The 115000-nt window shown below is 51.7% G+C and overlaps 11 protein-coding genes and 1 long non-coding RNA gene across 49 annotated transcripts in view; 7 read left to right on the plus strand and 5 right to left on the minus strand.

The window, feature by feature from the left end:
- cacna1ab (calcium voltage-gated channel subunit alpha1 Ab) overlaps positions 1–41378 on the plus strand; it is a 44899-nt gene extending 3521 nt beyond the window's left edge. The window contains exons 1-48 of one of the 11 annotated variants that reach the window (XM_088374642.1): positions 1483–1990; positions 2664–2968; positions 7261–7367; positions 7442–7581; positions 10282–10373; positions 10441–10593; positions 10668–10855; positions 11354–11457; positions 11529–11644; positions 11717–11761; positions 11877–11942; positions 12246–12443; positions 12515–12627; positions 12754–12866; positions 13059–13190; positions 13267–13339; positions 13504–13624; positions 13724–13791; positions 13868–13974; positions 14290–14446; positions 14666–15219; positions 15322–15644; positions 15720–15852; positions 15920–16049; positions 16124–16183; positions 16296–16402; positions 18673–18772; positions 18951–19111; positions 19199–19336; positions 19408–19609; positions 19682–19846; positions 20375–20485; positions 20699–20782; positions 22771–22887; positions 22976–23041; positions 23117–23214; positions 23284–23434; positions 23585–23712; positions 24585–24681; positions 30400–30505; positions 30715–30822; positions 32199–32302; positions 34078–34199; positions 34567–34717; positions 35173–35286; positions 38804–39008; positions 39083–39318; positions 39636–41378. In XM_088374642.1, coding sequence (XP_088230768.1) covers positions 2665–2968; positions 7261–7367; positions 7442–7581; positions 10282–10373; positions 10441–10593; positions 10668–10855; positions 11354–11457; positions 11529–11644; positions 11717–11761; positions 11877–11942; positions 12246–12443; positions 12515–12627; positions 12754–12866; positions 13059–13190; positions 13267–13339; positions 13504–13624; positions 13724–13791; positions 13868–13974; positions 14290–14446; positions 14666–15219; positions 15322–15644; positions 15720–15852; positions 15920–16049; positions 16124–16183; positions 16296–16402; positions 18673–18772; positions 18951–19111; positions 19199–19336; positions 19408–19609; positions 19682–19846; positions 20375–20485; positions 20699–20782; positions 22771–22887; positions 22976–23041; positions 23117–23214; positions 23284–23434; positions 23585–23712; positions 24585–24681; positions 30400–30505; positions 30715–30822; positions 32199–32302; positions 34078–34199; positions 34567–34717; positions 35173–35286; positions 38804–39008; positions 39083–39318; positions 39636–40340 — 7173 coding nt within the window. In that variant the 5' untranslated portion in view covers positions 1483–1990; position 2664 and the 3' untranslated portion in view covers positions 40341–41378. The other 10 variants (XM_088374635.1, XM_088374638.1, XM_088374637.1 and 7 more) reach the window with 10 other exon arrangements.
- A 7239-nt stretch (positions 41379–48617) lies between these two features.
- Positions 48618–50067, minus strand: ier2b (immediate early response 2b). Its single transcript, XM_088374673.1, has one exon. The coding sequence runs from the start codon at positions 49688–49690 to the stop codon at positions 49133–49135; it is 558 nt and encodes a 185-aa protein (XP_088230799.1). The 5' UTR covers positions 49691–50067; the 3' UTR covers positions 48618–49132.
- Positions 50068–52640: 2573 nt separating this feature from the next.
- stx10 (syntaxin 10) lies at positions 52641–56481 on the plus strand. The gene is made up of 9 exons (XM_088374672.1): positions 52641–52772; positions 53194–53269; positions 53342–53435; positions 53798–53892; positions 54059–54121; positions 54190–54285; positions 54496–54602; positions 54718–54812; positions 54898–56481. Exons 1-9 carry the CDS (start codon positions 52738–52740, stop codon positions 54972–54974), a joined length of 738 nt encoding a protein of 245 aa, XP_088230798.1. The 5' UTR covers positions 52641–52737; the 3' UTR covers positions 54975–56481.
- A 267-nt stretch (positions 56482–56748) lies between these two features.
- wdr83os (WD repeat domain 83 opposite strand) lies at positions 56749–57896 on the minus strand. 2 transcript variants are annotated; one of them, XM_088374675.1, is made up of 4 exons: positions 57708–57896; positions 57405–57617; positions 57183–57280; positions 56749–57016 (listed from the first exon to the last, which is right to left on the minus strand). In XM_088374675.1, the coding sequence occupies exons 2-4, from the start codon at positions 57525–57527 to the stop codon at positions 56950–56952; spliced, it is 288 nt and encodes a 95-aa protein (XP_088230801.1). In that variant the 5' UTR covers positions 57528–57617; positions 57708–57896; the 3' UTR covers positions 56749–56949. The 2 variants fall into 2 exon arrangements, with proteins under 2 accessions (XP_088230801.1, XP_088230800.1); XM_088374674.1 differs by having other exon boundaries at positions 57405–57510; positions 57652–57866.
- A 36-nt stretch (positions 57897–57932) lies between these two features.
- wdr83 (WD repeat domain containing 83) lies at positions 57933–60708 on the plus strand. Of its 2 annotated transcripts, none has more exons than XM_088374667.1 (10): positions 57933–58153; positions 58738–58848; positions 58930–59050; positions 59191–59296; positions 59371–59419; positions 59495–59621; positions 59757–59824; positions 59901–60009; positions 60079–60275; positions 60360–60708. In XM_088374667.1, the coding sequence occupies exons 2-10, from the start codon at positions 58746–58748 to the stop codon at positions 60632–60634; spliced, it is 1155 nt and encodes a 384-aa protein (XP_088230793.1). In that variant the 5' UTR covers positions 57933–58153; positions 58738–58745; the 3' UTR covers positions 60635–60708. The 2 variants fall into 2 exon arrangements, with proteins under 2 accessions (XP_088230793.1, XP_088230794.1); XM_088374668.1 differs by having other exon boundaries at positions 57934–58153; positions 60079–60193.
- A 147-nt stretch (positions 60709–60855) lies between these two features.
- LOC148399946 (transcription factor IIIA-like) lies at positions 60856–62804 on the minus strand. The gene is made up of 2 exons (XM_088374669.1): positions 62059–62804; positions 60856–61785 (listed from the first exon to the last, which is right to left on the minus strand). The coding sequence occupies exons 1-2, from the start codon at positions 62533–62535 to the stop codon at positions 61195–61197; spliced, it is 1068 nt and encodes a 355-aa protein (XP_088230795.1). The 5' UTR covers positions 62536–62804; the 3' UTR covers positions 60856–61194.
- A 10-nt stretch (positions 62805–62814) lies between these two features.
- On the plus strand, positions 62815–74851 carry yju2b (YJU2 splicing factor homolog B). Of its 4 annotated transcripts, none has more exons than XR_015858199.1 (12): positions 62964–63023; positions 64022–64065; positions 64144–64197; positions 64278–64360; positions 64528–64583; positions 64669–64729; positions 64809–64951; positions 65236–65408; positions 65672–65813; positions 66177–68610; positions 68699–69044; positions 69168–74851. XR_015858199.1 is itself a non-coding variant. In XM_088374671.1 (10 exons), the coding sequence occupies exons 1-10, from the start codon at positions 62998–63000 to the stop codon at positions 66470–66472; spliced, it is 1134 nt and encodes a 377-aa protein (XP_088230797.1). In that variant the 5' UTR covers positions 62815–62997; the 3' UTR covers positions 66473–66663. The 4 variants fall into 4 exon arrangements, 1 of the variants encoding a protein (XP_088230797.1); XR_015858200.1 differs by lacking the exon at positions 62964–63023 and adding an exon at positions 63068–63086; XR_015858198.1 differs by lacking the exon at positions 62964–63023 and adding an exon at positions 63087–63406.
- On the minus strand, positions 65076–74020 carry LOC148399948 (sialoadhesin-like). Of its 9 annotated transcripts, none has more exons than XM_088374659.1 (12): positions 71997–73508; positions 71722–71906; positions 70473–70832; positions 70022–70219; positions 69617–69943; positions 69164–69403; positions 68624–68893; positions 68296–68556; positions 67880–68137; positions 67707–67791; positions 66947–67173; positions 65085–66767 (listed from the first exon to the last, which is right to left on the minus strand). In XM_088374659.1, exons 2-12 carry the CDS (start codon positions 71780–71782, stop codon positions 66700–66702), a joined length of 2355 nt encoding a protein of 784 aa, XP_088230785.1. In that variant the 5' UTR covers positions 71783–71906; positions 71997–73508; the 3' UTR covers positions 65085–66699. The 9 variants fall into 9 exon arrangements, 8 of the variants coding, with proteins under 8 accessions (XP_088230788.1, XP_088230785.1, XP_088230783.1 ...); XM_088374660.1 differs by lacking the exons at positions 71722–71906; positions 71997–73508 and adding exons at positions 67454–67478; positions 73584–74002 and having other exon boundaries at positions 66655–66767; XM_088374657.1 differs by lacking the exons at positions 71722–71906; positions 71997–73508 and adding an exon at positions 73584–74016.
- Positions 74709–85672, plus strand: LOC148399949 (venom factor-like). 2 transcript variants are annotated; one of them, XM_088374649.1, is made up of 45 exons: positions 74709–74851; positions 75126–75140; positions 75209–75244; positions 75369–75443; positions 75680–75715; positions 76342–76531; positions 76659–76824; positions 77081–77151; positions 77223–77314; positions 77399–77481; positions 77546–77633; positions 77725–77827; positions 77904–78018; positions 78177–78292; positions 78357–78497; positions 78642–78857; positions 78939–79130; positions 79215–79370; positions 79515–79644; positions 79711–79779; positions 79865–80134; positions 80203–80479; positions 80579–80664; positions 80980–81119; positions 81198–81407; positions 81612–81672; positions 81762–81845; positions 81958–82161; positions 82242–82317; positions 82394–82556; positions 82637–82747; positions 82808–82961; positions 83102–83262; positions 83352–83507; positions 83683–83742; positions 83810–83900; positions 84016–84067; positions 84175–84262; positions 84351–84440; positions 84518–84623; positions 84731–84820; positions 84913–84996; positions 85079–85159; positions 85218–85365; positions 85434–85672. In XM_088374649.1, the coding sequence occupies exons 1-45, from the start codon at positions 74775–74777 to the stop codon at positions 85573–85575; spliced, it is 5352 nt and encodes a 1783-aa protein (XP_088230775.1). In that variant the 5' UTR covers positions 74709–74774; the 3' UTR covers positions 85576–85672. The 2 variants fall into 2 exon arrangements, with proteins under 2 accessions (XP_088230775.1, XP_088230774.1); XM_088374648.1 differs by having other exon boundaries at positions 74767–74851; positions 75126–75244.
- A 122-nt stretch (positions 85673–85794) lies between these two features.
- On the minus strand, positions 85795–91380 carry LOC148399950 (B-cell receptor CD22-like). 2 transcript variants are annotated; one of them, XM_088374665.1, is made up of 12 exons: positions 91025–91377; positions 89818–90177; positions 89367–89564; positions 88962–89288; positions 88501–88740; positions 87961–88230; positions 87633–87893; positions 87217–87474; positions 87044–87128; positions 86793–86817; positions 86323–86498; positions 85795–86141 (listed from the first exon to the last, which is right to left on the minus strand). In XM_088374665.1, the coding sequence occupies exons 1-12, from the start codon at positions 91083–91085 to the stop codon at positions 86063–86065; spliced, it is 2340 nt and encodes a 779-aa protein (XP_088230791.1). In that variant the 5' UTR covers positions 91086–91377; the 3' UTR covers positions 85795–86062. The 2 variants fall into 2 exon arrangements, with proteins under 2 accessions (XP_088230791.1, XP_088230792.1); XM_088374666.1 differs by lacking the exon at positions 87217–87474 and having other exon boundaries at positions 91025–91380.
- On the plus strand, positions 85826–104716 carry slit1b (slit homolog 1b (Drosophila)). 7 transcript variants are annotated; one of them, XM_088374650.1, is made up of 41 exons: positions 85826–86518; positions 87686–87764; positions 87849–87947; positions 88036–88753; positions 91525–92333; positions 92749–92820; positions 93202–93273; positions 93357–93428; positions 93952–94023; positions 94138–94209; positions 94313–94384; positions 94455–94618; positions 94724–94871; positions 95064–95135; positions 95332–95403; positions 95733–95804; positions 95919–96062; positions 96480–96643; positions 96861–96884; positions 97245–97389; positions 97635–97709; positions 97971–98114; positions 98212–98358; positions 98455–98621; positions 98687–98828; positions 98923–98991; positions 99246–99317; positions 99403–99474; positions 99561–99632; positions 99846–100009; positions 100173–100303; positions 100436–100530; positions 100699–100966; positions 101100–101182; positions 101295–101432; positions 101613–101835; positions 101931–102061; positions 102812–102960; positions 103092–103321; positions 103397–103502; positions 103745–104716. In XM_088374650.1, exons 5-41 carry the CDS (start codon positions 92131–92133, stop codon positions 103993–103995), a joined length of 4569 nt encoding a protein of 1522 aa, XP_088230776.1. In that variant the 5' UTR covers positions 85826–86518; positions 87686–87764; positions 87849–87947; positions 88036–88753; positions 91525–92130; the 3' UTR covers positions 103996–104716. The 7 variants fall into 7 exon arrangements, 6 of the variants coding, with proteins under 6 accessions (XP_088230776.1, XP_088230777.1, XP_088230778.1 ...); XM_088374651.1 differs by having other exon boundaries at positions 103092–103312; XM_088374652.1 differs by having other exon boundaries at positions 100827–100966; positions 101086–101182.
- Positions 104717–108270: 3554 nt separating this feature from the next.
- Positions 108271–114856, plus strand: LOC148399952 (uncharacterized). Of its 7 annotated transcripts, none has more exons than XR_015858069.1 (7): positions 108271–108744; positions 108856–108913; positions 108994–109849; positions 109950–111372; positions 111438–112964; positions 113676–113745; positions 114000–114856. It is a non-coding gene; the product is annotated as an uncharacterized LOC148399952 (long non-coding RNA). The 7 variants fall into 7 exon arrangements; XR_015858065.1 differs by having other exon boundaries at positions 108273–108744; positions 111438–112790; positions 112861–113745; XR_015858067.1 differs by having other exon boundaries at positions 108273–108744; positions 111438–112630; positions 112708–113745.
- Positions 114857–115000: the final 144 nt, after the last annotated feature.

Raw genomic sequence — 115000 nt, forward strand, 5'->3', positions numbered from 1 at the left:
GGAGCTGGGAACGAAAGTTTGACTTGACTTTGTGTCACCTGCCCGGCTGACGCTTGTTTGCCAGATGGCGCCCGCTCGCTCGCGTGAAAGTTTTCAGCACCTCGGGCAGCTCCGGGGGGCCTTGGAACGCTGTCAGCACACTCTAAAATTGTGCTCAAATCACCGTTGGCCGCCTTTTTTATTTAGTTTTGTTTTCTGATGGAGGGATAAAGCAAAAGGTCTGAGCGAGAGCTGCGTTTTGGTGTGGAGCGGCGGCAGCTTGCTGGCTGGCTGGCTGGCTGGCCGGCCGGCTGGCTGGCTGGCTGGCTGGCTGGCCGGCCGGCCGGCAGCGCCTCTTTGAGATGCTTCAAACAGCAGTCAGATGTGCAGCCAGACTAGCAGAAGGCTTGGCTGAGTGAATGAAAAAGAAAAGCAAAAAAACGATTCCTGAAAATAACTGCACGGCCTCTGAAAGACCAAGTAAACTCGCCCAAACTTGCTTTTCAGCGGCAAACTCGCTCGCCAAGGAACTGCAGTGGGGTGGGGTGCGGGGGTTGGAAAAAAAAAAAACCGGAACGGTTTTGTATTTGCTTTTAAACATTTATTTTAGATTTAAACTTTTGAGTCCAAATATCTTCCGTACTGTAATATGATACTGCGTTGACTTTTTAGCAGTTCAAATGGCAACTAGAGTGATGTCTTTAACGTTAAAAAAGTTAAAAACGCATTTCTATACTGATAAATAAAATGTCTGAGGAAAAAAAACAGCGTGGGAGCTTGCAACATTCAAATGAGACTTTTCCAAAATATGGCCCTCTTATTAAAAACAACCTTCTGTCTGATGTCAACTGGACACGGCCCCTCTTCTCGTCACCTATTTGTGACATCATGGCCTAACCGCCTTTTAAGGTCATACGTGTGACGTTTCGAGATTTACGTGAATGTGGCTTTCGTTGAGCTCCACTTTGTCACTCTCCTTCCCATCCCGGCAGGCGGCGTCGCTTCCTGTCTGCGCCGCTTGATGGAGCAAATCAAGTTCAAAAAAGTCACTCGCCACTGATGACTGTTGATTTCCCACAGTTAGGAAAAAAAACCCAACAACAACAAGAACTTGAAATCAAATGTTTGATGTTAACCACAGTAGATATAAAAAGTCTGCACACCCCTGTTCAAAAACCAAATGTCATTTATTCTGCAATTAGCATCGGCCACCCAAAAACTGAATGGAAAGCATTTTCGGCACCTACGCACGCACGCACGCACTCAAAGCAAGATGATCCTTTGAATCATTTCTTAAAGCCAACGTTTATTGGGCCACACCCCTGGCTTCTAAGAATGCCATTTTTTTCACCAGCAAAAGACAAATGCCTTTATTTTGGGGTGCTTGCAGGAAAGGCCAGCGGGCGAGGGGCGGAGGCGATGGGGGTGCCCCCCTCCCTCCCTCCCTCCCTCCCTCCCTCCCTCCCTCCCTCCCTCCCTCCCTCCCCCCCTCCCCCGCCGCTCGCGTTGCCAGGTCTGTCCGCCGTTCTGCACGGCGCTCGCCCTGCTTTCGTCAGCTCAGATGCTGAGCGAGCGCGCGCGCGCACCGCCAACACGACAGCCCCCGCGAGTGCAGAAGAAGGAGAAACTGATTGAAAGGGGGCTTGAGGGGAGAAAAAAGGGAAGGATCCAGCCAGCCAGCCAGCCAGCCAGCCAGCCAGCCAGCCAGCCAGCCAGCCAGCCAGCCAGCCAGCCAGCCAGCCAGCCAGCCAGCCAGCCAGCCAGCCAGCTTGTGGTCCGAGGAGCGATGGCGCTGGGCTGGGCTGGGGGCTGCCTCCTCCGTGCACCTTTTGGCGGCAGAGGAGGATGAAGACGAGCGCCTCGACGCTCCTTTTCCCCCTCGTTGAGGACCATGTCCTCCTCCGTTCGGTCTCTGGCCAGGATTCCGCTTCCTCCCTGCGTTATGGATTATAAATGATCCTGGCCAAGGAGTTTCTACTTGCACGAGGAGGAGGAGCAGAAAGACCAAGAGGTGAGGAGATTTGAGCGCCCGAGCAATCACGCCCAAAAAGCGACGCCTCGGTGCTGGGGAGGAGGAGGAGGAGGAGGAAAAAGAAGTGGGGGGGGGGGGGGTGCCGCACCGTCCATCATCAAACATCAACAAATGTCAGCAGGCTTTTGGGGAAGCCCCCCAGCCGGCGTAAGCCGACTGGCGCGGCAACATTGCGGATATTTGCCAGGCACGCCGTCGATCAGTTATTAAAACGCTCCTCAGCTTTTGCCGATTTTTTTTTTTTTTTCCAAATTTCTTTCCCCCCTCTTCTTGCACAGAGAAGTGAGAGAATGAAATAAACAAGGGGGTGGTGGCAGATAGGGGTACGCCGACCGACGGGGGGGGAACCAACTGCGGATGCTGTCGGGATGCGGTAGGCTGCTGAGAGAAGGGGGAGGAGGTGGGGGAAGGACAGCGACGCAGTCTCCCGCACGAGTGGAGATGATCATCTATGCAGCCAGCAAATGGAGTTGATTTGCGTTGTATTTTTGATTTTTTTTGAAGTAGCTCCGGTCATTAAGCGCCGTTGATAAAGCGCCTCCCCGCCCACCCGCATGGAGGTGTCCCCCCGCCACCGCGTCTGGAGCGAGAGGACGAGGCCGCTAGTTTTCCTCCGAGCTTCCTTCTAACCTCCGGCCTTGGCTGTCTGCAGAATGGCGCGCTACGGGGACGAGCTCCCCAACAGGTACGGAGGAGGCCAAGGTGGACAGGCAGGAGGCAGCGGCGGCGGCGGGCCGGGAGGAGCCGGCGGCGGCGGCGGGCGAGGGGGCAGCCGCCAAGGGGGGGCCCCCGGGGCGCAACGCATGTACAAGCAGTCCATGGCCCAGAGGGCCCGGACCATGGCACTGTACAACCCCATCCCCGTGCGGCAGAGCTGCCTGACCGTCAACCGCTCGCTCTTCCTCTTCAGCGAGGACAACCTGGTGAGGAAGTACGCCAAGAAGATCACCGAGTGGCCATATCCTTTCAAAATGGGCCGCCCTCTCGCGTCCGGAATTTGCTCCCGGTCAAAGTTGCCGCTTGCCGAGTCAGGTTTGGGCCGCTTCTTTCCAAAAGTTTTTTTTTTTTTTTTTCTTTTCTTCTTCTCTCTCCGCGGCGGCACGGGCATGCCTTGGTTTGGGCCCAATATGCGTGCTTCATTGGTTTGGGCCCAAAAACGTCTCCTTGCCCCGTGTGCTCGTCTGGCTTCCAAAAACCGCTCCACCTGCACTTGCAGGTTTGCAAAACGCCTAGACCGGTGTTGCCGTTTATCACGGGTGTCAAAGTCAAGCCCCGGCCGGGGGCCAGATACGGCCCGTCGCATCATTTTATGTGGCCTGCCAAGACTCATTTTCCAGTAGTAAATTTTCAAATTGTCTTCACCTAAAAAATACCGACATTACGAGCAATTTTCATGAATCTTTTGAAGCTATTTGAACCGTTTTTCTTACTAGTCTCTGATTCCAAAACGAGTAACCTATACTGTATATCAAAGACGTTTGCCAGTCATAATGGCCCTCTGAGGGAAACGATGACGACAGACAATGCGGCCCGCGACATAAAAATGACTTTGACACCACTGCCGTATAACCTCGAGGGGCGTCCAAAGTCTCTCGAAGCGGCCTCCCTCAATCGTTGTTAGCCGAAACGGCGGGCGGGCGGGCGGGCGGGCGGCGCCTAGCAACGGCGCGCTTCAGTGTGGCGCCCGCCGCATGTTGTAGTAAATGGCATGATGTCAGCGTGCGCAACGATGCAACTTTTTCAACACTGAGTATTTAGCTTGGACCTGGCAGTGAATTGCGTGTGCGCGCGGGCGCGTGCCGGCCGGCGCTGTTCATAGCCAGCGGCGGAGCTTGAGTGCTGATGTCAGCACTGTGCTGAGAGGGAGGAAATGAGTCCGCTCTCTAATTACTCGTGACCATATAAGGAAGCGGCCCGCCGGCCCGCCAGCCGGCTGCCTGGCCCCGGTGGGAAAAAAAAAAAAAAAAAAAAAAGAAGAAGAAGAAAAGAGAGAAAGATTGAATTGTCAGGACAGGAGCGGTCGGAACATTCTGTCGTCTGGGAAAAGTACAAAATGTAATTAGTTGTATGTGAAAGTTGATTTGTGACTTGAGGGAGTTCCAGATGACGTTGCGGCCCGTAACCTAGCGCGGCGCGGCAGGGCGCCGCCGTTGAGAAATAGCGCCATCTTCTTGATGTCCGCTGCTGCGTAGACGAATGCAACATGGCTGCCTGGCTTGAGCTCGCACGACCCTCTGGTGTATTGCGACCACCACCTCGATTCTGGAACCAAACAGAGATCACGCGCCGTAGCAAACAAGTTCTTACACGCTAAGCTAGATGCTAACGACACGGCTATGCTAAACCACACGAGTGCGTGTGCGTGCAGGTGCACGTGTGCGTGCGTGTGCGTGCGTGCGCATGTTGGCAGATATCAAAGGAGACATTTGGTGTGTTTGCGCTCCAGTGGGCAATGCACACACACACACACACACTCAAAGTGTCATCATCGGGTGCACCCCGCTCGCTCGCGTATGATCCAGTCACGATGTTTCCCGTTACTAATCGGCTCAGTTGCTATGGAAACTACACTCTAGTGCACACGCTAGTGTGTGTGTGTGTGTGTGTGTGTGGGACGTGCGTTTGTTCAAATGTTGCCTGCTATTTTACGACACCGAGCATCCCTTTCCAGTCACATCATGCAAGTTTTTTCTCATTCAGTTTGTGATGGGCAACAGCAAAATCCTATCCTTCCTGTACGCGATGCCGGTGACGACCTGAGTGTGCGACGTGACTCACGAGGCCACGGCCCTCAAAGAAGCACGTCCTCGTATTGGTGGTGTTTTACTATTTTGACCAAAAGTCACATTGGAACAAGTCAGCGGTTGATGGCGTTTTACGCAAAGAATCCCACGAGAGGCTGCGATTGCCCGCCCGTTTGCATCGTCAGCGCTCCGCCACTCAGGCTAACGTGTCACTTGGCCCAGACGGCGGCGAATTGGACCTGTCACTCGCTGGGGATGGGGGGGGGGGGAGAAGTTTGAGGTCAGCAAGGCTGTCAATCATGACCGCGTCCCGGCGGGCAAAGACGCTGAGGAGGATGAAATGAAGACGAGGGGAGGAAGGAGAAGACGGATAAGTGACACTTTAATTAGTTAACGCTCGGCCGGCGGGCTTTCAGCAACGACTTTTACGGCGCGATGGGCTCCGAGCGTCGATACGTCCGCCGCTCGGCCTTACGGGCGTTCTTGACGATTGGCTCCGTTCCTTCGCCTGCCTGCATCGTCACGCGTGCTCTTTTGGGACCCGGCCAGGTCAGACAGAGGTCATCTGTTGGCGCTGGCGAATTCTCAGGCCTGGCTTTGCTCGTTATTGTGTGCAACTGTTTTCCCCCACCCACCAATGAGCACGTTGGCATTTTGCGTGCAAGAGACCAAGAAAACCTTGAGCTTGAAACTACTGGTGAAGTATGTGCTGCACAAAGAGAAACGCCCCCCCAACAATAATTAGACTCTTAAATCCTTCTGGACTGAGGAGCCGCACGCTTGGCCTAATTATTTTGAGCTCACCTGGGAAGCGTCGAGATGACCAAGCGGAGATTCCCGCTCGCCCCTGGCTCGTCCCGCGTAACGCGGATTTAACGTTAGCGTGCGGAATGACGGCGCTGATGTCGGCGACCCAGCTCGGCGGAAAATGGATTAAAAATGAAAAGAGGGAGGATGGCAGAGCTTAGAGCGATAAAGGCGTTTGCAACACTCTAAGCGCTTTAATCATTTAAGCTTGTTGGAATTCTGCGTTTGCGCCGAAAACAGATGAGCTCTTTGCGGAAGCTGGAGGCTAACTTTCTTTCTTTCTTTCTTTCTTTCTTTCTTTCTTTCTTTCTTTCTTTCTTTCTTTCTTTCTTTCTTTCTTTCTTTCTTTCTTTCTTTCTTTCTTTCTTTCTTTCTTAAATGGAGAAGCCAATTTCACTTGGCAACGTTGGTCAACATGTCTGTCATGAGTAGCGCCACGAGTTTGGCCCCCAAAGACTCAGGTCAAGTCAGCCATTTTGGCCATGATCCAAATGTTTCAAAAACAATGTTGGATTTGCGTGCTAAACGTTTGGACGTATTTGCATGAGTGACATGAAAATCGCACAAAACAAAAACGGCCGCCCGTGACGTCCAAACGCTTTTCATGAGTAGCCGATAGTCTCGAGACAAATGGTTCGAAAATAGTTTTTGTTTCCCCATCTCAAAGAGTTTTCTTTTCGCTTGTAGTTCATATGAAGGTGTTGGATGGACTGTTTTCCTGGCATGTGAACCGGGCGGGCTGTGCAGACAATTTAAAAAGCCTTGACGGATTCACTGGCTTGATGAGTCACCGCCGCGCCATTGTATGCATGCACATGGAGCGCCTGCGTGCATACGTGCGTGCGTGCGTGCGTGCGTGCGTGCGTGCATGCCTTATGTCCAAGGTGCTGATGTCCCTGCTGGCCATCTCTCGCGGACGCTACGGCGGTGGAGGGAGGGCATGAGTGAAGAAAGTCGTGCCGCGGCTGTGTTACCTCCTGCTTTCAGCAGCTTGTTAGGCCAGCAGAGTGGCTCGTGAATAATAGATGCTAAAGCAAGCTAGCAAGCATGTCGCGCAGGCACACGCGATTGAAGGAGGGAATGAAAATCAAGACCACCGCAAGCTTCTCATCTGGCCCTGGCCCCGGCCCCGCTTGTTAGCATCTAAGCTGTCTCATCCTGTCACGTCCAACATCCTCGGGCCGGGCCGTCGGGTCAGCGTCACCTTGACGTCTGGTACGCGCGCGTGCTAAGCTAACAGGCTAATGACTGAGCAATTAGGCGCAGACTTGATCTGTCTGGATGTATCCAGTCACGCCAGCGCCTCCGGCGCCCATGACTCAGGCACGGACACGGACTCGCACATTTTCCACACGTCACAACAAAACTTTTGGATGCTGGTTCTGTGCGCTCGTGTGGAAAAGAATTCTTGATCGGGAGTCCGCCGTTTTGCTTTTGATTGTGGTTTGGAGATTGGTTTGGCACCTTTGTCTTGTCCAGTAGCGCCTCCACCATTTTGGAGCCCCAGAATTTGCTGGACAATGTGAAATGTGCTCGCTCGCTCGCTCGCTCGCTCGCTGGGCATGGCAGCAAAAAGCTAGCTAAAGATGTTTCCGTTGATGACTGACTGCAAGGCGAGTGTCCTTCCTTCACACCCAACCCCACCCGACCCGACCCGACCCGCCCGCGTCAGCGTTTTTGGCCTTAACCCGAGCGGCACTCCTTTCGAGTGGATGATCCTCACCACCATCATCGCCAACTGCATCGTGCTGGCACTGGAGCAGCACCTGCCCGACGACGACAAGACGCCGCTGTCCGAGCGACTGGTAAGGCCCGCAAACGGTCGGCCGTTTTGCTAGGCGGCTGGCTGCCCTTGACTCGCTTGCCCCCCGCCCCGCAGGAGGACACGGAACCTTACTTCATCGCCATCTTCTGCTTCGAGTCGGGCATCAAGATACTGGCGCTGGGCTTTGCGCTGCACAAGGGCTCGTACCTGCGCAACGGCTGGAACGTCATGGACTTTGTGGTGGTGCTCACCGGGTGAGTTGGCTCCGTGCCGGGCGGTCGTCGTCATTTGCGTCAGTCGGCCCGTCGTATCGCCACTCCATGCGTTTGTTCTCTTTGTTAGGTTTGACCTTCCAAAAAAAATCCTGTTGTCGAGCGCACGTGTCCCTATTCGGAAAGCGTCGCCGTGATTTTGCGACCTCTCGCTTGGTCAAAGTTCCAAAAAGATTGGAAATTGCAAATCTACCGTAGACTTGAAATGTTTTCTTCAATTTCGGACACTTTCATCAAAAATGTTTGCATCGTCTTTGGATGCTGCGTAACATCAAGGCAATATGAGGCCAGACGCTCCTCATCCAAAGTGAGCAAAAGACTCCCAAAAAAAAAAAAAAAAAAGGGAAGAAGAAGAAATCTTATCCAGTTCCTCATTTTTCATTCTTTCTCTTTCTTGTGCTTTGAATTGCTCCTTTCGTTGCCTGCCAGCTTGATTCTGTTGCGCGAGTGTGTGTCTTTGTTGCGTGATCTAAATATGGTGGCCCAGGAGAGAAGCGGGCAGGATGGTGGAAGGGAACGAGATTTGTCAGGGGAGCCGCCCGCATAGCTTTGACACAGCGTGACGGCCGGGCCGGGCCGGGCCGGGCCGGGCCGCGCACCTCTAATGAGGACCCAACGTGTAGGCACGCGCACACGCCCCCTCAGCGGCGTGATCTGAGCGACGCCGCGGGAAGCGTCCACCGGGCCAAAGTGAAATGTCAACTCAGCCAGGGGGACACGGGAGCGGGAGAGGGGCGGCGCGGCGCTTACGATTGTCGCTTTGGCAACGGCTCCGAAAAGCACTCTTTGGACCGTGTAGAACGAGCAAGATGCTAAGCTAGGCTAAGCTAAAAGCGGGGGGGGGGGGGGCACTGCGACCTTTTTCGTTGCGTCGGGAGCCATTTCAAGATACAATCGGGCCTTGGAGCGAGCGCGTAAATAACACTGCGAGGAAGAGGAGGCTGGCTGAGGAAGAGTGCACGGAACAGGATGGAAGGGGGGAGGAGCCAGTGATGGATGGAGAGCATCTGAGGAAGGAGGCCAGGCAAAGATGGGGGAGGGCGCCAGTGCTGCAGTAACCTGCTTTTGCCTGCTTCTCGTGAGCTCCAGCCTGACACGCACGCACGCACGCCGCGCACGCACACACACACACACGCGCACGCACACACACACACACACACACACACGCACACTCTCCAAAGGGAGTCAGTCGCACACTTCCTATGCGTGGCCAATTTATGGACCTTCATGTTTATTCAGAAGAGAACGTTGCAGCCGGCAGGCAAGGTTTTTTTAGGATTTGGTGTTTGGGTGACGTTTTGCTGGCTTTGTGTGGCCCAATTGTACAACTTTTTGCTGATTGGCAGCGTCTCGCATGTCCTAAAGTTGAGGCCGGCCCGTTGGCTCGTGGTTTCTGGGTTTCTCACGTGGGCAGCCAAACAAAAATGGACATCCTTAAGTAACCCTTCACTGGGCCAAAGTGTGAATAACTTCGGTCCGAGGGGTTGCCGTGGTGGCTACGGTAGCCCGGGACGCGACGTCCGGCAAAATGAGGTCAGGGAGGAGAAGAAAGGACGAGAACCGGGCTGCAAATTGTCCCTTTGCCATCACTTCAATTAGCTTTATTGCTCGCCGGTCGGCTCCTCCTCCCCTCTCGGCTAAAAGCTTGCAGTTTGCGCAAAACGGCCAGCTTGCCGCTTTTGGGCCAACGCTTCCTGTTGTGGAGGCTGCGTGCCGTTGCCACCCACAGAATCTCCTAAAAGAATCCCCCCCAAATGGTCAGCCAGCTTTAATGCCCCAATTAGACAAAAGAGATTCGTTTCAACTTGGATTGGATGGAACCTTTTCCAGCTTGATGCCCCAACTCTATGAAAACCGGATGCCCTGAGGTTCTGTTTAATTTCAGCCACGGCGTTCTGGAGACTTTTTGGCGTGGCATCACTTTGCCTGTCTCCCCCTACGTTCACTCTGAAAGCGACAGTAGGTGGCGCTTCGGCCACGTCTCCGTTAGGGAACAGGCTGACGACAGGAGGTGTGCGTGCGTGCGTGCGTGCGTGCGTGCGTGCGTGCGTGCGCGCGCGCGCGCTGGGCTGAGCTCAGCAGTAATGGCCGAGTGAGAAAATGAAGAGGACGGAGAATGCGGTCGGGAGCGGCAGAGTGCTTCCGCCCCGTGAAAGCTTTGCGAAGACACGCCCGAGTCTTCCTTCCTTTCAGTCCCGCTCGGCCAGCGGAGCACGAAGGGCGCCATCAAACGGTTGGCAAGCCCATCGTTTGATTGACGCGTGTTCATTTTTGAAAAACGAAATGCATGAGACTCATTTATGGACCTTGTCAGCCGTCGTGGCTATGTGCGTTGTGGATGCGCTGCTCACGCGAGTCCGAGAAAAAAAAGTAAAGTAAATAAAATCCACGGCTCGGGGACCCCGCTTCCTTCCTGTCGTCGTTGCCACGCACGGCGATGGCCAAATTCCATCAATGAGCCGGGCCGCGTTGCCGTGGTAACTCAAGAGCAGGCCGGTAACCGTGGAAACGCGGACTCGATGGTTGCCGTGGCAACGGAGACACGAAGCGGGGAGAGACCTGGCCCACGGAAGGTAGCGAGGGAGTGACGATCGTTAATTGTATTCTAGCTTTATTTCTTGTTTAGGTTTGAAAACGGCATGAGTCAATGGCAAATCATTCCGGCGTCATCTTTTCCAACAGCATTTTATCGTCTCTGCGCTCTTACATCGACCTGCGGACGCTGCGAGCCGTGCGGGTGCTGCGGCCGCTCAAACTGGTGTCGGGAATTCCCAGTAAGTCTCGTGGGCGTCGGAGGGGAGGCTCCCTCCTGCTGGACGCGTTGTGCCGTGTGTCCTCCAGGCCTGCAGGTGGTGCTCAAGTCCATCATGAAGGCCATGATCCCGCTGCTGCAGATCGGCCTGCTGCTCTTCGTGGCCATCCTGATGTTCGCCATCATCGGCCTGGAGTTCTACATGGGCAAGTTCCACACCACCTGCTACGACGACTTCACGGGTGAGCCTCGGTTCGCTTCGCCTGGAGAGCAGTCGCGGGCGGGGTTGATTGCATTTTCTGCATTTTGCGGCCAGGTGAGATCGTGGACAAGGTTCCGTGCGGCACCAAGTTGCCGTCCAGGCTGTGCCCCAACGGCACCACCTGTCGCGACGGCTGGATCGGGCCCAACTACGGCATCACGCAGTTTGACAACATCCTGTTTGCCGTCCTCACCGTCTTCCAGTGCATCACCATGGAGGGCTGGACCGAGATGCTCTACTACGTGAGTGATACCAAACTGCTGATTCTCCAAATTGCTTCTTTTTTTTTTTTTTTTTTTTTTTTGTCGCCGCCGCCGCCACCACCACCACCACCACCACCACCACCACCTCATTCATGAAACGGCCACACGAACGACGTCGCTCACCCGGGAAGTCGTTCTTCCCGAGCGCGTGCTCCTCTTTTCATCTCTTTTGGCCCTTCCCCCGTCCGCTTCTATTTTGAACATCTCACGCTCTGAGGGATGGAGACCGACCTCGGTCCGATTAAAGTTTAATAGCGCTCGGCGCTGCACAACCCGAACGAGGGAAAAGGACCACCCTGACGACGGGGCCCAAAAAGACCGAATCGGGGCCAACGATCCTCGGGTGGATTTGACGGGACCGAAATCGGGTGGTTTTGATTGGCTTTTTTTGGGGGGACAAGTCGGGTCGAGCGGTTCCCAACTTTTGGCTTCCGTTTGGCCCACGTGTCGTCTCTCAACGAAGCATGTTTTGCTTAGAGCAACGACGTGGAGGGCAGCGCCTGGAACTGGATGTACTACATCCCGCTCATCATCATCGGCTCTTTCTTCATGCTCAACCTGGTGCTGGGCGTCCTCTCCGGGTAGGCCTCGCCTCTTCGTCGCCGGCCCGACTGGCGGCGCTTAACGTGCGCTCGCTTCCCCCCGAGCCCAGCGAGTTTGCCAAAGAGCGAGAACGCGTGGAGAACCGCAGCGAGTTCCTCAAGCTGCGGCGGCAGCAGCAGATCGAGCGCGAGCTCAACGGCTATCTGGAGTGGATCTGCAAAGCGGGTCAGTGGCGCGCCGTGCCAGCCAAACGCCACGCCGCCGACCCTCTCTGACCTCTCGCTCCTTCCTTCGCAGAGGAGGTGATCCTGGCCGAGGAGGACGGCGCCGGCAGCTTCGACGGTGACTGGCGCTCGTGGCGTTGCGCCGCGTGCGGGAACAGACCGTGTGAACCAGCGCTCTGCTCTGCTCTGCTCTGCTCTGCTCTGCTCTGCTCTGCTCTGCTCTGCTCTGCTAGGTTCCCGCCGCCGCCCGCCCATGAAGTCCAAGAACAACAAGACGGAGCTGCTCAACGCCGAGGAAGGTGAGAAAGACAGAGAGGCGGAGAGACAGGCAGACAGACAGAGACAGACAGAGACAGACAGGCAGACAGGCAGACAGACAGAGACAGACAGACTGAGAGGCAGACAGACAGACAGAGAGAGACAGACAGAGACAGACAGAGACAGACAGAGACAGACAGAGAGACAGGCAGACAGGCAGACAGACAGAGACAGACAGACTGAGAGGCAGGCAGACAGACAGACAGACAGACAGACAGACAGACAGACAGCGGGAAGGCCGGCTGCTCCGTCCGGACTAACGGGCGACGGGCCGTGTGGCTCAGGCTTCGCCCGCTCCAGCATCAAGAGCGGCAAAGACGGCTCGGGCTACGGCAAGAAGGAGAAACGTCTGCGCTTCTTCATCCGCAAGATGGTCAAGACGCAAGCCTTCTACTGGACCGTCCTGTGCCTGGTGGGCCTCAACACTATGTGCGTGGCGGCCGTGCACTACGACCAGCCCGAGCTGCTCTCCGACTTCCTGTGTGAGTTGTCGACCCAGCGGCGGCCCAGCGGCGGCCTTCTGGCGACAAAATGTTCTTTTCTCCCCGTGCAGTCTATGCAGAGTTTATTTTCCTGGGTTTGTTCATGTCTGAGATGCTGATCAAGATGTACGGGCTTGGCATTCAGCCCTACTTCCACTCCTCCTTCAACTGCTTTGATTGTGTGGTGAGAGCGCGCACACACACATGCGCACACACACACACACACACACACACACACACACACACACACACGCACGCCCCCCCCCCCCCTACACACACACACATTGTAAGCACTGCTATTTGCACACAGGTGATCATGGGCAGCATCTTTGAGGTGATATGGGCCACCATCAAGCCAGGCACGTCTTTCGGGATCAGCGTCTTGCGAGCGCTGAGACTTTTGAGAATCTTCAAGGTCACCAAGTGAGTGGACACCTCACAGCTTGTGCTTTGATTAGGATCTCAAAGTTCAGGATCAAGCAGATATTTGGGTTCCGGTGAGGCTTTGTAAGTTCCGAACTGCTTGTGGTTCCTCGCAGTGGTTTTTGGGTCCTGTCCCGCCTTTGTCTCTGCTCGTGAACTCGCTCTGGGTCTCCTTTGTTGCTTTTTGTTCAGGTACTGGGCTCCGCTGCGCAACCTGGTGGTGTCCCTGCTCAATTCCATGAAGTCCATCGTCAGCTTGCTCTTCCTCCTCTTTCTCTTCATCGTGGTCTTCGCCCTGCTGGGCATGCAGCTCTTCGGCGGACAGTCGGTGCTCTCGCGTAAACGCGCCGGCGGGCTCGCTTTGACGCGGCCTCTTCCGACCGCCTTGTGCCCTCCTCAGGTTCAACTTTGAAGACGGAACGCCACCCACCAACTTTGACACTTTTGCGGCGGCCATCATGACGGTGTTTCAGGTAAGGAACTCGTTGATTTTCAGCTCTTTGGCCGACGTACAAAATCGTCAGGGAAGCTTGTCGGTGAAATTTGAGCATCTAAGCAACTGGGAGGGGGCGGAGCCTCCACCGGCCCAGAAGGCGGAGCCCGCTTTGAGTGACACCTTCTGCGGTGTGTCGCGCAGATCCTGACGGGAGAGGACTGGAACATGGTCATGTACGACGGCATCGAGTCTCAAGGGGGCGTCAACGACAAGGGGATGATCTTCTCCATTTTCTTCATCGTCCTCACCCTCTTCGGCAACTGTATCCGCTCTGTTTTTCGTTTGGGCAAAATGGCGCACGACAAAAAGCGTACCGGCCCCTCCCTCGGCTTGAAGCGATCCCTAACTCGGCGCACCTCAGACACGCTGCTCAACGTCTTCTTGGCCATCGCCGTGGACAACCTTGCCAACGCTCAGGAGCTCACCAAGGTCAGCAGCAGCAGCAGCAGCGCTCAGCGAGCGCTCCAAAACGGCGGCCTCACCCTCAAAACGCTTCTCGCGGCAGGACGAGGAGGAGCAAGAGGAGGCGGCCAATCAGAAGACGGCGCTGCAGAAGGCCAAAGAGGTGGCCGAGGTCAGCCCGCTTTCGGCCGCCAATCTCTCCATCGCCGCGTGAGTAGACGGGTAGCCTCATCACGGGCTGGGCTGGGCTGGGCTGGGCTGGGCTGGGCTCGCCCGCCCGCCGCCCGCCACTGCCGCCCGGCAACTCTCGGATGTTGGGCTCCGGGCTGACGCTTGCGGACGAACCCGAAACGAGCGCCCCACCTGGCCTTCGTCTTTTCAAGCAAAACAACCTTTCCTTTCCACTTGTTTTGACGCTCGCGGCGTACGTACTACGTCCATCTTGAAAGTTCAGCCCGCAGCCAAACGTCCCCGAGCCGTTTTGCGTGTGTCCAGTCCGTAAATGTGGATGCGTGTGCGCCGCAGTAAAGAGCAGCAGAAGAATCACGCCAAGCCGGGCGGCAAGTCGGTGTGGGAGCAGCGCACCAGCGAGATCCGCCGGCAGAACCTGATGACCAGCCGAGAGGCGCTTTACAACGAGCTGGAGCAGGACGATTGGAAGGTGGGAGGCGAGGGAGACGAGGTGAGGACTCCATCCCTGAAGCTAGCTAGCTAGCTAGCGAGTTAGCTGGCTAGCTAGCTAGTTGGTGCCCAAATGCTACATGGGAAGCCGGTGCTGCATTCGGTGCCATTGACGGTTCGAGACGTCAACGATTGCGTTGGCAGTCAATGAGATCACGTGGGACACAGCCCAAGGTGGGCGGGACGAGCTTTCTCATCCCATCTGGCGCTTCTCTCCCAGGTGTCATTTGCGCGGAAAGGCCACGGAGACATGAAAACCCACTTGGACCGCCCCCTGGTGGTCAACCCGCAGGACAACCGCAACAACAACACCAACAAGACTCCTCCAGGCCAGCTGCCCCTGGACCAGGAATACCGACAGCAGGACCTTGACCGCACCCACCGCGCCGCCCCCCCCCACCAACACCACCATCATCATCACCACCACCACCACCGTCACCACCACCATCACCACCAGAGGGTGCCGGAACCGCCCGACCGGGAGCAACCGGCGGCGGGGGACGACGTGGGCCCAGAAGCCGGCGACCGGGAGGGGCAGCGGCCGGAGGAGAGGCACGGACACAGGGGCCGCCGGGGCCACCGGCGCAGGAACCGCGAGGGTTGCGGCGAGGGCAACGACGAGCACCGCAGAGCCCGGCGTCACTGCAAGGGCGAGCCCGCCAGGAGGCGCGGGTCCAAGGGAGCCCAGGCGGACGGAGAAGACAGCGAGGGCCGCAAGGCCAGGCGCCATCGTCACGGCAATCAGGAAAGAAGCGGAGGACATCGCTCCAGAAGGTCAGTGGATGGACCTTTGCTGTTGTCTGAGTTGGATGACTTTTGATGAGCTGGATTGGCGACGCTTGAACGCCATTGGCTCGTGTGATTGCTTGCATTCAGGCTGACGCTCACGCCGCCGCCGCCGTCGCCTCCTCCTTCTCTGGGTTCCGCCAGGGAGCAGCAGGGCGCCGGTCCCAGCCTGTCCACCACGCGGCCCATCCGGCAAGACGAGGAGGACCTGGACAACTTGCGCAACAGCAGCAAGCTGGCCAGTCGGCCGCAGCACGTCAGCAACCCGCTCAAGCGCTGCGCCGCCGCCGACACCCACGCCCTCCTGCGCAGCATGGACAGCCTGATCCTCAGCAGCATGGCTAAGCCGGACTACACCGGCGTGGACCTGCCGCCCGTCTACCCTTACCCGTCGACCAACGCCGTCCTGCAAGGTCAGTATGTGTTTTTGCCGTGCGCGCAAACCACAGAACGCTCCCGAACGCCCCCCCCCCCCCCCCCCCCCTCAGTCAACAAGAACGCCAACACGGAGCCGAAGAAGAACGAGGAGAAGAAGGACAACAGCGACGAGGACGGCGACGAGGACGGCCCCAAGCCCATGCCGCCTTTCAGCTCTTGCTTCATCTTGTCCACCACCAACCCGTGAGTGACGGCCAAAACGTCTTGTGGGCGGGGCCTGGCGCCTGTTGACCTTTGGTGGCCTCTCCAGCTTCAGGAGGTGCTGCCACTACATCCTCACCCTCAAATACTTTGAGTTCAGCATCCTGTCCGTCATCGCCATGAGTAGCATCGCGCTGGCGGCCGAGGACCCGGTGTCGCCGGACTCGCCGCAAAACAACGTAAGCGTCGGCGCCGCGAGTCCGCTCGCCGATTTCGCCGTCTAACTGGTGCCTGTCCTTCACGCTGTCCTCAGGTGCTGCGCTACTTTGACTACGTCTTCACCGGCGTGTTCACGTTTGAAATGCTCATCAAGGTACAACGATGCGGCTTTTCCTGCCTTTTATCCTGCAAGCATAAGCGATTGCGTTGTCATGACGACCGACCGACCGACCGACTGACCGCCGGACGTGCTGTGTGCGCTCCAGATGGTGGTTCTGGGCCTGTTCCTCCATCAAGGCTCCTACTTCCGCGACTTGTGGAACATTCTGGACTTTATAGTGGTTAGTGGTGCTCTGGTGGCCTTCGCCTTCACGTAAGTAACTTCCTCCCCCCTCCCCTCCCCTTTCCTCCGCCATCACGTTCACCGCACGCCACACACACCCTGCCCTCAAATGTCCGCTTTGGTGAAGCGCATCACAACACTGATGATGCGCGCGCTCTCTCTCTCTCTCGCTCTCTCTCTCTCTCTCTCTCTCTCTCGCTGTCTCTCTCGCTGTCTCTCTCTCTGTCTCGCTCTCTTTCCGCTGCCACCTTCAGTTATCATTTTGTGTAGACCACACAGACTTCTGCCAAGGCTTGAGTTGCCCAAATCAAATGTTAATTTAGGTTTAATTGACAAGCTATGTTTTTTTTAGTGTGGAAAAACTCGAAACAAAGAAAATCATATTTTTGCAATTTCCACTCCAGTCCTGCAGGTGGTGGTAACGGGCATTACTCTGCATTTCAAAACTAGCAAAGACCTCAAGGGAGAGGTCACAAGCTTGTGTATTTTTCTTGTCATAAAAACAAATGATGGGTAGTCAAAACAAAGGACGTTTAGTGAAAAAAATGCATTGAATTATATTTCATAATTTTGTTGTACTTGGTTAAACCTCTTGTTCGCAAATGAAACACAAACACGCCTTGGCAGAGGTGCTTTGCGTTGGGCCATCAAGACCTTCAGGGGGGAGCCTTAAGCCTCTTCAGTCACAATTTGTGTCTAATCCGTGGAAGCACGACTCACTCTCCAAACTGTCTCCCCCACCAACGCCGCTACGATTTTCCCGCCTAGCAAGCCGTGAGTCATCCCGTTCTATCTTTTTGCATTTATTGACATCACATGACATGACTTCACTTCTCCATTTGGCCCCTCGCTCTCTCTCTCTCTCTCTCTCTCTCTCTCTCTCTCTCTCTCCCTCTCTCTCTCTCCCTCTCTCTCTGTCACTCTCCTGGAAGCCCCAAATCAGATTCTTTAATGATGCATTTCAATTCAAAACAAAACAGTCCACTCCTTTTTTGACTGTACTAATTAGCAGCTCATGCTGCTAGCCGGACGGACTCTTATTAGCGTAGTAATAAGCTATCCTTTCAGAAATACCACTGTTGATAGGAGAAGCTCAAAAAATGGGAGATTTTGGAGCACACTAGTTCCTGGAAGCTCAAAATGGTATTCTTTAACGGTGATGACTCTTTCAATTTCAGTGAGCTGAGAAGGACTCACTGAAATCGTGTTGTGGGAGAAAAAAAAACAAAAACGGGTCGTGTAAGAAAGAAGTGCTCTTCTATGTATTCTTTGAATTGCAGCCAGCTGGCCACCTTTAACTTTGTCAAGGAGCAAAGATATACCTTGCCTGTGGTAAAATAAGAAAAGCAAGCGAGTGTCACGGCAAATATAAAACATACAGGAAGCAGCAAATAGAAAAGCGGCCATCTGGCATCGCCAAGTGCTTTCCATTGGGCGCCAAGCGCGCGCTCGCTCGCTCGCTCGCTCGCATGAAAAACAATTGAAGAGAGCTTTTGTGTGTGGCTCCGGTGCTCTTTCAACCTTTTCTCGTCTTGTGTGCCGTTTTGTGTCCTCCTCCAATCCCTAACCGCCATCGCAGGAGCAGCACCCGGTAAAGTTTTCCTCCTCCTCCTCCTCCTCGTCTCCCTGCAGAACGGGAACACTGTGGCTTCTCGCTCTTTCTTTCTGTGTTCTTCTGCTTGCCGAAAAGCAGCATTTGGGGGGCCCTTGACGTGCTGGAGAGAAAACATTTTTGTTTTTTCTTTTTACTCGATGATTGAAATTGGCCAAAACGTTGACCAAGACGCCATTCCAGGAATGATTTGGTGATCCGGACTGCGAGCCGAGCTTCCCGTCGTGTGGAGTAGAAACCAAAGCTCCGTGTCGGGGCAGACAGCGACTCCGACGTGTTGTCATCAGTTTGTTGGCATCCGGAGCCCCGGAACGGAGCGCCACCTCGACCGCCTGCCGTTGGCGACGTCATGTCATGCCATGCGCGTGTGGCATGGCATGACCGCAGAGGTCCCGCCCGCCCGGCCGGCCGGCCGGCCTCCGTTTGCCGCCGTCCTCGCGGCTAGCGGACGCCCGCCGCGCGTTGGCTCACAGAAGAACTTTTTGGATTCTTGCAAAAGAAAGAAAGAGGTTTGGCCTGGCACTCTGCCGGGAGATGCCTGTGGACATGGGCTGGCTGATGATGATGATGATGATGATTTCCATGAAACGTGTGCCGTTTCATGTTTGACTTTGACTTGCTCTGCGCTACGAGAGCTGTATTTGTTTGAAAGTGGTAACATTGCTGTTGTTCCCCGGCTGGCCCGTAGAGGGAGCAGTAAGGGCAAAGACATCAGCACCATCAAGTCGCTGAGAGTGCTACGGGTTCTGCGTCCTCTCAAGACCATCAAAAGACTCCCCAAGCTCAAGGTAATGCTCTCAATACACAAATTCACCATTCATCTGTCGAGGTTGCAGATGAATCCGTTTGAAACACCAATTAAATACAAAAAATATTGACGCAACAAAAAATAACCTTTGCCGCCGTTGTCTCTCTCTCTCTCTCGCTCGCTCGCTCGCTCGCTCGCTCGTTCGTTGGACTCCGCAGGCCGTGTTTGACTGCGTGGTGAACTCTCTGAAGAACGTCCTGAACATCCTGATCGTCTACATGCTCTTCATGTTCATCTTCGCCGTGGTGGCCGTGCAGCTGTTCAAGGGCCGCTTCTTCTATTGCACCGACGTGTCCAAAGAGTTTGAGCGCGACTGCAGGTGGCAGCCAGCCGAGCCGCGCGACTCTCCGCCGCCGCCGCCGCCGCCGCGGCTCGCCGTCTCACGCGCTGCGCTGTCCCCGCGCAGGGGCGAGTTCCTCATGTACGACAGGGACGAGGTCCGAGCTCAGAAGCGGGAGTGGAAGAAGTACAATTTTCACTACGACAACGTGGCCTGGGCCCTGCTCACGCTCTTCACCGTCTCCACCGGAGAAGGCTGGCCGCAGTGAGTGCAACGCTATGGTTTATTTTGCCGCGAGCTTTCTTTGGGACTCGCCGTCTGGCTCTTTTGCGCAGGGTGTTGAAGGCCTCTGTGGACTCCACCTTTGAGAACCAGGGCCCCAGCCCAGGTTACCGCATGGAGATGTCCATCTTTTACGTGGTCTACTTTGTGGTCTTCCCCTTCTTCTTTGTCAACATCTTCGTGGCGCTCATCATCATCACCTTCCAAGAGCAGGGCGATAAGATGATGGAGGACTACAGCTTAGAGAAGAACGAGGTGAGGACAAGGACGCGGAATCGGCGCGGCGCGGTGCGGCGCGGCGAGCTTCACACTTGTTCTTCCCTCCAGAGGGCCTGCATCGATTTCGCCATCAACGCCAAGCCCCTGACTCGCCACATGCCCAAGAACAAGCTCAGCTTCCAGTACCGCATGTGGCAGTTTGTGGTGTCCACCCCTTTCGAGTACAGCATCATGGCGCTCATCGCGCTCAACACCATCGTCCTCATGATGAAGGTCGGTCCCCGCCGCCGCCGCCGCCGCCGCAGTGAAAAAAATCCAGAGTTAAAATCAAAATCAAAAGAATTTTAAACAAACACCTCGCCTAGCCTAGCCTAGCCTAGCCTAGCCTAGCCTAGCCCAGCCCAGCCTAGCCTAGCCAGCAGTCCACTAGCTTCATGCTTACGTTACGCTCAAACATGGCGAATGAAAAACTCTTGAATCTTGAAAAAGTACCCATGTTGCAACGCTACGACCCTCGAGGGAGGCAACAAAGAGCTCTGTCGATGGACAATATAAACGCTACTCGCAGTCGTGTATGATTTATCCTCTGTGAAGAACAACTGTCATGATTTGCTGGGAGGAGTTGACAAAAACACTTTTCGTCAATTCAATGATTGTCTCTTTTTATCAATTACATTGGACTGGACGGGGCTGGGGCAGCATTTCAGTTCTTTTCTTCAAACTGCTGCATCCAATTAAGACCACTTTGTGGCGCTAGGCTATGCTAATCTGCTAAACTAATCTGCTGCCCCGCGTGTGCAGTTTGACGGCGCCTCAGAAACGTACGACGACGTCCTGCAGAACCTCAACATCGTCTTCACCACTTTCTTCTTCCTGGAGTCCATCCTGAAGCTCGTCGCTTTCGGCCCTCTGGTAGACACACACAGACACACTCGCGTCTCGGCTCTCATCACTGATTCATGAGGCAGGTTTATTTTGGTAGACAGATCTGGAGCGTGTCCACCATGTCCCCGAAAACCCCCGACATGCGCACGCCAACTGACATCCCCTGTTCCTTGCCTTGTTTCCATGGCGACAGCAGTCTTTGGACCACGACTAACGTCCGTCCCCCTTTGTCCAAAACAGAATTTCTTCAGAGACGCCTGGAACATTTTTGACTTTGTCTCCGTGCTCGGAAGCATCACGGACATTCTGGTGACCAAATTAGGGGTAAGTGGGCGAAAATAGCTGGAAAGCGTGCCTTTCTTTGTTCGGTCGTCGTTTGCGTAAGAGAATGGTTGTCCGGCAAGTTTAGACAGAGGCGTCATCATTCTGGTCGATGCCGTTTGGTGTCCACTCTCAAATAAAACGTATACGTTTCATCAAACATGGTGAAAATAACAACAGTCGCTTTCTCTTTCCCATCTATGAAAAGTCTCCTAACGTCAATGTAAATAAGTCTATACAAAGCTATGCTAGCGAACGAGTAAATATAGCCCTACAAAATCTTGTTTTCACACTATTAGGAGTAATGTCTCGTAATACGACTTGAAATGAAGTCGCCAAAGTGCTACTTTGACACGATATTGCAGCAGCAGCAGCAGCAGCAGCAGCAGCAGCAGCAGCAGCAGCGCTAGCAAGACGAGCGCAGATGACCGTTAGCGCTCACGGTAGCACTGCGGACAGACAACTTGATTCGGCTAGAGCTAAGCTAAAAAGTGAATTGGCGTCGGCGATTCCCTGCCGAGGACCCTGCTAACGTGTTGTCTTGTTGCTAAGGTGTTGTCTTGTTGCCATGGTGACGTTTTCCGGCCTTCCGAATGACTCGCTGTTCTTCTTCTCCGCCTTCATGTCTTTCTTGAACTTCTCCGATAAAACCATTTTACCCCCTCCCCCGAAAAATGCACTATGAAACCCTTCATCGTGTTGTCTGTCCTTCATCTGTGTTGCTGGCGATGAGGATGAGGATGATGATGATGTCACGTGTTGTAATGTGCCCATGCCCCAATCGCCTCACACAACAACTAAATATATATCTATCTATCAATCAATCTGTATAAATATATATTTCCCCCCGACTTCCTTCCCATTCATCCCTCGACATCATCGCACATGTAGACTCTGGTTGGTTTGTAATTTATCTCTCAAAGCTTCCTCTGCATCCTCATTGGTCGTGCCCTCTCCCCGACCCGACCCGACCCGGTAACCCTCTGCATGCGCTGCCTGGAGGAAACTGCACGAGATGTTGAATGAAGAGAATCGGAATTCAAGTCTAAAAGAAAAAGGAAATATGACGAGAAACTCTCCAAAAAAGTTTGTTTCATCCAACACAAAAGTCGACCACATAAATGAGAATTTCTTAATATTAAGCGCAGGATAAATAACGCCAAATAGATGAGAAACATGTTACAAAGTAGGCAAAATGTCACTTTCCGAGAATAATTGTTGAATATTACGCCCAAAATTGTTGGAACACTATGACAGTCTTGCAAAAACAAACATTCGACAAAAGAGTCGGAAATCCTACGAGAATGAAATTGCCCACTACAAAAACCTCATGTTACGAAAAAAAGTTGTCTCATAAGTAAGAAGTCAGGAGACATAGCGTAAAAACGTTGAAAAGTACAAAAGCAACACGTGACAACAAAAAGTCGTACGTTGCGCAAATACAAAAGTTTACATGCCGGGGAAAAAGACGTGCAAATTCCACGACAACCAAAAAAAAGAAAACGTCACCTTAACTAGACAAAGTGAATTCTTCCCCAAAAATCTTTGACGTTGACTTTTTTGTCGCTGAAACATGAAAAGTGAAAAATGGCCTTTGCTTAGCATGGCTAGCATGTTTTATGGAACGCTTTAATCCAAATTTCTGCATGGGGCTCCCTTCCTTCCTCCCTCCCTCCCTCCCTCCCTCCCTTGCGGCCGTGGCATTTGCCGGCATCTCGAGATGTTCCTTCCTCCATCTTGTGTGGCCTGCTTGTCCCTCCGAGATCAGTGCATTTGACCCCCCCCCCAAAAAAGTTAAAATCTCCTGTACCAGATTGGATGATAACTTTTATTTAGTTTGACGCCTTTTGTTCCTCTCTCTCTTCTCAAACCCTCCCTCGCGTCCTCTGTGGCTGTCCCCAAATCCCCCCCCAGCGTTCTCTTTTTTTTTTTTTTTTTTTTTAAGCTCATCAGGTGAGTTTGCACGCTGACTGTCGTCCTTCTTCTCGTAGAACAATTTCATCAACTTGAGCGTTCTGCGCCTGTTCCGGGCGGCTCGCCTCATCAAGCTGCTGCGCCAAGGCGAGACCATCCGCATCCTGCTGTGGACCTTTGTGCAGTCCTTCAAGGTAAGCGAGCCGGCCGGCCGGCCACGGCCGTGGCGACAGCGAGCCTTTGGCCGCCGGTGACGGACGCGTGCGGACCTCGACTTTGCAGGCTTTGCCGTACGTGTGCCTCCTCATCGCCATGCTCTTCTTCATCTACGCCATCATCGGCATGCAGGTGAGCCCGTAAAGACGTAAGCGCGAAGCCAATGCTAACCGACGGCCGGCCGCTGATGCAAACTTGTACGTGTAGTTGTTTGGCAACCTGGCCCTGGAGGAGGAGGGCGAAAGCGCCATCGACCATCACAACAACTTCAGGACCTTCGTCATGGCCCTCATGCTGCTCTTCAGGTGGCCATTGCGGCGCCAACTGCGCGCGCAGCGCTCGGCTTTGCGACTGCTGATTGGTTGGCCGTGCAGGAGCGCCACGGGCGAGGCCTGGCACGAAATCATGCTGTCGTGTCTCGGAGGCAAAGAGTGCGACCCGGCCTCGGGCAACACGGAGCCCGAATGCGGCAGCACCTTCGCTTACACCTACTTTGTCTCCTTCATCTTCCTCTGCTCCTTCCTGGTGAGCGCCACACGCAACATCCAAAATTGGTTGTAAACGACGTAAATCCAAGAAAGGCTTGGAAAAAACCACGTTTTTCCCAAAATTAGCCGCTTGGGGGGGGAATAATAGCGTGCGGAAGGTGGCGCTCATGAGCCGCGATGTGTGCAGATGCTCAATCTCTTTGTGGCTGTCATCATGGACAACTTTGAGTACCTGACCAGAGACTCGTCCATCCTGGGGCCGCACCACCTGGACGAGTACGTAAGGATTTGGGCCGAGTACGACCCCGCCGCCTGGTGAGTCGAGCCGTTGACACAAAACAAAACAAACGAAGATGCTAAAATAGGCTAGCGTAAAGGTCTGCGTCAACAGCAAGTAGCTTATGTCGCAGTATAAACAAATGTTGCAGCCATGAGCCTAAACGTTAGCATAACATGATATGATAATAAATATTTGAAAGATTTTTCTGCATATTTTTAAAAATAAGTGTTTGAACGTCGTTATTGTAACATGTGCATGTATGGAAAGTAGCTGCGTAATAGTTAGCCGATTTTTGCCGATTTGAAACGGGCCTTCGCTGGTCCTAAATGACGATGCAGACGGGCCCCGTGACCGGCCGAAACGACTCTTTTGGAGTTGATTTCTTTCCAAATCTCCTGCTCGTTATTGCTGATTTTTGTCAAGGTCTTAAATGTCCTTGTGACCGCGCCGCACGGCCCCATCCAGAACCTTCAGCGATTGTTTGGCTTGGTGGCGGCATTATCGGCCTCTCTGAATACTGTCATGCAAACAAGTCAAGAAGTGCTCGTGCCTTAAATCCTGAGCCCGCAACTGCGTTAGTATCATTTTGAAAACATCAAGAATGAGAGGATTGCACCCTCCCCAGGTAAGTCAGAAGTTAGCCTTTAGCATTAGCCGCGTTCAGGCAAGAATGAGCTTTTCCTTCCTCCCCGGCCGGCGCTGTGGGATCTCTTCTTGTTCCATGTTAACGTTGAGACATGAAATGAATGTTTCCCCACCCCCCGCCCCCTCCCTCCCCCTTCTTTGGGTGGTTTGTGAGGAAGGCATTGATCTTCCACGCTCCCTGGTTGGAGCTGTGAATGAATGCTCTTTCTTTCCTCTTCTTGTGATGTGCACCTAACCTCCCTCCCTTGTATCTTTCTTGCAGCGGGCGCATACATTATAAGGATATGTACAGTTTATTGCGAGTTATCTCCCCTCCCCTGGGCCTTGGCAAGAAATGCCCACATAGGGTGGCCTGCAAGGTTTGGACTGCACCCCCCCCCCCCCCTCCCCCCATGAAAGCAACTTCTTAAGAAACGCAACCTGCTCGCTCGCCTTTTTCCTTTTCAACAGACTGGAATGAATGATGGGTTTTCTTTTTTTTCACTCACTTGTTTTCATCTCGCCATCTATTTGTGGTTTTTCAGGGGTGGGGGACTGCGTGGGGGGGTCACTTGTTGACACACACAAGCATGCGATGGTGCACTGCACTCGCTGTTGTCGGCGGGCGGGGGTGATGTTTTGACATATAACGGCGAGAAAATGTCATTTAGTTTCTTTCATTTCTGCCTGCTGTCTGATTTTTGCCTGGGCAGCGTCGGGGGGGGCGGATGGGGTGACATGCATCATTCATCCATTTTGGTTGGATAGCTCAGAGATGCAGGCAAAGAGGGCAAAGTGCTAGCCGTGTTAGCGGTTAGCAGCGTTCTGACGCCTAATTCGTTCTGTTAGGTGCTCCATATTGGTAGTGCTAAGTTAGCGCCGTAAAACTAAACATGGAAACGGAAAAACAAAGAACACGCACCAAATGCGCCGCTAATCAGACTGTGTGATGATATGCGCTATTTCTATATTCAATTACAAATTCAGTTGGGCCAAATTTACGAATCAAGGAATGTAGCCGGGCCCTACGCATCAGTGGATTTTTTCAAACGTCTCATGTTTTAGCTGCATTAGCATTGTGGCTAGGCTATGCGAGTGTTGCATTCACACGAACTAAGACTGTAGGAAGTTTGCAACCCAATACAAGCTGGACCAAAGGCCGGGCTACTCGGGTGTTGGTTCCGGCCCACAGAGAAGAGAAACCCATTTAGCGTTAGCATTAGCACGCTAACAAATAGCAAGTAGCAGACGTAAACATCAAAACGTAAATAGCCAACACACCTGCTTTGTTTGTGCCATTCACTTGTAGCCAAGTGTGGAAAAGGAGCCCCAAGGACACGCCAAACTCTTCCTCCTCTTTTTCCCTCCTCTCATCCTTTTCCTCCTCTCCTCCCCTCCCCTCCCTTCGCCATAGCAACCAACCGCACGCTCATCACCACGGCGACAAACAACAACAATAACCTTTGTGTATGTTTGTTTCCCTCTTTCCTTCCCTTGTGTCCTTTTGCTTTGCCTTCTTCCTCACCTCTTTGTCACCCCCTTCATCCTTTTGACCCCCCCGGCATTGTTTGTCCTTGTCTGTCGGGGTGATTGTGTGTGTGCGCGTGTGTGCGCGTGTGTGTGTGTGTGTGTGTGTGTGTGTGCGTGCGTGCGTGTGCGTGCATGTGCGTGTGTGTGTGCGTGCGTGTATGTGTGTGTAGCGGCCGGATCACTTACACAGATATGTATCAGATGCTAAGACACATGTGTCCGCCGCTAGGCCTCGGGAAGAGGTGTCCCGCCCGGGTCGCCTATAAGGTAGACTGGCCCTCCCCTCCTTTACGTCCTTCCACTTTCTGTCCTCCCTCTGTGGTCGGTGGTTGTGGTGCTGGTGGTGGTGCTGGTGCTGGTGGTGGTGCGCGCTGTCCTCTGTTGCCGTGGGATCGGAGGGCGCCGGCCGGCCGGCCGCGGCTTCTGTGGTTGCAGTGATGTGTGACGGTGGACTTTGTGGATATTTTATTATTTGCGGACTTGATTTGACTCGGATGCCGAGCCCCAGACGTGACGAGGAAGGCGAAAAGTTGAATTGTGGCCGCTCTATAGCTCACGTGTGCGTAACGTGCGACTTTGTGCCCGCACAATGAGAAACTGGAAGAGCAACAAGTACTCATTTGTGGCCACAAATTGACGCCAATCAATAAGGTGCACATGAAATCCATCCATCCATCCATCCATCCATCCATCCATCCATCCATCCATCCATCCATCCATCCATCCATCCATCCATCCGTCCGTCCTCCAAAGCGCTTCTCCTCACGAGGTTGGCCTGAAACCAGCGTTTACACTTGCGGGCAATTTGGGGCGCAACTCGCGTCTTTGGAGCGGGGGAGGAGCCCTGCAGGCTCGGGGGGAACATGCAAACAGGAAGGGCGGACCTACTAACCTCTACGGAAACACCTCCAGAAAAGTTGAGAGTTCCAACGCAGATTTGCAGCCTGTTCAATCCCATTTCAAAACAAATCATTTGATTTCGAGCGAGAAAAAAAATGCAGGTGAATTTCCACTAACGACCCAGGCTAAACTTAGCTCCTTCAAAGCGTCTCTCTCAGCAAGAGTGATAACAAAACGATCAAATCTTATTCAACTCAAAACGTCTTGGCTCCGAGAGAGTGCAGTCAGTCGCCAACGTCCTCGCCGTTTTGCATTTTCTGCGCACGCACGCACGCACGCACGCACGCACGCACGAGTCCTCATTCGCAGCCACAATTGAATCGTTCCCTTGCCGGCGTCACGTCCGGGGCTCTGGATCATTCTTGTTTTTTTTTTTTAGTTTGTTATTTTGGTGTCACCTGCCAGCCCCGCCGTCAGGCCGCAGGAGCGAGGGAACAGAGATGGGGAGCTTGGCCGGTCCATCTGCAACCTGCACGGACGCAAATGTAACCACGCGCACACGCACCTTCCGTTGATTGACAAGCAACAATTCCAAGTTTCCACGGCAACGCTCCATGCTGACGATGCGGGTGCAGAAGGAGCGGCAAAGTGCGCCTGGCTTCGGCCCTCTGGCTCTCTTGTTCCTGTGGATGGTGCTAATCGCTAAGCGCACACGCACGCACGCACGCACGCGCACACACACACACACACACAAACACACTTGACACATTCTGGTCTCGGTTGTTTTGTTGTTTTGAGCGAGCCTGGGGGAAGTTGAGACTTTGTGCTTTGGAGCAGCAAGGCGTCCTTTTGGCCTGGTTTCAGAAGATGGAGTCAAGCGGTCGGCACGCAAGCTTAGTGTGGCCAGTCGGCGCATCGGGCCAAGGATTTGACCCGGCAAGTCGCGTCGAGATTTAGATCCAGCGCATGCTCCAAACGACCAAATGTGTTGGAGCTAGCCAGAAATTTATCGCAATAGCCGCCCGCGCGTGCAAAACTTTTGCTGTCGATCCGCACCGGGGGCGCCTTCGCCACCGGACTCCATGCCACCTCGCATATCGGAGCAGACGTCAGTGAACACTTGTCCGTCGTCCATTCTGGGCCACTTGACGTTTTTGCGCTTCCGCCACTCGCTGGCCTTTGGTCCCGTCATCTTAGTTTTGGCCCCCCTCACTCCATCTTTGCGGACCGAGTCCATCCGGTCCACGTTTCCACGTCGGCCGTGGATGGCATTCGAGTTTTTCGGTTGCGGCTGTGGTTCTGAGCGACTTGTCAGAAAGCCTCGGCCGGTTTCACGGTTTGACTTGAGTGTCGTTCGGTCTCGTCTTGCTCTGTCCTTTTTTTTTTTTTTTTTTTTCCTTTCTTTCTTTCTTTCTTTCCCCTTCCCCCCGTCCTGGGCTCTTGACACGTGCACTTTCTTGCTCTCCCTTTGGTGTTGTCGCAACGCTCGAGGCCATCTTCACCCTCCGTCCCCTTTTTTTGCCCACAAGTCCATCTCATGACCCCTCCTTCCTTTGCCCTTGACAATGTCATTCCTTATCGTTTCCTTTGTCAAATTCCTTTCGTAACTTTTTTACCCCCTCCCCCGACCCACAAAACAATGTACTGAATAGATACTCTTCTCGCGGGATTTTCCATTTTATTTTTTATTTTTTTTGGTGCGTGTGGCCCGAACTTGGGCAAAGTACCGATTGCCGTGACGATTCAACCAAAGGGTCCTTGATGGCGAAGACCAAAAACACAAAGAACATCAAATCATTGCTATGATTTTCTCTTGTTTTTGTCCGTCTTCTTGATAAGATGTAACACAACACACCAATGTTTTTGTTTTGTTTCCTTTTTAACTCTGACACCCCCTTTTTTGAGACACTTTGACACCCGTCTTGCATCAAGAGAGATCTTGACTCGGATGTAGGAAATCAAAATTGGACAACCCAAAAAATTCAATCGAGTGGAGCGGCATCAATCATCATTTTGGTGTCGCGGATCCTCTTTGCGCGGATGCACGGCCGCTTGCGCTGTATGCGGAAGGGACATTGGCATGCTGTGTGTCGGGTGGTCCACCAGGGGGTGTTGCATGCACGCTTGATGTTGCCCGCTGCCCGCCCGAAGCATGCCCACGAAACCAATCGCCATCGTGCTTGCCGCCGTGCGTGCCCAACGCTCATGTTCGGAGGTAAAGCCGATGGACGCCCGCCGTTGCCGATGGCTCCTCCATCGGATTTACCTGAGATATGCAGGGAACCTCCTGACTGGTAGGGGGAGCTCTATAGAACATACCAGAGTGACTTGACAACAAAAAAAGCTGTCTCCTGAGGAAAAGCACCAGTGATACCGTTATTTTTTGATTGTTGGACCGCAATTAAGCTTCAACTTAATTGAAGTGTGTGCAGATTTTTGTGTGTAAGTGTACTTTTGTTCCATCTCTTGCATCGATGTGTGAATGTGCCAGCGCATTCACACATTTCGGGAACATGGGCACAGGTTGGGTCGGAGGCTGTTTGGCTCTCCCGATCGCTCCTCCTGGTGGTTCCGGGCTCGCTTAGCAGAACAAAGCCCCTCCCCTCTCCCCTCCTTGGAAAAATAGGACTTTAGCCTTGAAAACAGAACTCTATTTTCATCATGTTGTCAATTCTTCTCGACCAATATATGACTGAAAAATGACTTCAGTCTTCATAATGCTAGAAAAACGACAGCGCTCAATTCATGTCATCTTCATTTTCTTATTTGGAAAAATAGGACTTTAGCCTTGAAAATAGAACTCTATTTTCATCAGGTTGTCAATCCTTCTCGACCAATATATGACTGAGAAATGACTTCATTCTTCATAATGCCAAAAAAAACCCGACAGCGCTCAATTCATGTCATCTCCAATTTCTTATTTGGAAAAATAGGACTTTAGCCTTGAAAATAGAACTCTATTTTCATCAGGTTGTCAATCCTTCTCGACCAATATATGACTGAGAAATGACTTCATTCTTCATAATGCCAAAAAAAACCCGACAGCGCTCAATTCATGTCATCTCCAATTTCTTATTTGGAAAAGTCAAGCTTTAGTCTTGCTATATACTGGTTTCAAGAAGACAAAAAACGCAAGTCCAATTCATTCTACAAACAAATGAATACACGCTCCTTCCTGATCCACTACGTTTTCGTCTCCAACTTTGTAATATTACGAGAAGTTTTCCCAAAGGTAGCACAACTTTGTTCCGATGCTTTTTACTTCTCGGAAAAGAAAAGCCACAACTCGATTGTCGTAGTTCTAAAATTGGAACATTCTATTCTGGCGATGGACTCCATTTTCATTGACGACGACACGCTCGTAATTCAGTGACCTCTTCTCCAGCAAAAGGAAAAAAAATATTCTGGAAAAAAAAAATGGACTTTTTTTTTTGTTTTTTTCCAGCAACATTTTTTTTCTTGTCGAGTATCACTGGCGCATCAGGAGACGCAAGTGGCTCGCTGAGTTAGCGTTCCGCTCGCTAAATGCCGTTGCATTTGCCACCGAAGCAGATTCCGAAGCGGATTGGCAGTAACCCTAACCCTCGCAAGGCCCCACTCTCATTGGCTACTATCTATGGAGCTCTCTTACCCCAAGTCCCGCCCCTCCGCGGAGGTTGGTTCGCAACTGCGATGTGGCGAGGACGCGTTTGCATTCTTACGCTGTCCTGCCGCCCGGCTCTCCGCAGAGGCTGCTGCGTATGGACCTGCCCGTGGCCGACGACAACACGGTCCACTTCAACTCCACCCTCATGGCGCTCATCAGGACGGCGCTGGATATCAAGATCGCCAAGGGTACAAGTCCAGAGTCTAGGGCTCGCCGGCTCAGACGGGCAGGAGTTACACCCATGTCGCTTTTCTAGTTGACGTATTGATTGGCAAACCTCTGCGCTCTTCTACGCTTGCGTTATCGCACTTTGTTGTGCCTCCCTACGCTTTCCACATTCTCGGGGGGGGGTGAACCAAAACCTGCCTGCACTAATACTTGACCGGAACTCCCGCAGGTGGTGCAGACAAGCAGCAAATGGACGCCGAGCTGCGTAAAGAGATGATGGCCATTTGGCCCAACCTGTCGCAGAAAACCTTGGACCTGCTCGTCACGCCCCACAAGGGTAAGTGACGTGACGTGACGTGACGTGACGTGACGTGACGTGACGTGACGTGACGTGACGTGAGAGCCGGCGCATTGGCATTTGTATGTCCGATCACCCCATTCACCAAGAGGGCAGCTTCAGCCAGCCACTCACTGCTTTGCATCCCCTGATCAGAAGGAGACGATTGGCAAACGTGAAAAAGCCAAATTCACACTCCTTTTTCCCAATCGCAACATGACAATACAGCGCTCGTACGTTGTATTCTCCCACGCACGCACGCACGCACGCACGCACGCACACTTGCACAACGTTTGTATTGTGTCCTGCCATCAGGGGGTGCCAACTATAGAAGATCCTCTATAGGAGTCTTTTCACGACAGTTGGAGCAGCACAATAGTCAAACTTGGAGCAAAAAAGATGAGCACGAATGACCAAGCAGCGTGCATGCCGTTTTTCATCAAGCAGCTAGGCGAGATGGACGCAAAGGTGCTCACGGCAGGCGTTGCTATGGGGCCGCAGAGCCACGCCCCCAAGCAAGCAAGCAAGCTCCATGTTTTTCCGCACGTGTCGTCGTACCAACGCTGCCTTGGGTCCAGGGTGCGGAGGTTTTCGAGCCCAAGATGGCTACGGCCGTCCTTGGATGCACTCCAAGCACGATTGGATGATTGCCGCCGCATCTGCTTGTGAAAAGACCAAAGGCTGTCTTGACAACTGTACCGTAAATGTATCTGGATGGCGCACAGCACATGCTGAGGTCACTTTTGTTTTTCTAGACGAACCACTGAGACTCATCGGGTTCTCTGAGGACAACGTGACCTGGATGAATGGGAACATGACCAGGCATGCCCCTAACCTTTAGCCTCTCGTACCAAATAGCCCAACTCCTAGCCTAATGCGATCCTAAACCTTAGACAGAAACCTCTCCCCCAACCTACTAGACCGAACCACCACCGGTTCCCAATTCAAGCCGGCACAAAGCCTTAACCCGACAAGTGCTATCCTAAGCCTTCATCCTAAACGTAACCCAAAAGGCCCAGGCCTAAGCCAGACCTCAAGCCAACCCCTAAAGCCCCAACCCACAGACATAAACTTGGCCCTGAAGGCAGGCAGGCAGGCAGGCAGGCAGGCAGGCAGCCAGGCAGGCAGGCAGGCAGGCAGGCAGGCAGGCAGGCAGGCAGGCCACCTCCCATTTGGCGGACCCTGCATAAAACCCCGCGACATATCCTTGATTGTTTGGTTTTAGCACCGTGCAAATATATCTGAAACAGAATTGTCCTCAGTGTGTGGCGCAGCATTCTTGTGAACTTGTGTTGTCCCCCTACTCCCATCCCCCAAGGCGCAGGGTCCCATTTCGCCCGGGTCTAATCTTCCAGGGTAACTTGTCATTTTCTCAGCAGCCACAGACTTGACGGTGGGCAAAATCTACGCTGCCATGATGATCATGGAGTACTACCGGCAGAGCAAGACCAAAAAGCTGCAGGCCATGCGGGAGGAACAGGTAGAGCGGATCCCGATGACGCTTCCTGGTCCGGTGGTGGTGGGTGGGGGGTTCCCGGGCAAACAGCGTTCTTTGTTCTTTTGACTTGCTCCTCTTGCTAAATGGTCCAGCATGGTGTTGCTAAACCTTCAGCGACAAGCTAATTGCGCCAGTCTTGGCCCCGTTAGCTGTTCGCTAGCTGTTAACAATGTTGGAAGTCGCAAACAAAGGCATTGTGGGGATATTTTGCAAATCGTACCACAGTGCAGCTTCGGTTTTTCTCTCGAGCACCCAAGAGAGATAGCCTGAGCCCAAACCCCAACCAGCCTTCTGTTTGTGTAAGAACCCTTACCCTTCGGTGACGCTCCCATCTGAAAGCCACACCAACTGAAAGGACAAAGTCCCTCACCCTAAACCCAAGATCCTAACGCCTAAAACCACTCACCCGTTGCAATCATCTGATCTAAAGCTGATGCGAGCGCCGATGAGCAGTGTGATGACCGCAAAACACTTATTGGCCAAATGTTGTGTCCCGGTCTTTGTTAGCAAGCTAGCACGGCGCGGCGTCCAACGCTGGCTGACCTTTTAGTGTTGGTGATGTTGTGAGCCTCGACGATCCTAAACGGCCGCGATGGCTTTGCCCCCGCACCTTCCGTGAATGTCGTCCAGATTGCACTCGCTTTCAAATCTCGCTCTGTCGTACCGAATAGCCGCAGCGGTCTTTGGATTTGCATGTCTTTGGATTTTGAGTTGCACCCAGAACAAAGTGTATATCGTCGCCATATTGGCCGAGTCGCTGGGAGAAGCGGTGATCTGAGCGCGAGTGTCCTTCAGCTTATTCTCACAAAAGCGAGGTCAATGTGGCGTTTGTTGAAAATGCATCTCCGCATGCTCAAGACAAACGGGTTCAGGATTAGGATTGTTTGGTTGTTGTCGTCGCAGCTCTGGCGTTCCTCCGACGTAAAGCGAAGCCTTGTTCACGCTCCCTCCCTCCGCATGTTTGCGCCTGAATGCAGCAACCATTCCGTTGGACTGGAAACGCAACGCGCCGATACCCGTCGACCTGTTTTGCCTCGCCGCCGTCTTTGTGCTCGTCCAGCCTCGCTTCTTGTCTTTGATGGTTGTGCTCCGCTGCTCTGCTCTGCTCTGCTCTGCTCTGCTCTGCTCTGCTCTGCTCTTGCTTTTCTTCTGTTGACCGACCATCTCCCTTTACCCCCTCCGCCCAGGATGAGGTGGGATCTCCTTATTTGGTCAGTCCAGCTCAACGGTCGTGCGGGTGTCCGTGTTGGAACGCTCGCTGGCGTCTGACTGTCAGTCTGTCAGTCTGTCTTTCTGTCCCGTAGGATGTCGAGTGGTCTCGCATGTCATCATTTTGCGTGACGTGTACCAACAGCCGTTTCATTCGGCCATTTCTTTTCCTGGCTAACAGCCGGTGGCAATCGTTTGGATGTCCAGCATTCAATTTCCATGTCCATGTGATATGTGAGGTGAGAAGGACCAGAGACCTCTGAATCCAAATGTTCCTCCGATAACAAGATTTGATTCATCTGGTTTATTCCAAAAATCCTTTGCTACTGGTAGACTTAGGCAGGAGGCAAAAGATCTTCAGGATTCAAACAAGGCGGATGGCTTCTGATCTCAGATCAGCCACGTACTGGGGAAAGGTCACCCGGCCACAGGTCCTCGGTGCGGATGACGCTCCTGTGTGGGTTCATCTCGCGAGGGCACGTGTTTTCCATGTGTCTCAAGCCCACCCCTCTTTTCCCTATTGAGCCCGCTTGCGGTGTATCTCACAGAACCAACCGCCGTTAATGTTTGAGCGAATGGAACCGCCGCCAGAGAACGACGCCGCGGATGGGCTCGGAGGGCCCGGACTCGACAGCCTCCCTGCTGCTCAGCCCGACAACGTCGACAGCGTGTGAGTAGTCGGGCAACGCATCGTCTGCTCGCGTCACTCGAGTCTTGCTTCATTCCACTCGTCGAGACTTGACGATCGGCCGATTCGACCCATCGAGCGCTCACGAGTCGCGAATCGGCCGGCTCGGCTCGAGTGCTCGCCCAAGTCCCTAAGTTGCCGATTCGACTCTCAGCCCGTAATTCCGTCGCTGACCCGAGTCGTTTGTTGTACGACTCGATTATCGTCCGATTGGATGAGCGGCCGTACCGATGGATATTTGGCTGATTCGGTGCTCATCTCTTGCTTCTTAGCTGATTGACTTCACTGAGCGGTCGCGTGAATTGACCATCGTCCACTTCAACTCACGTAGTCGCCTTGTGCCCTATAGACCTTCGGAAGGCGGCGGCGGCGGCGCCATGACCGAGAGCCAGTCGTGGATGACCACCAAAGCCCAGGAGATGTTCCAAAAGACGGGCAACTGGAGCCCCGACCGGCCGTACCCCGACGACCTCCACCACCATACCCGCCACAACCCGCAGGTATGACGACGAGTGCGGCAGCGTTGCATCGCTGCCCGGGCAACGCACGGCGCTACGGCCGAAGCGGAAATGTGCTTTTCCCTTGTGCGGCATTCGAATGAGACCCGAGCGAGCTTTGTGAGATAAGCGCCATTTGTGTTGAATGGCATCTCCGGTCCACTGAGCAAAGTATCGCATTTGTCTGCAAACTGTTAGCAACATTAGCATAGTACAAAGCACTGACTCGTTGCCGTGCTGATGGATCACACGCGCAAACGGGATTTTCCACGCTCCCTCCCTCCCTCCCTCCCTCTGTTGTGTTGCATTTGGAGGATTCAGAAGTAACTCGTGTGCTAGTTTTTCTTTTATTTCATTGATGTCAATGAAATGAGCCGCCCTCCCCCGCCGGCTAGAGCGACCCCCCCCCAACCAACCCCTCCCCCCTGGTCACGCCAACTCTCATTGTGTCCTTGCAGACGGTAGAGATGCGGGAGATGGGGCGGGACGGGTACTCGGACACCGAGCCCTGTCACCCAGTGGATGGGCACGGGCGCACCCTCTCCATGCCCCGCCTCTCAGCAGACAACCAAGTGAGCACCTCCATCCATCCATCCACCCACCCACCCATCCATCCATCCACCCAACCACCCCCCACCCACCCATCCATCCATCCACCCATCCATCCATCCATCCACCCATCCATCCATCCATCCATCCCTCCATCCCTCCCTCCCTCCCTCCCTCCATAACCCCCACCCTCGCAAGTCTCTGCAGGTTGTTGATGTTTTACCAAGGGGTATCACACAAAATATGTACGCTGGTGCCTCAAGATGCAACTTTAACTTTTACTTCTTTTTTTCCAATTTTATAATTATACATAATAGAGGAAAAAAGATTTTGCGGTAACCTATCATTTAAAAAAAGTATTTCTAAATTGTAACTGCTCGCTAACTAATGCAGCCTTGCATCAATAGGAATAAGATTTTTTTCTCTTTTTTCAATTTAAAGTTCTGTTATTTGTATTTACTGTATTTATTTCTACGCAAAAAGTCGTTTATTGTACATTTAACAAGGTTACAGGCAAGACCAAGCAAGGCATTTGGAAACAAAAATATAAATAAATATAAAAAATAACTTCACAGTTATTTGGAGAGACAAGGAGTTGAATATGAGGATCATTTAAATGCTGTCAGTGTTGCGCCGATGCTTCTTGGTAGAGGTCAACTCTTTGAGAAACTTGAAATTCACTCGGCTCCCTCCATTGTCCCGCTCCCGGTCTTTTCCATTTGGCACGTTTCCTAGAAGGAACACTCCTCTTCATTTTCATAGCTGCAATCCTGCATAAATTAGATTTTTATATGATTTTTTTTTTTTTAATGTCATGGTCTCTTTCTTATGTTGTATTTATTTTTTTTTAATGCGGGGAAAATGCCGATGTTAGAAGAACGAATGTCAATCAATGAAATCATCGGTCGGGCCCTGCTTTTGCAAGGTGGCTTTGCAACTTCCAAATGATCCATTTGTCATCAATTTGTTTGCAATCACAAGGTGGCGGTGGCGGCGGCGGCAAACAACTGCATGTTTTGGCAATGAAAAACAGGTTGAAATGGTATTTGACTCAACACCCATCTATCTGTCCATATCCATGGAACACTTCTCTGTCCCCGCTTCATTTCCATCCAGTCCTTGGTGTGTCTGTCTGCTGGCCCCCCGAGTGGTCGCCGCTAGAAAGTGCCAAGCGCAAATTCCGCTTCCTTCAACGACGTGTTCTTTGTGTGTTGCTTCCCTTCCGCCATTCTTCCTTCCTTCCTTCCTTCCTTCCTTCCTTCCTTCCTTCCTTCCTTCCTTCCTTCCTTCCTTCCTTCCTTCCTTCCTTCCTTCCTTCCCTTCCCTTCCCTTCCCTTCCCTTCCCTTCCCTTCCCTTCCCTTCCCTTCCCTTCCCTTCCCTTCCCTTCCCTTCCCTTCCCTTCCCTTCCCTTCCCTTCCCTTCCCTTCCCTTCCTCCTGACCACCAAACCGCTTTGCTTTGCGTGTGCGGCCGGCCCCTTTGTTCAATCTGCAGCGGAGAAGACAGCGACCTCGCGGCAATAACCTGAGCGTATGTGCTCTCTTTGGCTGGCCGTCGGTCCGTCCGTCCGTCCGTCCGTCGGTCGCCATGTTGTTGGGGTTGCAACTGCAGCAGGGCGGGCGGGACCTGTTCTCAATTATTTGTGTTACTCCTTTAAATTGTATTCTGTAGGGGTGTCTTTTCTTCCTATTCCTCATCACTTCTTTTCCGTTGAGTTTTTCTTTTCATTTACAGTCATCACGGAGTATTGTGATGATTTCTTCGTTTGAGTACATTTGGTTTGTTTTCATCGTTATGATGTAGACATGATTTTCCTCAATTGATTGTTCTATTTTGTTATGTACGCTTACGATATTCTGCTTGATTGAATGACGACAGCTTGACTGGTTTATCTGCAGTGACATACAATACAACCGTCTTGCGTTGAAAACATTCGAAGCGGGCGGAATGGCCCTCCTGCCATGAGCCCCGCCCGCCCGCCCATCTGGTGCAGCCCACTCTTTGAATCAAGCGTCCCCTGCTTCTCCCATCTCCATCTTTTGCTATCTTTCGTTGTCTTTTGGTGTATGTTCTGTCGTCAAATGTGTGTCGCAATGAACAACGCCGTTGGCATGAATGGAGCGGGCGGGGAACGGCCAGAGCGGATGACGGCAATGGCCCGAGTGATGCGTGATGTGGGCCCTCGGTGAAAGTGTGGCGTCCAACGTGGGGCTCTTTCAAACTCTGGCTTTCGTGTGCCTCATTTGGAGACAAACAAACTGACAGCTCAAACAAAAACGCAGCAAGTAGACCTCCTCCAAGTGCCCGCTTCGGTTGAGTTGGGTTTTTCTTTTTCTTCATTTGATTAAAAAAACATTCTACTCGATTTCCTAGTTCATGCCACATGTCCATGGGAAGTTCCAATCCTTTTCCTTCTTTTCTTTCTTTTATTACCTTCGACCGCCCCAAGCGCTAGCTGGACGTTACTGAGTGTCTTGATGCTTTTAGCGCATTGTTGCTTGATGATGTCATTTGGTGACCAAATCCAAGACACGTCTCGTGGCTTGTCCATGCGGAAGCATGGTCAACACCGTCACCACGTTAGCTCTCCCTTGGCTTCTGCCCGTCCCACTCACCGGGGAAGCATGGTCGTGATTCCGTTCGGCCGCTCTGCCGGTAACGGTCGACCGGTCGCCGGCTGATGTTTCAGGATTGTAAAGAATTGAAGTTGTTGTTGTGTGAGCCAGATGGTCGACGCTAGAATGTTCCGCTCGGGCTGGTGGACACCCATCTGGCTCACCGGGAAGATTGCGCAACCCTTTCATACTGATCTGGTGCCAGTTCCGCTTCACGGCTAGAGAGGGGGGGGGGGGGGGGCTCCACGCAAGGTTCGGGTTTTTAAATTCAGGTTTGGGTTAGGATTCTGAATTTGGCTTTCAAGTCTGGGTTGTTTAAGCTATTAAGATGGGGCTAGGCTTTCAAAGAAGGATTGAAGCATGGGTTCAGCGAGCTTGGATTTTAAAGCTTGGGTTAGGTTGTAGAATGTCAGGGTTGGGATCTCCACAGGAAAGGCTTTCAAGTTAAGGTCTGAAGCCTGATATATGATCTCAGATTTGGGTTTAGGTTTCTAAAAATCGAGTTTCTTGAAAGTGTTTCGAGCCAGGCTTTGGTCTCAATATCCAGGTTTCAAACCTGGCTTCGTGATTGGGGTTTCAAGACTGGGATTGGGTTTTGAACCCCTTCCCTGCTGAGCTGGAGCCAAAATCATCGGCGTTGTTATCACTTGCGCTCGGCCGGCCAAACTGGGCCACAGGAGCACCGACTCTTTGCGGAAGTACATCAGTGGCCTGAAGAATTTGACCATTTTGCACTTAGAAACCAGACTGGTGTCTGCACCATATGCAGGTGACCATAACATACTGTAGCACCGGGTTTACCAAACAGAGATCTGGTCCCCAAGCGGTACTGGCACCAGCTCAGGCTAAAAGAAGATCAATGATCCAGACATCTCACGTCTGTGTGTCTTCCTCCACATCCGCGACGTCGTCCCGGGTCCTTCAGACCATCACAGACACCCATCCCATGCAACGCTCCACCTCCAGCCTGGTTCACGGACGCTCGGGCCGAGGGGTCCGGCTGGATGACTACTCCCTGGAGAGGGTGGTGTCTGAGGAGGGCCGTCACGGCGGCGGGGGGCGCCGACACAGGGACCGAAGTCATCGGACCTCGCAGCGATCCCTCACCAGATACACAGACGCGGACACTGGTGAGTTGCTTTGGTCCACTTTGTAGACTTGAATGCCTACGTCGATCAACTATTTGTTTTCGCTGCCCCACCAGGCCTTGGCACAGACCTGAGCACCACCACGCAATCAGGCGACCTGCCTCCCAAGGAGCGGGACCGGGGCAGGACCAAGGACCGGCGCCATCATCACCACCACCACCACCACCACCATCACCACGGTTCCGTGGACAAAGAGCGCTGCGATCGACACGACCTAGCCCACCGACACTCCCGCGAAAGACACTGGTCACGCTCACCCAGCGAGGGTCCGGACGGACGGTGCCACAGACAGGTGGGCCACAGTAACACGCAGGAATGGATCCACTCCAGGGTTTTAATAGCACAAGCCTGCAACCTCCACTGACGGACGGACGGACGGACGGACGGACGGACGGATGGCAATTTCTACTTTTTTCTGCTTCTCCATCTCTCTTCATCATGACGTCGCTTCTTGTTGTGACTCCTTTGCCTCATCATTGTTTTTTTACCAATCTTGCTATCGATCCGCCTCATCTACCTACCGCCGCGCCCCGTCCAACCTCCCCACTCTGGTCTCTGTTCTTGTTGTGGTGCGGCGTTTTGATTTTCCTTGTTTGCATTTTGCCGTAGGGCAGTAGTTCGGTGAGCGGCAGCCCCGTCCCCTCGACTTCGGGGACCAGCACGCCGCGGAAAGGCCGTCGCCAGCTGCCCCAGACGCCGGCCGTCCCTCGTCCTCACGTCACCTACTCCCCCGCTGTCCGCAAGCCGGGCTACGGCCCCCCGGGGCCGGGCCGCCTGCGCTCGCCTTCTCCGCGACCTTTCTCCCCGCCAGACCACGACAGGGGCTACCACCACCGGCCACCGTCCCGGCAAGCCTCTCCCCACCACGGGGGCTCCTCGTCCAGGCACGGGTCGCCCCGCTCACCCAGGCACGGGTCGCCCCGCTCACCCGTTCACGGTTCGCCGTGCTCCCCGCACCGAGGCCGCTGGAGCGGACCTCCGCTGGGGGAGACTCTGGAAGGGGGCGGGCCCTTCTACGAGCGCGACTACGAGTACGAGCGTCACCACGAGCCCCCCGCCTACGAACAGAGCCTTTGCCACACAAACCCGCACACGAGCAATCCGCACCCCCGCTCGCCCAGGACTGCCCGCCACGGGCCCCCTCACCCGCATCCCCGCCGGGTGCCTAATGGCTACCGCTCGTCTTCACCTTCTCCGCATCGAAGAGGGCCGCACGGGGCACCTCACCCTCACCACCGACCCCCTCATGCCCGCGGACCCCGCAAAAGCCTGCATGAACCTTACAGCGAGACAGATGAGGACGACTGGTGCTAGCAACCGGATTCGGACGGAAACGCTCGGAGGACAACAGCCTCCTCCAGGGTTCTGGCCTTGCATAAGTAGACTTGATGGGGTGGGGTGGAGGGTCTGGACATCCTCCTGAGGAGTTTGCCCTCAGTCCCTGCTCTTTGAGTCAGAGTGCGGGGCAGAGACCACGGTGCTTCAAGTAGACTGACAAACGGCCAAAAGGGCCTAGGCCACCAGGACTACTTTCCCCAGAATCCTTTGCTGGGAAGCCAAACTGCCGGCGGAAATCTTGGAGCATGTGCTTCGAATGAAGGGTCCCTGACTAACGGTCAGGATTTATGAGGCCGAAACTGCTCGTCGCGATTGGCTGATCCTTCTTCTTCTTCTTCTTCTTCTTCTTCTTCTTCTTCAGGTGACTCGTTGGCCGGTCTGCTTCTGGCAACTTTCCGAGCGGGCTCTGCTGCTTCCGCTCACGTTTTTGAAAGGACATGAGTTCCCATAAAGCCAGGCCCTTTCCCCTCTCTCCGCAACCAGATCCTTACATGAGAAGCTTTGCCTCCAGGAAAACAAACAAACAAACAAACAAACAAAAAAAAAACACACAGTGAAGAACAAAACTTTTACATGAGGAGAAAAAAAAGGGACTTGGTCTTGAACTTTTTTTTTTTCCAAGGACGGAACCAGGTGGCCCTGCCTATTCTGCAAAAAACAGCCAATCACAGCACTGGCTGATAATTGATGAGTTTTATCATCTCTGTTTACGGTTACAGACTTTCTCTGTGCTAGTATGACATCACTTTCTGTCTGGTGGTGGGATGCAAAGCTCAAGTATAGCCTGACAGGAAGTGGCATCATGCGGGCGGGCAGAGGAGTTCCAAAAAAAAGGACAGACTCTTTTCTTCAGTATTTCTTCTCTTGATTACTTCTCGTTCTTCTTGGACATTGGAAGCTCGGTTCTTCTGTTTATGTTCGCTCCTTTCTGGGATGGAAACCTGCATGATTGATTCAACACATACTAGAGAGGAAAGCGAACCCTATGTTTTGGGACCTAAGGGGGGTGGGGTGGGGTGGGGTGGGGCGGGGCAGGGCGGGGCGGGGCAGGGTGGGGCAGGGCAGGGCAAGGCAGGGCAAGGCAGGGCAGGGCAGGGCAGGGCAGGGCAGGGCAGGGCAGGGCAGGGCAGGGCAGGGCAGGGCAGGGCAGGGCAGGGCAGGGCGCTTTACGAGGGAGGAACTTTGCATTTTGTTTCCAAAAAGAAGCCCTCATCTCTCTAAGCCTGTCTCTCTTTGACGGTTGGGCGCCTGGGATTTGTAAGGCTTCACCACGAGGGAGACAGAGCAGCGGGAAGCGAGCTTCTACCGCCCGCTATTTAGTATTGTTCATGATGATAGTCTTGATAAAAATGTCCATGCAGAATGCCAATGATGTTGATGATTGTTAGCGCTGTCGCTGTAGACTTGTTGCCATGTTTGTTATCCCTTTGAGTATGCCAAGTCCATCTTGTTTCCATCCTTGAAGCCAGGGGTGTCCAAACTTTTTCCTCCAAGGCCGAAAAATGCACACACACCGAACCCATGCATTATTGTAAGTAGGTACGTATGTGTCGTCCGTCATAAAACTGCCTGCTGACAGCTCAAACCTTCAAGGCTTTTGTCTGGATTTTTGGCTGCTTAGCAGCCCTATATCACACGAGACTCAAGCCGCCCCTGTACTCAGCATTTTCAGCATTCAGAGCCAGCAACCTGAGTCAAAACGTGAGTCATTTATTGCTACATCAGAATTGTCTTGAGTCCTCGGGGCACAGCCAATTGACACTTTCTTGCCATTTTAGTGATGCCTGATTGAAAGAAAGCGACGGCGGGAAAGAATTTCTTCTTGCGCTTCTCCTGCCTTGCCGCTCGGTGTAGGAAAGACACTTTCAGCAACAATTGTGGATTTTGTATGAGATGAGGGCCACCAACAAACAGACAGACAGACAGATGGACAGACATAGTTTGGACACCCCTGCCTTACGCTGACGAGCCCGAGTCCCCGCCCGGGCGGTAAGGTTTCAGGCCGGCTCGGTGGAGGTCAGGGACTTCTTTTGGTTCTCATCCCACCGACACCCAAAGACACAGACAAAGGATGGCTCGAAGGATGGCTTGTGAGGCTCGCGCAGGCACCCTTTTTGTAGCGTCGTCGGCCAACTGAGCAGCACAACTGCCCGCTTTGGTCCCTCGCCCTTTGAGGAGGCGTCGATCACCTCTGGTCCCTTCTGTGCCAACGGTGAGCTCCTCAGCTCAAGCCCTCCTCTCAGGTCCGGACTAGGTACCAGGTACCTTGCGAGGTTGTAGCGCAGCCGAGTCCCCCTCTGCCAAAAGCGGGCGTCAGGATTCAGCACCCTGCTTCGGTTGCCGCTCGGCTTTTATTCCGACTAACCTTGGACAAGGTGTCAGCCGGATGGCCTTCTTTTGGTCCCGATTTGTAAGGGATATTCGACAGGTGATCTCCCGACTCGTAACTGTAGCCGTAGTTCTCCAGAGCTCTCGGTTGCCGCTCTTAAACTTGCACTCTTGCAGATCTTCGATCTCTCCCCAGACCCGCAGTCCATGTCTTTTGACTCTATGCAGACCTCATGAGCATCATCCGCACAGTTTCCGCAGGAACCGTAAGACCCGCATCCCTGACAGAACGGGTGACGTCACTTGCGAGAGCACCCGCATCTGTCGTCGCCGCCTCCCGCTTCGTCTTGATGTCTCCACAGGCTTCTGCTAGAATTCTGCTGCGGTTTGGCAGCAAGTGAAAAGGGCACAAGTCTGTCTGTTTGCAGTAACTTCCCCCAGAATCCTGGACCCCGACAGAGCCTTCCGCAGTGCCTTCTGTATCTGAGTCTCATGAGTCATCTGCCACCCATCCCAGCCCCTCCATGGTGCATTCACAGAGGTCCAGAACACCCCAAAGTCCCACTCGCTCCCAGCCATCACTCAAAATGGAAGCCGCAAGTGGAGGTGTCCAGGGCGGTGGTATCACCCTGTGAATTTGAGCCCCCTCCGATCAAAATTGCAAGGCTTACCTTATCCCCCGCAAACCTCCACAAGCATGTGATTGATGCCCCCACACACAGCTTTGTAATGATGGCCTTTCTGATACGTAGAAGCGCCTCTCTTCATTTCTACACACTCATCTCGGGGGTCACGGGAGAAGTTTGAGAAGCCCTTCTGCAAGCGTCGCCTTTGTTGTTTGCGCTGCGGTAATCAGGTTTAGCATGCGTGGCGTGGCGGCGGGTCAGCGGTGTGTGCGCGCAAACGCGCAACTCAAGGGCTCTCTGCAAAACATCACTTGGAATTTCTTGTACAGTTGAAGTGCTGCCAAAAGTCATGCTTATGTAGCTCAACCCTCCTCCCCCGCAGTGTACGCCGCTGGATGTGGGCATGCACGTGTGAGGGGGCGGGGTCATCGGGGCTAGGGAAGCGTCCCGTGTTGGGGGTAGCGGCTGCATTCCAGGCCGTTAGGGGAGGGAGGGCTCAACCGTCATTTCACAAAAAAGGCACCACGTACGATGATGTCATCGCCACCATGATGTCATCACTAGGAAAAATCTGACAATTTGTTCAAAATGGTTTGCCCCTTGTTTTCCCTCAACACATTACAACATACGGTAAGATAAAGATAATGACTTTCAATTTAAAAAAATCAAGCCGCATATCATCAGCCAGCTTTTTGCCAACTTTGAACAAATTTGCTATAGCAAAGTTTAACACATACTCAACAAGTATTGTAAAACAGTCACGTATTCAGCCTATAATTTGTATCTTTGTCAAGGGACCAAAAAGACATTGTTTTAGTCATTTAGTGTTTTGTAAATTAATCGGCAATCGGAATTGTATTCCGCCAAATACGAATCGGCATCGTTGTCAACAAATCCGTATCGGTCATGCCCGAGTCGTCACCACCTCCACCATCACCGCACGATGTCATCGCACATGTCGTTATCACCACTGCCGTGTCATCAGCGCGTCACAGTGACATCACGGCCACATGGGGATTCACTGTGTGTGTGTGTGTGTGTGTGCGTGTGTGTGTGTGTGTGTGTGTGTGTGTGTGTGCGTGTGTGTGCGTGTGTGTGCGTGTGTGTGCGTGTGTGTGCGCGTGCGTGCGTGCGTTTCAGTCATATTTAAGCAGCTGTTTGTGATGTGTTATTCAAAAGAAAAAAATGATCAAAATCATATAGAAGGGACAGTATTAAAAAGCAGAACATTATTGCGTCTATTATCCAAAGGCCATATATAACTTATTTTGGATTAGTTGTTATTGGGAAATGTATTTTACAATATTTTCAATTTATTTTTAAATATATTCATAGATTTATTTGATTATACTATAGCAAATAAAAGTGTAATATTATGATTAAAGATTATTCGGGATTTTTTTATTTGATCACTTTTTCCAGTTTGATTTTATTTATTCAGTTCCGATTTGTTTTTCTTTAAAAAAAAACCAACAACCCCAGACAAAAGCAGTAACTCTTTCCAGCCTTTAATAAGGCACTAAAATACGCCGCACTTTGAGGTTCAAAAGTTGTATGCGTGCGTGTGTCCTCAATTTACAAGCCCCCATCCCCATTGTCGACGCCGACTCTGCAAATTGTCCTGTACAATTTGAAGCATAAAAGTTTGTTAATGACGTCTCTGGCCTCGTCTTGCTTCTCATCCAATTAAAAAGAAAAAAAAAAAAAAAAAAAGAGACAGACTTGCAATATTCTTCTTAGCCACACGAGGGTGGTCTTTAGCTGTAGTGTGTGAGACCTCCCACGCAATATTTGACACTTGCGCCAGTATGGCTCCTTGTGTCACCATGGCAACTGCACAGCTCTAATAGTTGGTTGCTTCTTTTTTCTTTCATTTTAGATTGGAACAAATTACAGATCACATCCTCTTAAGACAAAAATGGCAATGCTTGACCGTACAAAGAAACAAAAGCAATTTGGGGCATTTTTTTAGGTTTGTAGTGAAGTACTACATCCGCGTTCACAACTTTAAAATAAAGAAATAAAAGACGTCGATTATAGATTTTTAAATGCAATTAGGCAATTTGACCCACAACACAATCGAGGGTGGCATTTTTTTAACATTTATCATAAAAATGTGGGTGGGTTAAACTTGAGAATAGGTCAATTTGACCCAGAGCAACATAAAAGGAGGGCTTAAATTAACATTTAGTTGAGCCTAATGTTTGAACTTAAAAGGACAAAGGCAAGAAGCAACTTGCGTCCATCTCCCCACAATTCCATCCATCCATCCATCCATCCATCCATCCATCCATCCATCCATCCATCACTCCTTTCATCCTTCCATTCCATCACCACAGCAACTACTGGACGCAGTAGAACCCGAGCCAGTGCCAAAATAGAAACTTACTCAGCAAGTAGGGGATTCGAAAAATAGAGAGAAAAAAAAAAACATTCATGGCAATTTGAAGTGAAAAAGAGATCGTATTTAATTGATTACAGATTTTGCATGTCGACGTGCATGCCACTTTGTGGGGTAAACTTCAGGAATTACTAATAATATATATATATATATATATATATATATATATATATATATATATATATATATATATATATATATATATACACTGTATATGACGAAAAAACGATATATATGTAAAAATAAATATATACATAGATGTTTTTAAGAGCAAGGTCTTTCTTTATTTCCTTCTATTTTTAAAAACAAAAAAGTCAAGAAAAATATTTTTTAAAATGGACCCAAAAAATCTAGATAAATAAAAAAGAACCACCAAAAAAAAAAGCTATTGTTAATGAGCTCAAAGAATGATTGTTACTTCATGCCATGGAACAACCGGAACACGTGAACAATAAAATGGGGAAAAACAAAAAATATGGAGTGTGAGCAGCTGCCTGAACTTGAATCTGGTGATGTTTTGTTCCTGGCTAATGAAATCCCTTCTTCTTTTCTCCTGTGCTCTGTCTCTCCTTAATTTGTTTTTTCTCCCCGCCCGTCCGTCCGTCGGTCCGTCGGCTCGCCATCTTTTCTCTTTGGGTTGTGGATCTTTCTGTGCTGTTTCTACCCGCAGTGCATTGTGTAATTTCCAAACATGACGCTGAATAAAAGCAGAGCGAATGCATCGTACCAGGCCCGCCTCTGCTCCTTCCTGTCATCACATGACTCGACTCCATCCCGGCAAACTCCTTTCTGTTCAGAAATATAGTACACATATGCATCTATAGAGCCCCGCCAAGATGAACTCTAAGCCGAAATTTGCAAATGTTATCAGTTCATTTTTAGTTATTTACTGGCAAATTTTCAAGTTGTCACGTATGTACGTAGATATATATTAAAAAAAAACATTTATTGTGAGGCTTTCTAAAATATATGAATGTATGCTTAAATATGGAGAAGGGCGAGATTCTGCATACGCTCTTTGACTCAGCTTCACCAAAACGCCATCTCGTAGCTTTGGTATCATTCTGCAAACTAACGATAAGAAAAAAGAAGTTCCTCGGCAGAGGTCATATTTGGACAGCAAAGACGTTCTCAAAACAATGCCATGTTCTTTCATGCTGCACCAAATCTCTGGACATAAATATAACCAGCAAGTTTGAACAGTATGTTTTCATTTGGACCGAATGGCCACAAGCTAAGCTCTCGTTGTTGTTGTTTGCATCCTCATGACGTCATTGCCGCGAGTCGACGTGAATTGTAAACGCTCAAGCGTGGCAATCCATCTTGGGAGCGAAGGTGCACTGCGCTTCGGTGTCTTCGTCCTCGCTCTCGCCAGCAGCTGCACCTTCATCTTCTTCCTCCTCCTCTCCTCATCTGCGTCCTCTGCGACGTCACCAACGTTCCCAGCGAAACGCACGGTCTCGCCCCCTGCCTCTTACGTCACATTTTATTGGCCGTTTCTTCCTCCCTCTCCATCCATCCATCCATCCATCCATCCATCCATCCATCCATCCATCCATCCATCCATCCATCCATCCATCCATCCATCCATCCATCCATCCATCCATCCTTCCATCCTTCCATCCATCCTTCCATCCATCCATCCATCCATCCATCCATCCATCCATCCATCCATCCATCCATCCATCCATCCATCCATCCATCCATCCTTCCTGTTCACATGCGTCTGTCCGTCGCCCACCTCCTCCTCACGCATCCACACTCAGGGCCCAAAATAGACCCCTGCCTGCCTCCCTCCCTCCCTCCCTCCCTCCCTCCCTCCCTCCCCCCGTCCCTCCCACACGTTCTGCTGCAACAACGCATCACTTCCTGTCTCACACAAAAACACACTTGCTCGTTCACATTCATTGTATCGGCTCCTTCCTGCCCTGTCCAGGAAAACACACTCACTTCCTGTACATCACATGTCCTTCTGCTCTCAACAGCTACTTCGTGATGTCTCAAATGTGATCCAGTAGTTAAATAATAATAATAATATCGGGAGCAAATGACCTCTATTTATGACTGATTGTTGTTTCGATGCACTGTTTTGGCATGGACATTGCAATCGAGAGGCATCCCTCAAGAATGCGTCTTGGAAACAACATGCATGCAGGATTGATTTTGTTATCACGACCAAGACGATGCTAGATATCCCCTCACCAACTCAGAATGTTTTTCTCCTTTGCTGATGGAAAATTCAGCGAGATGCTGTTGTTCATCTTCGAGCCGACTCAGCTTCAGCTTCCTTCCTTCCTACTATTCTATTTTTAGCATCCGCCGGACGTCATCGCGGCGCCTGGTGAGCGCGCGCGCAGGCTCACGCATCTTTGATACACGTCACGTGGTGAGCTGGTTTTTTATATATATATATATATATATATATATATACATACAACAGGCGTGGTTAAGTGTACAGTCAAAGGTCATAGTTGTCACTTTTGACAGTGTGAGCGGGCGCAATTTTCATGGAGTCCTGCATGGCCAAATGAGGGGGAATCTTTTTTCTTCAGTGTCCAAGCATGAAGCATGACTATATTGATTTGAAGTAATATACAGTCAAATATGTTGATTTAGTCTGCCATGTTATTGACCATCCTCCACAAGAGAATAGAAACATGCCTCATTTTGCATTGGCTTTGATGAGAAGGTGTACCAAATGAAGTGGCTTGCTGGTGTGTGGGTTGTGGGATCACGCCGGCAGGATGTGATTCATAATTCTGTTGTAATCTACAGGAAGTGAGTGGTGTGACTGCATGCGTGTGCGATTAGAGGAGGCCGTCTGGCGGCAGACATGCTTGAGGATTGACCCACATAGCCAACATCCTGTCTGGACAACAATAACTAGCAGAGAGGCGCTTATTTCAACTCATTTATTATTAACATCACCAAAGAAAGCAGCCTTACATAAGTGAGGTATATGACGTCATTTTCACATTCATGGAATACGCAAAAAGTCGTTGCAAAACAGCCTCTTCTTTTTGTTTTGGTAGCACCGTGTCGTCCGTGGTCAGTCCACACAGCGGGGCGGCGCGGCGCGGCGCGGCGCGGCGCGGCGTGGCGTGCTTGTGCTTGCGCTTGCGCGAGTGTGTCGGGTAAACACCTCACTGACTCCGTCCGTCCGCTAGGAGTCACTGCGCGTATTTGTCCTGGCTCGTGAACGGTCCACGGCGTGTGACTCAGCTGGAGAGTCGGTCTATTGGGTCGCTCGTTCGATCCGGACCCAAGATCCTCCTCGCAGGGCCCCATTCGTGTCCGCTCGGGAACATTCCCGTCCCGGGACAGTCGATGTGGCCTCCAGGCCCCTTCTTCCAAGTATGCAGGCGGAAACAGCGCTCCAAGTCCTGTGGAGCCTTCGTGTCGCGCGTGCCCTCTCAGCAAGCCGGTACAACCCGGTTCAGGGAGAACGACGTGAGGGACTCGGCGGGGCCCATTCGGCAGCTGGTCGGTAGCGGTGGCGGTGGCGGCGGCGCGGCGTGCCGCTCCTCCCCGGGCTCCAGCCTCGCCCTCTTACTGGGGAGGAAGTGGGGCGCCACTGAAGTCTTCCCCCGCCGCTTCCTGGAGCGCCTGTTCGGGCTCCGGTTCTCTTTGTCCTCGGTGGGCTCTTCCTCCTCCCCCTCGACCTCCTGGTGCGCACCTCCCCCTGCCGTCGAGCTCAACTCGGCGGGGGGCTCGTCCGCCTGGAGTCCCGACTCCAGGTCGAACTCAGCCGGCTCTCCGGGGCTCGTCTCCATGGGCTCGGCCGGAGGCGCCGATGAGTGGTAAATGTCCCGGGCGGAGCGCATGACCAGAGAGAGCAGGAGGCTCCGGTGAAGTCTCAGTCCGCCTCGCTGGCTCCGGGACGCGTACAACTTGCTTATGGACACGGCCAGAATCCGCCGGGCCTCCGCGTTCACTTCCATTGTTGTGTCCGTTGTTGTGGTGTCACTCATTGTTTCGAGATCTTACGTCCGTCTTGTCACGAAGCGGCCTGACGATTTAGAAAGCAAATTCTAAAATACAACAAAATGGGGGAGTTTAAAAAGTTTCGGTCTCGGTTCGGGACGGGACGCTTTCCTTTGCGACGCTGAGTGTCTGTCTCTACGTTCGCTGCCGCGCGTAGAATTGTGCGTGAGAGGCAGGGAGGCCATTTATCTACTCTCTGACGTCACGCCGAATTCCTCAGCCAGTGACAAACCAGGCACCGCCCACACCTGCCACACACGCGCACGCAATAGGCTCGCGCGCGCGCGCACGCACGCACGCGCCATCTGTTCCGTCTAGCCCGTTTTCTTCTCACCCTTCTCGACTTTTAGTTTCTCTTCCGCATTGCGCGCTTCACAAACGTCTCTGAAGCTTATTGAAATGTAAAAGCAAAAGAGTTGTCTTAGATTGAGTCGTGATAATTAGATGACGTGTCAAAGAATTACGTATTTAATCATTTATTCAAAGCCGTTTTCACACAATAACTAGATAATGGAGACTGACGGGGAATATTTTTCACATGACTTTATATGAGTTTCGCCGAATGATGTCACATGTTTATCTTCTGGTAACTCGGGACAGCTCATAGAATTCGCGTGTGGGTGAGGAAGTGAGAGGAAAAAAAAAAAAGAAGCGTCTCAAATTTCACCGGAGTTTCTCTCTCGCGCGCGCGCGCACACATATACATACATACGTATGACTCACGACGTCACTCCCCCGCCATATAAGGCCTATCCGGTTGTAAAATCCCGTGGTGGCTGTGGAGGGAGGGGGAAATACGCGCAGTGGAAAAGCAAACGTCATTACTCCGCCCCCCCTTCTCCCGCACCAGCTGTAGTGACGTCACCAGAACACCATATATGGGGCGGCGGCCGGTGTAAACAAGGTTAGCCGGGTTACCAAGGTTACCGGGCAGCGGGTCAAAAGACACGTCATGTCACGACGCCTTAATGGTCCGTCGGAAATGATCATTGTTACAACTGCAGTTGATTTTTAAACGCGCTTTTTCAGGAAAAGTGAAAAAAGTCCATACCTGAATATTTAAGCCTTAAATATTGTTTACCTTTTGAGTCATAATGTTGTTGTTGTTGTTGTTGTTGTTGTTTTTTAACCCGAACAAAGGAAACAAGAGTATCGACGATTCAAACTCTTGCCATCTGTGTGTGTGTGTGCTGCTGCTGCTGTTGCTGCTGCTGCTGCTGCATCCCTGCATTTTGGGCATTTTGGTATGTGTGCTATTCAGCCACACAGCTGCAAAAATAGACACGCTAATGCACGCCAGGCAACACGTGTTATGTAAACTCACCCATAGCATTCATACTGTCACCGAATGCCCAGCTATTTTGTACTTTTATGCTATGATTGTAGCGCCCAATAACCTCTGGAGTCACGACCGAACAAATGATATCATTTCATTCATTACTTTTAGATTTGAAACTATTGTATCTTTTCAATAACTTACTAAATGCTTTTTTTGGTCCTTGTTCCCAAGGCAATCATTTTTGTATTCACAGGCACTAATTATTTTTTCATACTTATAAAATGCTATTTTTCTATCTCACAATTGTATTGCCAGTCGCTTTCTTTTCCGTAGCATTTTAGTGCCATTATTTGTTTGCCTTAATTTGTTATTGAGCTCCTGCCCGGTGCCTCAGGTAGGCAGAGGTGCCGGTGAGGATTGGATCATCATGTTGCCATTCATTTTTCCTAGACAATTTGTTATGTCTGTTGCTAATCCATGGCATAAATAGCTGGATTCATTTTCCGCGGAATTCCACCCTTCCAACTTGTTTTGAAATAAACAAGACACATTTTGTTTTGGAATGCTGACAATCTGTATCGGCCAGCACGCTTCTTACATTTGAACGGCGATACGCGCTCGTTGGCTTACCAGAAAAAAAGGCACCGTGACCTCGCTTGGTGCTGGCGCCCGACTGGTCACTATGGTGACGCCGTGTGTGTGAGTGAGTGTGTGTGTGTGTGTGTGTGTGTTTGTGTGTGTTTATGTGTGTGTAGTTGCAATGCCTCCGCCTGAGGCCAAATGGTTGGCAAGGAATGTTTGCTGTATAAAAACGCAAGTTCACCGAGTACAACGGTGTACTTCTGGAATACTTGGTAACAATGACTTGAAACTGCGCTTGATTGTTCTTATTTCAATGTCAAGTGCGTCGTTGAGCGGCTCGAGTTGACCTTTTTGGTCGCCGTCAAAGAATGTTTTTGGTTTTGTGTAAGTGCACTGTGTGTAAAGCAGCTTACCAAGCTGTGTGATGTTGCTGCTGCTCCCTCACACCGCAAAGTAGGTCATCCATACAAGGAGCACTTGGAGACACTGAGGGAAAGGATCACCGGCTCTATTTATATGGTGCTCCACATTACGTCCTCGCTTTGGGCACCTTTTTCTCCCTTTTTTTGGGGTGTCTTCGGCAGTGTTGTGTTTGACTTTGCTCCGGTGGCACAAAAGTAGGAAGGCAAACAAAGCAGCTCAAATGTTGTCCGGCTTGTAGCAACAAGAACATTTCTGTGCGAGGAATGAATCAGCGTTCACGCCTTCAGTTGTCAGGGATAAAAACACACTTTGCTGAAATTAATTTGACACACAAGCTTTCTGCTTTTTAGACTGGGGACGTATAATATATATATATATATATATACGGCATTCGTATTTTTTACATCAAGTACGATGGCTTTGTTATTGATTATAAATTGTTATTTTAAAACATCTTGTCAATTTTCTATTTTCTGGCATATTTTTATCTATTTTTTCCGTGTCATTATATTCTTGCTATTTTATGTTTTCTCTCTCTCTCGCTGTCTGTCTGTCTGTCTGTCTGCCTGTCTGTCTGTCTGTCTGTCTGTCTGTCTGTCTGTCTGCCTGTCTGTCTCTGTCTCTGTCTCTGTCTCTGTCTCTCTCTCTCTCTCTCTCTCCTCGCGATCTATCGAAAGAATGTGACTGCTGCTCAACGAAGCGCGGCCCAGTGCGCTTGCGCGGCAGCGTGACGCACCCGGAAGTAACAGCATGTCGCTGGAGGACCCGTTTTTCGTGGTGAAAGGGTGAGAAAACGCCATAAAAGCCCATTTAAAACTCAGCAAAGCCACTCAGTGAATACACATTGGACATATGTGTCACTCGGTGGGCCGCCGGGCAAGCAGAAGCCCAGCGGAAATGGCCGAACGCTGAGCGGTGGCTGACAAGCCTTCGACGTTATCGTCCAATTCATGCAGTGATTTTTGGTCTTGGGCTTTTTCTGTTGACGTTGAGCAAACAAAAGTCGGTTCCGCCTACATATCTTGGCTTTTGTTTCACCTGCTGTGTTATTTGTGGACCTTTAGAACTGTGTTTTGAAGCGGGTCGCTTAACGAGAGGCTGCTAAGTTAGCTTGTGTGTTTGTTTGATTTCCAAATACAAATACGTAGATGGTCAAAAATGGTCTATGGAAGTGACATGTTGGACTCACAACATGTTTGTGTGCAGGGAGGTGCAGAAGGCTACGGCTCGTGCACGTAGCCTGTTTGATCGGTGGGAGGAGCTTCTGCAGGATGGAACTCAGGTAAGACCGTCATTCATGCTCTTCGATCAACAATGAGCAATCCTATTTTTATCATTATTATTATTTGCGCAGGTGAGTCGCGATGAGCTGGACTGGAGCACAAACGAGTTGCGCAACTGCCTGCGGGCCATCGACTGGGACCTGGAGGACCTGAGCGAGACCATCAGTATCCTCTGGAACCGGCATCACGCGTGTTTGCCAAACAAACGCCGGCTCTGTTCTCTTCCAGGAATTAGTCGGCCCCTAAAGCCTGTGTCAATAATTGTGAGTCATTGCCAAGAGTCCTAATTTGGCAGAAACCACTCGCATCATGAGGTAACTAGATCTGTTTTAAGAGAATCAAGTTGAACATTTGGGAGCAAACGTTGTGCTATTATGTCAATTTGAACAAAGACTTTGTAAGAAAGTTGGAATATGGGTAAACGACTCAGAGCACAAAAAGGAAAACCATTTTTGGGCAATATTGTGAGAAAGGGTCCCAATATCAAGTACGTAGATGCTTGTTTACGTCCTGAGCATGCGGTTCAGGTATCGTGGAGTCAAACCCGGGAAAGTTCCGCCTGGGCCACGAAGAGCTTCAGGAGCGGAGAGACTTTGTGGAGAGGACCAGGAAGTCTGTGCAGGTCAAGTCAACACAACACACTCTCTCTCTCTCTCTCTCTCTCTCTCTCTCTCTCTCTCTCTCTCTCTCTCTCTCTCTCTCTCTCTCTCTCTCTCTCACACACACACACGCGCACATGTATGTATATGATTATTTTTTTATTCATACGGATTATTTTTTGTGAGCAGGAGATGAAGGACCAGTTGTCAAGTCCATCTGCTGTGGCTCAGGCAGAGAAAAAAAACAAGCAGGTTGGACACACCACCGTGAACCCCACATGACACACGCAAATGATGATGATTGATTCTTGTCGTTTCAGGCGCCACCGGCTTCAGCGGACCGCTCGATGCAACTGGATGCCCACCTGGTGTCCGCCAATTCCAGATACATCCAAGAGCAGCAGGAGCAACAGCAGGTAATGCATGCAGATGATTGAGGAACAACAACAACAATAAGATGAGAGCAATGTGAAGATATTGTTGTTTTTATTTTCAAAGAGGAAATTGGAATCATTCAACAGTCATTCTGGTAGAATCAAGAACAACCACAGAAAAAAGTTCATATGGAATCATTTTGCAAGGAAACAAATCTTGGCTGAGAGATGTGTGCATGTGCGTGCGTGTAGCTGATCATGCAGGAGCAGGACGATCATCTGGAGCTTGTGTCCGGAAGCATCCGGGTCCTCAAAGACATGTCGGGACGCATCGGCGACGAACTGGACGAGCAGGCCATGTGAGTCCCCCCCCCCCCCCCCCCCCCCTTGCCCATGATGCAATTATACGGAAATGAACCGACCCGCTTATTCTTTGTTTTTTGTTTTTTTTCCTCCCCTCTCCCCCACCTGTAGCATGCTGGGGGACTTTGCGGACGAGATGGACCAGACATCGTCACGTATGGACTCGGTGCTCAAAAAAATGGAGAAGGTCTCACATATGACCAGTAGTACGTAACGTGCGCACACACACACACACACACGTGCACGTGCGCTCGCTCGCACATTTTGACTGCTTCCTGTGTTGTTGGGCAGGTCGGCGTCAGTGGTGCGCTATCGCCGTGCTGGTGGCCATCATGATCGTTGTCCTCATCCTCTTCTTCGCCCTCTGACGCCAGTGACGCCGAGGGCCCTCTTTTCGTTTGTTTGTTTAACCCTGGACCCACAGAAGGAACAAAAAGCAAGCTTCTGACTTGCAATGTCCGGTAGGGATCCAACATGCAGGTTGTGACTCCGAGCAGCAAGGGGCGCTGTGGTGGCGAGTGCCAAAGGAAGTCCAAGTTTGAGACTCAAAAACAAAAAGTACCATTCTTGAGTAAATATTTTTTTAATAATAGTCACAAAAATATAAGAATTTTTTTGTTGAGAAAATGCTGAAAAATGAGTTGGAATATTATGACAAGAGCAAAGCTTTCAGTCAGCCTTTTCCAAGGAACAAGTACAAAATAGGAAACGATAAATTGTAGTTTTGCAAAAATGAAGTCAGGACATTAGGGTAAAATAACATTTTTCAAGAATAAAGTCGCAATGTTCAAAGAACAATTCACGATTGAAGAATTGTTTTGTAAAAATTAAATGTGTAATTCTTTCGAACAAAAATTACTCTGATGAAACAATCAACAATTACTGTATCGAAAATAGTACTGAATTTGCAAAATAAAAGTCATATTTTGAGGTAGAGAGGATTTTCTCAAATTTCATCTAAAAGTAATAATGACAAAAAATAAGAATAATGTAATCATGCAAGTAGTTGTAATGTTACAAAAAAAACCTGACTATCTTGCCTATAGTCTCAAAATTTGGGGAGGAAGGTCGTATTTTCTTGAACAGGTCAGGCAGGCTCTTAGCATGAAAAATGCCACAATAATTCCAAATATGAGAATAACGGTGTAATATTACAAGAATAGTTATATGTGGCAAAAAAGAATACAACGTTTGTTTGAATAAAAAGTCATAAAATACTGGCAAACACATTTGCACAATTGGAAGAAAATCCCACAAACATCTAAACTGTTAGTTTTGTTTTTGCGAGACGTTACGATAATTGTTGTACAGTATTTTGAAAACTTTCTTCTATGAACAGGTACATACTTAAATGACAGGAAAAATTTGTATTATTGTATTTTTTGTTTCAGTATTGCAAGCAACTCCTTTTTATCAGAATGGGGCGGGATACAGTGTTAAAGTGCCGGTGCCTCCTTCAAATTCACAAATCCTAATGAACTTATTTATCATTCATGTTGGTTATTCTTAATTGAGTCCGCGGGCGCGCGCACACACACACACACACACACACACACACACACACACACACACACACACTCACTGCCTGGATGCCTTAAATCTATTTTTCTACATTAGTTAGGTTGCTGGTTGCTACTGCCACAATGTTCCATTTTAAACCTTAGCGCGCGCCCTGCTGGCGACCGGCGATACTACAATTTCAACTTGAATGACAAGTGTTTCGTCTAACATTTCAGTCGCTTTTGTTGGTCAGCCGTCATCATTTGTATGCATCAAGCAGAAAAATGCATTTGATCTTTTTTAATGCATTTTAATCGATACTATTTTGAATGTTTGAAATGTTGACAATAATAAAAAAGAGAGCCTCGCGACATTTCTAGAGCTTGTTTTCATTGTCAAATCCAAACTCGGGCCTGAAACCCTACACTCGTACCATAACGGAACCTCGAGCCAAGAAATCCCTGTATTTGTCCCATATAGGCAAAACCTTAGTTTGATACTTCAAACCTGGCTAGAAAGCATCGCTTAAAACCTCCAACGTGTCTTCCAACCTTCATTAGTTTACAACCCTACTTTGAAACCACAACGCTTGCTTGAAACTCGACTTCCAAACCCAGAAAAATAGTCACTTTAAAACCTTAATCAATGCCAATGTGACATTTTATTTTTTGTATTCCAATGTATGAAGTAGCAAAACATCAAAGAACCAAAAACAGGTGGAAGCGAGACGGCCGGCCGGCCCTCTCGTCTCGTCCCGCCTCGTCTTGTCTCGTCTCGGTTTCGTTGAACTTCCCATGCGGTTTGTTGACAGCTTCCGACTCTGTGGCCGCGCCCCCTTCTCGCTTACCACGGCGGCGACATGGGCTGAGGGTTCTGTAGGTACGACATGACCACGGCTGAGATGGACAACCTGCAACACCGAAACCGTGAGGTGAGTCTTAGCCAATCAGAAGGAAGTCATTTGTGGACAATGCATCAGCACATACGACATGCATTTTATACTTGAATATACAATACATCATCCTTTTTTTCACTCCAACGCTAACAATCTGGTGTGGTTGAAAACCATCACTCACATGAAGCTGCTCATCATCTGTTTGGTGTCCTCAGAGCTTCTGGAGTTGGCGAAACTGATGAAGGAGCAGTAGACGGCGATCCATGCGCACCACTTCAGCTTCAAGGTGCAAAAACATTCCACGTAAGGATTGCTGCCGCTGCTGTCTGCTTGTGTGTTGTGCACACGCGTGTTGTGTTGTGTTGTGTTGTGTGTTCGTTCCTGTCGTGTTTGTGTCTGTCACCTTGAGCATGAGTCCACACATGCTGAAGATCATGCCCAGCAGGTTCATGTAGTCCGGGGTGGGGTCCTCCAGTGTGGGATTGGACTCCGTAGTGGGGGGCTTGTACCTGCCACAGTGTGTCATCACGCGGACATTTGACGTTCCATTCCATTTCCAAATGATGCCATCTCTTTAGTTAGCCACCTTTAGCATCCGTCCGAACTCGCAGGCTGGCTGCAACACCCAAGCAAAACATCAAGAAACTCACCGCAATATCTTGTTTTGTCTCCTGGGATCCGCCATGTTGTTCGAGGACATTCTTACACTCAAAGTGCGCCTTCGCTCACAATTGTTTTAGGAAGCTTGATGATTGAAATGCAGTTGGTCGTACTGGAGGGAGGGAGGGAATGGACTTTAAGTTTAGAGGAGAGTTCCCCTTGGTCTTCAAAGTAAAAGCTAGGACTAAGAACGGAATCCATTCAATTGGGAAGAAACGTTTGTGACCTTTTGTTTTGAAAAGTAGCCATTATCCCAGTAGCCACCGCGCGTTCGAGCGGAAGTGACGTCATGTTGACGCCCCCACCGCGGAACTAAGAATACGAGGCAAGCTTCCGTAGTTTCTTCATCGTGCCAATGTGAAATTGCCGCGGTCGTCCAAGTCACTTTCAATAAAAGCAGCAATACGTGAGCACGGTTTACGTCGTTTTTGACTTGCAGCAGTTGCCATTACGTTCACCTCCACGTCCCATTTCTAACGCCTCAGGTTTGGAGTAAGTACTTTCTAAATCATGGTTGCGTGTGGGCAAAATGGATATCATTCGTATTGTCATCGTTACTATTCAATATCCCACAGCGCGAAAGCTGCAATGTTGCAATGATTTTTTGATCCACAGCAGTCTTCATTTTCATACAGTTTTGGAAAGCCACAGAAAAACTGCCAATTTTTATGCACTCTATCATTAGTATTCCAAGTATATTTTGAAAAGTCCATTTTGTTCAAGTCCTCAAGATAGAAAAGCATCGGAATGTAGATTGTCTCCGTTACTTACACCCCCTACCTCCCCCAAACAGTGCTCCTTTTAAAAGTCCATTTTGTTCAAGTCCTCAAGATAGAAAAACATCGAAATGTTTATTTTGCAAGAAATCAAATGTTCTCAATAATAAGGAAAATAGTTTTTCGTGCACAAAAATATTTTTGTGTCCTTTTTGTCCTCAAAAGATTACAAATGTGATCATTAAAAACAAGCGCTTAGTCAAGACCTTTTTCGATTCAAACAAAGGCGCCTTTTTGCCAAATTGCAACTTTCTTCTCACAACTGCTGTCATTTGACCTTTTCTGTGTTTCCTTTTCTAGGAGGCACCATGTCATTCCCTCTCCCCAAACCTCAGACCCCCCAGCTTCCTCACCATCTGCTCCGAACCATCGACTGTCAGCAGGGAGCCGTCCGAGCGGTGCGCTTCAACGGTGATCATGGAATTTACAACGCACTTTGTTCTCGCTCAGCGCCTTGGTGTGACGTGGTTCTCTTTCTCACGATTCCATCAGTGGATGGCCAGTATCTGCTCTCCTGCGGCGGCGACAAGTCTCTCAAGCTGTGGAGCGGCAGCCGAGGGACGCTGCTCAAGACCTACAGCGGCCACGGGTATGAGGTGCTGGATGCCGACAGGTGAGTCACCAATGTCAGCCAATGAATGTGCTCGTTAATCTTCATTGTTAACACACGTCGATTAAAAATGCTCAAAAAGCCGTGGTGAGCAAATGCAGCTGAACCGCCCTCGGTTGCTCTCGTCTGGTTTGTGCGCGCAGCTCGTTCGACAACAGCAACATTTGCTCGTGCAGTTCCGACAAGACGGTGATCCTTTGGGACGTGGCCACGGGTCAGGTGGCTCGCAAACTTCGAGGGCACGCCGCGGTACGTCTCCGCCTCGCCTCCCTCTTTTTCGTCCCCTCTCCTTTGACCTTTGCTTTTGCTGTTTCACGGCGCAGAAAATCAATTGCGTGCAGTTCAACGAGGAGGCCACCGTCATCTTGTCGGGTAGGCCCACAAAAACACAACCCCCCCCCCCCCCGGGGCCGCCGGTCTGATCCAAGCGTCTCGCCTCTGATTCAGGTTCCTTGGACGGGACGGTGCGCTGCTGGGACACCAGGTCCCGCAAGAACGAGCCCATCCAAGTTCTGGATGAGGCGCGAGACAGCGTCAGTAGCCTGAAGGTGTCCAAACACGAGCTGCTCACCGGGTGGGTTTTTTCACAAGCCCGATGCCGGCCGGCCGGCCGGTGCAAGAAATCCCCAAAAAAGAACACCGCGAGGACGCTTCACATGCAAAGCCATAAAAGCAACTTTGTTTTAACATAGTCGACAATTGCGTTCAGGTCCGTCGACGGCCGAGTGAGACGTTACGACCTGAGGATGGGAGAGCTCCACGTGGACTTCGTCAACAGTCAGACGTCTTTGCGCTTGTCTCGCTGTCGTTTTGTCACCGACCGTGTCATTTTGCGGCACGTGTTTTCGTTCAGGTCCCATCACGTGCGTATGCTTCACTCAGGACGGCCAGTGCACGCTCAGCTCCAGCCTGGACTCCACCGTCAGACTACTGGATAAGAGTACGGGAGAAATGCTGGGAGAGTGAGTGGCGTCCATCTCTGTAGCCGTGCGGGAGGGGCGGCCGTCTCCAGTTGTGCCTTTGCGCCGCAGGTACACGGGACACACCATGAAGGGATACAAGCTGGAATGCTGCCTGTCCTGCAAAGACACTCACGTGCTAAGCTGCTCCGAGGACGGACACGTCTACTTCTGGGACCTGGTGGAGGTCAGTGGCAAAACCATTGCTCGGCGCGACCGGGTTAACGCTCGCCAGTGGACATGCTCCCGAAAAGCAGTCAAATGCAAAAGTAAACACCTCCTGGTTAGCCAGTGCACAATTTTAGAAACTCCCGAGCACTCATATGGACTTGAATTCTTCATTTCCATGTCAGGGTTGTCTGTCAGTGAAGCTTCTCGTGGGCAAGGCGGTGGTCCAGTCGTTGTCCTTCCATCCAACGCAGCCGCGTCTCCTCACCGCCAGCGAAGGCCGCGTCCAAGTGTGGGCGGCCGAGCCGGAAGATCCCGACGCAAACGCCGCCGCCGCGATATAGCGCCTGCACACGTGTGGACTTTTTCCCTGTTGCTCCAACGAACCCCCTTGAGCCACCGCGCCAGATTTGTACGAATGGCATCACATTCGCAGAAGACCAAGGGAGACTTGATGTGATTGGACGCTGGTGGACCATGTGGCACATTTCATCCAATGACAAGTATAAATTTTGTTTTGCCTTCCATGCACCACTTCCCACCGACTCCCCTTTTGTCCATAGAAGAAGTGCCGTTCGGTGGCCATGAGAAACACGCTAAGTGTCCAACGTGCCAATGCTTTTGATGCACAAGTGAGTGGAGCCTGCACTCTTCCATAAGTGAGCCACACTAGAAGCAATGTGTTTTTAATGTCATTATTCACTGACGCTTTATTTGGAACTTCCCGGCCCCATATTGAAGCGTTTTCCTTTCAACTGGCGTCGTCATCCAGGCGCACGAGCTCAATGGGACTCGACCAATTTCAATGAGTGCTGGAGGTGTTGTAGGTCCTAATATGGTGAAAAGGAATTGAATGACAAACATGAATGCAACTTCACTTGTAGCCTATAAAAGGATGGCCCCACATTGGAGCGGCCCTCTGGGAAAAGTCCCGACTCTCCCGATGAGCCAGCACGCCATTGGGAGGGGCCGGTCAGTGAACACTCGAGTGAGGATTTATTCACTTTCAGAAGGCTTCATCTACAGCATGAGCGGCGACGTCGGCGCCGCCGGCAGTTCCTGAGGGTTTTCACCCAACAGGGCCGTGTCGCGCAGGAGATGGAGCAGCTCCAGCGGCTCAGGAGCGTCCCGGGCCTCGGACGCCTCCCGGGTCTCGGACGCCTTCACTTCAGCCACCCGGTCGCTGCACCCGCTCAAGCGGGACATCAGAGACCTCGACCTCCTCTTGGGCCGCGCCATCTTCTTCCGCTGCGGGTCGTGTACGACCCCGTGGCGCCGTAGACTCTGCTTCATGGCGAAGGTCCGGCCGCAGCCCGGGTGGTCGCAGGCGAAGGGTCGCAGCCCGTCGTGAAAGGAGCGCAAGTGGCTCTGCAGGTTGAAAGGGGTGGTGAAGGTGCGGCCGCAGTGGTCTCGCAAGCACCGGTACACCTGCCGCGTGTCGGCATGCACGCGCCCGTGCTGCTCCAGGAACCAGGAGTCGCGGAAAGCCTTGCCGCATTCCGGACAAAACACTCGAGTTTGGTGCTGCGCCTTGCGGTGCCTCACAAACTCAGTCCAGGTGGCGCCTGTGAAGGTACAGCCCGGCTGGTTGCAGGGGTAGCCTTGATGAACCTTAGACGGACGACGGCAAAGACAGCAAAGCCTTTAGTGCGCCAGTAGAACTAGTTCAACAACAACAACAAATGCGCACGGTCAACATCGTTGACAGCGTATCCAACATTTCCATGAGCCCGTCTGTCTGATGGTTCACATCTTTCAGCCAAGAAACGAAGTGAATGGAAGCGGGTCAAGTAGCTTCATTTCTCTAGAGGTAGTAGCGATTCATCGTGTCCGGAACATAACACGGGGTTGGCTTTCCCCTCTTTGTCCCTTCCCGCCACTGACCTTGAGGTGTCGCTTGAGGCGGCTCGGGAAGTTGAATCGTAAGCCGCAGCCGTCGTGCGTGCAGGCGTAGGCGGGCAAGTGCGTGTGGTGGCTCTCGCTCATGTGCGCCTTGAGCTGCTGGTGCTTTTTGAACGCGGCGTCGCAGCCGTCCGCCGTGCACGCGTACAACTTGCTCTCCGACCCAACGGCGTGCATGCGGCCGAAGTGCCGCGCGCGGCCAGACTTGGTGCTGAAAGCTTCCTTGCAACCCTCCGCCGTGCACGGGAAGGGCCGCAGGCCGCTGTGGGTGAGCTGGTGGCGGGCCAGGTGGTGCGGGGTGCAGAAGGACTTTGCGCAGTCTTCTTGCGGACAGGCGTGCGGCCGGACGCCGGTGTGCGAGCAGAGGTGGGCGTCCAGCTTCCATTGCTTGTCGTAGGCCGCCGTGCACGGCAGAAATGAGCAGATGTAGCGCTTGCGCGGCTTCGCGGCTCCCTCCATCGATCACCGGTGACGGTCTACTCTGCTCTGCTCTGCTCTGCTCTGCTCTGCTCTGCTCTGCTCTGCTCTGCTCTGCTCTGCTCTACTCTACTCTGCTCTACTCTGCTCTACTCACTACCCACACATTGCCACGCTGGGCGCCATGTCTTCCTTCCCACAATCCTCCGTTTATTGTTGCGCGTGTCGTCAATTCCGCTAAACGTCACTTGCCAGAGATGTTTTGTGAAGAAGAGAGGCCGTAGACGCACTTACTACGATCAATCAAAACCAAATAGAAAGAAGTGAGAGGGAAAAAAACAAGTGCCTAATCATGTCAGTGATTTAAGGAATGTACGACCCCTTTACGCCCATTGAGCGTTGAAAAGGAACACAGACATTGGACTGTTTTGAAAACACCGGGAGTTGCGACAATACACGGCGATTTACGGCGGCGTCGTCAGGCACAACCCGAAGACGACCCAAATGACAAGATTTCAAAGTGAAATCGTGTTGGTGAATGATCATGTCACCAATTCCTTCGACCGCGTTCACATGTCAGGCGTTAAGGATGTGTAAGGATGCCTTGCGACACATTTGCGACATGACACAATTTACGGCTGCTATGAGTCTCTTTAAAAGGTTCGCGTTTATAAAGGGGTGAGAATCAACTCAAGTGAACTTGAACGTACTCGTAGTATAAAGGCCTTTCGCACCAGTAAAGCTGCCGTTTTTTCCTTTTCTTTTCCTGCTCTTATTGAAGAAACCTTTCGTGACGTTTGGAGGACAACGTGTGAAGTAAGCTAGCTAAAGCTAGCTAAAGCTAGTTAGCCGCGACGTTCAACAGTTTCACAAAACATCTCTTAGCGCCTGCTGGTCCTTTACATCATCATTTGTAAGTATTTCAACTTAATATTACACCTAAACGAGCTTTAAAAGTTGGCCTATGGCTCGAAAGTAATCTCGCATTTGCGCCACAATCACATTGAGAATTCGGTTAGCGTGTTTGTTCACTGCTCGCCGTGTTGACGTTAGATGTCAGCTGAAAGGTTTTATTTGTGTTGCTTTAAATATCATTCATGTTACCATCCTAAACTCGTCATTTAGTCGCGACAATGACTGACTTTGTTAAGTCAAGTCAAGTCAAGTTTATTTGTATAGCCCTAAATCACAGACAGTCTCAAAGGGCTTCACATAGGCAAAATTGACAATTATTCTCATTCTATTGTTGTCTCCGAGCGCGGATGTTCGAACTCCTCTTTGGTGCGTGGAATAAAGAGCCAGTTAGGGTGACGTGCCTGAGTCATTGAAACGCTACAATATCATAGCTATTCTCATCTACAGTAAACAAACACTCTGTAGCCGCCCAATAATTGTAACGAGTCTAAATTATGTTTTGAGTCTGTTGGCTGTCCTAAAAAGTGCACCCCAGCCAGAATTCCCGTCTCAACACCTTCTGGCTCATTATGACTCACAAGTACTAACAACCTTCCTTTCTTTCTAAACGTAGACTGAATCTGTGAGCCGTGCGGAGGTGTCGTCGTCGTCAACATGGTGAGATGGGCGGGCGTCACGCTCCAGCCAAGTGTGGATCTTTTCCAACACTACAAACTCTCTTATGTTGTCTTGTAGGGAGAACGAAAAGGAACAAACAAGTACTACCCGCCGGACTTTGATCCGGCTAAGGTGACTAAGATGTTTTTGTTGTTGTTGTTGTTGTTTTGTTTGTTACATCGATTGGACATTTGTTTGTTTCTCGTATCCAGCACGGCTCTCTCAATGGCTACCACAAAACACACGCCCTGCGGGAGCGGGCCAGGAAGCTATCCCAAGGCATCCTCATCATCAGGTTTGTCCATACCCAAAGGCATCAGAAATGCTCTTCATATGGTCACCTGGCGTTGTTCCTAAAAGGCATTTTCCGTGACTCCGAAGCCTCCGTTTGATTCAACGACCACCCACATTTGGCACGTCGTGGTCCAAGTTAGTGATTTTTTTTTTTCTTTCTGTTTGCAGGTTTGAAATGCCGTACAATATTTGGTGTGACGGCTGCAAGAACCACATCGGCATGGGTACGTACGTATGCGCTATACCTTTTATTTATTTTTTTTCTTCACGATCCGGCCCCGTCCGTCCTCACGCTGGATTGTCCTTCAGGCGTCCGGTACAATGCGGAGAAGAAGAAAGTGGGCAACTACTTTACGACGCCCATCTACAGGTGAGTGCAAAGGGGCGCAACGCCAATGAAATAAATGTAATCGTGAAGCTTAACCCTAATTGAAATCCCTGCCCGGCAGATTCCGTATGAAGTGCCACCTGTGCGTCAACTACATCGAGATGCAGACGGACCCGGCCGCCTGCGACTACGTCATCGTCAGCGGCGCCAGCAGGAAGGAGGAGCGATGGGACATGGGCGAAAACGAGCAGATACTCACCACTGGTACTTGAGTGGCACTTTTTGCAAGCATTTGACACGCTTGTCGAGAGGGAGAGAACACAGGTGCGACCAGGAACGAAAGACGGGATGGGAGGGGAGAAGGGGAAGATAGATGGAAGGAAGGAAGGAAGGAAGGAAGGAAGGAAGGAAGGAAGGAAGGAAGGAAGGAAGGAAGGAGAGCAGGACTTGAGGGAGGATGTCAGAATGAAGCAGGCAAGGAAGGAAAGACAGAAGCACAGAAAGACAAGGCCAACATGAATGTAACGTGGTCGCTGTCTTCCCGCCAGAGCGAGAAGAGAAGGAGAAGCTGGAGACGGACGCCATGTTCAAGCTGGACCACGGCGGCAAGGACAAGGAGAAGCTCAACAAGGCTCTTCCTTCACTTGTGGAGCTGCAGGACTACCAGGCTGCATGGAAGGACGACTTCCAGCTGAACAGCGCCTTGCGCAGGAAGTTCAGGGTAAAGACGAGCAGTCTTCCTGCCTTGGGCGTGTGCCGCCTTGAAGGGGCGCGGCCTAATGAGTCAGTCATGGATAATCAAAGAATTTCTGCCTCTTAGCAGTCAAGATTCTCACATTTCGGTCGTCCTCCGCCAAAGCTCGCACACGCACGCTTTCCAACAAACGTTGTCATTCGGCAAAGCACTATTTGTGTCGAGTGCTTGGGTCTGGGGGGGAAAAAAAAGAATGTACGCTGAGGTAGCGCTGTACCTTTACGCCGCAGTTGGAGAAGAAGGTGATTGTGGAGAAAGAGGAGAAGGATGACGCGGTGAGGGCGAGGACCAACCTGAGCATCGCGCTCTTGCCTGAGCGCGAGGAGGACAAGAGGCTGGCGGCGCTGCTCAGCTTACAGACGCCGCCTGACTGTGAGTTTCCACAACACACACAAACTCATTTGGGCAATTTTCAAGTTTTCCGCCGAGGACCGAGCCTTGTCCAACGCTCCCAATAATTGCCTCGAGTTGCCCCAAATGGCTGCAATAGAGCAGGATATTGCAGCAATAGGCCACAAGACGGCGCCAAAGCAATAAAACAGTCCATAGTTGAGTTTTTTTTTTTTTTTTTAAAGGTTCACTGTATCGTGGAAAACACAAGCATTCTCATTCTTCTCTATTAAGATTCTGACTTGATCCGACTTTATCCTTGAATGAAATGCTTCACCTTTACAACTGCCGCAAACGTCCTGCGCTACGTCAAAGTCGCTTATTTATTCGTGTGCTCGCACTCAGCTTACGAGGACAAGCAACGCAGCAAACGGCAGGAGATCTCCACACGCTCCTGGTTCAGCTCCCCTCCAGGGGGCTGCACTAGCGCCTCGGCCGCAAGCGCCTCCGGGGCTCTGCTCCACAAGCTGGGCCTACAGGCCAAGGAGGCGGCCGTGGCCAAAGCGCTGGGCGCCCCGCGGACCCCCCTGATCCGCAGGAAGTCGGACCCCCGGGAGCCGGCGACATCGAGGGCTGAGCAGGACACGGGTTCCGGCTCCCTGGTGCCCTGTTACAGTGACTCGGACTCTGACGGCAAGTGAACCTTATCTGATGACCACTTTAAAACCACCTTGAAATCTTTTTAAATGACAACTTTTCCTAAAAGGTTGAAATGTTTTTTCCCCCCTCATAAGAAGAACCATTTTTTTGGCTGGCTGGAGTGAAAAATATTGATGACAGTATTCATATTGTATACAGTATCTCGAAAGGCTTTAAAAAGAGATGAAACTGGCTTGACGCTCGCTCGCTCACTCGGGTCAGATGCGCTTTAACTGCACGGTGCTGTAGAGCGCGCCGCCGCACACGTCGGCGTCCGCTCCAGCTTCCGGCCCGGGCCTGCGGGTGGAGACAACCAGAGAGACCATCCAGTAAGACCACCCCATTTTTTGTTTTGGGAAAGGTGAACCGGTTATATTTTTGCAGGTATATGGAGGAGGATTTTTTTTTTATTTGTTTTTTTTTTTGTCGGGGACATGTCATGGCAGATAGGTATTTTCAGCCAAATTGAAAGTCACCTGGAGGCGCGGCAGTTGACGGCACTCTACTCCACTCCCTCGTCCCGATCCTCGCTCTGGCGTCTCTCGGCCCGGGCGACGTTGGAGTAGATGGCATCGGGCTCAGAGAAAGCCAGCGTGGAGTACACCCGTTCGTCCGGACCGTCCCTGCTGTCTTCGGAGAAAGCCAGCGTGCAGTACACCCGTTCGTCCGGACCGCCCCCGCTGTCTTCTGCGCTTGCGTTTGGCTGAGCAAATTATCGGTCAGGTTTACACTTTTTCTCCTTTTTTTTAATTTGGTAACATTTTCACATCTTCACAGCTTCCAAAACACATCTCTTTTCATTTCAAGTCACAGTGTGTCATGATTTTAAGACATTTTTCGTTTTCTTAAAAGTATTTCAACTGTTGTGACAAAATAGAGTTACAAAATCTCGAGTAACATGAACATTTTTGACATTTTTAGTCATATCCAAATAATATATATATATATATATATATGATGAAGTCGTGCAATTTTTTTTTCACCTGAGCTGCTGGTGCCATCTTTTTCCTAAAATATCAAACAAACACAAAATGAAATGAACACCTTTGGCCACAAAACATTGAAACCAAATATTTTTCATGAATTGGCATCTTTATATTCTGATCATTATTTTGTCATTTGTATTCTGACTAAATTAAGAAACGTTCACTTTTTAAAATAGGCTTTTGAATACACTTTCAATTTTTAAAATTCCCTAACCATATGTAAATAAACTTAAAAACAAATGGAACCCACCTGAGCAGCAGGGCGGCGACAAGAATCAGGAAGAGGAGTAGCAAGCCAGCCAGCACGCAAACCACCGTCATCACCTTCAGTGGACCTGACCAAGCGGAACGATACACTTAGGAAAAGAAAAAAGAAAAGCAAAGCTGACAATGCAGAACAGAACCAACAGAACCGTAACTTACTGGCCTTGGTGGAGAGCCACAGCGTGGCGTTCCGGCTCCCCACTCCGTTCGAGGCTTGGCAGCGATATTCGCCGTGTAGCTCCGCTCGGTAGTCGCTGATGTTGAAGACGGCCATGTCGGATACGCGAGAGTTCTCGTGGTACCAAATGTAGCTAGCGCTGGGGTTGGCATCACTGCTGCAGCTCAGGCTGACCCAAGAGACAGAACCGCCGACAGAACCCGAGGGTGTGGCTGAGACCTTGGGCGGCCGAGGACCGTCTAGGGCGAAAACGCTTTCCGTACATTGGATGATTTCAAAGAACACAACCAAGCGGTTGGCATAAAAGCTTAACGGAACGTCAACGCAAGGCACGCTCGCTAGGGTTTAAGTCTGGAGATTGACTCAGCTAGTCTCCAGCTCCACTTTGTCCACTTACATACAACGTCTAGGAGAACCTTTGTAGAATTGACGCATCCGTATTCATTGCAGGCCTGGCAGTGGAAGCTTCCGGCATCTTCTGGGCTGATAGAACTGAAGTTGAAAAATTCTCGCGGTTCCCGGCCCAGCGGTTCGTCGTCCTTGAAAAATGCGTAGTTAGCCTTTGGATTAGCGTTACTGCTGCACTTTAGATTCACAGACTGGCCCTCCCAAGGGACTGCTGATGGAATGGCCTTCAAAGCAACGTCCCCCGGAGGATCTGAGGAGCACAATTGGCCTCAACGACGAGTCCTAAACGAGTCCAGCACGTGAGGTACTCTACTTACATTTCACATTGACTTTGATGTGTTCCGACTGTTTCTTCCCCAGCTCATTTGCCACGGTACAAAAATATTGCGCAGAGTCTGAAGACTTGATGGATGGGAAGAGCAGGACAGCTTCGTCACCCACATTTTGATGACCCGAGTTTCCGGTCTCCTTAAACCACCGGTATGTACACGATGCAGACGGGTTGACTGTGCAGGTCAGAGTCAGCCGCTGACCCTTCGAGATATCACCCGAGGGACTCTGGGACACTGAGGGGGCCGCCAGAGCATCTGAACGAGGAGGGAAGAAGGTGGTGGGAGAGAATGTCACTCGATCGAGGGTAGACAAGTCATGACCGTAATGCTGTTCAATGGCTGTCCTGCGGCGGGTGGCAGTAATGACTCGAGCACAGTGAGCTGCCCCCAATGCCAAGTGACCAAGGTAAATAATCAAGATGAAGCGGTCAGTCATGAAAACGGATGGATATTGACAATAAATCCATCGATTGCTCAGTGGGCCGGTTTAGTGAACAGAATGAGTAAAAAACAAAAATCCCTCACACAGACGAGGAGAGATGCTGAGCGGATTGCTTTCCCCAGCACAGGTGACGTAGTCTCCGGGATGTAAAGTGATTTCCAGAGGTTTGGCCGTCTGGGAAGATTCGCAGTCGCCCTCTGGGCGTCCATTCACGAACCAGCAAAAAGACCAAGGAACTTCCAGGTTGCATGTCGTGCGACACGCCAGCTGAGCGATGACGTCATCCCTTTCACCTGTGGCGTTTGTCACCTGCACCTGCGCAGCTGGAGGCAAAAGGTGCGTCCAGGCAATCAATGGGAGGGAGCGAGGGAGGGGCTTGAAAGAGCATCACAGAAGTGAAATGCGTTCAAATTCTGACATCCCCGAAACCAAATCGCCATCTTTACTTTTGTTGCCAAGAACCTCAAGTGGACCTGCCCCTTGTCTTTGGGACTGATAGTCCCCAGTAAATGTTCTGTGCTACGTTTCACCGTTACCTGCGACTGTCAAAGTGGTTCCCGGCAAACGACTCTTCCATTCAAAAGTTGATGTGTAGAACTTAAAGCGATACTCAGCAGAATCGCTCTCCGTCACGTTGTTGATCCTCAGAGTCGATTGTCTATAGCTTGATCGAGGGAACTCGACACGACCTTTATAGCGGTCGTCCGACGTAAGGTCCCAAGATTGGTTTGTGTACCAGGATTTGGAGTTGACCCAGCTGGAGGGGCTGTAAGAGCACCCGATGTCCACTGTCGAGCCTTTGAGGGCGCACATGCGTCTGCTGGTGTAAACCACCTTGTTGCAATAGGTGTAATCTGGCACACCTGCAAGATGGAACAACATTTTAGCTTTAGCAAGGAGCTAGGTGCTACGGACCGTAGTGGCGGGAGTCGCTGACTCACACACGGGAGGAGATGCAAGCTCCTCATAGTCTCGTAGAGCACATGCGTAGCTGTTTCGGGAGCTGGAATAATAGTGGAATTGGGTAGACGCACCATCGATTTCCTTTCCATTCTTGTACCAGATGAATGAAGCAGAAGGCCCCGGAGGGCACGTGCTCTCACACTTGAGTCTGCTCCCCAACTTTTGTACGCTGAGATCTGAATTAGTCAAGAAGAGCGTCAAACAATTTCATTGTAAATGTGTTGAATTGCATTCCCGCCGAGCCGCTTCACTTTTGCGTGTGTGCGTGCGCACGCAATGTGTGCAGTCGCAGGGCAGCGCGCAAGAGCTTTGGTCTGCGTTCTGACATTCCAGGCTGGCGCTCGCTCACACATTTGACCTCGCGGGACTTTCCCGTAGGGATGCGCCAAAAGCCGCGCGCGTTCCATTCATCGGAGTAAGAATCCATACCAGTGACACTCAGAGTGACTCCAGGCATGACGCTGAAGCCTCTTCCACATGACGTGACGAATCTGAATATGTAGTTGCCTGCGTCGCTTTGTCTCAGCTCCCGGATGAACAACTTGGACTCGTTCCCGTGGCGCTCAAGGCGCAGTCGACCGGAGTATCGGGGGTCCAAACGCAAATCTTTGGGCTTCTTTCCCTTTGGCCACTGGGTCTCGTTGTGCCACCAAGTCTCCGTTGTGGAAATGTTTTGGCCGGCGTCGGTTGACGAGTGCCAGAAGGTGCACTGGAGCTCCACCGTGCTTCCCTCCAGGCCACAGACGGTGTTGGAAGTGTAGCGCCCTCCCCAGGCATCCTTCGCCAGCACTGAAAAGCATGCAAATGTACTCTTGGATCAAGGTACGGGCACTCAAAACTCCCAATTTGTTGTCCAACTGTATTTAAATCCGGATCTGATCCAGAATGGCACACAGTGACTAGGCGTCCGTCACAGAGCTTCTTCCTCTTTGCCTCATCGACATGCATGACCACAACTTTGTAGCGTAAGAAAATGAGCCGCACCATGAGTCGGCCGCAGGCTTCTTCCTTTTCTCTGCGGTCGACGTTTCCTGCTCATTTTTAGTAAGCCCATTAAAACTTTTGAAAAGACGTATGGACAATTTGTTCGGACGATTATTTAGAAGCCATGCAAATGTTACACGTAAAACGCATTTGGAGCAAATCGAATCTCGATGACCTAGTATTTGGAAGTGATTTAAGACACGCCGGGCGGCTGACGGACAATATTGCTGTGTTTATATCAGATTGTGTTTGAAACCAGATCTGATCCAGATTAGGCATCTGGGAGCAAAGCCGTGCCAATTCAATGTTAGAGCGTGTCGCCGTTTCAAAATGTAAATCCAGATGAAGCAAATGTCACCGGAAAAATCCGGCAAAGGTGTTTTTAGCGCCGCCGAACGTGGCCGGATCGGGTCCTGATTACAGTCGATGAAAGCATGAGGGCACGCCGCTCATCGTTTCCTCATTCCAATCATCAAGATGTTTTCTGTGGCCGCAAGTGAAGCGAGCGGCTCGATCACAGAGCACATCCATACGTGCACATTTGCTCGAAACTTGGTCCATTTGGCGTCATTCCCGGAGAAATCACAAAGTCCTTTTTTTTTCTATCAAAGACATTTTGCTCGATGCGCTCGAAGACGAAAATAATCAAAGTCAAAAGTCAGGGTTGCAATCGATCGTGAGCCAAACGTCGTACCTTGTACGTTCAAGAGCAAGGCGGCAAGCAGGCCCAAAAGGGTTTGTGCGGTCCCGCGCATATTTGCCAATACTTGATCGTCAGCCGCCTTCTCTCTCGTCTCCGTCCATGCATGCAAAACCAAAAACGAAGCATGAGAGCTGGCCTTCTTCCTCTTTCCCCTCACTGACACGCATGAGCACACGCTTAAAGAAAGGAGATGAGATGAGATAAGCAAATGTGCTGCACTCTTGACTTTTGGCTTTCCTCCCCCGACTGTCGACGTTTCCCCTTGCCTAATCCAAAGCGCGCTTTTGGAAGGAAGAAGGTGTCGACTACTCCGGAAGCCATGGAAATGATGAGCCCGTTGACAAATGCAACATGGAGTTCAATCTCTTCCATCTTTGTCAAAATGTCTTTTAATCCAGATTTGATCCAGATCTGATCCAGGTCACGCGTTTGTCGGTGCACCATGTAAGCGTCCTTACAATAACGATTCACTTCGTCGGTCATGTGTTGATCCGGATCTGATCCAGATCATCCATCCATCCATCCATCCATCCATCCATCCATCCATCCATCCATCCATCCATCCATCCATCCATCCATCCATCCATCCATCCATCCATCCATCTTCTTCCGCTTATACGGGGTCGGGTCGCGGGGGCAGCAGCTTCAGGAGGGACTCCCAGACTTCCTTCTGCCCAGCCACTTCATCCAGCTCATCCCAGGGATCCCAAGGCGTTCCCAGGCCAGTTGAGAGACATAGTCTCTGCAGCGCGTCCTGGGTCATCCCCGGGGTCTCCTACCGGTGGGACATGCCCGGAACATCTCCCCAGGGAGGCGTCCAGGAGGCATCCTGATGAGATGCCTGAGCCACCTCATCTGGCTCCTGTCAACGTGGAGGAGTAGCGACTCTACTCCGAGTCTCTCCCGGATGACCGAGCTTCTCACCCTATCTCTAAGGGAGAGCTCGGACATCCTGCGGAGAAAACTCATTTCGGCCGTTTGTATCCGGGATCTCGTTCTTTCGGTCACGACCCATAGCTCGTGACCATGGGTGAGGGTCGGAGCGTGACTCGACCGGTAAATTGAGAGCTTTGCCTTTTGGCTCAGCTCTCTCTTTACCACAACGGACCGGAACAGAGTCCGCATTACTGCCGACGCTGCACCGATCCGCCTGTCGATCTCGCACTCCATCCTCCCCTCACTCGTGAACAAGACCCCAAGATACTTAAACTCCTCCACTTGGGGCAGGATCTCATCCCTGATCCGGAGAGGGCATTCCACCCTTTTTTGATCGAAGACCATGGATTCGGATTTGGAGGTGCTGACCCTCATCCCGACCGCTTCACACTCTGCTGCAAACCGCTCCAGTGAGAGCTGGAGATCACGGCCTGAAGAAGCCAACAGCACCACGTCGTCTGCAAATAGCAGGGACGCGATGCTGAGGTCCCCAAACCGGAGCCCCTCAACGCGTTGGCTGCGCCTAGAAATTCTGTCCATAAAAGTTATGAACAGAATCTGTGACAAAGGTCAGCCTTGGTTGAGTCCAACCCTCACTGGGAACGAATCTAACTTACTGCCGGAAATACGGACCAAACTCTGGCATCGGTGATACAGGGACCGAACCGTCCTTATCAGTTGGCTCGGCACCCCGTACTCCCGAAGCACCCTCCACAGAACCTCCCGAGGGATACGGTCAAACGCCTTCTCCAAGTCCACAAAACACATGTGGACTGGTTGGGCGAACTCCCATGCACCCTCGAGGATCCTGCTGAGGGTGTAGAGCTGGTCCACTGTTCCACGGCCAGGACGAAAGCCACACTGCTCCTCCTGAATCCGAGGTTCGACCCCCCGACGGACCCCTGAATAGACCTTACCAGGGAGGCTGAGGAGTGTGATTCCCCAGTAATTGGAACACACCCTCCGGTCCACCTTCTTGAAGAGGGGAACCACAACCCCAGTCTGCCAATCCAGAGGCATCGTCCCCGATGTCCACGCAATGCTGTAGAGGCGTGTCAGCCATGACAGCCCCACAACATCCAGAGCCCTTAAGAACTCCGGGCGGATCTCATCCACCCCCGGGGCCTTGCCACCGAGGAGTTTTTTTAACTACCTCAGTGACTCCGACCCCAGAGACTGGAGAGTCCGCCTCAGAGTGTGTTGACGTTGCACTGCTTCCCCCTCCTGAGACGCCGGATGGTGGACCAAGTGAACCTTATCTGATGACGCCTTTCGACCAGATTGTGGGGATTTCCCTACCTTCTATTTGGAACAAACGGCGCAAACAAATTAAAAAAAAAACCAACAATTTTGCTCCCACTGATTGATTGTTGGGATTTTTTTTTTTTTTTTTTTTACAGTCAGGAAGATGAAGGGCTCGGTCCTCTTTGCAATTTGAAAAACCTTCCTACAGGAAATGCCAGAACAATGTCAAAACACAGACTATTGGTACTTTTTGAACTTGGGGCCGTGGGGGGGTCAACAACCCAGTAAGCATGAATGCACAATGTCCAAGTCCAGATTGTGCAAGTCACCATTCGGTAACCGCGTTCTGGACTTTCCGCCGTTGAGTCACGTTGCTTGTTCAATGTTTGGATTTCCAATGTGAAATGGTTCAAAGGCTTTTTTGAATGTTAGTCACATTTGAAAACATATCAAAGTAAACGTCTCACTTTGGACAGATTGGGCTGCTTCTTCACCTCGTAGCTTCGACCTGACGCTAACCTTTTTTGTTGTCAAAAAAGCTGAGACCAACCTATAAATCAATTCCTCAAAATGGCCGCCTCTCAAATAATGTTAGCAAACAACGGCCGAGCGTCTCTTTTTGGACCGAGTGTTTCTCACAACTCAACAAACCCAAGAGCTTATCCACTGATTCTCCCTGAACTGAAGTTAACGCTAGCATAGCAGCTGAGGCAAACAGTGGCAGCTCACCACTGAAATCAAAGTCCACCATTTTGTTGACATTTTCCCGCCTCTCATCGGTGGCGGCAGGGGGGGGGTCCTGGTGTAGTGTAGTAGTCAAGTTCCCAATCTGGGGGGGTTACAGTCCACTCGCGTCACTCACCATGGCCGGACGGACGTTTCTACGTTGTATGATCATCGCATGCCTTCTGTGCGGCGTGGCCGCGCGGGGCAGCTTCAGGTGAGCTAACATGCTAACGCTAAAGCCAGTGGTGGGCGGTTAAGTTTAGTCATTAAAATATGGATTCACCAAGTATTATATTCTAAAACTTAAATTCAATCTCATGAGATCAATCAAATCTAAATCCATGTAATAAATGCAAACAACATGACAGGACTTTTGATAATGTATCATAGCTTGGTGTTATTAAAAAACAAAAAAAAAACAGCCTGCCACTGGGCAAACACTCGACATCAACAACCACCTGGCTAATCTGCCTGTGCGCTCTTTGCAGAAAAAAACTTTCCAGGTAAGTTTTTGGGGCTTTCAGGTGGCGGCCATGGCGGCACAATTTGAAATTGTGATTTCCCTGTGCAGAATTGTCAATCCAAAACGAATCTTACAAACGATCGGGTGAGTGACGCCACACAAAGTAATATTGCCCAAAAACATTTCGAGGCCACACAGGAAGTTGATGGCTTCATAACCAACATTTTGTTTTTTGTCTGTCATGCTGACGGGCTGACTTTGCTTTCAGGGTGATTAAGAAGAAGGACCCCGCACCGCCGCCTCCGCCACCGCCGCCACCACCACCGCCGCCACCGCCACCAAGGTGCGCTTCAAACCACTGCACCCAAAGAGACTTCTTTTTTTCTCACTGACGTGATCAGACTCAACGTTTCCAAGTCGGATTAGAGAGAACGTGTTTTATTTGGAGTTTTAACGGGATTTAAAAGTGCACATGCAGTAAGATCACACAGAGGATAGCGTGTTCATAACATGTGGCGTCACTAAAAAGACACCTGTGTTTGTGTATCCATTTTTTTAATCATGTAGCTTTCTTTTCAGCATTCCACAGGAGCCACCAGTGGTAGACATTCCAAGGTATGTTGTCCATCACGCCGCTCTCCTGAAAACATTTCTGTCTTTAAAAGCCAAAGCCAATGTGAATGTGGTGAGCGAGAGCAGAGGCCGCAGCTCGTGCATGGCAAAGGTCGTTCATTTCTGGATGAGGTCAAACAAAAATCAAGTCAAATATCGACGCTAGTTTTTGAATATTGCCCATCGTAACGCTTCCGATTCCTACGGTGCCTATCTGTGATGAAATATCGGTTTGATCAAATAAATTGAGAAATAAAAGTGCATATTAGTAAGTACATTTAATCAAATGAATGCAATATAAGATGGATTCATCTTTCTTTGCTCCTTTTCTTTTATTGACAGTAACAGATTTATACGTATATCATTTAAAAAGTGAATAACTGCTGTTTTTGAACAAAATGTAATTCAACCAAGAATATATGCAATTCCATTTCAAGTAAGTTTGAGAAGCGGAAAACTTGTCAAATGTATAACAACATGTCCTTTTTGGTTTTTTTTGATGTTACACTTGATCAACTAACTGATGATGTCGTGGGATCAAGTTGATTGATTGATTGATTGATTTATCTATCTAGGCAAATATGATAGCGGACTGTTGCTAATGCAAATGCTTCGATTCATCACTTGAGGTTTACTCTGGTGGCTCCGGACCTGCTGAGGACCGACAGCCCGGAGAACATCTACCTGCAGGCGGAAAGCATCGACAGCCCCGTGGAGGTGGTCGTCACCGTGACCGACTTCACCAAGACCAACATGCTCTTCACAGACACCGTCACGCTGGATCGGAGCAACGGCTTCCACGCCCTCAAGTCTGTCCAGGTTGTTGCAAATTCAAAGGCATCTGAAGCGCCGCGCCGAGGCAAATGCGTGGCCGTCCAAGAAGGCGGCGGCGGCGGCGGCGGCGGCGGCGGCGGCTCATTCTTTCAACAATCTCGTTGGGCTTCAGATTCCCTCCGATCCGTTGAATCGCGACGAGACAAAGAACAAGTACGTGATAGTGAAGGTGAAATTCGGAGACCACCACGTGGAGGAGCGGACCGTCATGGTGTCCTTCCACTCCGGTTACATCTTCATCCAGACGGACAAGCCCATCTACAACCCCGGAGACGAGGGTACGGCAACTTTGACGCCAGTCCCATCAATAGTGCCGATTGCAATTGATCGTCCTGTGCAGAAGCGCTCGGCTGGAAATTGACTGAAAAGCTACGGAAATCCATTGTTTTTCCTTTATTGATCGATTTACTCGTCTATTTATTTATGCATTTATTCGTCCATTGAATTCCATGTTTATTTTTAATTCATTTGTTTATTTTTTTCATTGATTTGTTTTGATGACTGATTTGTTTGCTTTATTTGCGCCTTCCTCAGTGCGCCTGCGGGCGTTTGTGTCGTCGCTCTCCTTCAAGGCCTCCAACAGCTCTCTGACCGTCGACATCCAGGTGGGCAAATTGCCTGGGTGAACTCGGCCCGCGGAATGTGCTTGATTTGCGCGCTTCTGCGTGCGTGACAGAACCCGGAAGGAGTGGTACTCAAGCAGGTCCTGAGGACCAGGGCTTCTTCCGGCATCTTTTCCGACTCTTTTTACCTCACGGAAATGGCCAAGTGAGTCGTTGCAGAGAAATTGCAGTCTCCAGATTCGCTCAAGACTCCATAAGAGAAGCGTCACGGCTCGAAATGTCTCCGCAGTGAGGGCATGTGGAAGGTGATTGCCAAGTTTGACCACTGGCAGCAGAACACCTTCACCTCCCACTTTGAGGTGAAGAAATACGGTACGTGCGCGTTTTCCCAGCGCCGTTTGCGCTCCCGGCTTTTGATGGGCGCCTTCCGCTGCAGTGCTGCCTGCCTTCAACGTGACCTTGGTGCCAAGCAAGTCCTTCCTGACTCCGGATGACAACGAACTGGAGGTGGAGGTCTGGGCCAGGTACGGGCAAATATCAACTTTGGCCAGAAATGCGGCGTCCAAACACGAAGCGGCGCTCCATGCAAAGTGTGTTCTCCCGATCTGGTCGCAGGTACTTGTACGGGGAGCCGGTTCAGGGGACGGCCTACGTGTCGTTCGGCCTGAACGTCAACAAGGAGATGAGAAGGTTGCCTTCGGTCAAGCAGGTGTCCAACGTGAGTGGCTCGGGTCCAGCCGGCCGGGGGCAGAAAACGGCGTCCGGCTCAGGTTCTCCTTCTCCATTCCATCTAGCTGGAGGGCGGCGTGGTCAAGCTGAGCGTGGACGAGCTGAAGGCGGCCTACCCCGATGTCGGGACTTGGGTGGGGAACTCCATCTACGTCAAAGCGTCTGTTCTCACCAAGACGGGTAAGGAAGCCAGTGGTTTCAGAGAAACCAAGAAGACTTTGCAGAGTTTCGGTCAGCTCGAGGTTTTTGGAGACGGGATCACGAGATCGAGATGTTCACCTTTTAACGTTTGACAAAGCGCCTTGCATCGATGGACTAAGATTTTTGGCCACGTGCAGGCAGTGACCTGGTGGAAGCTGAGAAGACGGGCGTCAAGATTGTCGACTCTCCTTACGTCCTGACCTTTAAAGACACGGTCAAATACTTCAAACCGGGACTCCCCTTTGACTTCACCGTAAGTTTGTCTTTGTGTTCATCGGCCCAGAACCTTGGCGTGAAAATGTGCACCCGTGTTCCAGATCCAAGTGAGCCACCACGACGGTTCCCCGGCCCGCAACGTCGCGGTGAAGGTGAACCTCCTGCAGGATCCCGTGATGGTCAGCTCGGGCACGGCCAGGCTCACCGCCAACATGGCCAAAAGTCAGAGCCAAGCCCTGGTGGTAAGAACTTTGGAGCGGGCCCATCGCCCGGCTGGCACCTGCGCACAGTGGCAGCTTTGGGGCTTTTGCGGCGTGACGGTTGCGTTTGCCCTTTGAGACGGTTTGTGATTTAGGGCTATACAACTAAACTCGACTTGACTTCAGGCCGAGACCCAGCAGGCCGACCTCGGGGCCCAGCGGCAGGCCAAAGCCCAAATGCTCCTGTCGCCGTACGCCAGCTTCTCCCCGCACAGCCCCAACTACTTGTACATCTCCAGCAGCAGCAACGCGGCGTCTCCGGGCGACACGCTGGCTCTCACCTTCACCGTCCAAACGGCCGAGCAGAACGTCCGGCAGCACCTCAAGCACATCAGCTACCTGGTCCGAGTCCAACCTTCTTGCTCTTCCTTTCTTTTCCGATTTGCAATTTTCCCATTGCGATGTTTGCGGCCGGCTGGCCAGGTGATGAACAAAGGCCGGTTGGTGGAAGCTCGGCGAGTGGACGTGAGCGGTCAGCTGGTGACCAGCGCGCGAGTGGCGGTGACGGCCGACTTGATGCCGTCCTTCCGCGTGGTGGCCTTCTACAGCCTGCCCACCCAGGAGGTGGTGGCCGACTCCATCTGGGTGGACGTGACCTCGTCCTGCCTCCCAGATGTAAGTGGGCGGGCGCCAATTGGGCTCTTTACAGCAAAGAAAGACAACGTTCCAAGATTTTCTCTTGTGAAACGTGGTCGCCAGCTCAGCGTGGGCCCGGTCGGCGTCGGGCCGCCATACTACACGCCGGGCAAGAACTTGCGGCTGCGGCTCCGAGGCCCGCCGGGGGCCGGCGTCAGCCTGCTGGCCGTGGACAACTCTGTGTTTCTGCTCAAGAAGGAGCGACTGACGCAGAGCAAGGTCAGCTCAGCTCAGCTCAGCGCAGCTCAGCGCAGCGCAGCTCAGCTCAGCGCAGCGCAGCTCAGCGCAGCTCAGCTCAGCTCAGCTCAGCTCAGGTCGGGCCTCGCTGAATCAAGTCACCCATCTGCCGCTTTTGCCGCCCAGGTGTGGGAGACGGTGGAGCGAGGCGACTTGGGCTGCACCCGCGGGGGAGGCGGCGACGTCAGGAGGCTCTTTGGGGACGCCGGCCTGCTCTACGCATCCAGCACCGGAGTCAGAACCGACACCAGGAAAGGTCAGGGCTCACTCACGGCCAGGCTAATGGTCAAGGCTAACCACCTCAACTGGCCTCTCTCATCAGACTTGCGCTGCCCCGTCAGCACCAGGAGGAGGCGCTCTGCTCAACTTTTGCAGAGGAAAGCTCAGCTGGGTGCGTTTGCTTGCGCGCGGCGGCGCCCCTTTCTGCCTGTGGTCGACAGTGCCAATGTGTCTTTTTGTCTTTTTTCTCTTCTCAGAGAGTCACTACAAGGAGAAGCTGTCGCATCGCTGCTGCAACGACGGCCTTCGGGCCGTGCGCATGCCCTACTCGTGCACGCGGCGCTCCCTCTACATCACCGAGGGCTGGGAGTGCATCCGGGCCTTCCGCTTCTGCTGCGCCAGCTACCGAGGCGAAGCGCTGGACACGGAGATGCCCAGCACGCCGCCGCCCACCACCACCCCGCTGCCGCCCACCACCACCCCCCGACCCGTCCCCACTCGCCTCCACCTCGGCAGAGATCTCTTTGGTAAATCGTCATTCGCCCTTGTCATTTCTTCTTCCTTCCTTCCTTCCTTAACTGACTTACTCTGGCAGATTGGGGAGGAAGGCGCACGGTGGAAGTTGTCGCCTACAGCAACGCCCACAAGACCTTGTCGCCCAGGGTTTACGCCAGGGGATCCGCCATCGCCAAGGAGAGCCGAGTCCTCACCCAACACGAGCCAGCGGAGCGCTTTGAGGAGGGAAACGACGAGTACCTGGAGGAGGAGGAGGAGGTGTACCTGGAGGAGCGGGACGTGTACCTGCGCTTTCGCTTCTACGAGTCGTGGCTGTGGACCGAGGTCCGGCTGCCCGATCAGGCCGACGCCGACGGGTGAGCGAGGGGAGGCCGAAGCCGGAATGGCGGCCAAGCAAACGTGAGCTTTGACGCCGTGTTTACTGAAAAGCCGGCGCTTGCGCGCGTGCGTGTCAGGTTGGCGTCGGCCGAGCTGAGCCAGCCTCTGCCCGACAGCATCACCGAATGGGGCGTCCTGGCCGTCAGCTCCTCGCCAAACACCGGTAAGCACGTGGCTTCGTTTCAATCCCGTCGTGGGTTTGGGCTATACTCAATGTTGTTGGTGCTTTTTCTAAAAATGCCATTTGCATTATTTCACAACTTCTTTATTTCATACCGATGTTTCCTGAAAGGCTTTTGGAAAATGGGCCAATTTTGATCAAGAATTCAAATTTGAAGTTTGTCCTGAAAGTTCACCTCAACATTTCTTATTTATTTCATGCCGTTTGTCCTGCTCATTACCCATGGTGATGATTGAATGATTTCCGCTCTGAATTCTGACTTTATTCTTTTGGTTGGATTTGCCTGCGGGCCGCCAGGTTTCTGCGTGGCCGAGCCGTACAACATCAAGGCGTGGAAGCGCTTCTTCGTGGACTTGAAGCTTCCGTACTCGGTGGCCAGGAACGAGCAGGTGGAGATTAAAGCCGTCGTCCACAACTACGGAGACGACGAGCTGCACGTAGGTCTCGGCGCCGTCTAGAAGGAAGAAGGAAAAGCTTTCGCCTCTGACCCTCGCCCCCCCCCCCCCCCCCCGCAGGTGCGGGTGGTGCTGATGAAGACAGAAGGCATGTGCAGCGTGGCCTTCCGTGAGCGCCACACTCAGGAAGTCACGCTGACGGCGGGCACGTCCAAGGCGGTGGCCTACACCATCATGCCCCTGGCGGTGGGGCGCCTCCCCGTCGAGGTGATGGCGGTGGCCCGGGACTCCATGGGCGGAGACCGCGTGCAGAAACTCCTGCGGGTGGTGGTGAGCGAGCCGCTTGGCTGCAAATGGTTTCTCCACATTGACTCCAATTCATGGAGATCAACCTCATCCTCCTACATTTAACCGTCAATTCTAGCCAATACAATTTGGCCATTCAACTTGTTTTCCGAAATGTCTGAGAATTCCTCGGAGAGGATGCGCCTCCGTTTATTTGATTGCATTTTCAATCTGTTTGCACCCAAACAGATGGACGGCGTCCAAAAGACCAAAGTCTGGAGTGCCGTCTTGAACCCGGCGGCCGAAGGAGGTGTGGGCCTTTCACTCACCTGTGACAATTTGCCAATGCTGTTGAAAAGGACAGCTTTTTGGGATTTTACCGTCGTCCCTTTCACACAGGTAAGCAGAGCGTCCGGGTGGGCAAGGTGGAACTGGAGGGCGTGGTGCCAAACTCCACGCCAGAAACCTTCATCAACGTCCGAGGTCAGACGCCACTCGGCGGACGGGACGGGGGGGCCAACTGTGGCCACGTGACGTCTGGAGCCTCTCCCTCCCTCCCTCCCTCCCTCCCTCCCTCCCTCCCTCCCTCCCGCAGGGAATGTGTTGGCCGACAGCATCGACAACTCCATCGCCGACGACTCGCTGGCGTCTCTGATCCGCATGCCGGGCGGCTGCGTGGAGCAGAACCTGGCCACCATCACGCTGCCGCTCATCGCCACCATCTACCTGGAGAAGACGGACGACTGGGAGGCGGTGGGGGTGGAGCGCAAGGCCGACGCCCTCAAATACATCAGGAGAGGTCCGCGGGGGGCGGGGCTTCTGCTCGAACAGACTGTCATCATCGCTCCACAATGTCTTTCTTCTCGGTGTTGCCTTCAGGCTATAAGAACCAGCTGGTCTACAAGAAGAGCGAAGGCTCCTACCCCCCCTACAGGAGGGAGGGCGCAAGCACCTGGTAGAGGACAGCCGGGCGGCGCCGCGTACGCATCCTAATGGGAAAATGACAAAGCACATCCTTGTGCGGCGCGCAGGATCACGGCGTACGTGGTGAAGGTGTTCTCCATGGCCTACTCGGTCATCGGCGTGGACCCGCAGCAAGTGTGCGACCCGCTGGGCTTCCTGGTGCGCAACAAGCTCAGATTGCCCGACGGACGCTTTGTGGAGGACAACCCCGTCTACAGTACCACCATGACTGTAAGATGCGCCAGCCAGGCTCGGAATCCAGGCCCGGGGGGGGGGATTACGTGTTACGTCTCCCGTCCTTTTTTGTTTAGGGCGGCATGCGCGGCGACGACCCCGAGATCACGCTGACGGCGTTTGTCCTCATCGCCCTGGCCGAGGCCAAGCAGACGGGAATCCGATGCAGCCAGCAAAGTCTGCAGGAGGTGGGTCACGTTGGCTCACTGGCTCCGAGTCCGCTCTAAGCCGGCGCTCGCCCCCTACAGGAGGCCATCATCAGCGCAGCGGCGTTCCTGAGGAAGGCGCTGGCAACGTCAGGCCGCCGGCCGTACACGGTGGCCATCGCTTCCTACGCGCTGGCTTCGGCAGGAAGAGACCCCGAGCACACCGTCACGCAGCTCCTCGCGGCGTCCCCCGACGGTTGGGAAGCTTGATTTCCGTGATTACCATATTGTCATGAAGCTAGAAGACGTTTAGCGACAGGATTGGCTCGGTTATGCCCAGTGTCGGGATTCCCGAAAAGTCCCCCAGCGTCAAGTGCCCCATTTGCCCGCCTGCAGGCAGCCACTGGCCAGACGCTCACAATCATCTGTTCTCGCTGGAGGCGAGCGGTTACGCCTTGCTGGCCTTGGTCAAGATGGCTCGCATGCCGGAGGCCGCCAAAGTCTTCGAGTGGATCAACGGCCAGCGCAGGCTGGGCGGAGGCTACGGTTCTACTCAGGTAAGGCTTACGTTTTCGTCAGTCATTCAATCCAGACCGTTTCCATAGGCCATTTCTTTCAAACTGCTCTTTCTTCTCTTTGACGTCAGGCCACCATGGTCGTGCTGCAGGCGCTCTCCGAGTACCTGATGACGTCTCGGGTCACCAGAGACCTCACCCTGAACGTGGACGTCAAGATGACGGGCCGACGAGACGTCCGGTACCATTTCGACGCCAGGACCGCCTACGCCGCCCACTCGTCACGGGTGACAAACACAAACGGGATGGCATGGGATGGGATGGGATGGGATGGGATGGGATGGGGCGGGGCGGGACTGAACAGGAGAGCACAGGTGCACTAGTGCTAAGGCCTTTCAGTGCTCCCTTCAATTTTGCCTTCCAGTGTTATTCAGCTAGCCTGCTTTGTGTGGTTCTCCACAGCTTCCGGCGAATCTGGACCTGACGGTGGAGGCCACAGGCAACGGGCAGGGGATACTGGAGGTAAGAGGTGGCTGGCGCCGACGCCGAGGTGGCTGCCGCCGACGCATCTGTCAACTTGGGACTCCAGGTGGTGACATACTACAACCAGCTGCATGAGGTGGACCAAAAGACACCTTGCCAAAATTTTGAGCTCAGTGTCCACCTAGAGGAATCCAGCGGTGAGCGGCTTTATGCTACTCAAATGTTACCCTGTGATGGTCCCGTGCGTTAGCATGCTTACAATTGCCTTACAGCAAACAATTCAATTCAACTTCTTTTTTTTAACTGCTACAGAAAAGCCCCCAGCAGATGTAGAGAAGTACTACGTGATGACCATCAAAGTCAGGTGAGAGCCCCCGTCGGAAGGTTCCGGCACCTCGGGAGAACCAAACGCGCCAACGCCGTGATAAAGCAGCTCCTGACAACGCGATGAAACGTGTCGGCTGGGCACAGGGCGTTAGGGTCCAGCGACCTCAGGATGGTGGTGCTGGACGTTAGCCTGCCCACAGGCTTCACCCCCGAAAACTCGGACCTGGAGACGGTACACCCCTTTTTTTTTTTCTTTTTTTTTTGAATGAGCGCTAGCATGATTGCTACTACTGCTGACGCTCACACCAAACTGCCTTCAGCTGTCCAATTCGGTGGACCGCTACATCAACAACTTCAAGATGGTGGACAACCTCAGCGACAGGGGCTCCCTCTTCATCCACCTCTTCAAGGTAGGCGCCCCAATCGCAAGCGGTCCGTTCCGGTCGCGGCGCCGGGCTCACTCGGTGTGCTCTTCTTCTGGGCTCAGGTGTCCCACAAGGAACCGGAAATCCTGATCTTCAGACTCCAGCAGAACTTCAAAGTGGGCCTCCTGCAGCCCTCCTCGGTCACCGCGTACGAGTACTACAACCCCGGTACGGCTCAGCTGCCGCTTATTCTCACTTCAAATTGAAGCAATTGTTACATTCATTGTCACGTTGTCCCGAATGAATCCCTACATCCAAATATTTGGCGGCGGTAGACCAGCGCTGCACTAAGACCTACGAGCCCGCTCGGGACCAGGAGCATCTGACGCACATCTGCAAGGATAACATCTGCCGCTGCACGCAGGGTAAAGTAAAGGCCAGACGGGGTGGGGCGGGGCGGGGCGGGGCGGGGGGCGCTCGCGGACCCGCTAAGCCCTTTGCGGACCGGTCTCGGCAGGCGACTGCTGCCTGGCCAAAACTGACGAGCAGCGCTTTGGTGCCGGCGAAAGGGAGGCCTTTGCCTGCAAGTCGCTGCACCACGGTACTTCCCAGCACTGCCGTCAAATCCCAATGCTAGCGTCTCCCCGAATCACGAGCCACCTTTTCCCTTTGTTTGCCGTCAGTTTTCCTGGTCAAGGTTTTGAGCGTCCAACAGAGCTACTACGACAAGTACGAGCTGGAGATAGTACGAGTCGTCAAACTGGGTGAGTGGGAGGGCGGGGGCTGAGGCGGAGGAACACCACTCAGCGGCTGCGCTTGCAGGCGTGGAGGCGGGAGTGAAGGCCGGTCAGAGCAGGACCTTTGTGTCCCACGCCGGCTGCAGGGACGGCTTGGCCCTGGTGGTGGGCTCCCAATACCTGCTGATGGGACCCAAGGAGGAGCGCTGGCACGTGGACACGGACAACGACAGGTAAGTCCTGCTGACCGCTAGCGTGCGCTGGCCGAAAACCCAATCGGTGCACGTTTGTGCGTCGCCAGCTTGGTGTACACGCTGGGGGCGGGCACGTGGCTGGAGCGCTGGCCGTCGCCCGACGAATGCTCCGGCCAAACGCTGCGGGACAAATGCGCCGAGCTGGCCGCCGCCGCCGCCGAGCTGTCGCTCAACGCGTGTCGCTTGTGAGACGCTCGTGGGCGTCAACGGGACGTTGTCTTACTTTTGTGCCGCTTCCAAATGGCAAATGGGCACAGCCGCTACAATAAAAGGCTCCATCCAGAAACATCATTGCTCGCCTATGAAAAGTCCACACACCCCGACTCGCATTCGGACTGTTGAATTGGAGGCGGCTCATTCACCTCGCACGTGAGTCACTTCATGTTTTTGGGGTAAAGATGCAAATAGTCACCAGACTGGTTTTTACTTATCACTTTAAAACCACCTTGAAATCTTTTTAAATGACAACTTTTCCTAAAAGCTTGAAATGTTTTTCCCCCCTCATAAGAAGAACCATTTTTTTGGGCTGGCTGGGGTGAAAAATATTGATGACAGTATTCATATTGTACACAGTATCTCGAAAGGCTTTAAAAAGAGCTGAAACTGGCTTGACGTTTTGGCTGCCAAGGCTAAGCTCGCTCGCTCGCTCGCTCGCTCGCTCGCTCGCTCACTCGGGTCAGATGCGCTTTAACTGCACGGTGCTGTAGAGCGCGCCGCCGCACACGTCAGCGTCCGCTCCAGCATCCGGCCTGGGCCTGCGGGTGGAGACAACCAGAGAGACCATTCCGTATGACCACCCCATTTTTTGTTTTGGGAAAGGTGAAGCGGTTATATTTTTGCAGGTATATGGAGGAGGATTTTTTTTTTTTTTTTTTTTTTTTTTTTGTCGGGGACATGTCATGGCAGATAGGTATTTTCAGCCAAATTGAAAGTCACCTGGAGGCGCGGCAGTTGACGGCACTGTACTCCACTCCCTCGTCCCGATCCTCGCTCCGGCGGCGCCTCTCGGCCCGGGCGACGTTGGAGTAGATGGCATCGGGCTCGGAGAAAGCCAGCGTGGAGTACACCAGCTCGTCCGGACCGCCCCTGCTGTCTTCTGCGCTTGCGTTTGGCTGAGCACATTTTGGATCAGGTTTGCACTTTTTCTCCTTTTCTTTAATTTGGTAACATTTTCACGTCTTCTTCACAGCTTCCAAAACACATCTCTTTTCATTTCAAATCTGAAAGTGTGTCATGATTTGAAAAGACTTTTTTTTCGTTTTCTTATAGTATTTCAATTGTTGTGACAAAATTGAGTTACAAAATCTTGAGTAACATGAACATTTTTGACATTTTTAGTCATATCCAAATAATATATATATATATATATATATATATATGATGATGTCATGCAATTTTTTTTTCACCTGAGCTGCTGGTGCCATCTTTTTCCTAAAATATCAAACAAACACAATGAAATGAACACCTTTGGCCACAAAACATTGAAACCAAATATTTTTCATGAATTGGCATCTTTATATTCTGATCATTATTTTGTCATTTGTATTCTGACTAAATTAAGAAACGTTCACTTTTTAAAATAGGCTTTTTAATACACTTTCAATTTTTAAAATTCCCTAACCATATGTAAATAAACTTAAAAACAAATGGAACCCACCTGAGCAGCAGGGCGGCGACAAGAATCAGGAAGAGGAGTAGCAAGCCAGCCAGCACGCAAACCACCGTCATCACCTTCAGTGGACCTGACCAAGCGGAACGATACACTTAGGAAAAGAAAAAAGAAAAGCAAAGCTGACGATGCAGAACAGAACCAACCGAACCGTAACTTACTGGCCTTGGTGGAGAGCCACAGCGTGGCGTTCCGGCTCCCCATTCCGTTCGAGGCTTGGCAGCGATATTCGCCGTGTAGCTCCGCTCGGTAGTCGCTGATGTTGAAGACGGCCATGTCGGATACGCGAGAGTTCTCGTGGTACCAAATGTAGCTAGCGCTGGGGTTGGCATCACTGCTGCAGCTCAGGCTGACCCAAGAGACAGAACCGCCGACAGAACCCGAGGGTGTGGCTGAGACCTTGGGCGGCCGAGGACCGTCTAGGGCGAAAACGCTTTCCGTACATTGGATGATTTCAAAGAACACAACCAAGCGGTTGGCATAAAAGCTTAACGGAACGTCAACGCAAGGCACGCTCGCTAGGGTTTAAGTCTGGAGATTGACTCAGCTAGTCTCCAGCTCCACTTTGTCCACTTACATACAACGTCTAGGAGAACCTTTGTAGAATTGACGCATCCGTATTCATTGCAGGCCTGGCAGTGGAAGCTTCCGGCATCTTCTGGGCTGATAGAACTGAAGTTGAAAAATTCTCGCGGTTCCCGGCCCAGCGGTTCGTCGTCCTTGAAAAATGCGTAGTTAGCCTTTGGATTAGCGTTACTGCTGCACTTTAGATTCACAGACTGGCCCTCCCTAGGGACTGCTGATGGAATGCCCTTCAAAGCAACGTCCTCCGGAGGATCTGAGGAGCACAATTGGCCTCAACGACGAGTCCTAAACGAGTCCAGCACGTGAGGTACTCTACTTACATTTCACATTGACTTTGATGCGTTCCGACTGCTTCTCCCCCAGCTCATTTGCCACGGTACAAAAATATTGCGCAGAGTCTGAAGACTCGATGGATGGGAAGACCAGGACAGCTTCGTCACTCACATTTTGATGACCCGAGTTTCCGGTCTCCTTAAACCACCGGTATGTACATGATGCAGACGGGTCGACTGTGCAGTTCAGAGTCAGCTGCTGACCCTTCGAGATATCACCCGAGGGACTCTGGGACACTGAGGGGGCCGCCAGAGCATCTGAACGAGGAGGGAAGAAGGTGGTGGGAGAGAATGTCACTCGGTCGAGGGTAGACAAGTCATGACCGTAATGCTGTTCAATGGCTGTCCTGCGGCGGGTGGCAGTAATGACTCGAGCACAGTGAGCTGCCCCCAATGCCAAGTGACCAAGGTAAATAATCAAGATGAAGCGGTCGGTCATGAAAACGGATGGATATTGACAATAAATCCATCGATTGCTCAGTGGGCCGGTTTAGTGAACAGAATGAGTAAAAGACAAAAATCCCTCACACAGACGAGGAGAGATGCTGAGCGGATTGCTTTCCACAGCACAGGTGACGTCGTCTCCGGGATGTAAAGTGATTTGCCGAGGTTTGGCCGTCTGGGAAGATTCGCAGTCGCCCTCTGGGCGTCCATTCACGAGCCAGCAAAAAGACAAAGGAACTTCCAGGTTGCATGTCGTGCGACACGCCAGCTGAGCGATGACGTCATCCCTTTCACCTGTGACGTTTGTCACCTGCACCTGCGCAGCTGGAGGCAAAAGGTGCGTCCAGGCAATCAATGGGAGGGAGGGAGGGAGGGAGGGAGGGGCTTGAAAGAGCATCACAGAAGTGAAATGCGTTCAAATTCTGACATCCCCGAAACCAAACCGCCATCTTTACTTTTGTTGCCAAGAACCTCAAGTGGACCTGCCCCTTGTCTTTGGGACTGATAGTCCCCAGTAAATGTTCTGTGCTACGTTTCACTGTTACCTGCGACTGTCAAAGTGGTTCCCGGCAAACGACTCTTCCATTCAAAAGTTGATGTGTAGAATTTAAAGCGATACTCAGCAGAATCGCTCTCCGTCACGTTGTTGATCCTCAGAGTCGATTGTCCAGCTGCTGATCGAGGGAACTCGACACGACCTTGATAGCGGTCGTCCAACGCAAGGTCCCAAGGTTGGTCTGTGTACCAGAATTTGGACTCGACCTGGTTGTAGGAGCTGTAAGAGCACCCGATGTCCACTGTCGAGCCTTTGAGGGCGCACATGCGTCTGCTGGTGTAAACCACCTTGTTGCAATAGGTGTAATCTGGCACACCTGCAAGATGGAACAACATTTTAGCTTTAGCAAGGAGCTAGGTGCTACGGACCGTAGTGGCGGGAGTCGCTGACTCACACACGGGAGGAGATGCAAGCTGCTCATAGCGTCCTAGAGCACATGCGTAGCTGTTTCCGGAGCTGGAATAAGAGTGGCTTTGGGTAGACGCACCATCGATTTCCTTTCCATTCTCGTACCAGATGAATGAAGCAGAAGGCCCCGGAGGGCACGTGCTCTCACACTTGAGTCTGCTCCCCAACTTTTGTACGCTGAGATCTGAATTAGTCAAGAAGAGCGTCAAACAATTTCATTGTAAATGTGTTGAATTGCATTCCCGCCGAGCCGCTTCACTTTTGCGTGTGCGCGTGCGCACGCAATGTGTGCAGTCGCAGGGCAGCGCGCAAGAGCTTTGGTCTGCGTTCTGACATTCCAGGCTGGCGCTCGCTCACACATTTGACCTCGCGGGACTTTCCCGTAGGGATGCGCCAAAAGCCGCGCGCGTTCCATTCATCGCAGTAAGAATCCATACCAAAGACACTCAGAGCGACTCCATCCTTGACGCTGTAGCCTGTTCCACGTGACGTGACGAATCTGAATATGTAGTTGCCTGCGTCGCTTTGTCTCAGCTCCCGGATGAACAACTTGGATTTGTTCCCGTGGCGCTCAAAGCGCAGTCGACCGGAGTATCGGGGGTCCAAACGCAAATCTTTGGGCTTCTTTCCCTTTGGCCACTGGGTCTCGTTGTGCCACCAAGTCTCCGTTGTGTAAATGTTTTGGCCGGCGTCGGTTGGCGGGTGCCAGAAGGTGCACTGGAGCTCCACCGTGCTTCCCTCCAGGCCACAGACGGTGTTGGAAGTGTAGCGCCCTCCCCAGCCATCCGTCGCCAGCACTGAAAAGCATGCAAATGTACTCTTGGATCAAGGTACGGGCACTCAAAACTCCCAATTTGTTGTCCAACTGTATTTAAATCGGGATCTGATCCAGAATGGCACACAGTGACTAGGCGTCCGTCTCAGAGCTTCTTCCTCTTTGCCTCATCGACATGCATGACCACAACTTTGTAGTGTAAGAAAATGAGACGCACCATGAGACGGCCGCAGGCTTCTTCCTTTTCTCTGCGGTCGACGTTTCCTGCTCATTGTTCGGACGATTATTTAGAAGCCATGCTAATGTTACACGTAAAACGCATTTGGAGCAAATCGAATCTCAATGACCTAGTATTTGGAAGTGATTTAAGACGCGCCGGGGGCGGCTGACGGACAATATTGCTGTGTTTATATCAGATTGTGTTTGAAACCAGATCTGATCCAGATTAGGCATCTGGGAGCAAAGCCGTGCCAATTCAATGTTAGAGCGTGTCGCCGTTTCAAAATGTAAATCCAGATGAAGCAAATGTCACCGGAAAAATCCGGCAAAGGTGTTTTTAGCGCCGCCGAACGTGGCCGGATCGGGTCCTGATTACAGTCGATGAAAGCATGAGGGCACGCCGCTCATCGTTTCCTCATTCCAATCATCAAGATGTTTTCTGTGGCCGCAAGTGAAGCGAGCGGCTCGATCACAGAGCTCATCCATACGTGCAAATTTTCTCGAAACTTTGTCCATTTGGCGTCATTCCCGGAGAAATCACAAAGTCCTTTTTTTTTCTATCAAAGACATTTTGCTCGATGCGCTCGAAGACGATAATAATCAAAGGGCAAAAGTCAGCGTTGCAATCGATCGTGAGCCAAACGTCGTACCTTGTACGTCCAAGAGCAAGGCGGCAAGCAGGCCCAAAAGGGTTTGTGCGGTCCCGCGCATATTTGCCAATACTTGATCGTCAGTCGCCTTCTCTCTCGTCTCCGTCCATGCATGCAAAACCAAAAATGAAGCATGAGAGCTGGCCTTCTTCCTCTTTCCCCTCACTGACACGCATGAGCACACATGAGATGAGATAAGCAAATGTGTTGCACTTTTTACTTTCACTTTTGGCTTTCCTCCCCCGACTGTCGACGTTTCCCCTTGCCTAATCCAAAGCGCGCTTTTGGAAGGAAGAAGGTGTCGACTACTCCGGAAGCCATGGAAATGATGAGCTCGTTGACAAATGCAACATGGAGTTCAATCTCTTCCAAAATGTCTTTTAATCCAGATTTGATCCAGATCTGATCCAGATCAGACATTTCAAATGGTTGAACTGGAACATACAAATCGTATTGGACAGTAGATGTCTGATTTGTTGCCATAACATGTTTTAATTCAGATCTGAACCAGATGACGCCTTTGCAAGCAATTGGACAGAAATAAGTTGTGGAGGAAGACAATGAAAAGACAAATGACATCCAGCGCACTTGCGCTTTCCCGCCAATCTGCTCACTCGGATGCTTTGGCGTCGCTTCTATTGGCTCCCCACCCCATCATGTTCACAGTCCCCCCCCCCACACACACACACACACTTTTAGGGGGTGGGGCTTACAGTAGCGAGGACAGGGAGGATGAATAGAATGACTTTGCCCCTGGGAGCTGCTGGGGCGGAGTCTTACTGCTGTTGTTTGGAAAAGCTTTTGATGGATGATTGCTCTGTGCATGTGGAGAGAGAGAGAGAGAGAGAGAGAGAGAGAGAGAGAGAGTCACACCCCCCCCCACACCAGTGGCTGGCATCCACGCCGCACAATGACTCAATGAGAGGAAGAAGCCAAGCGAAGAGGAAGAAGACGAGTCAGTCGGCACAGTGCACTCGAGCCCAAGCCGACCTCCCCCACCCATCGGCGGCATCCGCTTCTGGTCGTCCCACCCTACCTGGGCGCTCCTTCCTTGCGCATCGGCTTCCCGGAGGAGGCAGCGGCGCTCCCGCATCTGCGTATCTGTCATGAGCGGGAGGTCAAGAGGATGCGGGCGGGCGTCGCTGCGGCTCCTGGCGCTGCTGGCCGTGGTGTCGGGGGTTCGAGGAGGCGGCGGCGGCAGCGCGCGGGCCTGCCCGGCTCCCTGTAGCTGCCTGGGGAACACGGTGGACTGCCACGGCCTCGGGATCCGCGCTGTGCCCACCGACATCCCCAGAGGAGTGGAAAGGCTGTGAGTATGTGCGTGCATGTGTGTATGTGTTGAAGACACGAGTTTGGCGGGCGGGCGCGCGTGCTTGCGCTGGCAAGTTCCTCAAAGTGGCAAACTGGACAGGTCAGCTTTCGCGCTCTCCACCAAAGCGGGTGAAGCCAGATTCCCTGACTTGAAGTGTATGGCAAGGTCAGAGGGAAGCATTGCTGACATCAGCTATTTGCAGCAGAAATGATCACATGAAATTGACTTGGCGTAAATAATTGATGGCGGCCTTCCTCCTCCTTTGCATCGAGAAGGGAGGGAAATTTGTCGTGGCCGCTCCCCGGTCCACTTTACGCTCCGAGCGAGCGAGCGAATAAAAGACACTTGCGGTTGCTGATTGAAAAGGCCGCCGTTGGAGGATTTCCATTTCCCGCTTTTGTTGTCGTTGCAGGGACCTGAACGGCAACAACCTGACCGTCATCAGCAAGTCGGACTTTTCCGGCCTGAAGCATCTGCGAGTGCTGTGAGTGTTCTTCTTTGTCGTAGCTTCATCTGGGTGAGGTGCAGAGCGACACCACGGCCTTTTCCCAAATGCACAAAGTTCGTTTCTTAAGCACTTGGAATTTTGCTCTGAGCAGTCTGATCAACTTTCTTTTCTCAGTATACTTGAATATATTGTTGGAAATATTCATGCATTTTGAATGTGATATGTTTGTGGAGGCAAACAGTTTTCTTCTTGAAAATGTTTGAATTTTTGTCAGTCAGGAAGTATTTTTTGCAATCCTTTTGGACTTTGTGTGTATGCGTGTGCGTGCGTGTGTGTGTGCGTGTGTGTGTGTGTGTGTGTGTGTGTGTGTGTGTGTGTGTGTGTGTGTGTGTGTGTGTGTGTGCGCGCGCACGGCAGTCACCTCATGGAGAACCAAATTCGAGAGGTGGAGCGAGGCGCTCTGGATGAGCTGAAGGATCTGGAACGACTGTGAGTGTGCGCAACTTAACTACACAGCGTGTTTGTTTGTTTGTTTGTTTGTTTATTTATTGCGTGCGTGCGTGTGCCTTCAGTCGTCTCAACAGGAATCGTCTGACGCAAATTCCGGAGCTTCTGTTCCAGAAGAATGAAGCTTTATCGCGACTGTAAGTTTGCAAACTTCTTCGACTGCCCTCCTTCGCATTTTGATTCTGCATGAAGCCCGCCCTAGTGAAAATTCAAGTCGTGCGCGTGCTCGCGTCCTTGCAAGGCGAGTGAGTTTCCGAAGGAAGGCAGGAGCGCAAAGCGAGTGGGAAAGTTTACCTTTCTCACACGCGAACAAAAGACGGGGAGCGAGCAGACTCACCCGAGAGAGAGAGCAAATCAAATATTAGCGCCCGCCCGCCCGCCCGCCCGTCCGTCCAAGGGGCGTCCAGCTGTGACCAGCTCGGGTCAACGTCTGACCTCTCGCGTCCCGGCAACGGCAGTGTTGACGACCCGCTGGGAAAGCATCCATCGCATCCGTCGATGTGCTCGGGGCTTGTCGTCGCCACCGCGCAACCCCGTGACTGACGCCTTCGCTCGCGTGTCTTGGGGGCGCTCGTGCCGCGCGTTCAAGTGTTTTCACCGGCGCGCGGTGCAAAGTAGCGACACAGAAGCACTTGAAGCTCGGCCTCGCTGTGTTTGCAGCGACCTCAGTGAAAACGCCATCCGGGCCATTCCCAGGAGAGCCTTCAGAGGAGCCGCCGACCTCAAAAATCTGTACGTTGGAACTGTTCAAGGAAGGAGGGAGGGAGGGAGGCGGCGCCCCCTTGTGGCGTTCAATTCATCCAAGCGTCCTGGTCGTACGGTACGTGAGTGTGTGTCCCTTGACAGGCAGCTGGACAAGAACCGCATCGGCTGCATCGAGGAGGGCGCCTTCCGAGCATTGCGATCTCTGCAAGTACTGTGAGTAGGTTCTGGCGCCGTGCCTTCCTTCACGCGTGCGCGCGCGCGCGCGCGCTCCCGCCGGCCGGCGCGCTTCCTTCCAGCCTGGCTTGTTTGTCCGCAGGACGCTGAACAACAACAACATCAGCAGCATTCCCGTGTCCAGTTTCAACCACATGCCCAAACTGCGCACTTTGTGAGTCCTGCCCGCCGCGATTTGCTGTCAAATCTGATTGGATGAAGTTGCATTTGTCATGCCCCCCCAGTCGGCTCCACTCCAACTCTCTGCGCTGCGACTGTCACCTGGCCTGGTTGTCTCCGTGGCTGCGCCAGCGCCCGGCGTTGGGCCTTTACACCCAGTGCAGCGCCCCGCCCGCCCTCAGGGGACTCAACCTGGCCGAGCTGCGCAAGAGCGACTTGGCCTGCTCAGGTGTGTTCTCCTCCCTCCCTCCGTCGCTTCCTCGGTGTGGCTGAGGTCACAGACGCCGCGCCCCCGGTTGTGTCCAAATGCATCCAAACTTGGATTGGGCTCCAGGCCACAGCGGCAGCGCCTTCGTGCAGCCGTGCAGCCTGGCGTCCGGCTCGTGTCCGCCGACGTGCTCGTGCGCCAACAACATCGTGGAGTGCCGGGGGCGAGGCCTGACCGCCATCCCCGCCCACCTCCCGGAGGCCATGGCAGAGATGTGAGTGACAAGCCAAAATGGCTGCCTCTTTCCAGCATGCCATGGCTTCCTCTGACAGCTTTTTGTGGGTCAGCTCATGGTTGACACGCTTAGCCCGTTCCATGGAAAATGTCGCCGACGTGCGGCAAATTTCATGTTGCTCAGTGGCTTCAGGGACTGAATTTCAAAATGTGCCCCCCCCCCCCCTTTCAGTCGTCTGGAACAGAATGGCATCAAGTCTGTTCCTCCAGGTGCCTTCACCTCCTACAAGAAGCTTCGGCGAATGTGAGTTAAACTCGCAAACAAGAACAAATGATTTTCTGTTTTTGATGACATACAGAACACGAATGCGCATTTAGTTTTGTTACGGCCACAATTCATTTTTAAAAATATTTTTGGACCATATTAAAACCAACTTGTATGCTTCATTCAACATTTGGGAATCCTTTCTCTTTGTTTTCTGCATTTCATTTTTGTGTAGAGACCTGAGCAACAACCAAATTTCAGAGATCGCTCCGGATGCTTTTCAAGGCCTCAAAGCTCTCAACTCCTTGTGAGTATTGCTGCTTACTTGTGGGTGGTCCAAGGTTCTTATCCTTACATAAATGAACCCCAAAGCACTTTCATTCATGATGGAAAACACAAATGAGAATGCTTTGAAAACTAAAGAACTCCCAGAATGGCAATCTCCGCATCTTAGAAGACAAACTCTTGTTTTTGTCAATTCCTCGTCCTTATTTACTTTGCGATCATACACAACCATGGCATCGAAGCATTTTCCCAAATGAACTTGCTCATTTGGAAAAGACGATTTCAAATGCAAGCTGGAGTGAAAAAGCATTCCACCCCCGCCCGGTGCGCCTAAACACGTTTCTTGTTCAGGGTTTTGTACGGCAACAAGATAACGGAGCTTCCCGCCGGCGTGTTTGACGGCCTGTCCTCGCTGGAGCTGCTGTAAGTGGATGCGGACGCCAGCCGGGATTGTGACTTGCTCTGTGAAGGACGCGTGTGGCGTGGCGTGGCGTGGCCTGGCCTGGCCTGGCCTGCTCTGCTCTGCTCCTCCGGCAGCTTGCTGAACGCCAACGAGATCCGCTGCGTGCGCGCCTCGGCCTTCGAGGATCTGGAGAGCTTGGCGCTGCTTTCGCTGTACGACAACAAGATCGCAAGTTTGGCCAAAGGAACCTTCGGCTCGCTGCGAGGCATCCAGACGCTGTGAGCGCCGCCACGCGTGCTCTCCTCCTATCGATGCTGCTCCTCAAGCGGCATAAGCAAAGCAAAGGCCTTTTCAAAGCTCACTAGCTTCATGCTAACACTAGCGAATGAAGCTAGCATTGACGTTGCTGCCAGCATTTGAGACAGCGTCACAATATTGACCACAAAGGCCTTTGGAAAGCTTACTAGCTTAATGCCATAGCATTGACGTTGCTGCCTTGGAAGCAATGTCAAGGCAGAGACAAGATTGACAGGAATGCGGTGAACATGACACCGGAGCGCCGCTGACTCGAGCCGTGCCTCGAGCCGCGCCTCGAGCCGCGCCTCGCGCCTCGAGCCGCGCCTCGAGCCGCGCCTCGAGCCGTGCCTCGTCGTTGTCGCCAATCTTGTGAGCGCTTTGCGCTTTGCCGTCCTCAGCCACCTGGCCCAGAACCCCTTTGTGTGCGACTGCAACATCAAGTGGCTGGCCGACTTCCTTGGCGCCAACCCCATCGAGACCAGCGGGGCGCGCTGCGCCAGCCCGCGACGCCTCGCCAACAAGCGCATCGCGCAAATTAAAAGCAGCAAGTTCCGATGCTCCGGTCAGTCTCTCGTCATGTCTGTGTGTAGAAAAGGAGCACTCCATATCGTGTTATGTTCTCGTTGGTAATTGTTGTCGAGCGCATGCCAATTGGATCGGTCTTTTTAATATAGTACTCTTAGTCTTAGATTGTTGATTGTCACGATTTAGAATATAGCAAATGATTTCAAAATGAAAATCAATGTATTGACGGACTTTTCTTTGTGTTCACGGTTTAGCCAAGGAGCAGTACCACGTTCCAGGTGCGTAACACAACATCGCCCCGCCCCCAACTCATGTACGAGCCAGCCGCTCCAACACATTTCATCCAAAGTATTTCGCAGCCTTTGTTCTCACGTCGATGACCTCATGAAACTCTGCTAGCTTGAAGCTAACATAAGTCCAAACATGCTAAGGCTAACAAAAAGCTACGTGACATAAACAGGCTCACACAAATGAGCATACAACCCGTCGGTCGGTGTCAAACGAAACGACGGCTTGCGGCTTTGTAGGGGACCTTCTCTGCCTCTCTGTCAGCCTGTAGCGTAGAAGCCGCCATCTGTGCTGCTCCAAAATGTCTCGTCTGGAGAGAACGCCATTTAGCCGCGCGTGTGCCTCACCAGGGGCCGAGGACCGCCGGCGGGTTTCCGGCTGCGACGGCAAGCCGTCGTGTCCCAGCAAGTGCCGCTGCGAGGCCAACGTGGTGGACTGCTCCAATTTGAGACTCACCAAGTTCCCCCAACCCTTGCCGCCGGCCACGGAGGAACTGTATGACCCGCACGTGCATACGTGAACGTACCATGTATCCATGTTGACGTGTGTGTGTGTGTGTGTGTGTGTGTGTGTGTGTGTGTGTGTGTGTGTGTGTGTGTGTGTGTGTGTGTGGCGCGACTGGACGCGTGACATGCCTCCTCTGCTGACCATCTTCTTTTTTCTTCTTTTGTTTTCTTGGGCTGCCCCGGTGATGATGATGATGATGATGATGATGATGATGATGATGATGATGGTCTCAGGCGTCTGAACAACAATGACCTCACCCTGCTGGAGGCCACGGGCGCGTTCAAGGGCCTCTCACAGCTCAAGAAAATGTAGGTCGTGTCGCTCTGAATGCACGCTTGAGCGACTTGCACAAAAGTGACAAGCGTCCTGCTTTTTGTCTGGCGGGCGGCGGTGCGATTCAAATGTCAACGGCAATGAAAACAACATGGCCGCTGGCAAAGCTCAAGCGGCTCAAGCGGCTCAAGCGGCTCAAGCGGCTCAAGCGGCTGTTGCCTTCAGATGCATTCCAAGGTCATCCGATTGTCAAAGAGTGCTTTTCTTTTTCCTTTTCTTTTCCCCCTCCCTTCCAGAAACCTGAGCAACAACAAAATCTCGGAGATCGAGGACGGCGCCTTCGAGGGCGCCTCGGCCGTAGCCGAGCTCCACCTGAGCGCCAACCACCTGGAGGCGGTGCGGGGGGCCATGTTCCGAGGGATGGACTCGCTGCGCATGCTGTAAGCCAAAGCCGAAGCCCTCGTAGCACGATGGAGCCCAAGGTGAACTGCTTTGCTTTGCCTTGCCTTGCCTTGCCTTGCCTTGCCTTGCGTGCAGGATGTTGCGCAACAACAAGATCGACTGCCTGCACAACGGCAGCTTCGCCGGCGGGCTGGCCAACGTGCGTCTGCTGTCGCTCTACGACAACCGGCTGAGCGCCATCTTGCCCGGAACCTTTGACGCGCTTCCCAACCTCTCCACGCTGTGGGTCAAAGCGTTTTTTTTTGTTGTCGTCGTTGTTTTTTGCCTCGGCAGCCGTGGGCGGGACTGAGCCAGGCTGCTGCTGTTCTCCACTTGCAGGAACCTGCTGGCCAACCCGTTCAACTGCGACTGCCGTCTGTCCTGGTTGGCCGCCTGGCTGAGGAGCCGGCGCATCGTGACGGGAAACCCTCGGTGCAGAGGGCCGGCTTTCCTGCGCGAGATCCCGCTGCAGGACGTGGCGGCGCCCGACTTCCGCTGCGATGACGGTGCGCGGCCGCCATATGGCTTCCCCCGCAGCGAGCCTTGACCTCCCTCCCGCGTGTCCTTTCAGGCTCTCCGGCGGCAGAGTCGGCCGGCTGCCGTCTGGGCCCGCAGTGTCCCGGGGCTTGCACCTGCGTGGACACGGTGGTGCGCTGCAGCAACAAGCACCTGCAGGCCCTGCCCAGGGGACTTCCTGCTAACCTCACCGAACTGTGGGCGCCCGACTCGACTCGCGTCGCGCCGCGCCGCGCCCCTTCAAACCGATGGCGTCGTCCATCCATCCATCTGTTCTGTTCACCCTGGCAGATATCTGGACGGGAACCGGTTCACGCGAGTACCCGGGCACCTGGGCAACTTCCGCCACCTGCAGCTTATGTGAGCTCCGCCTTTCTCCTTCCGGTTTACTTCCCGTACAACTTTAACTACCTGCTCACATCATTTTGACATGTTCTATCGACTTGCTGTTCACCTTTACTTTGTGCGGACAACTTTTCTCGACTCCCTGCCAACTCGATGCACTGACGGCGCCTTCCGTCTATCTGAATGTCCAGCAGAGAGAGCTCTAGACTTCTGCTACCGTTTTGCTGCCAATTGATACCAAGTGTCACCTGTGTGTGTTGAATGTGCAGAGATCTAAGCAACAACCAAATCAGCTCCCTGTCCGACGACTCCTTTGCCAACATGAGCCAACTCACCACCCTGTGAGTAGCAGAACGATTTACCCAATTAACGGGATAGCGCTCCATCGTTTTCACGTGTTGTTGTTGTTGTTGTTGTTGTGCTCAGGATCCTCAGTTACAATTCCTTACAATGTATTCCTCCTCTGGCACTGGGAGGCCTGCGAAAACTGAGGCTCTTGTTAGTATACGCACGCACGCACGCACGCACGTACGCACGGTGCGCGTCAATGGTGCCGGTAAATGTGCACACTGTTTGTGTTTCAGATCTCTGCACGGTAACGACATCTCTGAGCTGCAGCAAGGAATCTTCGACGACGTCACGTCACTCTCGCACCTGTAAGTGCCGTAGATGACGGCGATGATCAATATCGGGTTCGACCACCTCCGCGAAAGAAAGAAAGAAAGAAAGAAAGAAAGAAAGAAAGAAAGAAAGAAAGAAAGAAAGAAAGAAAGAAAGAAAGAAAGAAAAGTAGGTCGGATTCAAACTAGAGAGCGTGTCCAAGTGCGTGTCTTGTGGCTGTGTGTGCCTTCGATGACGTGATGGTCCAGCGCCATCGGCTCCAACCCGCTGTACTGCGACTGCCGCCTGCTGTGGTTGTCCGAGTGGCTGAAGAGCGGCTACAAGGAGCCGGGCATCGCGCGCTGCAGCGGACCGCCCGCCATGGAGGGCAAACTCTTGCTCACCACGCCGCCCGAACGCTTCCTCTGTCAGGGTGAGTGAGGCAGGCAGGGAGACGCTGCGCCACCTGCTGCGCATATCGAAAAGAAAAAAAGGGCTCGTATAACAGTGACAAAGAAAGTGACAAAACTATCACCAAAGTACGAAAATGAAGCGGCTTTAGGATTTGGGCAAAGCCTTCCTTGATGTGTTTTCAGCTCCGGTTGAGGCCAGCGTGGCGGCCAAGTGCAACCCGTGCGCGTCGTCGCCTTGCCACAACGGAGGCCTCTGCCGGGCCCTGCGCTCGCACTCGCCGCCGTACGCGTGCACCTGCAAGGACGGATTCAGGGTACGCAGTGGGCTGCCTTTCAAGGAGCCCGCCCGCAGCCCGCAATTGTGCCCCGAAATTGCGCGCGCGCGCCGCCCGCCCGCCCGCCCGCCGTGACCTAACGAGCCGCATCTGCAACGTGTGCGTTGGCAGGGCCAACATTGTGAGAGTCCCGCCGACGCGTGCGCCAGTAACCCTTGCCTCAACGGAGCCACTTGTCTCCGAGACGAGCAGACGGGCGGCTTCAGGTAGCAAAGGAACATCGCAAGTGGGCCACTTACCAAACAAGATGTGATTTTTTCTTTCCAAAGGGAATTGTCCGTGTATCCCATCCATTCCTGCCCGCCGTGTGTGGAGTCGTTCGTTTCACACGCGTGTTGTCAAGTGCTAAACGTGTGATGCCGCCGTTTTGACAGGCCTAGCCGGCGCTTAATGAGACGGCCTCATCTGGCGGCTAATGAGCCAGGGGGAGTTGCATTCATTTGTCATCTCCTTCTCCTCCTCCTCCTCCTCCTCCTCCTCCGTCTCCTCGTTTTGCGCGTAGTTGCGCGTGCGCGTCTGGCTTCCACGGCGTCTACTGCGAGGTGGACGCCGACGACTGCCGGGACCACGGCTGCGAGAGCGGCGCCACCTGCGTGGACGGCGCCGGCAACTACACCTGCCTGTGCCCCCCGGGACGAGACGGTAAGCCCGCTCGGCACGGTGGCAGCTGGCGTCATGTCATGTGCTGCTGTGCTTGGCTTGCCTTGCCTTGCCTTGCCTTGCCTTGCCTTGCCTTGGCTTGGCTTGGCTTGGCGGCTCAGGCCTCTTTTGCCAGGAAGAGCGTGACGCCTGCGCCCTCGCCGCGACCAACCCCTGCAAGAATCAGGCCACCTGTGTCGCCACAGCCACTGGACACCGGTGACGCACGCACACACGACGCACTGGATTGTTTCATCGTTTTTCTATGCTTTTATTTTGCTGAGCTTTTATGATGGATGCTGACTTCTTGCTTTCCTCCATTTTACGTGAGATGCGTGTGCGTCCCGGGTTGGGTGGGTCCCGACTGCGGCCTGGACTACGACGAGTGCGCGGACCACCGCTGTCAGAATGCGGCGCGCTGCGTGGACCACCTGGACGGATACACCTGCGTGTGCCCCCAGGGATACACGTATGTCCCACGCCACAATATCCATTCGTGAGGAAGGGGGGGGGGGGGGGGGTAACATTGCAAAGGAGCATCATTAATAGTACAATTTAAAAACAAATCTGAAAAAAACATTCAACAAAGTCAGTCAAATAGAATAAAGTAGGTCAAAAGTGGGAATATTTTTTTTTCCTCCTTTGCCAGGGGCGATTTGTGCGAGGTGTCGCCGGCCTCACCCTGCCAGCTGGTCCATTGCCAAAACGGCGCCCCCTGCGTGGAGAAGGCGGGAGCGGCGCTGTGCCAGTGCCCGGCGGGCTTCGAGGGTCCCGCCTGCGAGAAGCTGGTCGGCGTCAACTTTGTCAACGCAAACGCTTACGTCCAACTGCTCGACGTCAAGAACCTCCCCCGAGCCAACATCACCATGCAGGTGGGATGCTTCATTAGGAATGTCAAAGCAATGAATTTTGAAAAGGAAGAGGGAAAAAAAAAATCACTACGTCAAAGAAACCCATTATGTTTCAGGTGTCTACTGGGGATGACAATGGCATTTTGTTGTTTAATGGAGATAAGGAGCCAATCGCTGTGGAGCTTCATCAAGGTCACATCAGGGTGACCTATGACCCCGGCAACCAGCCCGCCGCCGCCATCTACAGGTGGGAACGCAAAACAAAAAGCACCATTGCTCGCCGTCATGCATTCAAATTCCGTCCATAAAATATGTATACAAATCCAGTACACAATAGTTGTCCCGCCCGCCACCTTGTGGCCGACGGTGGAGTTACACTCCCAAATAAAGTTGCAAAATGGGGACCAAACATTGCCGTTTTGCACTCTGGCAATCGCTGACACAAAACGCCGCACTTGACAAACGTGTCGTCGACGTCATCAAGGGGCGAGCGACCGAGCGACCGAGCGACCGCGCGCTCAAGTGCTGGACCTGGAACCGCTCGCAAGCCCGAGTGCCTCTTAGCGTGGGTGGGTAGGTGGGTGGGGCAAAGTGCGCTCGCTAATGCGCTCTGAGTGCTCGCCGCCACGCGTTGCCCACCCATTGAGAGGAGCGACCGATCGAGCCGTTTCAAGCCTTTTCAAGCCGTTTCAAGCCGTTTCAAGCCATTTCAAGCCATTTCAAGCCATTGGGTGTTTTGCTGCTTCACACGATTGCACGCACTTGACTCATGTCGTGCGCCTGCGTGCTTGTGTTTGAGAACGAGTGATTGTGTCCTTTTGAGCTCCCAAATTCTTCCCAAATGAAGCTTCATTGAAGGCAACATTTGAAGTTCATTCAAACAGGCAAGAGAGACGATGCAAAGTCAAGCCTAAAAACGTGGGGATGGGCTGGAGAAATGCTTTGGAGCAAATGCTTTTTGTGGGTGGCGCTTGCTTGCCTGCCTCCCTGCCTTCAGCTCGGAGACGGTGAACGACGGTCTCTTCCACACGGTGGAGCTGCTGACCTTGGAGCGGACGCTCAACTTGTCGGTGGACGGAGGGCAAGCGGCCACGCTGGACGGACGTCGGCAGGCCGCCGGGACGGACGCGCCGCTCTACGTGGGAGGTGGGTCGCCACAGCAAACAAGACAAAAGAGACTGTCAATGACAGACAGTGAGAGATGATTTTCGTCAAAGTCAGCTTTATTGTCAATTTCTCCACATTCTTCTTCTTCTTCTTCTTCTTCTTCTTTCCAGGCCTTCCAGAGGAGGCAGTCGCCGCCGCCTCGCTGCTGTCGCTGTCCTCTCACGCCATCAACACGTCGGGTTTCCACGGCTGCATCCGGAACCTTTACATCAACCACGAGCTTCAGGACTTCACCCGAGGGCACATGCAGGCGGGCGTGCTGCCGGGGTGCCGCGCCTGCCGCGAGTTCCTCTGCGTGCATGGCTCTTGCCAACCAGGAGGGGGTGCACAGGTCGCACAAGCGAGCAATTAAGAGCGCTCGCTTGGGTGGTGTTGGTTTTTTTTTTGTTTAATTTCTTCTTTTTTTTGCTCTCAGGGCGTGCAGTGTGTGTGTCAGTCGGGGTGGGCGGGGCCCCACTGTGACCAGCCAATCCGAGAAGCAAGGGGTGCGGTCGACGCTGCGGGAGCTCCTGAAGCTTTAGGTTGCTTGCTCGCTCGCTCGTCGTTGTCTTTGAAGAGTGCACAAACCGTTACATTTTGTTGTTTTGTTTTGTTTTGGTCCAAAGAAGTCATGTCCGTCAGGTTCTTACGTTTGTTGAAGACACATTTGATATTTATGAGAGTACGTGTTAAGTTCTTTAGAGAGCAAACTGTTTGAGATGTTTCTTGAAGACATGAAGGCGTTTTTGACTGATCGTCTCGTCGCTGTCATTTCCTGCTCCAGGCTCGGCGTGTTTGGGTGTCCCCGTGCGCGATTACCACCGCCTCCAGCGCGGGGCGCTCTTGTGCCGCACCTCCAAGACCTTCTCTTGGGTGGAGTGCCAGGGCCGCTGCCAGCCAGAGGGGGTTTCCCCGACCTGCTGCGCCCCGCTGAGGCTGCGGCGACGTCGGATCAGCTTTCTGTGCGACGACGGAACGTCTGTGACGCAAGATGTGGAGAAGCCGCTAGAGTGTGGATGCAAAATGTGTGTGTAGTTCACACACACACACACACACACACGTGCACACACAATATGTTGATTGAACGCAAAGATGGCTTCAATATTTGTGAAGAGGAAATGCGTGAAGTTTAAGACAAAGTGAAGGATGAACTGATTTGATTGTTTGATGCTAACAAAAAGGAAAATGCATTGAAGACTCCAAATGTCTTGAATGGCAAGTTGGTCGTCGGCTTCAAATGAGCTTTGATGTTTATGTGTTATTATTGAAAACAACTATGTGGCTGTCCCCCAAAACGTGTGACTTGTCTTTGACGTTTGTATTTCGTAAGGTTAGCAGATGACGAAATCCCAGTCAGACAATACGAACATGAAACCAAACCAAATCCGTGAGTCTCCTACCCAAAGACACACACAAGTGTGTGTGTGTGTGTGTGTGTGTGTGTGTCTTTGTTGGTTGATGAGTTCCTCAGTTTTGTGACGAGGCAGGCCATTGTGATCAACAATAAATGTAGCTTTGAAATGATTTATACCAAGATGACATTTGTTATTAACTTTTTGTATTGTTGTGCTTTTGCATAATCCATGGTCGCTCTTTGGACACACAAAGAATAACAAGCTAATAGTAGCTAGATGTCAGATAACATGACGCACTCATGGTATTTTTATAGCTTGACGCTATTTGCTAGTTTCTAACTTTTTGGGATTAATTTATTCAAACTAAATAAACTGAAATAAAGAGAAACTGCTCCATTTTACCTTGACTTTGATGACCCCCCCCCCCCCCCTGTTGTATTGTGTTACACTGCCTTTGATTGCCGTAACCCTAGCCCCCTGGCTGTAACCCTAAACCCAGCCCCCTGGCCGTAACCCTAACCCTGGCCCCCTGGCCCTAACACTAGCCCTATCAATTAAAAAAAGCCTTTCATTAGAGTAACAAAAAGAACAATTTCACCAGATGATTTGAACTTTTGTTAAAGAAAACCTTAACACTCATTCTTGGTGTTTTTGTGCACGTGTCAGTCACAGTGGGTGAGCGTTAATTGAGCCGAGGCGCTGTGTGCGTCCGTTAATTAATGGGCCCGGGTGGGGTGCCTTCTGGGGCGGGGGGGGGACGCCGTGGGAGGGCCGAGCGGTGACATTCACGCAGCGTGTGTGGAGCCGTGTGTGTGTGTACATATACATGTACACGCGTGTGCGTGTATGCGAAAGGTCATTGTGCGTGCATTGTCAACACACACGATTTGTTTACAATTTTGCTACGTCGATTCATGACGGAAATGAGGGTTTTTTTTTTAAATTCATTTTTTCGTGCATTATTTAAAAAAATGTCACAAAACCATTTTATTGTTTGACTTTATAGAGCAGTGTTTCCCAACGTCAGCGATGTGCAGCTGTGCCGTGTGAAATTGTCCAACCTTAAATACAATTTATCCTTGTAAACAGGATCGCCAAACCACAGGTCAGTTAGCACAAGGCCTGCCTGGTCAGCCACTTGCTAATCGTGCATGCGTGGCAAATCGGAGAATCTTGACATTTCATGTTGTGGCATCGGCACATACTCACTTGATGTGTGTGTTGCTGTTAGTGTTGGCTCGTGGGTGAACGATTCTGTTTTCAGTGAACGAGAGTGAACGAATCACTTTCTTTTTTCAGTTCATATGACTTCAACCAGTAGGTGACGGTAATGCGCATTGAAGCTGGTGTCACCTCGCGTTAAAAGCAAACGAAGAAGAAAATGACGTCACTTCCCGTTCACGAACGAGTCGTGAATTGCTTTTCCAGTTCCCCAACAGAACGGAGCTGTGAGTGAACGAGTCAGTGAGTGAGTGATTTGTATTTCCAGTTCGTCGCGAGAACGGATCAGTGAGGGAACGAACCCTGACTTTCCTCTTCGCGAACGAGTGAATGGGTCAACTGGCTTCCTTCCTTCTCGTGCGCGCATCAACGGGTCAGTCAGTGAACGTGTTGCGTCGTCTCCCTCCTGGCGTCAACTATGGAAGCCAGAATGTCGATTGACCATTTGCCAAGGAAAGAAAGAACCACTCACTGAAACACCACTTGTTTTCTCCAAGCTAACGGCTAACTTTATTGCATGAAGGGATGCGCCGTTATGCAACAACGGGGAGATAGATGATGCTTCTCTTTGGGTCATCTTGATTTCATAACACTTGTAGTAGTTTTGAAATAATGTGTATGCATATATACGCCTAAATGTTGTGATCCAATATAGCAACTGCAATTTCACATTGGATTGCTGGTTTGAAATTTACTTTTATTATTATTATTATTATTTTAATCAACATTTATGTTAAAACTTGTCTGGTGTTTTATTCCTTGTTTTTATATTCTCCGATTGAAACTTAAAAATCAGACATTTGGTTAACTGCTTTATATGACTACATGACCTGTGTAGGTACACCTCATGGACACTTCGATAGGTACGCTACACCAGTGTTTCCCAACCTTTTTTCATTCACGGCACACCTTTTCATTGGAAAAAATCTCGAGGCACACCACCAACAAAAATCTGTAAAGTGTTACACCAGCTTCCATATTAATATCAGTTATATTACAACAAAAGACGTAAAGTTCTATTCCTGTATATGTATGGAGAGTAGAATAATTGAATAAAATAAATACAAAATATACTTTAAATTGTATTTCTTTTGCAAATGAAAGTGACAGTTTTTGAAAAAAGGTTTTAGACTAAGGAATAAAATATTGAACACCAACTCATATAACAATGTAAATCACATATATACATATACATATTGTCTGGTGTTTTATTCCTTGTTTTCATTTTTGGGGGCATGAAAACAAAAATCTGACATTTGGTTTACTGCTTTATATGACAATATGTGTAGGTACACCTCATGGACATTTCAATAGGTACACTCCACGAGGTAAAAAAAAAAAAAAAAAAAGAATAAATAAATAAAGGGTTAATTGCACGGTAAAAGCACATTCAGGTATGTTCTCACACCTGGGTTTGAACCAAGTTCTTCCCGAAAATGAGCCCGTGTCACTCACCAGTCAACTATTTCGACCTGGCAGCTAATGGTCGTCTGCACTGTTTTGTACTAGTGATGTGCATTCCAGTTCAAGTGAACTGAATCTTTAGAATCGGTTCACTCACCCTAACCTCCTGATTGGCTGTTTGATGTGTGACGTCATTTGGACACTCCATTAGGTACACCACCCTTTTCAAGTATACCTAATAACAAGCCACTTTATGAGGGAAATGTCATGGTCAAAGGTCACACGTGTCAAGCTCTAGTCCTCGGGGCCGCGTTCCAACATGTTTCCCATGATTCCCTCGTTAAGTGCAGGTGCGTGAAAAGTCGTGTCATCGTGTTTGTCGTATCATTCTGTGTGTGTGTGTGTGTGTGTGTGTGTGTGTGTGTGTATCACTACTGCAGTGTAGTGTTGGCTCGTGAGTGAACGATGGGTTCAAAAGAACGAATGTTTTCAGTGAACGAGAGTGAACGAAAAGATCTAAAGATCTTTGTAGCCATGAGGGAAAAACTTGTTTGGACCCGTTTGAAAATCATTGATTTGATATGACTCAAGAATTGTCTCTGTGCAACGGTGTGGTGTTTCTTAGCAACTGACTTGAAAATGAGTCCACGGGAGCACTGCAACGGCGGCAGGCAGAATTTTTGCCAGAACAATTCATTTTAGGATGAACTCTCGATACAAATATTTTCATTTGATTGAAGGCAATGGCGTTAACCACTCGACCAGAGCTCTTGCTGTGCTTAGGGTTAGGGTTTGTGTTAGGCTTGCTCTCGCTTTTGCTGTGCTTAGGGTTAGGCTTGCTTATGCAACCAAATCACCTCAGTTGTTTATCACTTCCTCTGATATTTTTGAACTTACCGTAATTTTCGGACTGTAAGTCGCACCGGAGTATAAGTGAGCAGCAGTGGGGGGCCCCATTCCAACCCCTTACACTGAGTGCCAAGCAGGGAAGAAATGGGTACCATTGTTATAGTCACTGGTATGACTCGGCAGGGGTTTGAACCCACGACCTCCCAGTCTCAGGGCGGACACTCTCCTCTTAGGCCACTGAGCTGGTAAACACTTGTGTCGTAGTATAACACTTATAGTCGTTTTTAAATAACGTGTCTACCTATATACGCCTAAATATTGTTATCCAATATATCTACTGCAATTTCACATTAGATTGCTGGTTTGAAATTTGCTTTTGATATTATTATTTTTAATAAACATTTATGTTAAAACGTGTCTGGCGTCTTATTCCTTGTTTTTATATTCGCCAATTAAAACATAAAAATCACACATTTTCTATGACAATATGTGTAGGTACACTACACGAGGTTAAAAAAAAAGAGAATAAATAAATAAAGGGTTAATTGCACAACAAAAGCACGTTTACAAATATACAATACAAATATACTCGATACAAATATTTTCATTTGATTGAAGGCAATGGCGTTAACCACTCGACCAGAGCCTGCTCGGAAACCAAAGGAGATTTGGTCCTATTGATAGGGTATCCTCCATCCAAACATGTTCGGTGTTGAAAGTTTCAACGGATAGTCCGAAGCCACCCTTTCCACAGTAGTCACCATGACACCTGGCGACCACCTGGTGGCGTCAGTGTGCCGAGCGCCGTTGGACGATCAGGAGAAGAAGATTTGAATCGACGGATGTGACGTCAGGGCTTTAGGTCAATTGAAGACAGGTGTGCTCGCTCAAGGGGAGTTATCATATGCAGGTGCCACCGAGCGCGGGCCGGCGGCGGCGGCGGACGGTTTCTCAGGTAAGCGAGCATGCTAGCAAATGTTTGTCGTCTCCTGCCGTTTCTCACGACGGCACGCTTTGTTGCTTTTTCTCACAAGCCTTTTTTTTCAATTTATTTTGTTTGTCGCAGGATTGTCGTACTCTCGTGACTCGGCAACGTCACGTCCACCGCGACGGTGGGCCTGGAGGTAAATTGTAGGCCGCAGGCCATTTAGCCCGTGAGCAAATGTTTGCAGTTTCTTACGATGCCATTTATTATTTCTTGCAGGATTTTCGCTGTCCAGGGAGTGCTTGAGGTTTCGGCACGGCACGGCACGGCACGCCACAATCCACTTTGCGTCGCGTCGTTGCGCGTTTTGGTGGTATTTTAAATGTCTTTCGCGGTTGTTTTTTTTCATGCTGGCCAGCATTTTTTCATTCGTCTGTCTATAGAAGGTTCGTAAATGACGCCGCCGATAAGCGCGCGTTTGTCTGACTATAGGAAATGTTAGTTTGACTCTAGTCAACTAAACCATTTTTTAATTATTTTATATTATCCGTGTGCCATTTCCGTGCCATGCAAACTGCTGGTGAATGCAACGTATATGTTACGTCATGTCCAAATCGGACCAAATCCATTCAAAGATGGCGCCCGACCGCCCGCCCGCCCGCTCGTTCCGTTACGCAACAAACGTTTGCGCGGCGGGTTATTTTCTCCCGTTTTGGACGCCACGCCGCCAACCTGGATCATCTGTCCAATGTGAGGTGAGTTGTAGATGATGAAATTAAAATATGAATTATAAGCTTTAATAATTCTTGTCATGATTATGTATTTTTTCAAATGTAAAACTACTTAGAATGTATCAAATTAAAGTATTAACTATCAGTTTGATAGATTATCGTAACTTACTACAATATAATATTTTTTTCAAATGTAAAACTCCTAGTATGTATAATTGTTGGTAAAAAATCATGCCATTGGCACTCTACTCAATGTCTATTTTTGTTGCAATCATTTGCTTGTCTTTTGTAGCACTAAAACAGGCCGCCCAGCCAGCATCCTTCTGTACAAAGCAAGCAGGAGGCTCTTGAAGGAGCCCTTTCAGTGATGTTGAGGACACGGAGGAAGAGTAGTCCTAAATCAGGTGAAAACCTGTTTTTGTCAAGTTTCAGCTTCCCAACACACAATGGTTGTCGAGTTTTAGCTTCCCAGCACACAATTAATGTCTGTCTGTGTTTTTGTAGGCTGCAAGAGGAGCCGAATGGAATAAGTATTCCACATGAAAAGGCGCAATGGCCTGTCCAAAGGCGCAATGGCCTGTCCAAAGGCGCAATGGCCTGTCCAAAGGAGCAATGGCCTGTCCAAAGGAGCAATGGCCTGTCCAAAGGAGCAGTGGCCTGTCCAAAGGAGCAGTGGCCTGTCCAAAGGAGCAGCGGCCTGTCCAAAGGAGCAGCGGCCTGTCCAAAGGAGCAGCGGCCTGTCCAAAGGAGCAGCGGCCTGTCCAAAGGAGCAGCGGCCTGTCCAAAGGAGCAGCGGCCTGTCCAAAGGAGCAGCGGCCTGTCCAAAGGAGCAGCGGCCTGTCCAAAGGAGCAGCGGCCTGTCCAAAGGCGCAGCGGCCTGTCCAAAGGCGCAGCGGCCTGTCCAAAGGCGCAGCGGCCTGTCCAAAGGCGCAGCGGCCTGTCCAAAGGCGCAGCGCCATATCCATAGGAGCAATGCCATATCCATAGGAGCAATGCCATATCCATAGGAGCAATGCCATATCCATAGGAGCAATGCCATATCCATAGGAGCAATGCCATATCCATAGGAGCAATGCCATATCCATAGGAGCAATGCCATATCCATAGGAGCAATGCCATATCCATAGGAGCAATGCCATATCAAGTCAAGAATCAAGCAGCACGCTGCAAAAGTCAACATGTGCGGATCGTGTGCCCAGGAGGGGGCAGTGTGGTTGCCTTTGGTTATGGGTGCACGACGGAAAGGTTGCAGGTGGGGACAGTGTTTGGGGGTCTGACGGTTGGTCTTGCTTAAGAGGTTTTTGGCTTATCTGGATCCAGCGGTGTCTTGTGCTTGGTTGCCATTCACGGCTCACTTGGGGGAGGACGTGGTGACTTGGATGGAGACAAAACTGAATTTTGACGCGGAGCCCAATGTCCAAGCTTGCCATATGACTTGTACCATTTTGTGTCTTTTTCTAACCTGCCACTGTCGTGCTCGCTGCGTTCTTTGTTCTCCCCCATCGGTGTAGGGCGGCGTCGGAGCGAGCCGATCCCGAATGTCCAATTTTGCAATTTGACTTGTACCATTTTGTCTTTTTCTAACCTGCCACTGTTGCACGTCATCTAACCCTAACCTACCACCGCTGTGGTACTTGCGTTCTTTGTTCTCCCCTAGGTGTAGGACAGCATTGGAGCGAGACGGTAGCATTTAGTCTTTTTCTAACCTACCGCTGTCGTGCTTGATCTAAGCTGTGTGTCCTTTGTTCTCTAGGTGAGGGGGCGGTGTTTGGGCGAGCGGGTCCACGAGGAAGACGTAGTGATGCGAGCAGCGCCCAACTCATTGCATGTTCTGCCATTTGCAGGCCGGACGCAAAAGGGGGGGGGTGACGCACGGCCCCATCCGACCGGGCGACGCTCACCAATAGGAGCTAGCCGCTGTGATCAAGTAAGCAAGTGACCGACAACTTGGGGTGCTCTTTGAGTTCCTAACATTTGTTTCTGTTTCTGCAGATGGCGACCGGGATGTGACACGATCTGATCAGAGGTGAACGGACCGCTGTGGCATCGCTCTGAAGTCGCCGAGTTCTGAGGGAGACCCGCTTCCCTGGAGGCGTCGACCTGCGCAGCTTCGTGTGAAATGGATTTTTTTTTTTTTTTTTTTTTTTAATTACACCAGCGGTGTCCCAATGTCTGCTTGAGGGCTGCATACTGAAACAAATTCAGAATTCTTTGACGCAAATTCATGAAATCAATCACGAAATGTTGCCATTGATGTTTAGTCCTACAAAGCAGTGTCGTGTTCAGTCGTGTGGTGTGTTGATCAAGTTGACCCGAGGCTGCCATTTGGACACCAATGGTGACATGTGTGTAGGGCTGCACGTGTATTGGAAAACTGCCATATGGTGGTCTAGGTTATTGACATGCACTTTAAGACAGCAAAGATTTTTTTTTTTTCATGTCTCAAACGAAACATGCTTTCTTGCCTAACTATTTGTAATGAGTTAAGACTAAGTCATTGATGTAAGTTAAAGTTAACTCATCTAACTGATCTTATTGCGATCAAATAGTTAACCTCCATCCAAGAATTTTGCACAACTTGCCTCAATGCAGTGGTCTGGCCCAATACTGCCATATCATTGATTTTCCAAAATGTTGTGCAGCCCTCATTGAGTGCCAAACGCGCAGCGACGGCAAGCGACCGCGCAGCGACGGCAAGCGCAAGCGACCGCGCAGCGACGGCAAGCGCAAGCGACCGCGCAAGCGACCGCGCAAGCGACCGCGCAAGCGACGGCAAGCGCAAGCGACCGCGCAAGCGACGGCAAGCGCAAGCGACCGCGCAGCGACGGCAAGCGCAAGCGACCGCGCAGCGACGGCAAGCGCAAGCGACGGCAAGCGCAAGCGACGGCAAGCGCAAGCGACGGCAAGCGCAAGCGACGGCAAGCGCAAGCGACGGCAAGCGCAAGCGACGGCAAGCGCAAGCGACGGCAAGCGCAAGCGACGGCAAGCGCAAGCGACGGCGCAGCGAGACTTTTGTGCTTGTCTTGCAAGGTGGAAGAGACGATGTATGAAACGAAGAGCCGGTGGACGGAGGCCACCAGACCCGCGATTGGTGAGCGGGGTGCAAAGGAAGGAATCACCCAAAGAAAGCAGTCGCCAAGTGCTGAAGAGGAGCCTGATGTATGACTGGCCAAGGCTGGCCAGAGGTGGTGGTGACATGGCAATCCAATATGCAACACACTTGTTAGTTTTAATTTGATTTCCTTATTTGTCTGCCGTTCAGGGTTGCCGGGGCGGCGGATGGGGCGAGCGCCAGCCTGCACCGAGAGGGACTGGGCTGCACCCACAAGACCAGGGAGGGGGCAGGTCATGAGTACGTTGACAGAAGTGCGCCGCAGGCAACTGAGTGCCGTTTGTCTTTTTGCACTTGTGCGAGGCGGAAGACGAGTCCAACACCGGCCGGAGCAGACCCGGACCTTGGCCCGTGACGAGCGGCCCACACGAGACTGATGGGTGCAGATGCAGCCAGCGTTTCGGGGAGTATGACTTCGGTTTTTCTTTTGTGCTTTCCCTACCCCTGTCTATTTGAATAGGGTAACTAGTAGCACGCACGGGCATTTGGGTTGCTGTGACCCTCTAGATACGAATCGGCAAAGTAGACACCCCCTGCAACCCTTTCTCCCTTCCCTTCCCCCCCCTCTCTCTCTCTCGCTCTCTCTCGCTCTCTCTCGCTCTCTCTCTCTCTCTCTCTCTCTCTCTCTCTCCCCCCCTCCCTCCAACGCGCCCGGCAGTACCTGCATGGCCTGGTGCACTCAGGGTGGAACGTGGCTATATCTTGCCCTTTGTGGAATACCAGGGTATAATGTCTGCCAGACTGGGTCCCAGTGTCGTCGACGGTGTCGAGGACAAGGAGATTCTCCGTGACACTCTCCGTGACGTCACGTTTTCCTCTTTTTTCGTCTCGGGGCCAAGCCAGCTCTACTCAGGGGGAACTGGCCGGTTGCGCTTAAGTGCGCACCAAAGCCTCTTTTCATCTCCTCCCGCTCTCTCCCTCCCTCCCTCCCTCCCTTTTTGTAAGGGGTTAAACATTTCATAACCCGGATTGCTCCAATGCGGGAGGGCCGTATGAGACATGCGCCAGCCCGTGCGTGCCGCTAGTTACCTGATTCAAACTTACCTTAGTCTAGGTTGGGGGGGTGCTAGTGGAATTTTTCCCCTTGCCAAAACCAACACAATATGTCTGCCTTTCAGGATTGCTGGGGCACTGGATCGGACAAGTGCCTGCACAGAGAGGGACTGGACAGGACCGCGGGACCAGAGGGTAATAATAAAAAACTTTATTTGTAGAGCACCTTTCATACAAGAAATGCAGCTCAAAGCACTTTACGACAAAGAAAGAAATTATAAGCATTGAATTCTTCATATAGGAACAGACATAAAAAGAAAACAAAACCATTCATGTGTGCATACGCTATTAATGAAGGGAGCTTAAAATAGGAGCAAGCTTTAATAGACAGGTAATGAGTACGTCCACAAAGTGAACCGCATGCAACAGAGCCGTTTTTCTTTTTGCAGTGGCACAAGGCGGAGGATGAGTCCAAACGTCGAATACCGGCCGTGGGGGGAGCCAACCTTCGCCCGTGATGAGCGGCCGACACGAGACGGACGGGTGCGGATGCGGCGAGGGCAAAGCGCCCAGCCAGCATTTAAGGAGAGTATGACTGCGTTTTTTCTTTTGTCCTTTCTTTCCTTCCCTCCCTCCCTCCACTTTTTCACTGGGTGTGCACACTGGCTATCTGCATGATGCCGCTTTCTTTCTCTCAGCGCCGCGTCATTTTGCAATATTGTTGTTTTACTGTTGTTTTTTTAATCATGAAATGAACTGTTTGTACTGTAATTGTGTGTGTACCACTGAACTGCAATTAAACTGTGAACTGAATTCAAGTGGTCCATTTTAAACATTGGCATTGGCAGTCTATCGTGCATACAAACTGGAATCATTTGAGACATTCTCAATGACAAGACAATTGTAAAGTTAGGCTGAAACCAAATTGACTTAAATATGCAGTGTCAGGCTTTTTATTTATTTTTTTAACTACACAAAGAAAAGCTGCATGCATTCTAAATTGTTGACAAAAGCCAAGTAGCCAGACACCCATAGATGCAAACGACAAGTGTACATACGGTCTCTGTTGCGATCAGTAAGTCATCTTTGGCAACCCTGCTTTAAAATGGCCACCGAACTCAGAATCTTGCAAAATGTTGGTACATTTTTCTGTAAGAGTAAAAGCTGTTGAGTCTAGTCAGAGCCATTTTTTGGTTTGTTTTGAATCGTCATGCATCATGTGGGCATTCTTGTGAATAAAATCAACAGTGGTGTGTTTGCTTCCTGTTGGTGGTCTTGTAAATAAAGTCAACTTTGGTGTCAGTCATCATTCGCAATGTGCCTCAATCAATGGTGCTGCTCTTGAATGTGAAACTTATTGCATGTTTTGTTACAGGGCTTGATGTCTTCATTGGCTGTTAGACTACAAAAAAGGCCGGTGCTGTCCAGTCCAGGTTGCTGCTATAGTCGA

The sequence above is a fragment of the Syngnathus floridae genome, chromosome 4 (genome assembly GCF_059516105.1).
Source record: "Syngnathus floridae isolate MCC-2025c chromosome 4, RoL_Sflo_1.0, whole genome shotgun sequence".
Classification (NCBI taxonomy): domain Eukaryota; kingdom Metazoa; phylum Chordata; class Actinopteri; order Syngnathiformes; family Syngnathidae; genus Syngnathus; species Syngnathus floridae.

What these genes read in the sequence shown, in the direction of transcription:
- wdr83 (XM_088374667.1), top strand. Translation starts at nt 58,746, where the DNA reads ATGTCATTCCCTCTCCCCAAACCTCAGACCCCCCAGCTTCCTCACCAT. An exon ending in AAACACGAGCTGCTCACCGG is followed by an intron (nt 59,622 to 59,756) that starts GTGGGTTTTTTC and finishes AATTGCGTTCAG; the next exon opens with GTCCGTCGACGGCCGAGTGA. An exon ending in AAAAGCAGTCAAATGCAAAA is followed by an intron (nt 60,276 to 60,359) that starts GTAAACACCTCC and finishes TTTCCATGTCAG; the next exon opens with GGTTGTCTGTCAGTGAAGCT.
- LOC148399946 (XM_088374669.1), bottom strand. Translation starts at nt 62,535, where the DNA reads ATGGAGGGAGCCGCGAAGCCGCGCAAGCGCTACATCTGCTCATTTCTG. An exon ending in GCCTCAAGCGACACCTCAAG is followed by an intron (nt 61,786 to 62,058) that starts GTCAGTGGCGGG and finishes CGTCCGTCTAAG; the next exon opens with GTTCATCAAGGCTACCCCTG.
- LOC148399949 (XM_088374648.1), top strand. Translation starts at nt 74,813, where the DNA reads ATGCCTTCTGTGCGGCGTGGCCGCGCGGGGCAGCTTCAG. An exon ending in CAGCTCCTCGCCAAACACCG is followed by an intron (nt 80,665 to 80,979) that starts GTAAGCACGTGG and finishes GCGGGCCGCCAG; the next exon opens with GTTTCTGCGTGGCCGAGCCG. An exon ending in CATCTGCCGCTGCACGCAGG is followed by an intron (nt 84,821 to 84,912) that starts GTAAAGTAAAGG and finishes CGGTCTCGGCAG; the next exon opens with GCGACTGCTGCCTGGCCAAA.
- wdr83os (XM_088374674.1), bottom strand. Translation starts at nt 57,701, where the DNA reads ATGTCCTCGAACAACATGGCGGATCCCAGGAGACAAAACAAGATATTG. An exon ending in AGACAAAACAAGATATTGCG is followed by an intron (nt 57,511 to 57,651) that starts GTGAGTTTCTTG and finishes ACACTGTGGCAG; the next exon opens with GTACAAGCCCCCCACTACGG. An exon ending in CAGATGATGAGCAGCTTCAT is followed by an intron (nt 57,017 to 57,182) that starts GTGAGTGATGGT and finishes TCGGTGTTGCAG; the next exon opens with GTTGTCCATCTCAGCCGTGG.
- stx10 (XM_088374672.1), top strand. Translation starts at nt 52,738, where the DNA reads ATGTCGCTGGAGGACCCGTTTTTCGTGGTGAAAGG. An exon ending in GGACCTGAGCGAGACCATCA is followed by an intron (nt 53,436 to 53,797) that starts GTATCCTCTGGA and finishes CATGCGGTTCAG; the next exon opens with GTATCGTGGAGTCAAACCCG. An exon ending in GAACTGGACGAGCAGGCCAT is followed by an intron (nt 54,603 to 54,717) that starts GTGAGTCCCCCC and finishes CCCCACCTGTAG; the next exon opens with CATGCTGGGGGACTTTGCGG.
- yju2b (XM_088374671.1), top strand. Translation starts at nt 62,998, where the DNA reads ATGACAAGATTTCAAAGTGAAATCGTGTTGGTGAATGATCATGTCACC. An exon ending in CAAGGCATCCTCATCATCAG is followed by an intron (nt 64,361 to 64,527) that starts GTTTGTCCATAC and finishes TTCTGTTTGCAG; the next exon opens with GTTTGAAATGCCGTACAATA. An exon ending in CGAGCAGATACTCACCACTG is followed by an intron (nt 64,952 to 65,235) that starts GTACTTGAGTGG and finishes TCTTCCCGCCAG; the next exon opens with AGCGAGAAGAGAAGGAGAAG.
- slit1b (XM_088374650.1), top strand. Translation starts at nt 92,131, where the DNA reads ATGAGCGGGAGGTCAAGAGGATGCGGGCGGGCGTCGCTGCGGCTCCTG. An exon ending in TTGCGATCTCTGCAAGTACT is followed by an intron (nt 94,210 to 94,312) that starts GTGAGTAGGTTC and finishes GTTTGTCCGCAG; the next exon opens with GACGCTGAACAACAACAACA. An exon ending in GGAGCAGTACCACGTTCCAG is followed by an intron (nt 96,885 to 97,244) that starts GTGCGTAACACA and finishes GTGCCTCACCAG; the next exon opens with GGGCCGAGGACCGCCGGCGG.
- LOC148399950 (XM_088374665.1), bottom strand. Translation starts at nt 91,085, where the DNA reads ATGCGCGGGACCGCACAAACCCTTTTGGGCCTGCTTGCCGCCTTGCTC. An exon ending in AACCACTTTGACAGTCGCAG is followed by an intron (nt 88,741 to 88,961) that starts GTAACAGTGAAA and finishes TTTTGCCTCCAG; the next exon opens with CTGCGCAGGTGCAGGTGACA. An exon ending in GGTTCTCCTAGACGTTGTAT is followed by an intron (nt 87,475 to 87,632) that starts GTAAGTGGACAA and finishes TTTTCGCCCTAG; the next exon opens with ACGGTCCTCGGCCGCCCAAG.
- LOC148399948 (XM_088374657.1), bottom strand. Translation starts at nt 73,686, where the DNA reads ATGCCTCTGGATTGGCAGACTGGGGTTGTGGTTCCCCTCTTCAAGAAG. An exon ending in CACACTCCTCAGCCTCCCTG is followed by an intron (nt 70,833 to 73,583) that starts GTAAGGTCTATT and finishes CATGCTTTTCAG; the next exon opens with TGCTGGCGAAGGATGCCTGG. An exon ending in CATCAAAGTCAATGTGAAAT is followed by an intron (nt 68,557 to 68,623) that starts GTAAGTAGAGTA and finishes TGTGCTCCTCAG; the next exon opens with ATCCTCCGGGGGACGTTGCT.
- ier2b (XM_088374673.1), bottom strand. Translation starts at nt 49,690, where the DNA reads ATGAGTGACACCACAACAACGGACACAACAATGGAAGTGAACGCGGAG.